Source organism: Elgaria multicarinata, chromosome 4, assembly GCF_023053635.1.
Source record: "Elgaria multicarinata webbii isolate HBS135686 ecotype San Diego chromosome 4, rElgMul1.1.pri, whole genome shotgun sequence".
Taxonomy (NCBI): Eukaryota; Metazoa; Chordata; class Lepidosauria; order Squamata; family Anguidae; genus Elgaria; species Elgaria multicarinata.
The window spans coordinates 6,273,897-6,418,075 of NC_086174.1; the positions used below are offsets into that span (position 1 = coordinate 6,273,897).

The following is a 144,179-nucleotide window of genomic DNA, read 5'->3' on the forward strand; positions in this document are numbered from 1 at the left end:
AGCGTTTTATATAGAGAGATAATCAACTGTGGGGTAACGCCACAATGTGCTTTCCAAAGAAAGCGGGAGGTCATGTGAGCTGAGGAGCAGCCGTCAGAGTTACGGTATATGAGGCAGAGGGAGAGACAGAGGGGATCTACACTGCGTACTGAAGGCGCTTGCGTGCGCCTCCAGTGCGCCCCGAAAACGATGGTGTAGATCCTGCCCCAAGAGGCGGAGGAGGCGGCGGCTGGGGAATCCGGCCGCGTCCTTGCCGCCGCCGGCCTCCTGCTGCTGGCGAATGAGCCACCCGGGTCGGAGAGCCGAGCTCTCCGACCCGGGTGGCTCATTCGCCGGCAGCAGGAGGCCGGCAGGGAGGTGGGCGGCGGTGGTGGCGGTGGCAAGGACGCGGCCGGATTCCCCAGCCGCCTCCTTCTCCACCTCTTCCAGGCAGGATCTACACCATCGTTTTTGGGGCGCACTGGAGGCACACACAGGCGCCTTCAGTACACAGTGTAGATCCGCCCACAGAGTGGGGAGACAGTTACACCTTAATAAGAGAGGGTACAGTAACAGGGTGCTGGCTGTCCCCCAAACTATGGAACGATCTCCCTGACGAGGCTCGCCTGGCGCCAACGCTGCTATCTTTCCGGCGCCAGGTTAAGACTTTCCTCTTTGCCCAGGCATATGGCGGCACATCTTAATCACCCACACGTTTAGTTTTTTTAAACGGTTTTTAATGCTTTATGTGTGTATGTTTTGCGTTTTAGAATTTTAAGTTTTGTATACTTGTTTTTATCTCAATTTTAGAATTTCTGTAAACCGCCCAGAGAGCTCTGGCTATGGGGCGGGATATAAGTGTAATAAATAAATAAAAAATAAAAATAAAATAAGATGGTCCGCCCCAGGAGGCTGATGGATCCGAATGGTTTCCTGATGGCTCTTGGGCATTTTCCTGTTGCCTTGGCTGGCAATTCTGTCAAAGCCCTAGTCAATCTCTGGAATGAATCATAGAATCATAGAATAGCAGAGTTGGAAGGGACCTACAAGGCCATTGAGTCCAACCCCCTGCTCAATACAGGAATCCACCCTAAAGCATCCCTGACAGATGGTTGTCCAGCTGCCTCTTAAAGGCCTCTAGTGTGGGAGAGCCCACAACCTCCCTAGGTAAGTGATTCCATTGTCGTACTGCTCTAACAGTCAGGAAGTTTTTCCTGATGTCCAGATGGAATCTGGCTTCCTTTAACTTGAGTCCGTTATTCCGTGTCCTGCACTCTGGGAGGATCGAGAAGAGATCCTGGCCCTCCTCTGTGTGACAACCTTTCAAGTATTTTAAGAGTGCTCTCATGTCTCCCCTCAATCTTCTCTTCTCCATGCTAAAGATGCCCAGTTCTTTCAGTGTCTCTCTTCATAGGGCTTTGTTCCCAGCCCCCTGATCATCCTGGCTGCCCTCCTCTGAATACGCTCCAGGGTGTCCACCAGGGTGGTGGACACGATTGCTCCTGAGCATCCAGCCCCCTGGTTTTCTAGGGAGCTGGCAGCGATGAAGCAAGTGAAAAGGCAGCTAGAGTGATATTGGCAGAAAACTCAGAGTGAATTTGATGTGAATTGATCTGAAAACTCAGAGTGAATTTGTGCTCCATGGCAATACAGGCAGCAAAAACTTCTTTTCTCTGCCGCTATTGCCTCTGCAAAGAGCCACCTAGAGAAGCTATTTTGGATGGTCAAAGGCCTTTTACACACTGGCCCCCAAGAGGAGAATTCAGACCTTTTGACAGCCTGCTGTGACCAATTTGCCCAGTGCTTTGCAGACAAAATTGATTGGATCCGCTCTGACTGGGATGTTATAGTTGATACAGCCTCAGTGGATGTAACTCTGGCACCTGCTTGTCCAGTATTATTGGATACCTTTCAATTTGCACAGCCCAATGATGTGGACAGGGTCCTTGGAGAGGTGAGAGCCACCACGTATGTATTAGATCCCTGCCCCTCCTGGCTCTTAATAGCAGCCAGAAGGGACTGGCCAAGGAGACCATATTCTCCCTTACGAGCCTGTGCATGCTTTGAGTTCTTCAGGGGAATCCCTTCTCTCAGTCCCACCACCATCACAGGCACGTCTGGTGGGAACGCAGGAGAGGGCCTTCTTGGTGGCTGCTCCACGGCTCTGGAATTCCCGTCCCAGTGAAACTAGACTGGCTACCTCCTTGTTACACTTTCAGAGTTTCAGTTATTGAGGCCCGAGGATGTGGACAAGGTGCTTGGCCAAGTCCGGTCGACCACCTGTGTGCTTGACCCTTGCCCCTCGTGGCTCATTACATCAAATAAGGAGGGGATCGCCGGCTGGGTCCAGGAGGTTGTAAATGCCTCCTTGAGAGAGGGAGTGGTGCCGGCCTCTTTAAAAGAGGCGGTAATTAGACCACTCCTGAAGAAGCCTAATCTGGACCCGGAAGATGTTAACAACTACAGGCCGGTGGCTAATATCCCTTTCCTGGGCAAGGTGCTTGAGCGGGTGGTTGCAGGACAACTCCAGGCACTCTTGAATGAAACGGATTATCTAGATCCATTTCAATCGGGTTTCAGGCCTGGTTTTGGAACAGAAACTGCCTTGGTCGCCCTGTGGGATGACCTCTGTCGGGAGAGAGACAGGGGGAGTGCGACCCTGTTGGTTCTCCTGGACCTCTCAGCGGCCTTCGATACCATCGACCATGGTATCCTTCTGGATAGGTTGTCTGAGCTGGGAGTTGGAGGTACTGCGTTGCAGTGGTTCCGCTCCTACTTGGATGGCCGATTCCAGAAGGTGGTGCTGGGGGATTATTGCTCTGTGCCGTGGCTCCTAAGCCATGGGGTTCCGCAGGGCTCTATTTTATCCCCTATGCTGTTTAACATATACATGAAGCCGCTGGGGGAGGTTATCCGGAGATGTGGACTGAGGTGTCATCAATATGCGGATGACACCCAGCTCTACCTTTCCTTTTCATCAAACCCAGGTGAGGCAGTGACTGTTCTGAACCAGTGCCTGGGCACGGTAATGGACTGGATGAGGGCTAACAAACTGAGACTCAATCCAGACAAGACGGAGGTACTGTTAGCGGGTGGTTCATTTGTCCGGCGAGGTGATGTTTGCCCTGTCCTGGACGGGGTTGCACTCTCCCTAAAGGATCGGGTCCGTAGTTTGGGGGTGCTCTTCGATCCAGAACTGTCACTTGAGGCACAGGTGAACTCAGTGGCAAAGAGCACCTTTTATCAGCTTAGGCTGATATACCAACTGCGCCCTTATCTGGACAGTGATAGCCTAGCTACAGTTATCCATGCTCTGATAACCTCTCGTTTGGATTACTGCAATGCGTTATACGTGGGGCTGCCTTTGAAAACGGTCCGGAAGCTTCAGCTGGTACAAAACAGGGCAGCCCGTTTACTAACAGGGACTGGCTGGCGAGATCACATTACGCCAGTCCTTTTACAACTTCATTGGCTGCCAGTCCAGGTCCGGGCCCGATTCAAAGTGCTGGTATTGACATTTAAAGCCCTAAACGGTTTGGGGCCAGGTTATTTGAAGGAACGCCTCCTCCCATATGTACCTACCCGGACCTTAAGATCATCTACAGGGGCCCTTCTCCGTGAGCCCCTGCCAAAGGAAGTGAGGCAGGTGGCTACTAGGAGGAGGGCTTTCTCCGCTGTGGCACCCCGGTTGTGGAATGAGCTCCCCAGAGAGGTCCGCCTGGCGCCTACACTGTACTCCTTTCGTCGCCAGCTGAAGACCTTTTTATTCACTCAGTATTTTAACACTTAATTTTAACTTAAATTTAAATTATACTGTTTTAACTCTGTATTTTAACCTTATATCAATTTTGCTGCGTGGTTTTATCCTGGTTGTGCTTTTTATATTGTATTTTGTATTTGTATTTTTAACTTGTTGGTTGTTTTATGATGATTTTAATTTTTGTGAACCGCCCAGAGAGCTTCGGCTATTGGGCGGTATAAAAATGTAATAAATAAATAAATAAATAAATAAATAAAGGCAAAAACGTTTTTGTCCTGGATGGCCTTTGGAAATACTTTGGACCTGTGTTAATGTATTGGATTTTTTAAATTGTTATTTGCTTTTTAAATTTCTGGATTTTTTTTTAATATTACAGAGGTTCAATTCTATTTTAATTTTTGTAAATTTATATTTATGTTTTAATTGCATATATTTTTATCTTGTAAACTGCCTTGAGTCCCCCCTGACACCCAGGATAGAACAAAAAACAGGACAAATCCAGGGAAATCCTGACAGTTAGACACCCTAGAATTTGGCATCAGCTTGGAATCTGGGCAAAGACAGAATTTGTTGACAATCACCTGTGATAAACATTCTGCTGTGTATTTAAAGGATTTTGTATAGTACAGCATTGTGACTGTTCAAGGTAGTTCAAAAAGCCCTACTGAATAGCATAGCTCCAAAACATTCCTCTGCCCCAGTATTCTGTTTCCATCAGTGGCCAGCCAAATAACTCTCAGAAGCCCCAAAACAAGCCTTTCCACACTGTTTGTATAAAGCGTCAACTCACATTTATTTTAAAACGTGAATCCATTTAACCAGATATTGAATCACAGATTTTTTTATTATTTTATTTAAAACATTTGTATCCCACCCTATATCACTAGGATCTCAGGGTGGCGTACAGATAAAAGAAACAATATGGAAAAGTGTGTGACGATAGATAGAATCACAGAACACAATAACAAACCCACCCCCACTCCAGAGTCTGCCACTAACTAAAACAGGGGGAGACTGGGGGCTTAGCTAGACCTAAGGTTTATCCCGGGATCGTCCCGGGGTCATCCCTGTTCATGTAAATTTGCAGATGACACAAAATTGAGTGGGATAGCTAATACCCTGGAAGACAGAAACAAACTTCAAAGGGATCTTGATAGGCTGGAGTGCTGGGCTGAAAACAACAGAATGAAATTTAATAGGGATAAATGCCAAGTTCTACATTTAGGAAATAGAAACCAAAGGCACAGTTACAAGATGGGGGATACTTGGCTCAGCAATACTACAAGTGTGAAGGATCTTGGAATTGTTGTAGATCACAAGCTGAATGTGAGCCAACAGTGTGATATGGATGCAAGAAAGGCAAATGCTCTTTTGGGCTGCATTAATAGAAGTATAGCTTCCAAATCGTGTGAGGTACTGGTTCCTCTCTATTTGGCCCTGGTTAGGCCTCATCTAGAGTATTGCGTCCAGTTCTGGGCTCCACAATTCAAGAAAGACGCAGACAAGCTGGAGCGTGTTCAGAGGAGGGCAACCAGGATGATCAGGGGTCTGGAAACAAAGCCCTATGAAGAGAGACTGAAAGAACTGGGCATGTTGAGCCTTGAGAAGAGAATATTGAGGGGAGACATGATAGCACTCTTCAAATACTTGAAAGGTTGCCAGAGGAGGGCCAGGATCTCTTCACGATCCTCCCAGAGTGCAGGACACGGAATAACGGGCTGAAGTTAAAGGAAGCCAGATTCCAGCTGGACATCAGGAAAAACTTCCTGACTGTTAGAGCAGTACGACAATGGAATCAGTTCCCTAGGGAGGTTGTGGGCTCTCCCACACTAGAGGCCTTCAAGAGGCAGCTGGACAACCCTCTGTCAGGGATGCTTTAGGGTAGATTCCTGCATTGAGCAGGGGGTTGGACTCGATGGCCTTGTAGGCCCCTTCCAACTCTGCCATTCTATGATTCTAGGCAGGGATGACCCGGGGATAAACCTTAGGTCTAGCTAATGCCTAAGTGCTCTCCAGATATATTGGACTATAACCCGCAGTCCCATGCAGCATGACCAATGGTCAGAAACTATAGGACTTTTAGTCCATAACATCTGAAGACACCAGATTGGCTACCTTGATCTAAAAAGATGGACAGTGTCCATATAAAAATGATTCAACTTAAGGCCCAATCCTATGCATGGTTAGACAGAAAAATGTCCCACAGCATGGCTGGCTAGGGAATGCTGGGAGTTGTAGGACTTTTGTTCCTATCTAACCTATCTGTCCTTTTCAGATTTGTGTGTTAAATATAATTTTCCTGCTACAGCTTAATGGCAATACTTGCAATTGCAACATTTGCTGGAATCTAGGTTTGGCCCAGCTACTTTTTACAGCTTCAGAGCCTCTAGCATTGTTAGAAACAGTTTCAACAGCTGAATTGACACATAGATCCACAACCCATATTAGCAGCAAGTAAATATGAGACCCATAGTTTAAGACTAGGGAATTAGAGTGTCCTATCTTGCCTAACCAATGGACGGTTGCTCTAGCTTCTGTTTCTGAAGCTTCTATTGATCTTAGGTTACGTCTTATTCAGCAATATTTTTTTTTGCTTCGGGTCTATTGGACTCTACGATGACTTTTCAATAAGGGTTTGTCTAACTTGCATAATTGTTGGAGATGTAACGCATCTAATGTTTCTTTAACTCGTATGTTTTGGCAATGCCCAGTAGTTGCTCTTTTGGGGAGGAGGCTATAATAAGGATGAACTTTGTACTGAAACCATCTATAATATGGAAGAATGTGCGTCTCCTCCTAAATTACCTACCGGCTTCTTGGAAGTTAATACATGGTCAGCGCAGACGGATCTTCAGAGCCCGTATGACAGCCAAAAGACTTATAAAATCACATTGGAAGGACAAATTCACACCTCCCATAATGCAACGGATCGAGGACCTAATAACATTATCAACTGTTGAATGAGTGTTATATAGACGCAACTTGCAAGTGGATAAATATACGGATATTTGGTCTGCTTTTCTTGAAACCTTTGTATAATTCTCTCCCCCACCCTTTTTTTAACAGTTCATACAATGAAAATGATAATTCTATATACACAATCTATGGTGTTCCCCCGCTTTTTCACGATGTATTTTCTGTTTTGTTTGATATTCACGTGTTTTTTTTTAAAAAAAAAACCCACGCATAACATTGTGCCCTTCAATATTTTATGCAAACTGAAATCATCCACACTTCAAGAGCAACAAGGAACTTAAAACAAAAAGGCATATTTTAGCATAACGTTTTGTGGGGTTTTTTTATTCATGTATTTATTTTTATATATAAAAGCATTATTTGTAGATTAAAGCACACATCAGGAATAAAATTAGAAAAACAAAAAACAGAATTATATAGACCAGCTAACTAATCATTACATTAAGATTAACTCTGTTAAATAACTGATTAACAAAGAAACAGTCAATTTCCAACAATACAAGAAAGTTCTAGCAATACAAAATGTGTGTTTGTGTGTTTGTGTGTGAATGTTGTGAAACAAATATATATATATATATATACAGTGTCATTTCAGGAAGAACTAGACCAGCCTTCCTCAACCTGGGGCGCTCCAGATGTGTTGGACTGCATCTCCCAGAATGCAGCTCTGCTGTCTGGGGCATTCTGGGAGTTGTAGTCCAACACATCTGGAGCGCCCCAGGTTGAGGAAGGCTGAACTAGACCAGCATCAGAAGTTGATTTTTTTTTAAAAAAAAAAATCTAAAGATTGAAGTATCTTCCTTCAAGGATGGTTTGTTAAAACCAGAGCATTTATGCAATAAATCTTTTTCAACAAGTCCGTGAGGCAGGAATGAGAAATATGTTTGAGGTGAAAGTAAAAAAAGAAGGAAAGAAAGAAAGGCTATTAAATTAAGTTCACACAATCCAGCGTTTAGGTGGAGCTAAGATTCAGCCCTGGAACATACGCCTCTGACCATATGCAGAGTGCTGTGCTTTCTCCTCCACACCGAATAACCACAGGCAGCCTCAGAAACCAGCCACTAAAAGTAACATTCTTAAAAGATGTAAGAAAGTTACCTGCCTGCAAATAAGACGTTAACATTTTTGTAATGCCTGTGTAACTAGTTGTATTTTGCCACGTTAGACCGGAGTAGCAGACGATAACTCATGAGCACTCTGCAGTTTCAAGACTGGGCCATTAACCATTTATCTGGGCGTAATCCTACTAATGTCAGCGGAGTTGCAACAGCAGAAGCCATCGGTGTGTCACCAAAAGAGATCTTTTCATCTTACAAAATGACATCTTTGGAGTAGCTACAGTACAGAAACAACGCATGGACTGCTTTTATGGGATATATGAGCTAATAATTTTCCTGCTGCTACTGTCAAGTCTTCCTCCACCTGAAGGCCTGCATAGCACTTCTTCTTTTTAAGTCAGCCATATTTTCAGGGCACATGTCACATATACAGCTCAAAAGGCCACATTTGAACGTGATGGACACACCTCACACGAGCCCACCGAGAAAGGATGCGATTGTGCGAGCTCTCTGTCGAATACAAATTTAGTGGCAGATCTGGGGCCACCCGGCCACGTAATGTGTGAAAAGACTCAAACAGCCCTGTGAGTTGAGCTATAAAAGTGTGTTACAGCTAAGGAACCCTCTTCCACAGTCACGGTGGGTTGGAAGAGGGTGGCCCTGGGCCAAACCAGCCTGTTCCCTTGCCGCTCTGAGAATGCACATCCACGCACAGTTGAGCACAGCAACGTGGCAGCTGGAGACGTGCCCGGCGCTGCTGTGACCAACAGGTTCACCAGACACGGAATGGGCCCAGCATGGCGTGGCGTATTGTCCTACTCCAGAATTCAATTAATGTTGGCCAGGAGGGGGAAAAAATGGAAGCAGAGGACAAATTGACAGCAATCCTCGAGACGGAAAGAAAAAATGCTTGGAGGAAAGCTGAAAGCATTCCGCAAAAGCACTGGAGCAGTGGACAGCATAAACCTTGAAAAAGATGAATTTCAGTAAAACGTTTGGGCAAAAATCCATTACGAAGAGAGCAATTTTCAACAGTGGTATCATACCAAGGCGTAATGGGTAGTATCCAATGACTAACTTAAGTCCCATTCACATCAATGGGTCTACTCTAAGTAGGATTAACATTGGATACTACCCAATATGTTAACATAGTGGAGGTAATTAAGGAGTAACCTCTGATTTACCCACTATTGTTTATATGACATGAAGCACTTCTAGGGCAAAGCATGACGCCCTGGAAATTAGTCAGCCTGTGCAAGCTTTGGGTTCAGAATTCCGAAGCACAGCGGTCATTTTGTGTGCAATCCGCCATTTTGTGCACAGGCCTAGTGTGGAGAGAGAGAGAGAGAGAGAGAAGCCCTACAACTCCCAGCATGCACAACCAGAAAGCAACATTCCATGTGCAAATGCAAGTAGAACCCCCCCCCCCTTCAGACTTTGATGCTCAACGCAGACAAGGTGGGAACCGTGGGGTCAGTGAGCATGGGGAGATTGGGATGGGGGTTACATGTCTGCCCTCAAACTCCCCCCTCCCAACACCATTTTAGCTGATGGAGTTCCTTTGTTGCTGGGGATCAGGGCCTGGCCTCCTCAGAGGGATGCACCGCTATTAGGGTAATCATATGGAAACGAGGACAGGGCTCCTGTATCTATAACAGTTGTGTAGAAAAGGGAATTTCAGCAGGTGTTATTTGTATGCATGCAGCCCCTGGTAAAATCCCCTCTTCATCACAACAAAATCATAGAATAGTAGAGTTGGAAGGGGCCTCTAAGGCCATCGAGTCCAACCCCCTGCTGAGTGCAGGAATCCGCCCTAAAGCATCCCTGACAGATGGTTGTCCAGCTGCCTCTTGAAGGCCTCTAGTGTGGGAGAGCCCACAACCTCTCTAGGTAACTGGTTCCATTGTTGTACTGCTCTAACAGTCAGGAAGTTTTTCCTGATGTCCAGCTGGAATCTGGCATCCAGTTAAAGCTGCAGGAGCCCTGCCCTCTTCTGTTTCTGGTCACTAGTGATGAAGTCAGAATTTCACCAGGTGCTACACGCATACAAATGACACCAGCTGACATTCCCTTTTCTATGCAACTGTTAAAGATACAGGAGCCTTGTCCTCCTTTCCATATGGTCACCCTAATTATTGGGTTTTTAGAACTAGTACACAAGCCTTCCCCAACCCTGGTGCTCTTAGATGGTTTGACTACAATTCCCATCATTCTCAGCCAGCAAAGCCAATGCTATTGGAATAGACACGTGCACACATAGTGTGGGACAAGGGGAAATGTAGTATGGCTGCATTTAAAATCACTGGCATTGATTTGTGCACGTCCACTAGTAATTTCAGCAGAATATTATCTGGTTTTGAGAGGACTGTTCATATTTTGGGAGTCTTATACAAATAAATGGAAACAATCTCACAGACAATTAGTCCATTATTATTTTTTGGAGGCAGAATTGCCACTGAGTAAACTGTAGAAAAGTTGGCCTTCCATTTAAAAAAAAAAAAAAGTTTAAAAGGGAAAAATGGAGGAGCTGGGCAGTCATGCAGCAAAGAGCACCAGCCATCTTGCTGCTTAAAGATTACTGGATCACAGGCATACACAGCAGTATTTCCTCAGATTACAGGGAAGAGTCGAAACATACAAAAGAATTATAAAGAAAATGTCTAAGCAACCCAGCGATTCTATGTACATCTTGGACTGACAAGTAATAGTGAAAACACATGAATAGGGCTTAACAGTGCAACCCTCTGTCAATAATTCATTTTAAATTCAATGTATCTTATTTATTTCCTTTTTTCTTATTCTTTATTTCTCTCTCTCTCTCTCTCTCTTTTTCTTTCTTTGATTTTGTTTTGGAAAACTAATAAAATATTTTTTAAAAAATATAGTGTAAAAAACTAACAGGGGCAATATATATATATATATATATATATATATATATATATCTCGTTTGGAAATGTAGCACATAGCAATGCCGTTTTACTCGTAATCCGTATTTTGAGAATGAATATTGTACAGGAGACTGCAGGCGACTGCAGACCTCTAACGCGAATACAGTTCAATAGGTAAAGTAGCTGCAAGCAGTGGTCACGTTGACCGAGATGACACACCTGGAGGGCACCAGGTTGGGGAAGGCTGTTCCCCCTCTGCCCTTCGAAGTGTCAACTAAGAAAGAAAGAAATCGGAGCAAAGACCTCCTGCGATAAGCCCATGACGACGGACGGGACACGTGCACGCGATAGGACACTTGCCCACAAATTCCACTCTGAAGTCAAGATACTCAATATTTAGATGGGGGGACGGGGAGGGGGGCAGAGGGAATGTTGATAAATTAATTACCTATTAGAGAGAAAACTCCAAAGCTATTTCAGTTCAGACTGGGCAACCCTGAGGAGAAGGGGTAGAGAAGTCAAGATGCCCAAAGACCTTTTACTGTCCAAGGAAACCCCTCGAGAGTCCTTCCCTGGCTGGTCCGAGGTGCAGATCTCTCCTCCCGAATCTAAGAAACACTGTAGTTATTGTAGTAAGTGGCCGTTGCATCAGCCAGCACGGAAATAAGGCTGGTCTCGGAGGAGTGGGAGACGCCAGACGCCTGCGATACCTGGACGTGGCTGCCCGCGATCAGCGGGTTGGACTCGGGGTCTCCGGGGGCGTTCAGGTACTGGTCAAACTCGTTGCGGTCCATCTCCTCCAGGAGTTCCGCGTGGCTCAGCTGGTCCAGGCTGTCGTAGTTCTGGTGTTCCGGGGGAGGCGAGAGCTGGCCAAGGTGGGCGTGGAGGCTGGGGGGATGCATGGCGGGATGGAACGCCGGGGAGTAATAATTGCCCGACGGGGGAGGCGGGCAGGCCGAGGGAGGCGGGTGGATGGAAGAGGCAGGCCGGGAGACCCCCATATGGCTGAGAGGGTGGCTACAATGCAGGGCGCTGGGGACATAGTCCAGAGGGTAGGGGGTTCCAGACAGGTGAGGGTGGTGAGGATCTTCGGGGCAAGGGGAAGAGAAGAAGCTTTGCTCGGGGTCTATCACATCCAACGGGGACATCTCAGGCGGCGTGGGCAGGCCGTACGGATAGGTCTCCATGGAGCCACCGCCGGCGCCGTTGCCTTGGGCCTCCCGGTATCTCCCGAGGTTCGGCAGCACCGGAGCGGGCGAGTAGTCAGACCGCCCCTCCTTCTTGCCCACCGCACGGCCGCACGGCCTCTTCTCCGCCGCGGGGTCCTGATCCCTGGAGAGGCTCCCCAGCAGGAAGCTCGGATCCACCCGCTTGCAGATCCGCTTGACCTGCTTCTTCCGGCGAGGCCGGTATTTGTAGTTGGGATAGTCCTGCATGTGTTGAACCCGCAGCCGCTCCGCCTCTTCCACGTAGGGCCTCTTCTGGGACGGGGTTAAAGACTTCCAGGACTTGCCTGCAAGGACAAGACAGAGATTTTCCCCCTTTTTATAATGCACAGAAGGGATGACGCGCAAAGAAATGAAGCCGCCACCACATCCTTGTCTAAACTAGGCCCGTTGGGTCCCACGCGGCCCTGCTACATTTTTCTCTCTCCGTTTGGGATATTGTCTCTTACTCGCTTCACACCCTTCATTGTAATCTCCTGGGGCCAAGGGCTGGCACATTGTTATTTACTCATTATTCTTTACCAGTTATTATTATCATCAATTATTACCTTCAGTTATTACCCTCAACTATTATCCATTTGCTTTGTAAGGGGCTGTGTACATTGACAGCACTGCATAAATAATGAAACAGTATGGTGACCATATGGAAAGGAGGACAGGGCTCCTGCTTCTTTAACAGTTGCATAGAAAAGGGAATTTCAGCAGGTGTCGTTTATATATATGGGGAACCTGGTGAAATGTCCTCTTCATCACAGCAATTAAAGCTGCAGGTGCCCTGCCCTCTTTTAAATCTGGTCACTCTAGGAAATGTCTCTCCGATTGCTTAGTAATAGGCAGTAAAGAGCTTGAAGCTAAAATAGGCGGGTATAGAATGACCCTATGGAAAGGAGGGCAGGGCTCCTTGCATCTTTAACAGATGCATAGAAAAGGGAATTTCAGCAGGTGTCATTTGTATACATGCAGGCCTTGGTGAAAATCGCTCTTCATCACAATAGTGAAATCTGCAGGAGCCCTGCCCTCTTTTGTATATGGTCAAGAGGTCAGGCTCCTGCAGCTTTAACTGCTGTGATGAAGAGGGAATTTCACCAGGTTCTCCATATATACAAATGACACCTGCTGAAATTCACTTTTCTATGCAACTGTTAATAAGATGCAGGAGCCCTGCCCTCCTTTCCATAGGGTCACCCTATGAAATAGTAAGAGTTCGACTCAGGAGCACCATCTAATAAACATCTCACCTGCAAAACCCCTCAGAAGGAAATAGGATTCCCTGGGTGAACGTTCCACTGGGTTGTACCCCGGCAAACAGGATTTTTCTCCTTATTTATGTTATGTATCCCCACCCGTTAGCTACACCTTTCCCAGGAACTCTCAGCAGTGTACAAGTGTACAGGTGTCTAGCCCTCACAGCATTTTATCCTCACAACAACACTGGGCTCATTCAGAAGACCCCTTAAACCATGGCTACAACCATGGCGGCTAAGCCAGAAATGATAGGGAGTGCCCCTAGGCGCACAACCGCATAACAGTTGAATCCAACAATATTTATATGGAATTTCAAAACAGTGACATTTTATAATAACTACGATTATAAGGCAGTTCAATCAAACAAATTAGTAACGTCAAATCTAAAGCAGTTCCATCAAACAACGTAGAATAGGGAGTCAAAAATGACTTCCCAAACGTTACATTGACATCCAAAATAACAGGAGTCCGGATTAGCGTCCCGTTTCCTGCTACTGTTATGCGGTTGTGTGCCTCGGGGCACGCCTTCTCATTTGAGATTATCCACTGCAGCCTTCGTGTTTATTGGTTAAGCTAGAAAGCGAGGCCGTGTTCAAAAGACATCTTGAACCAAAGCCATGGTTTAAGTTGTCTTCTGAACACGGCCTGGCTTTCTAGCTTAACCACCATGGTTATAGCCATGGTTTAAGGGGTCTTCTGAACACAGCCTGGCTTTCTAGCTTAACCACCATGGTTATAGCCATGGTTTAAGGGGGTCTTCTGAACACAGCCTGGCTTTCTAGCTTAACCACCATGGTTATAGCCATGGTTTAAGGGGTCTTCTGAACACAGCCTGGCTTTCTAGCTTAACCACCATGGTTATAGCCATGGTTTAAGGGGGTCTTCTGAACACAGCCTGGCTTTCTAGCTTAACCACCATGGTTATAGCCATGGTTTAAGGGGGGTCTTCTGAACACAGCCTGGCTTTCAAGCTTAACCACCATGGTTATAGCCATGGTTTAAGGGGTCTTCTGAACACAGCTTGGCTTTCTAGCTTAACCACCATGGTTATAGCCATGGTTTAAGGGGTCTTCTGAACACAGCCTGGCTTTCTAGCTTAACCACCATGGTTATAGCCATGGTTTAAGGGGGGTCTTCTGAACGCAGCCTGGCTTTCTTGCTTAACCACCATGGTTATAGCCATGGTTTAAGGGGTTTTCTGAATGCAGCCTGGCTTTCCAGCTTAACCACCATGGTTATAGCCATGGTTTAAGGGGTCTTCTGAATGGGCCTGCTGTGAGCTAGGTTAGGCTGAGTGCATGTGAGTGGTCCGAGGTCACCCAGTGAGCACACCACAGGTCAACATATGGGGTGATGAAGGATTAAGTGCTGTTCTTGGGTCTGAGAGGCTGCTGAAAGACTGCCAACCCAAGCCTGCCCAAACACTCAGGTCAACACCAGACGCTGCTCACAAAGTCCCCTGGCCTCTAGACTAAGGGAGCATCTACTACAGAGCACATCTTTTTAGTTGTAGCAACGTGCATGCGGAATGTTTGGGGAGGCTAGCGGCTAGACTGCAGCCTCCCACTACAACTTGTAAATCTATGCAGGCCTTCCAGCGTGCTTTAAATAAATGAATGAGTATTCATCGGCCGCTGTCCCTCCCACTTCTCAGATTTCCTTCGCTCAAGGGCTGGGAAACAGCAGCCCACCTCACAAGGATGTTGTAGAGAAGAACAAGGCCGTCAACCCGGCACGCGGAACACATTATACAAGTTATAATGATGTTGAAATAGGAACGTGGGTTTTCTGGGCTAAGGGATAATGTTGATGTTTATTTTAGAAATAAATTCAGCAGAGTTATAACACAGGGGTTAATGTGTGCCTATGAGGCTATAATATTTCGTAGGCTGACCCTATTAAAAGGAGGACAGGGCTCCTGTATCTTTAACAGTTGTATTGAAAAGGAAATTTCAGCAGGTGTCATTTGTATATATGGGGAACCTGGTGAAGTTTCCTCTTCGTCACCACAGTTAAAGCTGCCCTCTTTTAAATCCGGTCACTCTAGTATAGCTCCTGCAGCTTTAACTGCTGTGATGAAGAGGGAATTCCACCAGGTTCTCCATATATACAAATGACACCTGCTGAAATTCCTTTTTCTATGCAACTGTTAATAAGATACAGGAGCCCTGCCCTCCTTTTCATATGGTGACCCTAGTTAAAAATATTTCCCTGTCATAAATAAAATAGCTCAACTGAAAACTTTTCTTCTTTTCTATAGCTTTTAGAACTTGACTTTGTTCTTACTTTTACACTGTTAAAATTTTATTGTCCCCTGTGCCTATTTGTTGCGTTCTCTTACCTCTCTTGTTGTTTTATTATGATTTTATTAGAATGTAAGCCTATGTGGCCGGGTGATGTTGTTTTATTCTTTTACTATGTACAGCACCATGTACATTGATGGTGCTATATATAAATATACAAATCCCAGTACAATGCAAATTAACTTGGTTGGGAGATGCTGAATTTTTGTACTCTCTCTGTCTGTCTGTCTGTCTTGGATATGACGCTGCATGTCACTTTGAACACTTTGCATTTTGGAAAAAGCAAGATGGGCATTTTATCACTAAAATGTTGAACGTTAATTAAACATGTTATTGATTAAAAGTCTCCATCGTGCTTTTTCCAAAATGCAAAGTGTTCAAAGTGACATGCAGCGTCATATCCGAGAGAGAGAGAGAAAGTACAAAAATGTAGTGTCACCCAACGAAGTTAATTTGCAATTTAGCAATATATAATGACCGTGGGTCTGTTTTTCGGCTCACTGTTTTTAAAGTTGTTATAGTGGTTTTAAATGTATGCGTATTTTGCTTGTTTTTGTGGTTTTTAATCTTTGTATATTGTTTTTAAGTGTTTTTATCTTATGTGAACCGCCCAGAGAGCTTCGGCTATGGGGCGGTATACAAATGCAATGAAATAAATAAATAAATAAATGTATTGGTGTTTATATATGTGCATGCTTCTTTGCTGTCACCCAACATCCATTTCTCAACAGCCAAGTATATTCAGAAGTTCAAATTTAAGTGCAACATTTCAAAGTTAAATTCCAAAGTGAGCAATGACGGGACTGCGCGTCAGTTACGGGACAAAACAGTACTGGGAGACATTGCAGTCAGACTCAATTCACAGAAATCACCTGCATGCATTAAGGAGAAAATATATACTCTCCCCAAATTAAGTAAGACGTTTGCAAAGGATTCTTACTATTCGATAAGTACAGCTGGAAGGCCCGATGGTTGGAGCTATCTAAAAATGGGATGTAGCAAGGATGAAGGCACGTACACAGAGGCACCAAGCCCCTCACACACACACACACACACACGCACGCACCAGCGGATAAGAGAAAATTTATTTAGCGAGAGAAAATGTAATCAATAAATAAGAGCTCCTTTGGTCCTAGAGTGCTGGGCTGCAATCCTATGCCCTTTTTCCTGGGAGTAAAGCCAACTGAACTCTATAGGACTCGCCTTGAGTAGACTCACACAGGATTGTGCTGTTACTGTACTAAGGAATGGCAGCTCCCATCTCGCCACAATAATAATAATAATAATAATATATTTTGTACCCTCCTCTCCGATTGGATCGAGGCGGTGAACAACAGCAAGCATAAAATATGGATTAAAAACATAGTATACGCTGTTAAAAACATCCTAAAAGCATCCTAAAAGGATACTAAAAGTATCCTAAAATTCTACTGGATAGGCCTTCGGCTATCCAGCTCTTGTTGACTGAAACTGCGGATGTCTCAAATGCTCCGCTCAACCTCTCGAAAACAGCACACATGCCCAAGTTCCGGCACTGCGCAACTTTTGACTTGGAAAAGCCATCAGAATTTTAAGCCGGGCAATTTCAGCCTTCGGCTTTGAACGCAGATCTGGAGCGATAGGCAGAGAAGTTCCCTTGAGCAATCCTAGATGTAGGAAATCTTCACCATTTCACTGACAACTTAATTCTTTCACGCCTTTCCCTCCACATCCTTCTCAGCTTCCTGACCCAGCCTTGCAGCACTGCCGGAGGAGAATGGGACAACCCCACCCCACCCCACACACACCATCCAGAGGACTTCCTAAAAATCTATGAGCAGGGTTCAGCTCCCAATTTCTTTCCAAACCCTTCCCTCCCCAGGGCTGCCACCTTCTTTTACTTGGAAGGGTGCCTGTGCCATTAGCTGCTCTTTGGCAGGCAGCAATTCAACAGGTACAACTTTTCTGGGCGTGGATATCCAGGAACAGAGATCCAGCTATTGAACTTTAACCTGCTCTGAAGCGAAGTCAAGTTACAGAGCTGGGAGTAGGAAAGAACGCACAGTATTTCTGCCCCCCACCCTCCATTTCTGTCACTCTGCCTCTACACAGCTCCTACCAACTCCATGGTCCCATAAATGTCCCACCCCTCCCCCAGTTCTCCTAAGATTGAATGGGGGGAAAGAAAACTCCCAACTGAAGCCTGGCTAAGTGCCTGTCCCTTAACCTTTTTCTGCTGTTACAAAATAACACAGCTAACCTCAAATCTGCAAAGCCTAATATTCACCCTGAGCAATTTCCACAGGTAAGTCTGCCTTGCATAATTTATCGCCAGCATAGAAAGTCTGGCCATAGGCTCTGAGGTGTAATAATAATAATAATAATAATAATAATAATAATAATAACAACAACAACAACAACAACAACAACTCCCAGCATTCCAAGATATTCCTGTTAATAACATGTACTTTGGATGCCGAGGTTGTTACCGGGGCCTGATCCTGCATAAGCAATGGCCTAGAGAGCAGTGAAGTAACCAAGTGTGCAGACAACATCTGATTATTTAGGATGGTGAGATCCTGAGAACACTACGAAGAGCTCCCAAAGGATCCCTCCAAAGGTCCAGGCCACAAAATGGCAAACACAGCGAATCCCATGCTTGGGATCATAAGGAAAAGAAGTGAAGTTAAAACTTCCAATACAGGCAGGCCTTTTTACAACTCAGCCACACATGGAATACTGTGTATAGTTCTGGTCAGGGGAGGCTGGTGGTTCCAATGTCAGCGGGGTGGCAAAACCACTCTGGGTTCTGAGTGAAACCCAGAGCGGATTCACCACCCTGCTGACATCAAACTCCTTTAGAGTTCTGACTGAAACCCGGGGAGGATTCTCGGAGACACCCGCCTCCACTGTCCCCCGTCCCCCCACAAATGGTATTGCTATGCTAGCAAAGGTGAAAAACGGGCAATTCAAATTATCACAGAGTTGGAACACCCTCCCAACGAGAAAAAGCTCTTTAGTTTAGGGGGGAAAGGAAGACTGGAGACTGTCACACATGACAGAAGCGTCTAACATTGTGGAGAAAATGCATATGGCTGACTTTGAACCCCCGACACTTGAATTAAAAACAGAACAAAAAAACGCCAGGCAACAAAAGTTCATAGGAGACCCATTTTCTCCCTCCATCTTCCTGCAAAAGTTCATTGCTGCAGCCTTACATATACTTACTTGCAAGTAAATCACATTGATATCAATGGGATTTATTTCCAAGTGAGCCTGGTTGAGATCAGACAGTACACAATTCCTGCTTCGATCTGCCCGAAGTTGGTTCAGAAGGAACCCTACTTGCATAACACACAGTATGACTGTGATCCTATACCTACTTACCTGAGAGTAAGCCCCATTGAAGTCAATGGGACTTTTGGCTAAATGGGTACATATAGGATTGCGGTGTAAGAGATAGTACTCTATTGCCGTTTAGGGGCACTTACTCCCAGGTAAGTGTGTATAAGATTACAGCCCAAAATACATTAAAATAGGCGTTGAATTACAAACTGGAATTGCTACCAGTTGCCAAGTTCCCCTATACTTTAAAATTAATTCCCATTTCAAAAGTGCAATTGTAAATAAAATAATTTCGTTTCTAAAGGAACAGCGCCTTCCCACACAGAGAAGAAATTCAAATAAAAGTGCTTGTGCCAACCATTCTGTGGTCTTACTAGGTTTACATGCAGTGGGTTTACTCTACATAGGATTAAGTTTGCAAACTTAATCCTACATAGAGTAAACCCATTGAAATGAATGGCACTTTAACGAAGACTAAAGTTGGATACAACCCAACGCTTTACACACCAGATGTTTTAGGAGGTTACTGAATTACTCTGTTTTGTGGCCAGTAAATGTTGAATTTGTTCATTTTATCCTGATTTTGAAGAAATCTTAATATGTAGTCCCTTATTGGGGTTTTAATGTGACCCACCCCCACTTTGCAATTCAGACACTTTTTACGAACATGTGACTAGGTAAAATCATAAATATCTATTTATTTAATTTGCATTGCCTAGCTCCCAAGCAATTGCCTGGAGATGCAACTTAAATAAATACTAAGAAATAAATTTGAGAAATTTCTTTTTCTTTGCACATTTCAAATTCTACATGGTTTTTTTTAAAAAAAACTTTCTCGTATTCTTCCAAAAACAGATCAGCGGACTCCTCCTTAGCACGGCCAATCTAACATCCGAACCAGAATATTTTGAACATTCACTTATTATTTTAAAAAGCATAAAATCCAGGTATACTTTAAATTTCCCAGATAAAAATAAATAGTTCTGCTATGTATGAATTTGCAAAGGAAACGAGAAAACCTCAAAACATTACAAATGTCGTGAGTACCCCTCGATATATCCATATTATTCTTTTTTCTTTCTTATGATGCTATTCTGATAGCATTTGCAAAAAAAAAACCAAAACACAACCCAATCTTGAATTCTGCTGAAAAACATCTAACCCCTCTCGGCTTTGTAAAATTGTAATACCGCAGATTTATAGTAAATCCGACAGTTCGCTGAGAGTCTCATTCTGTTCAATAAAGGGATTTTTTTGTGTGTGTTTCTTTTCTTTCTTTGCAACTGCAAACACTTCTTAATAAATCCCTAATTTAAACTTTGGTACCCAGCATGTTTTAAGAAACACTGGCAAAGCAAACCGAAAACGAGGAGCGTCTGGTTTTCAAAACACCCCAGACACAAACCCTTTCTCCGAGTGACAAGTCTGATCTTTTACAAACGCCAGAGAAAGAAAAGAAAATTTTTTTTTTCATCTGATGGAAATCCTAATCCTAAAAAATCTGGTCTCAACCACCCCCGGTAAATACGCGCGGTCCAACCCCAATCGAAATGAAATCGGGGGGGGGGGGATGAACCCAACGAATAACCGGCAAATAAGAGGTGTTTCCCCCCCCCTCCACCCTAAGGCAATTCTATGGGAGTTTGGGGAGCAACGCAGTGAAAGCGCGGGGCTTTAAAGTAACGAATAAATCCGTAATAATAAGTTTTTTTTTCCGGGTTGCATTTGTTCCAATCGCGGGAACGAATGCGTAAATGCGCGTCCCTGGGCGAGATTTTAGCCCACGCTTAACGCCCGCTCCGAAAGCGAAGGGGGGCTTTTCATGGGGCAGGATTTGGGGCTGGGGGTCGAGGAAGACGGTGAGTGTGGCCACAGCTAGACCAGCATCCAGGGTTCGCCCCTGCCTGAGCGCTGGATCCCCTGTGTGTCACCTAGGCCATAGCTAGACCCAAGGTTTATCCCTGGATCGTCCAGGGGTCAAACCTGTTCATCTAGGTGACACACAGGGGATCCAGCGCTCAGGCAGGGGCGAACCCTGGATGATCCCAGGAGAAACCTTAGATCTAGCTGTGGCCTGTGATTCCGGCTGCGTTCCGACGACGCGCTCATCGACACGTGTTTCCCGTTCTGCCCCTGTTACCAGCTGACGAGCGCGGCGTCGGGACGCAGCCTACGTCTGGGCTGCAGGGCGCCTTTAGCCCTTCCGCCCGCCTGGGCTCGGGGTTGCCCGCGGCAAGCTGCCCGGGCGGCCGGCAGCGCCTGGATGTCCGCTGGGGTCCGCGGGCGGGAGACGCGCGCCGGCCGGCCGCGGGCTGCCCTGACCCCGCGCCCGCCCAGCCCCCCGCGGCTGACGCACCCAACATCTTGCTGAGCTCGGCGTTGTGCAGGTCCGGGTTCTGGACGGCCAGGCGCTTCCTCTCGTCCTTGGCCCACACCATGAAGGCGTTCATGGGGCGCCGGATGCGGCTCTCGGCGGGGCCCTTGTCGTGGCGCGGGCCCGACGGCCCTCCGGCGCCGCTCAGCTCCAGAGCCGCGGGGCAGTCCAGGCGCTCCGGCCACGCGTACGGCGAGCCCAGCAGCGCCGCCATGCCGCCCGGCCAGCGCCGGGACTCGAACCTGCGGCAGCGGCGATGTCCCTCCACCCGCTGCAAAGCAAACCCGCGACTCCGGCGTCCGCCTGCCTGCCGCGCGCTCTTTATCAGCTGCCGCCTGCTGGGCAGGGCCCGGCTCCGCCTCGAGCGCGCCCTCGCGCCTCCTGGCCGCCGGGAGGAGGGGCCGGGACAAGCCAGGCACGCCGCAGGGCCTGCAGCAGCTGACCGTGCTCCTGGGCGTGCACAGAGCGCCGCCTCTTCTCAGCGCCGCAGCTCGGAGCGCCTCGGGTGGGAACAGTCCGCCCTTGCGCCCCACTTGCTGGGGAACACGGGCGGGAGGGGCCCAGTTTATTTTATTTATTTTTATTTATTACATTTATATCCTGCCTTTTTTCCTCTTGCAAGGAATGCAATGCAGCTTACACAGCCCTCCTCCTCTCCACTTTATCCCCACAACAACCCTGTGAGGTAGGTTAGTTGCACGCAGGTCCTGCTTTGGGGGGGGGGGTCTCCCCGTGGCCACGGCTGCGAACGGAATGCCGGACTAAATGAACCCTGGGTCTGATCCAGCAGGGCTCTTCTTGTGTTCTTAAGAGGCGACAGCGCCCCTGAGCACGTGCAGAGCACCTCTTGTTTTCAGTGGCTGGGCTCAATCTTCGAACGTGCAGCGTGCCTGCTTTCAGTGGCGGGTCTCCTAGAACTTATCAGGTGAGCATAGGGGGGCGGCAGTGCTCCTGAGGAGCTGCAGAGGGCATTTTCATCACCTCTGAATAGCTACAGGGCATTCCCAGAGGTTGAGGGCTTTCACATCGGAGCATGTCCGGTCAAACCTGAGCCTCAACATCTCTTTTAATAGATATTAAATGTAGGTGCCCTGCCATTCCAAACTCCCCCCAAATCACACACACACACCCAAATTGGGAACACAACAAGGAACCACCACAACCTTTTTGCTCCAAGAGAAGATGCTGAGGCTGATACAGGGGAGATGCTGCAGAAATACCTGCCCGCTCCAGGGCTTGGAGGATGTGTGTGGTTGGGGGCAGGGAGGGACATTCTTAGAAATGCAAATGGAGGGCTCCCTCCTTTTCCCATCACCCCCCAGACTAGCTTGAGGCAGAAGTCTCGGGTTCTTCAGCTCCACCTCCTGATACTCTGATTTTTACAACATGCTGTGTAACCATCTCTAGCCAATGCATTGCAATTCCAGCTCAGGAATTAGTGCGTCTATGAAAACTACCTGAATAGCCATGCAAAGTGGGGCATGCTCTCTCTCTCTCTCTCTCTTCTCTCTCTCTCTCTCCCCTCTCTCTCTGATTAAGTCAGAGCACAGAAGCTTTGGGATTATTTATTTATTACATTTATACCCTGCCCTTTTCTCCATTTCATCCTTGCAACAAGCCTTTGCGGCAGCCTTCCTCAACCTGGGGCGCTCCAGATGTGTTGGACTGCATCTCCCAGAATGCCCCAGCCAGCTGGCTGGGGCATTCTGGGAGATGCAGTCCAACACATCTGGAGCGCCCCAGGTTGAGGAAGGCTGCTTTGCGGTTAGGATAGGATGAGAGTCAGCGACTGGCCCCAATTGACCCAGTGAGCTTCAGGGCTGAGTAGGAATTTGAACCCGGGTCTCCTGTGTCCCGGTAACCACCACACCACACTGGCTGCCCAGGATTAGAGGCCTGGAAGTGGAGAGAGCGATTTTCTTCGCTGAGCAAACTTGGACGGGGCTGCAAAGCTATTCCTATCTTCCTCCTTCTCCAAATGACATCCTCCTAGTCAACCAAAAAATATACCGGGTGCTGCAGAGAATGGAGAAAGGAATCGCCGCTGAGTTCCTCTGCTAGCATTCTGTTCACACAGTGACCAACCAGCTGCCTGTGGGTAACCACAAGGACATGACCAACAGCAACTGGTGTGCTGTTGGTCTCATCTAGAGTACTGCGTCCAGTTCTGGGCTCCACAATTCAAGAAGGACGCAGACAAGCTGGAGCGTGTTCAGAGGAGGGCAACCAGGATGATCAGGGGTCTGGAAAAAAAGCCCTATGAAGAGAGACTGAAAGAACTGGGCCTGTTTAGCCTGGAGAAGAGAAGATTGAAGGGAGACACTCTTCAAATACGTAAAAGGTTGTCACACAGAGGAGGGCCAGGATCTCTTCTCGATCCTCCCAGAGTGAAGGACACGGAATAACGGGCTCAAGTTAAAGTAAGCCAGATTCCGGCTGGACGTCAGGAAAAACTTCCTGACTGTTAGAGCAGTATGACAATGGAATAAGTTACCTAGGGAGGTTGTGGGCTCTCCCACACTAGAGGCCTTCAAGAGGCAGCTGGACAACCCTCTGTCAGGGATGCTTTAGGGTGGATTCCTGCACTGAGCAGGGACTTGATGGCCTTGTTTCCATATGGAATTCTATGATCTGTCCTGAACCTTTCAGCAATCAGCTTCCCTGAATGACCCTGGGTTCTAGAAATCCACCTCTCTCTCTCTCTCTCTCTCTCTCTCTCTCTCTCTCTCTCTCTCTCTCTCTCTCAATTATTACTAATAATAACTAATAATTGTGTGGCTTTTTTTTTAATCTACTGTGGAAGGAAAGGAACCTCTCGTGCAAGCACTGAGTCATTGCTGACTCTTGGAGGGACGCCAGCTTTCGCTGACGTTTTCTTGGCAGGCCTTATAGCAGGGTGGTTTGCCGTTGCCTTCCCCGGCCGTTATTACCTTTCCCCCAGCTAACTGGGTACTCATTTTACCAACCTCAGGAGGATGGAAGGCGGAGTCGACCTGAGCCGGCTGCCTGAAACCAGCTTCCGCTGGGATCGAACTCAGGCTGGGGGGGAGTTTCTGCTGCTTTACCGCTCTGCGCCACATGAGGCCAATCTACTGTGACGGGATGGCAAAAGACGAGCTTTTCTCTTAATAGTGAGGAACGTTTATCAGCTGCATGTGCTTTTATAAAATGACATTTTTATCCCTCTCCCTGCATTTATCTTCACAACAACCTTGTGAGGTTGGTTAAACTGAGACGCAGAAAAAAAGGGGGGAGCAGGGGGGGAGAGTGGTTGGTCAGACTCACCCAGTGAGGTTTAAGGTTCAATGGAGAGTTGACCTTGTTCCTTCCAAGTTTATAAGACCAACCCTTTTATTACCGCACCACCAGGGCCGGTGCTACCATAGAGGCCACTCAGGCGGCCGCCAAGAGCACCAAGCTGAGAGGGGCGCTGGGGACACGTTGGCTGTGAGCTTCTAGAGTGGCCTCTATGGTAGCACCGGCCCTGCTTATAGATCAATCAAAGACACAGTTCCTTTTCCTAGGTGTACATTCGAAACAGACACGACACCAAAGGCGGAAGGGATGAGGCAGGGAAAGGATAGCAAGAAAACTCAGGTGCCACTTGTAGATGTTATGATATGGTTCTAGTAATGATCAGATATAAAGCTGTAAAGCAGCCTGACAGAGCTGGTCTTCTTGGCATAACCAGCTGGGAAGGAAACACATTCAAAGAGAGGAGAAGCTGGTTGGTCTTTCAGCTGACCAACTGAGTGTCTCTCCTTTTTCTCTCTCCTTCTATTGCAGCCTGTTAGATTGGCTGCAGCATGGCCGCTGAGGGAGAGGCAATGCCCAATAATAATAATAATAATAATAATAATAATAATAATAATAATAATAATAATATATGGGAAGCATTACAACACAACGTTGTTGTTTATTCGTTCAGTCACTTCTGACTCTTCGTGACTTCATGGACCAGCCCACGCCAGAGCTTTCTGTCGGCCGTCGCCACCTCTAGCTCCCCCAAGGCCAAGTCTGTCACCTCCAGAATATCATCCCTCCATCTTGCCCTTGGTCGGCCTCTCTTCCTTTTGCCTTCCACTTTCCCTAGCATCAGCATATTCTCCAGGGTGCCCTGTCTTCTCATTATGTGGCCAAAGTACTTCAGTTTTGCCTTTAATATCATAGAATCATAGAATAGCAGAGTTAGAAGGGACCTACAAGGCCATCAAGTCCAACCCCCTGCTCAATGCAGGAATCCACCTTAAAGCATCCCTGACAGATGGTTGTCCAGCTGCCTCTTGAAGGCCTCGAGTGTGGGAGAGCCCACAAACTCCCTAGGTAACTGATTCCATTGTCATACTGCTCTAACAGTCAGGAAGTTTTTCCTGATATTCAGCTGGAATCTGGCTTCCTTTAACTTGAGCCCGTTATTCCATGTCCTGCACCCTGGGAGGATCGAGAAGAGATCCTGGCTCTTCTCTGTGTGACAACCTTTTAAGTATTTGAAGAGTGCTGTCATGTCTCCCCTCAATCTTCTCTCCTCCAGGCTAAACATGCCCAGTTCTTTCAGTCTCTCTTCATAGGGCTTTGTTTCTAGACCTCTGATCATCCTGATTGCCCTCCTCTGAACACGCTCCAGCTTGTCTGCGTCCTTCTTGAATTGTGGAGCCCAGAACTGTATGCAATACTCTAGATGAGGCCTAACCAGGGCCGAATAGAGAGGGACCAGTGCCTCACGTGATTTGGAAGCTCTACTTCTATTAATGCAGCCCAAAATAGCATTTGCCTTTCTTGTAGCCATATTGCACTGTTGGCTTATATTCAGCTTGTGATCTACAACAATTCCAAGATCCTTCTCATTTGTAGTATTGCTGAGCTAACTATCCCCCATCTTGTAACTGTGCATGTGGTTTCTATTTCCTAGATGTAGAACTTGGCATTTATTCCTGTTAAATGTCATTCTGTTGTTTTCAGCCCAGCACTCCAGCCTATCAAGATCACTTTGAAGTTTGTTTCTGTCTTCCAAGGTATTAGCTATCCCACCCAATTTGTGTCATCTGCAAATTTGATAAGCGTTCCCTGCACCTCCTCGTCCAAATCATTAATAAAAATGTTGAAGAGCACTGGGCCCAGGACTGAGCCCTGCGGCACCCCACTCGTTGCCTCTCCCCAGTTTGAGGAAGTTCCATTGATAAGTACTCTTTGAGTCCGATTCTGTAGCCAACTGTGAATCCACCTAACAGTTGTTCCATTATTCCCTCAAGTGAGCAGTCTGGCTTTATTTCCTGGAGTATGGACTGGTTTGATCTTCTTGCAGTCCAAGGCACTCTCAGAATTTCCCTCCAACACCACAGTTCAAAAGCATCTATCTTCCTTCGCTCAGCCTTCCTTATGGTCCAGCTCTCGCAGCCATAGGTTACTACGGGGAATACCATTGCTTTAACTCTGCGGACCTTTGTTGTCAGTGTGGTGTCTCTGCTCTTAGCTATTTTATCAAGATTTGTCATTGCTCTCCTCCCAACATAATACAGAACTCATAATACAGAACTATTCCTAATACCCATACAAGATCAAGTTATAGCAACCAATAACTACTAAAAATACATCATAAAAGATAACAGTGTAACAACAGATTCATGTAAGAAATGTCATCAATTTCACGAAACAATAGACTATGTAACAGGAGGATGTAAAATTCTGGCAAGAATGTATTATATGGACTGACACAATACAGCTGCAAAAATAATTCACCAACAACTGGCCATCAAATCCAACCTCATCAAACAACCTACACCATACTATACATACTCACCCGAAACAATCTTTGAAAATGGAGATCATAAAATATGCTGGGACAGAACAATTCCTAAGGACAAGACAATAACTTGCAATTAACCAGACAAAACAGTTATAGACAAAAAAAGAAAAACACACATACCTCATTGACATAGTAATACCTAATGACAAAAATGTTGTAGAAAAGGAAGAGGAAAAGAGGGAGAAAATATATATATATACACCACTGGCCATGGAAGTTAAAGAACTATGGCAACAAGAATTAGGGGCTATGACCTCTAATCAGTGAAATTGGTAAATCAACTAAAATTGAGTTGATTAAATTATGGGGCCAATTTTCTCAGGAGATTCTGTTGAGACCTTTTATTTTGGCTACTGATATAAAGAAAAATCCCTTCACACTATTAGAAGTGGCTTTCAGTCTCTCTTCATAGGGCTTTGGAAACAAAGAGAGACTGAAAGAACTGGGCATGTTTATCCTGGAGAAGAGAAGACGGAGGGGAGACATGAGAGCACTCTTCAAATACTTAAAAGGTTGTCACACAGAGGAGGGCCAGGATCTCTTCTCGATCCCCCCAGAGTGCAGGACACGGAATAACGGGCTCAAGTTAAAGGAAGCCAGATTCCGGCTGGACATCAGGAAAAACTTCCTGACTGTTAGAGCAGTACGACAATGGAATCAGTTACCTAGGGAGGTTGTGGGCTCTCCCACACTATACGCCTTCAAGAGGCAGCTGGACAAGCATCTGTCAGGCAGGGATGCTTTCATAGAATCATAGAATAGCAGAGTTGGAAGGGGCCTACAAGGCCATCGCATTCAACCCCCTGCTCAATGCAGGAATCCACCCTAAAGCATCCCTGACAGATTGTTGTCAGGATGAGAACTTTAGGGTGGATTCCTGCATTGAGCAGGGGGTTGAATGCGATGGCCTTGTAGGCCCCTTCCAACTCTTCTATTCTATGATTCTATGTGACAATATGGTGTTCTCACACTCTGTTAAATATCTGAAAAGGATGTTTTAGTAATAACACGAATATTTATGTTATTCAACTCAGTATGCTGTAATGTTTTTTTACCATCATGGGCTTAAGCCCTACATATTTGAAAGACCACTATGTCCCTCCTCATCCTTGGTGATTTCAATTTAAACCACATGTACTAAAGCTTCAACATTTGCAGCACAATCCTACGTTTGCCGGCTGAGAAGTTGTCCTGGATTCAAAGGGGATTACTCCCAGGAATGTGTGCATAGGACTGCAGCCTTAAACTGATTGACGAGTTAGATCAATTGATTAAAAAGAAAGAAACCCTTTGAACCAGTAAAAGGATGCCCTGATTAATTGGGCTACAAATAAGGGGAAGAGCCCTCATTGAAGGAACAAAGAAGGAATGGATCCCGTAACAAAACACTATGGCTGTAGCTAGACCTAAGGTTTATCCCAGGATTGTCCTGGGGTCAAACCTGTTCATCTAAGTGCCACACAGGGCATCCAGCGCTCAGGCAGGGATGAACCCAGGATGATCCTGGGATAAACCTTAGGTCTAGCTATGGCCTAGGTCTATACTATCCAATCACAGATTGGATAGTAAAGACCTAGCAATTTCATGCAGCATCCATTCCTTGTTTGTTCCTGATTAATTGGGCAGCAAAGTTTATTAAAAATACTTTGGTACTACCTTGTAGATGCAAGAGCCATCTTTAAAAGGTGCTTTTCCTTTGTGCTCATGCAGGATGGGGTGCCTCTTAAAAGGTATGTGCTTGCCTGGACCCCCAAGAAGACTTTGGGGGCTTTTTTCTGTGAGCCCCTGCCAAAGGAAGAGAGGCAAGTGAATGCTGTCTGTGAAGTGTCCCTTATTTCGCCCTCTGACACTGAGGCTACAATGAGGATGATCTGGGGTCTGGAAACAAAGCCCTATGAAGGGAGACTGAAAGAACTGGGCATGTTTAGCCTGGAGAAGAGAAGATGGAGGGGAGACATGAGAGCACTCTTCAAATACTTGAAAGGTTGTCACATAGAGGAGGGCCAGGATCTCTTCTTGATCCTCCCAGAGTGCAGGATACGGAATAACGGGCTCAAGTTAAAGGAAGCCAGATTCCCGCTGGACATCAGGAAAAACTTCCGGTTAGAGCAGTACGACAATGGAATCAGTTACCTAGGGAGGTGGTGGGCTCTCCCACGCTAGAGGCATTCAAGAGGCAGCTGGACAGTCATCTGTCAGGGATGCTTTAAGTGGATTCCTGCACTGAAGTGGAAAAAAAAGGAGAAACGAATTCTCAGGATGCTGAACATTTTATTTGTAGGTTGTAAAGCCCGATGTGTATCGGGCCATATCTTTTCAAGAGAGGGGTTTGTAGGAAGATGTCTGCAAAGATCCTCTTATCAACAGAACGTCTTTATCAGTTGCTATTATCAGAGAAAGACATTCTGTTGATAAGTTCTTTGCAGACATCTTCCTATAAACCCCTGCCTTGAAAAGATATGGGCCGAAACGCATCCGGCTTTACAAACTGCAAATAAAAAGTTCAGCATCCTGAGAATTCGTTTCTCCCTTCTTTTCGCTTCATTGGATGCTTTTGCTTTTGGATTCCTGAACTGAGCAGGGGATTGGACACATTCTTATAGGCCTCTTCCAACTCTACTCTTCTATGGTTCTATGATTCTATGGTTCTGGTCTCGGTGTCAAATGCCTTGATGTCCATTGCGGCAAAACCCTAACAGGGGGGTCCATCAATGGTGGTGGTGGTGGGTGGCAGCTCCTTGGCTTGTGTCTGCTCAAGAACCCCTTCTTTTTCCTTTGGGGGTGTGTGTCAGTCCCTGACTTATGCTCTTTAGCCCTTTTAGAGATTTACTTAGCAGCAGCTACTGCGAGGGATTGCCCTGAATGGTGGTGGCGTGTTTGCTCAGAGAAGCCCTGGCAATGATGACAAAATTCAACTTGATGGGCTCCCCATAAACAGAGCAAACATAATGAGAGTGTCCATCTGAAGGTGGAAGGTTATTTCCACACTTCACACACTTCCTAAATGGCACCTTGAGTGCCATAAGCGGACGCTTCTTATTGTCATGTCTAACCCTACTGCCCCTGTTTTGGAAGAAGATGTTTCAAGTAATCAATCAGAATCAGATTCAGAACTAGAAGATATTTATTTATTTATTTATTTATTTATTTATTTCATTTCTTTCTATACCGCCCAATAGCCAGAGCTCTCTGGGCGGTTCACAAAAATTAAAACCATTCAAAATATAAAACAACAGTATAAAACCATAATATAAAATACAATATAAAAGCTCAACCAGATAAAAACAAAACAGCAGCAATGCAAAATTACAAATTTAAAACCATGTTATTTAAAATTTATAGATTGTTAAAATATTGGGAGAATAAAAAGGTCTTCACCTGGCGTCTAAAAGCATATAATGTAGGTGCCAAGCGAACCTCCTTAGGGAGCTCATTCCACAGCCGGGGTGCCACAGCAGAGGAGGCCCTCCTCCTGGTAGCCACCTGCCTCACTTCCTTTGGCAGGGGCTCATGGAGAAGGACCCCTGAGGATGACCTTAGGGTCCGGGCAGGTACATATGGGAGGAGGCGTTCCTTCAGATAGTCTGGCCCCAAGCCATTTAGGGCTTTAAATGTTAATACCAGCACTTTGAATCGGCCCAGACCTGGACTGGCAGCCAATGAAGCTGGAAAAGGACTGGCGTAATGTGGTCTCATCGGCCAGTCCCTGTTAGTAAGCGTGCTGCCCTGTTTTGCACCAGTTGAAGCTTCCGGACCGTTTTCAAAGGCAGCCCCACGTATAACGCATTGCAGTAATCTAAACGAGAGGTTATCAGAGCATGGATAACTGTAGCTAGGCTATCTCTGTCCAGATAAGGGCGTAGTTGGTATATCAGCCTGAGCTGATAAAAGGTGCTCTTTGCCACTGAGTTCACCTGTGCCTCAAGTGACAGTTCTGGATCCAAGAGCACCCCCAAACTACCTGTACCAGTGAGGGATGAAGCTCTCACGGGCGATTCCCCAGTTGGGAGTCAGCCCTCTCCAGAGCTTATCTCCTCAAGGCCAAATCTTACACACTCAGTGGGAAGTGAGGTTTCTTTCGGAGGTGAGCGTCCCGACAAGCTAGGGTCCGCCAGTAGCTCGAACGCACAGGGTGGAAGGAAGGTGTGAGAAAGTCAGTTCAATTACACCAGAACCTGCCTCCGCACCAGGCTCTCTGAAGTTTCGGGCATTTGGGAAGAGCCTTCCTATTCTTCTTGTGTGGACAATTGTCTTGCTTAGTGTGCATAGTTTTGCCTAGGGGGACGTTTCCAAGTGATTAGACTCTCTTCAGGTAGAAGAGATGTTTGGTGTTTAATAAAAGTTTTGTGGATTACTTAGCAAGAGTTTTCTGAGAAACACAACACTTATTCACAAATAGACAAAGTAGAAAGAGAAAGATTTTTTTAAAAAAAACCCAGAGAGTAATAATAAGAAAGACAACAGGAATGGTGAAAACAGTCCAAATCCTCAGAAAATACTTGAAAAAGCCAATGCTCAAAGGAGCAGAAGTTCCCCGTGAGGCAACCATAGGTATGCGCAAGAGATGGAGAAGAAGCCAATTAGGCTGGGCTTCTCTGTGGAAGCTGTGGGCAACTATGGGTTCCAGAAGCCCAATCTCTTGTTGTTCAAAGACTAGTAGATCTAGCTCTACAGCATTTAAGAACTGCTGTTAACAAATCTAGCTCTCCACTGCTCTACAATAATCTTAATAACTATGGACTCACTGCAGCTTCGTATCTGTATGCTTTAACCGTTGTGTTGCTATCAGCATTACTAGAAGGACGATGTAGTAAAATTCCGGTTAATGAATGGATATGTCCCTGTGGTTCTGGAGCAATAGAATCTGTTGAACATGTCATTTTGCATTGTAATATGTATGAGGCATGCAGAAAAAAGGTTCATCTTTCCTTTATTAACAGCCTTCTCTGGATGTAACCCCACAACGTTGGTATTAATCTGTTTAAGAGATGTGTCCTCCCGTATTACTGAAAGAGTCTCTAAGTTTCTCATGACCTCAATGAAAAATAACGCTGCAATCCTTCCGAGAGAAGTCACTCACGAAGCTGTATTTTGTTTTTATGTCACTTTTTATCTCTCCTTTGCATATTTTGGTGTTGGTTTTGCTGGTCTGCGACTGTAATAAAGAACGATTTGATTTGATTTGCAAGAGGTGTGCTGGGTGTGTCTCACAGAATCATAGAATAGCAGAGTTGGAAGGGGCCTACAAGGCCATCGAGTCCAACCCCCTGCTCAGTGCAGGAATCCACCCTAAAGCATCCCTGACAGTTGGCTGTCCAGCTGCCTCTTGAAGGCCTCTAGTGTGGGAGAGCCCACAACCTCCCTAGGGAACTGATTCCATTGTCGTACTGCTCTAACAGTCAGGGAGTTTTTCCTGATGTCCAGCTGGAATCTGGCTTCCTTTAACTTGAGCCCGTTATTCCGTGTCCTGCACTCTGGGAGGATCGAGAAGAGATCCTGGCCCTCCTCTGTGTGACAACCTTTCCAGTATTTGAAGAGTGCTGTCATGTCTCCCCTCCATCTTCTCTTCTCCAGGCTAAACATGCCCAGTTCTTTCAGTCTCTCTTCATAGGGCTTTGTTTCCATACCCCTGGAAACAAAGCCCAGGGCCTTCTCCGCTGTGGCACCCCGGTTGTGGAACGAGCTCCCCAGAGAGGTCCGCCTGGCGCCTACACTGTACTGCTTTCGTCGCCAGCTGAAGACCTTTTTATTCACTCAGTATTTTAACACTTAATTTTAACTTAAATTTAAATTTTACTGTTTTAACTCTGTATTTTAATCTTATATCAACTTTGCTGTGTGGTTTTATCCTGGTTGCGCTTTTTATACTGTATTTCGTAATTGTGTTTTAACCTGTTGGGTGTTTTACTGTGGTTTTAGTTTTTGTGAACCGCCCAGAGAGCTTCGGCTATTGGGCGGTATAAAAATGTAATAAATAAATAAAAATAAATAAATAAATAAATCATCCTGGTTGCCCTCTTCTGAACATGCTCCAGCTTGTCTGCATCCTTCTTGAATTGTGGAGCCCAGAACTGGACGCAATACTCTAGCTGAGGCCTAAGCAATAAACACCAAATTGAGCGGGGGGCATTGACTAGGGATGCTGAGGGGGATCCAGACGTGGTGGGAATGGCCCTCCAGCTGCTTTACCGCCATGCCTAAGAACCGCTGCCTCCGATTGCTCCTGGCAGCAGGAACGAAAAGGAATCGCTCTGCTGGGAGCCTCCCTGCCAGGAGTAGGGCGTCAGTGTCTACAGTGTTTAATAAATCAATGAATAAAATTAATGTCCTTTTTCATTGGGTATTCAGTAAATGTTTGCCTTTAAAAAAATTCCCTGAATGCACACTCTAATGAAATGCACTGCGCACACCTATGGAGGCAAACCGCTGTGGCAGTCAAAAGAGAACTGAAGGAAAGGTGGGAACCGGTTTCCCCTCCCCGAAAACATTTCCCGAAATGAGGCTTTGCACAGGCACAGAGCGCATACATGTGATGCACAGAAGTCATGAAGAAGTGGGCTTTTTCTGCTGTGGCACCCTGCCTATAGAATCACCTTCCCAGAGAGGCCAACCTGGTGCCTACCTTGTACTCTTTCCAGCCTCAGGTGAAGGCCTTTTTAAAAAATTATTTCCCCAGGCATTTCAGTCTTTTAGCTCTGCTTTTTTAAAATATGTAATTGAATTTTAAATCTCTGCATTGCTGCTAGGTTTTATTTTGGTTTGTACTTTTCATCCTGTGGTTTTAACCATTTATATTTTATTACCATTTATATTTTATTATGTGTTTTGTGATTTCAGTTGTTGTGAACTGCCTCCGGAGTTTCGGCAATTGGGCGGTATAGAAATCCAATGGATTAATCAATCAAATGATTAAGATTTCATTGCTGACAACCCGCTTAAGAGCTCATAATTGCACTTGTGTATATTCATCTCCTTCCAGAAAGGGAGCAATGTTAAGCCTGCCTGCAGCAAATGCCTTCTAGGACCTTAAGAGGACTGTGATGAGGTAGATGGGCTTTTCCCAACCTGACATCCTCCAGATGTGTTGCGCTACAAGTCCCATCACCTCTCACCACCATGCCCATGCTGACTGGGGATGATGGAACATGTAGTCCAACCAACCTGGTTGGGGAGGGCTGATTAGACCGTTAAAATGCTATGAGACTCTTTGCATAGGGTGACCATATGGAAAGGAGGACAGGGCTCCTGCATCTTTAACAGTTGTGCAGAAAAGAGAATTTCAGCAGGTGTCATTTGTATGCATGCAACACCTGGTGAAATTCCCTCTTCATCAGAACAGTTAAAGCTGCAGGAGCCCTGCCCTCTTTTGTAGCTGGTCACTCTAGTATAGCTTCTGGAGGTGTTAACTGTTGCGATGAAAAGGGAATTTCACCAGGTGCTGCATGCATACAAATGACATTTGCTGAAATTCCCTTTTCTATACAACTGTTAAAGATACAGGAGCCCTGTCCTGCTTCCTATATGGTCACCCTAGCTTTGCATTTATTTATTTATTGGCTACCTTTATAGACTGGCTTTCTGCCAAAGGATTTGACGTGGTTCAGAGTTTAAGACAGCAGTTTCCAAATATAAGAGATGGTATCAGCGGAGACAGGGAGAAGGAAAAGGCGGATGTAACTAGGCGGAAGACTTCGGATGCAATCGTACGCAAGTGTAGACAGCAAAAGTCCTACAACTCCCAGCATCCCCAGCCAGCTTGGGGATGCTGAGAGTTGTAGTTGTTGCGGTCTAAACACGCATAGGTTTGCACCCATAATGTTTTGCCCATCCAGGAGTAATCTATTCCTTCCTGGGAGGGATTTGCATGGATGAGTTTGCACGTTCTACAGCTACCGTTTACCTGAATTATAGCTGCAAAAAAGCAATGTGTAAATGGCTGCAGGGCTCCTTAGGAAGAACAGAACCAAGTCCCACCCCACCGTTTGCCTTTCATTTTCTTCTGTCATCTTCTCCCATTGCCAAAATGTAAACTGTTCGCCGGACCAGGTGTGTGTGTGTGTGTCTTTTTGGGTTGATGTTGGTTGGCTTTCCCCATGGCTGTTAGTTCACTGGGAACTTTTGGAGATCTGGAGGTGTGTACAAGGCTGGTCTCAGTGAATGTGTGCTTTGCTTTCTTGAGAGAAGGGAGAATATAGGTGACTGGGGAGTGGGTGAGTGTGGCGGTAGGAAAACTTCTAAAAGTTCATGTATCAAAGTAGAACAGCGTACTGTACTTACGCGTGTGGAGGCATTACAAGCAAGGCGATTGTCCGATCTTTTCCGAACCAGCAACAGCTTTCTGACACACCTATTCATACTTAATCTGTTTACTTTCTTCGTCTGACACCTGATTTTCCATCGAGATTGGAACGCGCCTTTGTTAAAATAATTACATTTTGCGTGTTAAACTTCGCAGATACCAAGGGGAGATCAAAGTGTAGAGGAAGGAGGCGGGGCGAAACAAGAACGAACACACACACCCCAATTCCATTTAATGAGATTTCGATCCCAACGTTTTATTTCATTCTTCAGAAGGCTGCAAGGGGGAACTGAAAACCACAAACGCCCCCAAACAGCCAATCGTGAGTTAAGAATCGAGGTCGAAGAGCAGGGTTCGATTCATGCATTAACAGGCAATGACCCACCGTTTCACCAAAAGCAATTCACCGCCTGCCTTTCGTGCCGCGATGGTCCTTTGAAGAGTGCCCACAAAATCGAAGGAATGCAGATATTGCGACCACAAATTAGCAGGCACACGTCACCCCCCCTCCGCCCCCCCAATCCAATCCCTGCTGCGCCATTGATTTCGGGTCTCTGTTACAGATGCCCTAAGGGGGCACATCGTTCAAGAAATCCTGGCCGCGGGACGCTCCTGTTGCAAATGGGCGAATGACCTTTTAACGTCACCGCGAGCATTTATGTAAGTCGGAAAAGCCACTTTAAAAAAAAAAAAAAAAGTCGTAAATCGACACTTCGTAATTAAGAGAAAAGGCGGCTCGTAGTTTGCGCGTTGTGGAATTGAAAGACGCAGGCACCGAAATGTGGCCCCTAGGGTTGGTGGTGTACAGAACCAAAGGATCTAGGCCAGCGTTTCCCGACGTCGCGCCCTCCGGATGTGCTGGGTTCCAACCCCCAACGCATCTGGGTTGGCATCAACACCCAACACCCCTTGCATCCTGCTGACGCTACCCTGTGGCCGCCTTCCAGTGCATTGTGGGAAATTGAAAGGGTGCCTTGAACCAGCCAGCCCAATGCTGCCTGTGCCCATGGCCGGTAAGCCTGCTAGAGCCCACTGGGGCAAGTGGTGAGGGGTGGGTGGGTGGAAACCGCCAGAGGGCAAACATAGAGCCGGCTCTCGTTCCCTCCTCGGCAGAAGAGGGACCCCCGGCGGCAACAAGCTGCACCAATTCCATCACTTTTCTGTGAAGGCACGGGGGGAATTGCTTGTGGCGACTGGCGCTCACCCAGCAACGGCTTGCCTATTTTGTCGTTGACTGATACCCTGCTTTTGGAGCAACGCCAGAGCGAGGGGCTTGGGGGCTGCCGCTTCAGTTTCTAGTCCTCCAAGAGCGCACGGTGTAGGACTAGGTCTGAGTGGACACGGTCCCCCTCCACCGCGTCTGTGAGCTTCTGGCGATTCTTCCAGGACTGGGACGGTACTGCAAATATGGGCCGAGATGGTTTGTTTGAATCTGGGTACGTTTGGATACTTGGCTAATGCATTATTACAGCCAAAAGGCCAACAATTCAAGTCATGCAAACGGTCCGGGGGTGGGGGGTGGGGGGTGGGGGCTGAGTTAACTGGAACGTTTCTTCTTCTTTGGCTTAGTGCTTCCGGCATCCTCCGCTGCATCCCGATCGATGTTTCTGTACTTTCTCTTCTTCTTCTTCTTTGGCCTTGGATCTTCTAAGTCACCTTTTCCTTCATCAGATGTTCCAAAGAAACAGGATCCGCTCTCCTGGGTGCCCTGTGGGGCAACATTGCAAGTAAGACTGCCATCAATGGCTGAGTGCTGAGAATTCTTCTTCTTCTTCTTCTTCTTCTTCCTCTTCTTCTTCTTTTTCTTCTGCGTTTCCGGCTCATCCACTTCTTCCCCACTTGAGCCAAGCGTTGCCCGTGGTTCTCCGCCCTCATTCTCAAGCCCGGAAGGTTTGTGGCTCTTTTTCTTCTTAGACTGAGACCCCAAAGCCGCCCCTGACACGCTGCTGACCCTACGCTGGGCTTTTTTGAGTTGTGCCATGCGCTTGGCAAAATACTCCTGTACGCTAAGAGCGCTGGTCACGGTATTGCTCATGTCCACCTCTTCAGGTGGTTCATTCTCCTCTTTGGGGTCTTCCTCCGGAGAGTCTGGGTTGGTAGCATCAACCTGTGAAGTGAAAGAGAGGAGGGTAGAGATCAGGCCAGTGAATGTAACCCAGTTACTGCCACAAAAAGGAGGTTTGGAACGTTCCAAGGTACATATTTGGGTGCACGATCCTGAACCATCTCATGGAACAAGATAGTCTTGAACAACTTCCATTCTACCAAACTGAACATAGCCCAATAATTTATTTATTTATTACATTTATATACCGCCCCACAGCTGAAGCTCTCTGGGCGGTTTACAACAATTAAAAATAGTAAACATTAAAAGTATGCAAAATTTAAAAACCATCAAAAACATAAAAAACAGTATAAAAACAACAATTCTGGGGTCCATTAAAAACAAACTTAATGTTGTTAAATGCTGTTAAAATGCCTGGGAGAAGAGAAAAGTCTTGACCTGGCGCCGAAAAGATAACAATGTTGGCGCGAGGTGAGCCTCATCGGGGAGATCATTCCACAGTCGGGGGGCCACCACCGAAAAGGCCCTCTCCCTTGTTGCCATCCTCCGAGCTTCCCTCGGAGTAGGCACTCGGAGGAGGACCTTAGATTCTGAGTGTAGTGTATGAGTGTAGTTCATGTCGGGAGAGGCGTTCCGTCAAGTATTGTGGTCCCAAGCCATGTAGGGCTTTATAGGTTAAAACCAGCATCTTGAATTGGGCTCGGAAACGTATAGGCAGCCAATGCAAGTGGGCCAGAATCGGTGTTATATGCTCAGACCTCCCTGTTCCAGCTATCAATCAGGCCTCCGCATTTTGCTTCCGGACCATCTTCAAAGGCTGCCCCATGTAGAGGGCATTGCAGTAATCTAATTTGGAAGTTACCAAAGTATGGACAACTGAAGCTAGGTTATCCCTGTCCATGACAGGGTATCCCTGTCATGGTTATCCATGCCTGCTGGTCCAACAGGGAGAGTGAAAGATCTCCTGTTGCTGCTGCCCATCTGTAATGGTTTGTTCAAGTAATTTTAGGCCCTGGAATTGTTGGTCTTCTGCGGGTCCCCCCGTTAGACGGCACACAACTAGCCCTTCCATTCTCCCCACCCTTCCATGGTTAACAACTGCTTCAACGTTCCTGATATGGTAGAACAACGATAAAACGGTTTGCCAACAAGAACCCTCCCCTCCCCCTCCCCCAGCACAGTCTGAGCATGTGCAGTCTTACATGATTAACTCAATTAAATCATTGCATCACCATGGCTATGGGATTAAACAGGAATTTGCTCCCACTGCCTGAATGACCTCATCACGTGCCACTGGCTGGCTGGTCATTTGGGGGCTGCCTGGGGGGTGGGGCAGGCGGGCAGTGGAATTTGCCCCAAAATTCAGGCCTAGTTGTACTCACCGCCTGTCTGGGAAGGTAAAAACCAAGGAGGGTGTCAAAGAAATGAACAGATCATAATAGATGGCAAATGAGCTGCATTTGGCTTGCGGGGGTAGGGGTGTAGGGATACCCATTTTGGGGGGATCTGGTCCTTTTGGGGCCCTAGGGATCCCTGCAATGCCCCTGACTCAGCTCGCATTTGGGAGCTGAGCCACAGTTAAGTTCCCCAAACCTGGCAACTTTCGGGTTTTTATACATTTTGTGCAAATAAGCATTTGTGCCAAATGGTGGCCGTACATTCTGCACAAATTGTGCTATTTGAGGCCACATTTTTGTGCAAAGGGCAACAAAATTCCTCCAACATCCTTACTTATGGGTCACAAGTTATGCAGGCCTGTAGGAATGGGGTAGAGTTTTATTTCACAGGACAAAATCCGCAGAGCAAACAGCATAAAGTGTTGGACACAGACCAATGTAGGGACTGGAATACTCAAGGCTGCAAAGTTCAAATTTTTTTAAAAGAGAGAGAGAGAGAGAGAGAGAGAGAGAGAGAGAGAGAGAGAGAGAAAGAGGCATTCCTAGGGAGAACTTACCCAGAGATTTTTAAGTGCCCCAAGAAACACTAATGGAATCTCAAGTGCAAAGTTTTTTTTGTTTCTCCGGACTTGGTCTTTGGAGTGCAGGACTCTCAGAAAGTTGCCTTCTCATTGTACGGCTTAATCAGCCAACATCGCCTTGGAATCAGGGCTCAACACAGCGATTTCCAAGCGGTGAGCCAGGAGGACAGGCTATCAGGGGCAGACCAACGGGTGCCACGAGACATGAACGGGTGGAATAATTAAATGCTCCCATGAGCCCCAAAAGACAGGATAAAATCACATTGGACAGAGGAGCAGGGGTTCGTGTCCTTATTCAGCTAGCAAGGAGTTCATGGCATGGCATGGAACTGAAAGCGTTCTACTCCCACCATCTGGGTATCCTGCATCCATCCGAGGCCTCCTGAGCTTTCTGACAGAGGGCAGGAGGCTGTTCTACATTCCACATCCAGCGTTCACTTAGCTCATCAACGAAGGCTACTCTAAGGGCTCGTCTACACCAAGCAGGATATTCCACTATGAAAGCGGTATATAAAAGGCAGGAGCCACACGACTGCTTTATAGCGGTACTGAAGTTGGTGGGGTCCATTGACAGATCTACACCAAGCAGGATAGAACACTATGAAAGTGGCATGAAAGCGGCATATGGGATGTGTCCATGGGCCCCAACAGTTGTCAGTGCACTTCAATACTGCCATAAAGCAGTGGTGTGGCTCCTGCCTTTTATATACCACTTTCATAGTGGAATATCTTGCTTGGTGTAGATTAGCCCTAAATCTGCCTCAAAGGCCCTGCAACCGTCGGGCCTCCACAGCATGCTTCTGGGTGAACACAGCGTCCTTCGGGATGTATGATTTCCACCCCCTCCTGTTCACAAATCACGTGAACGTGTCCCGTCTGCAGCCCCAAAAGAAATCAGGAAGGCAGTTCTTGGGAAATGTCTGCAATTTCCCAGACTTGTGTTTGCATTTGAAAATGCACACTTCTGCAAATCCACACTTTCATGCTTTAGCCTGGGGCGGTGGTGGAAATGCGTACTTTCAATTGGGGAAGCATTAGACCAACTGGTCTAAGCGTCTTCAAATCCAGCTCCTTGATTTTTAAAAGGCTGATTTTATCTGGCAATTTTTTTCCATTATTTTTCTGAAGGGGGGGGGGGAAATCCCCCCCCCCAATCAATGGAAAAGAACGAATAAGTTTATACAATGCAAGAACCGGGAATTCTGGGGTGTGTTTCTTGGATTGTGCTATAAGGGGGTGAGAGTGGAGGCTGGTGGCTCCGATGCCAGTGGGGCGGCAAATCCGCTCCGGGTTACAGTCAATCTCAATCAATCTTTATTTACTGTCAACAGACCATTATTATTGCATATAGGTACACAGACGTTAATAAAAAAATACATGACGGTAAAAAGAAAGGATACACGGAATAACGGGCTCAAGTTAAAGGAAGCCAGATTCCAGCTGGACATCAGGAAAAACTTCCTGACTGTTAGAGCAGTACGACAATGGAATCAGTTGCCTGGTGAGGTTGTGGGCTCTCCCACACTAGAGGCCTTCAAGAGGCAGCTGGACAACCATCTGTCAGGGAGGCTTTAGGGTGGATTCCTGCATTGAGCAGGGGATTGGACTCGATGGCCTTGTAGGCCCCTTCCAACTCCGCTATTCTATGATTCTATAAAAATCTGTAAAAATGCTAATCAGTAGGTTTAAAATAATGATCAGACATTCATGAGTGGCCTAATGAGAAGAGCCAGATGCAAAAATGTGGCCACTTGCTCAGCAATAGTCTTATTGGTGCCCTGAAGATAAAATAAACATAAGAGACTCGGGAGAGCAGCCAGGGAAACACTGCATAATAGGACCTATTAGGTCTTTCCTGGCCTCTTGATAGTAACTGCAGTAGAACAGTACATGCAAGATGGACTCCACCTTGACGTCATTACAGGGGCAGCGTCTAATATTCTTTGGCATTTTCTTGAATCTGCCCTCTAATAGCTTGGAGGGGAGAACACACTGAACCTTGCTAAGGAGAATGCCTTCCTATATTTAGGGATAGTTAGCCATCCCCGGGTGCTGACTGAAACCCGGAGTGGACTCATGACCCCACTGACGTCGGAGACACCAGCCTCCCCTGGGCAGTGGCCTGGGGGTGGGTGGGTAGCAAAATGTTTCCTCCCCCGCGCCTGCACCTTTCTTCCCCTTCTGACTGCAGCACCGTCCTGACGCCACACGTTACATGATGATGAATGTCTCCGCTCCCCCGACTCCAGCCAATTACCTCGGCAGCCACCACCACGGCCTGCTCCACCACGGATGAGCACCCCCGTCCTGCGCTCAGCCCTCTACGACACCTCCCCAAAACCGAAGCGGGCTTTTAAGCTGCCTTTGCGAATCCCCGCCGAGAAACGTTAACTGCCGTTCACCGAGCGCGCGACCGAACGAGGCGTGGAGGGAAGGGACTGAAAATGGAAAGGCCAGGATTCCGGTTGCCTTCCAGCCGGCGTCCGACGGTGCCCGCAGGCCTGGCTGGAAGGGCGGAATTCAAAGGGAAAGCCACGGTGCCGGGAAACAGGAACGCAGGCCAGCGACTCCTGCGTCGGGAGGAATTTTAATAACCACGGGCCACTGAGCACAGAGCTACCCGGGCATGGAGACAGGTAAAGGCAGTGTCAGGCCCAAAACAAACTTGCACACTTAGTTTCGGGGACGTTTATGGAGAACCGTTAATCATTTGGAAAACGCAGGCGGGTGCCAGGAACACTCCCTGGCCGCCTCGCATGACGGCCTCCCCGAGGAAGACCTGGAAACCAAGCAGAAGCGACGGCGGCCATGCTGAACACGGCTGCCAGGCCCCGTCGGGTGGTGGCGTCGGGCGGGAAGAACGGCCCGCAGCCGCCACTGCCAGGCTGGGCCGCACCTGCACCAAGCAAGTGCACCCAGCCACCGACGGGCTAGAAGCCTGCTGGTGCCGGTGCCCCATGCCTGCAGCGCCCCTCACCATTGATGCCACCTCTTGACACCCGCTGGGAAGGATGGTGGGCCCTTTCGGCCTCGGTCATAGAATCATAGAATAGCAGAGTTGCTACCACGCAGTGGCAGCGCCTGAGTACTCCTAGCTGCTGCCCTCACCAGCCGCGTCGGCAGATCATAGAGTCATAGAACCGTAGAGTTGGAAGGGGCCTACAGGGCCATCGAGTCCAACCCCCTGCTCATTGCAAGAATCTACCTTAAAGCATCCCTGACAGAGGGTTGTCCAGCTGCCTCTTGAAGGCCTCGAGTGTGGGAGAGCCCACAACCTCCCTAGGTAACTGTCCATTGTCATACCGCTCTAACAGCTAGGAAGTTTTTCCTGATGTCCAGCCGGAATCAGACTTCCTTTAACTTGAGCCCATTATTCCATGTCCTGCACTCTGGGAGGATCCTGGCTCTCCTCTGTGGGACAACTTTTTAAGTATTTGAAGAGTGCTCTCATGTCTCCCCTCCATCTTCTCTTCTCCAGGCTAAACATGCCCAGTCCTTTCAGTCTCCCTTCATAGGGCTTTGTTTCCAGACCCCTGATCATCCTGGTTGCCCTCCTCTGAACACGCTCCAGCTTGTCTGCATCCTTCTTGAATTGTGGAGCCCAGAACTGGACACAACACTCTAGATGAGGCTTAACCAATGCCGAATAGAGGGGAACCAGGACCTTGTGCAATCAATGCTCTGGTTTGCCCATGTGGCAAGAGCAGTTCCTAAATCAGCCACGTATTACACTGCTACAATACATCCCTGATTCCGAGGGAACGGTGGCTGGCTGCCTACATCTATTTACTTAAAACATTTCTTGGCGACCTTTCTGGGACGAAGCTCTCGCAAGGCGGCTTACAACAATAAAATACACAAAAACAGTTAAAATATTGAAAGTGATAGAAACACCGACACAATGAAACAGCAATTAAAAACGAAAGCCAACAATAAAACTAGCAATAGCAATGGCACGATGCCTACTCATACCACGAGAAGGCCACGGTAAAATTGTATGTTTTCAAGGCCTTTTTCAAAGCCTGCAAGGACCAGGCATCACCACCACCATCTCCTCTAGTACCAACAGATAGTTACGTACTGGACGGAACGAACAGCTGTGACAGTCGGAGAGGCGTTTGCCAGGGTTTGGGGAATTAACTTTTGAGCTGCACCCAGACAACTTTGACTATTGTGTGGTTTAGAAATATGGTAAATGAATCGATAAATTGTTGAGCTAGTGGGCCAAAGAATTGCAGCTCCTTGTCGGGAGGTCAGAGCTGATAGGATCATGGCAGCTTTGAACATAAGAACATACGAAGAACCATGACGGATCAGACCGAGGATCCATCTAGTCCAGCACTCTGTTCACACAGCGGCCAACCATGGACCAACAAGGCAGGACATGGTGCAACAGCACCCTCCCACCCATGTTTAGCCTGGAGAAGAGAAAATTGAGGGGAGACATGAGAGCACTCTTCAAATGGTTAAAAGGTTGTCACACACAGGAGGGCCAGAATTGCTTCTCGATCCTCCCAGAGTGCAGGACACGGAATAACGGGCTCAAGTTAAAGGAAGCCAGAGTCCAGCTGGACATCAGGAAAAACTTCCTGACTGTTAGAGCAGTACGACAATGGAACCAGTTACCTAGGGAGGTCGTGGGCTCTCCCACACTAGAGGCCTTCAAGAGGCAGCTGGACAGCCATCTGTCAGGGATGCTTTAGGGTGGATTCCTGCATTGAGCAGGGAGTTGGACTCAATGGCCTTGTAGGTCCCTTCCAACTCTACTATTCTATGATTCCCCAGCAACTGGTGCACACAGGCTTACTGCCGCTGATACTGGAGGTAGGGATGTCTCCTCCAGTAGGTATGTCTCCTCTGACAGCAGGGGGGATGGGGGGAGTTGTAGTCTAACACCTCTAGAGGGCATCAGGTTGGAGAAGTCTGTACACGTTCCTCCTTGTGTCTTGAACTCTTGGCCATTGCTTCTCTGCAGAATCTGATTCCTGTTTAAACCTTCCTCCACCTGCTTCTTTCTCATAAGAATCTAAGAAGTGCCCTGATGCTGTATCAGATCGAGGGTCCATCTAGTCCAGCACTCTGTTCACACAGGGGCCAACCAGCTGTCGACCAGGGACCAACAAAGCAGGACATGGTGCAACAGCACCCTCCCACCCATGTTCCCCAGCAACTGGTGCACACAGGCTTACTGCAGCTGATACTGGAGGTAGCACACGACCATCAGGCACTGACAGCCTTCTCTTCCTGGAATAGATCCAACCTCCTTTTAAAGCCATCCAAATGGGTGGCCATCACTGCATCTTGTGTTAGTAGATTCCAAAGTTTAACTATGCGCTGTGTGAATAAGCTTTGGTGAGTGATCTGGGGAACAGTGTGAGATGGGGAAAGATTTGGGGCTCTTGGTTCCCTGATACATAGCAGAAATCTGCATTTATGTGAGCTTTTTAAACTTCTCCCTGTGTGGAGATTAAAGAAAGCGACTAAAAAAATACACATCCGTGGTATTTGACTCTTGTCAATATGCAAGGAATCTATAGATCGAGTGGTTCAAAATGGTCAAAGTAAGGAATAGACAAGGCTGGTTTTAGACGTATCTGGTGGGTCAGCCTATATATTAAGAATTACTGGACATATTATTGTTGTTTTTATACTTTTGGTGGTTTTAAGTTTTGTATATGTTTTTAATGTTCATTGTTTTTAACTTTTGTAAACCGCTCAGAGAGCTTCGGCTATGGGGCGGTATATAAATGTAATAAATAAATAAATACGTAATCAAATGGAACATGCTTTTTGAGTGTGCAATCTGATGAAATTGTGAAGAAACTGCTTATTGTTAGAGCAAGCAGTTTTCGTTGGAATATTGAATTTACAACTAGAAAGGAAATATGCTTTTAGTACAACAAACATTCATTTCGGCGCTAAATAAAAACTGGATCCACTTCCATTCCTTTGTTAATAGAATGGTCTGGTGAGCTGTGCTATCAAAGACAGATTAGCAAAACAGACTTCATGTAAATACAATCAACATGCCCTTCTTGATGGATTTATGTCACAGTGTCCCTTTGACAGATTATGGGTAGATACGATGTGACTTAAGTAATATTGAAACGTTTTTGATATGGTCAAGAAGCCTGTCCTAAAATATTTGGGGTGGGGGGACACAGTGGTAGTAATCACAACATTTCCTTTTGTGAAAGTTTTAAGCAATTGTTTTGCTAATATGGGGACTTGTATTAGGTTACTTGATCATATATGTATAAACACCCTCAACTTGCCCAGTAGCATCCCATCCCAGTCCAGTAAAAAACGTCAAAGTGGTGAGAAAATCTTGCAGCCAATTTCCTCACCCATTTTGACATATTTCCCTGGACTTCTCCCTGTCTCAAGGGCACAGTTTCATCCACCCATCCCATCTATCATTCATTTACTATTCATTCATTCATTCATTCATTCATTCATTCATTCAAGGTATTTTTACTGATTGATTGACTGATGGATTATTTGCATTTGTATACCGCCCCATAGACGAAGCTCTCTGGGAGGTTCACATACTTTTGGTATCTCAGGGCCTTCTCTGCTGTGGCACCCCGCCTGTGGAATGAGCTCCCTAAGGAGGTTCGCTTGGCACCTACGTTATATGCTTTTAGACGCCAGGTGGAAGACCTTTTTATTCTCCCAGCATTTTAACAGTCTATAAATAAATTTTAATTTGGTGTTTTAAATTTGTAATTTTGCATTGCTGCTGTTTTTATCTGGTTGAGCTTTTATATTGTATTTTATATTATGGGTTTTATACTGTCGTTTTATACTTCGAATGTTTTTAATTTTTGTGAACCGCCCAGAGAGCTCCGGCTATTGGGCGGTATAGAAATGTAATAAATAAATAAATAAATAAATCTTTCTCTTCGGTCAAAAGGCTGCCAGAGCTGCTTAGAAGAACCAATCATAAGACAGGGCCTGACTTGGACTAATTGTGATGATGATATGAAACGCAAGGAAAGGAATTGGGAGAGAGGAGGAAGGAAGGAAACCATGACAGTGATGTTTAAACCAGTTGCCCAGATGGCCGGGAATACACCTATTTTGAAAACAGTTGTGCTCAGGTCTGCGTTGCACCTATTGCCTTTCTGGGCTGGCCTGTTCCCCTTTTCTTTCTCCTCTTCTGCAGCTTCATGGTTTGCTCTTTTCTATTTCTCCTTGCTCAGCTTTTACTTTCCTAGGCCCACTCCTGTGCATTTCTGCACCTTTCCTAGGCCCACTCTGCCTGCCCTGCTTCTCTAGGGTGCTGTTGCACCTGTGTCCTGCTTGTGGGTCCCTGGTCAACGGCTGGCCGGCCACTGTGTGAACAGAGCGTGTGGATTAGACGGACCCTCGGTCTGCTCCAGCATCAGGGCTCTTCTTATATTTTTTTAGGATTTGAGCCGTTCCAGCCAATGACAGCTGGCACCCGTCCATAGAATCATAGAATAGCAGAGTTGGAAGGGGCCTACAAGGCCATCGAGTCCAACCCCCTGCTCAATGCAGGAATCCACCCTAAAGCATCTCTGACAGAGGGTTGTCCAGCTGCCTCTTGAATGACTCTAGTGTGGGAGAGCCCACAACCTCCCTAGGGAACTGGTTCCATTGTCGTACTGCTCTAACAGTCAGGAAGTTTTTCCTGATGTCCAGTTGGAATATGGCTTCCTTTAACTTGAGCCCGTTATTCCGTGTCCTGCACTCTGGGAGGATCGAGAAGAGATCCTGGCCCTCCTCTGTGTGACAGCTTTTTAAATATTTGAAGAGTGCTCTCATGTCTCCCCTCAATCTTCTCTTCTCCAGGCTAAACATGCCCAGTTCTTTCAGTCTCTCCTCACAGGGCTTTGTTTCCAGACCCCTGATCATCCTGGTTGCCCTCCTCTGAACACGCTCCAGCTTGTCTGCGTCCTTCTTGAATTGTGGAACCCGGAACTGGACGCAATACTCTAGATGAGGCCTAACCAGGGCCGAATGGAGAGGAACCAGAACCTCACGTGATTTGGAAGCTATACTTCTATTAATGCATCCCAAAAGAGCATTTGCCTTTGTCCACCCGTAGCTTGTTCTGCTTCTCGGTGACACTAGCCAATTGGCTGCCAGGGGCTTCACCCCTACAGAGTGACGTCACTTACTTACTAAATCTCTAAAGGTGCGCAGTCCGCAGCCTCCCTTAGGGGCCTGTTCTAAGAACCACCCACCCGCCCCGTGCATTTCTGAGGGCAAGTAACCATGCAGTGTCTTTGTGTGGAAAGGGAGAGAATGGGACCCAATTACACGTAATGGCAGGGCCCCCAACAGAGACAGCCTGGGAGATGGTAGAGACGGAGCAACGGATCAGGCACAGTCAGAGCGGGACGCCGCCTCAGTGGATGGGCATTTCGGCTTGCAAGGGACGTCACATTTTTCTTTTTCAGGACGTGTTGGCCACATGGGATTTACTTCTTTAAAGACAAACAAACACATAGCGGCACGATCAATGAAGAGGACAAATGGGACCTGCAATAACATGCTCACTGTTCCAGTTTGCCAGCCATGCCCTCCTCCACGATACTCCATTCCAATTCAACTCCCACATAGTTTTGTCTCCCCCAACCCCTGTCAGCATTCTGCAGCCCCTGGGAATGCTCAGAACTCACTGGCCATTTGGGGGGTGTCCCCTTTGATGGAATTTCGGGTGGGAGGGTGTAGGAAGCCCACACTGCAGCAGAGGGACACTTCAATTGTTCAGTAAAGAAGGAGAGACTTCAGGAATGGAAAAGGGCAGGTTGGCAGAGGTCTCTGCCATTTCCCCCTCATTATTATCACCGTATTTCTTCGATTGTAAGACACAATCGATTGTAAGACGCATACTAATTTCAGCACCATCAACAGAAAAAAAAAGCTTTGATTCTAAGAAATAATAAACACACCTGCAATTCTAAGACACACCCCATTTTTAGAGATGTTTATATGGGGAAAAAAGTGTGTCTTAGAATCGAAGAAATACATTATTATTATTATTATTATTATTATTATTATTATTATTATTATCATCATCATCGTCGTCATCATCATCATTTATATACTGCCCCATAGCCGAAGCTCTTTGGGCAGTTTACAAAGATTAAAAACAGTGAACATTAAAAACAAATATACAAAATTTAAAACCATAAAAACAGGCAATATCCATTTAAAAACAATTATTCTGGAGTCAGTTAAGGGGAAAAAAACCCTCAGCCTATGCTGTTAAATGCCTGGGAGAAGAGAAGTCTTGACCTGGTGCCAAAAAGATAACAATGTTGGCACCAGGTGAGCCTCGTCAGGGAGATTGTTCCATAATTGGGGGCCACCACTGAAAAGGCCCTCTCCCTTGTTGCTATCCTCTGAGCTTCCCTTTAATGGGCTTTAGGCAGCTATATCCATGCCTCTCACCTCCTCCTCTTTCCAATTCCCCTCCCATCATTTCTTAGGACTGATCCACTATTTCTTAGGAGATGTCCTGCATATAAACATCTCTTCTCCACACACTGGGGCAGTTCTTCCCTTTCCCAAAGCCTATTCAACGTTTCTTTCCTTTCTATCCAGCTTGAGGATTGACACACTCTCCAATGCCATGTTTTAGAAGGCTCAGCCACAAAAATGCTCAACTTTGGTTATATCGTGCGCACTGTAATTAACAAACAACAGGGGTGATCCTACCAATTTCAGTGGAAGGCTGCTGAAAATGTCTCCCAAATTAAGGGGAATTAAAACGTGCTTATCTTTGGCTGGAACTTGCCCTCAACATCCCTTACACTCTGCATGAACAGGTTTTCAGCTGTAGTGAACAGTTAGTAAATACTGGAGGGGATGAATACGGGGAAGACCAGAACAATAAACTAAATAAATCTGGGTGAACAGAATCCCACAAATTGGAATTCTCCCTGCAACACACACACACACACACACACACACACACACACACACACACACACACACCCCTGCATACCACACGTTTAAGGAATTGTTCATTATAGGGCCAGGATCTCTTCTCGATCCTCCCAGAGTGCAGGACATGGAATAACGGGCTGAAGTTACAGGAAGCCAGATTCCGGCTGGACATCAGGAAAAACTTCCTGACTGTTAGAGCAGTACGAGAATGGAATCAGTTACCTAGGGAGGTTGTGGACTCTCCCACACTAGAGGCCTTCAAGAGGCAGCTGGACAACCATCTGTCAGGGATGCTTTAGGGTGGATTCCTGCACTGAGCAGGGGGTTGGACTCGATGGCCTTAGAGGCCCCTTCCAACTCTACTATTCTATGATTCTATGTAATCAATTCTTAACAGGAATCTGTAAGTTATATCTAAGGACCGAATCCCAAAGAATTCCAAACAGTAAACAAAACAGGAAAGCAACATTAGTTGTATATGCAGTGTACTATACAACATGGGGTGGGAAGGACCTGTGGTTCTCCATTTTTTGCTGGACTCCAATGCCTATCAGCACCAGAAATGATGGGAGTTGTAGTCCAGCAATACCTGGAAGACTGCAATTTCCCCATCCCTGCAATACGGAATGACTCAGCGCAAGACAGCCACAATAAGGAACACATCCATGCAGTGTTCAGCTTAAGAGAAACAGAGAGATGACACTCAGGTCTGCCTGGTAGTGCGATTCTCAGGAGTGCAGGGACTGGCTGTGGGCAGGATTACGTACACCCACTCCTCTGGGCTACCTACCAGTAAGACACACCCAATATTTTATGAATGGCCTGGGTGCCACAGTGTCTCAAATGAAGCAATGGACCCAGCCAGGTGTCCTCCAGAGGTTTTGGACTTCAACTCCCATCAGATCCAGCCAGCACCACTAATGGTCTGGAATTCTGGGAGTTGTAGTCCAAAACATCTGGAGAGCACCAGGTTGGGGGAGGACTGCAATAAATTCTAGGTTTTAGTGCCACCCATTTGAAAAGGTTGACCCAGGAACAAAATGGAGGAAATGAGAGAATAATCTGCAAAATAGGGGGGTGGGGGGAGGCAGAATAAAAGTAAAGCACCCCCAAAAATGCACTAAAGGCCCCAATCAGTCTATCTGTACGTCCGAGGGTTGAGAACAGGGTGTAAAAGCAGATTACCGAGATAAGCTCTTTGGAAAAAGTGATGCCACCACTGGAAAAACCCTGAAGACGGAAAAGGATTCCAGAAGCGATTGCAGGAGGAAACTGTGTCAAGAAGGCAAGGGCAGGGTTTCTCAGGAAGCCAGGGTGCTTTTGAAACTGGGAATAATTGCCACCGCTGGGAATCTTAGTTTGCCACGTGCTGGGAAAAGGAGCGAGGCCAATCAGTCAAATTAAAAGTTATTTTTTGGGGGGGGGGGATGGAGGAAAATAATCAATTCATCCAGAACGGCTGTCTTTCGGCATCTTCTCTTTAACGGCGCGTGTCAAAAGTTCCGTTTCCTTTCCTCTTAAGGAAGAAGGTTCACGGAGGAAGAAGAAGAAGAAGAAGGCAGGACGGAAACGTAAAATCGATCCCCAGATTTGCAGCGCGGAAGGGACGAAATTGATCGTTCCGTGCAGCTCGATCAATCCCGTCCCACAGCAGAAGTGGCAACAACAGGTATTTCCTGTTTTGCAGCACAGATGGGAGGAGGAGGAGGAGGAGGTGGCTGGGCTTGGAAGAAAACCCCAGAGGTTGCCCTTAAACCAATTCCTTGCCGGTAAATGTGTCCCCTTGTCCTACAACCGTAATTGTCGAAGGAGGTTCAGATGCAAAGGGCTACGAGCTCAGGGAAGAAGAGAACTTGCTGCAAGCAGCCCAGAACGGAAGCTGGTTCACACAGCTATTGCATTGCTCTCTGTAGTATAGTGGTTGTGGGAGAGGCAACAGACCTCTCTCTCTCTCTCTCTCTCTGGCAACGACCGCCTCTGAGCCTGGAAGTGGCATTGAGCCAGGGACAGACCTATCTCCTGCCAGGAATGTGTCTAGGTTGCTTTTCAAGTCACCTAAACCAGATTCCCCCAACCCGGCGCCCTCCAGATGGGTTGGACTTCAACGCCCATGGGCGTTGAAGTCCAACCCATCTGGAGGGCGCCGGGTTGGGGGAAGGCTGCCCCTAAACTAAAGGCCGTGACTGCATTTGGTGGAAGTGAGCTTACCTGCGGCTTACCTAGGCTATCTGAAGGAAAGCCTCCTCCCGTATGTACCTGCCCGGACCCTAAGGTCATCCTCAGGGGTCCTTCTCCGCGAGCCCCTGCCAAAGGAGGTGAGGCTGGTGGCTACCAGGAGCAGGGCCTTCTCTGCTGTGGCACCCCGGCTGTGGAATGAGCTCCTTCAGGTGGTTCGCTTGGCACCTACATTATATGCCTTTAGATGCCAGGTGAAGACCTTTTTATTCTCCCAGCATTTTAATAAAGTCTATAAATAAATTTCAACTTGATGTTTTAAAGTTGTAATTTTGCATTGCTGCTGGTTTTTTTTTATCTGGTTGAGCTTTTATATTCTGTTTTAGATTATGGTTTTATACTTTTGAATGGTTTAAATTTTTGTGAACCGCCCAGAGAGCCCGGGCTATTGGGCAGTATAGAAATGTAATAAATAAATAAATAAATAAATAGGCACTGCGTAATGAAGCACCTCCTGCCGGTCATTGGGAGGGAAAAAAATGTCTCTCTGTTTTATAAACCTCGGTCATGCTGCCCCCCCCCCAATCTCCTGACGTCAGACTCACACCACAGAGGAGAGCACCTGTGCTAGGGTGACCATATGAAAAGGAGGACAGGGCTCCTGTATCTTTAATAGTTGCATAGAAAAGGGAATTTCAGCAGGTGTCATTTGTATGCATGCGGCACCTGATGAAATTCCCTTTTCATTGCAACAGTTAAAACCTCCAGAAGCTATACTAGAGTGACCAGCTAAAAAGAGGGCAGGGCTCCTGCAGCTTTAACTGTTCTGATAAAGAGGGAATTTCACCAGGTGTTGCATGCATACAAATGACACCTGCTGAAATTCCCTTTTCTACACAACTGTTAAAGATGCAGGAGCCCTGTCCTCCTTTCCATATGGTCACCCTATGCAAAGAGTCTCATAGCATCTTAACGGTCTAATCAGCCCTCCCCAACAAGGTTGGTTGAACCATATGAAAAGGAGGACTGGGCTCCTGTATCCTTAAGTTTCATAAAAAAGGGAATTTCAGCAGGTGTCATTTGTATGCATGCGGCACCTGGTGGAATTCCCTCTTCATCACAGCAGTTAAAGCTGCAGGAGCTATACTGGAGTGACCAGCTTTAAAAGAGGGCAGGGCACCTGCAGCTTTATTTATTTTTTTATTTATTTATTTAAGTATTTTTATGCCGCCATTCAGCCAAAAAAGGCTCTCATGGCGGCTTACAAAAGTATTTCTTGACAGTCCCTGCCCACAGGCTTACAATCTAAAAGACATGACACAAAAGGAAAGGGGATTGGGAGGGAGGAGGAGGAGGGGGAAAAGGAAAGCAAACTCAGGCACTACAATCTTAGTTGGAAAGTTCAGCAGTTGCAGTTGACAGCAGGAGGGAGGGGGCTCTCAGCTGGAGCTGGACCCAGGCACGGTGGAGAGGTGCCTGGCTGCTGCTTCCTCCCTCACTGGTGGCCTCTGCAGAGACAGTTGGTAGCAGGAGGGAGGGGGCTCTCAGCTGGAGCTGGACCCAGGCACGGTGGAGAGATGCTTGGCTGCTGCTTCCTCCCTCACTGGTGGCCTCCCCATATATACAAATGACTCCTGATGAAATTCCCTTTTCTATACAACTGTTAAAGATACATGAGCCCTGTCCTCCATTTTCTAGGGTCACCCTACAGGGCCTGTGCATCACCGATGGCCCACACCGGAGCAAACGCTCATCCCGTTACGTGAAAAACTGCATCCAGCTCTGAGAGCAGAAGGAAAAAACCCTCTTCTCTTCCCAGGTTAGCATCAGAGCTGTGCCCCCGCCCTCAAATGATGCCCACTAAAGCAAGGCCAGTCAGTCCCTGTGTTCTGCTCCGCGTGCAGCCAAGACGTGGAGGTAGTTATAATATTTATATCCTGTCTTTTTCCCTCTTGCAAGCCAGCGTATGTGGGGCCATCCTCCTCTCCCTTTTTATCTTCGCAACAACAACCCTGTGAGGTTGATTAGGCTGAGAGTCAATGACTTGCCCAAAGCCACCCAGTGGGTTTCCATGGCCGAGTTACCCTCCCCCCTCCCCCCGGAGCGCATTTTAATAGTATATAAATTTAATTTTAACTTTGCTGTTTTAAATTTGTATTTTAAGTTTGTATTTCTGCACTGCTGCTGCTTTTCATAGAATCACAGACTCATAGAATAGCAGAGTTGGAAGGGGCCTACAAGGCCATCGAGTCCAACCCCCTGCTCAATGCAGGAATCCACCCTAAAGCATCCCTGACAGAGGGTTGTCCAGCTGCCTCTTGAAGGCCTCTAGTGTGGGAGAGCCCACAACCTCCCTAGGTAACTGGTTCCATTTTCATACTGCTCTAACAGTCAGGAAGTTTTTCCTGATGTCCAGCTGGAATCTAGCTTCCTTTAACTTTAACAGCAGGGCCTGCTCCAATTGGGCTGTCCTCACAAGCCCTGGGAGATGAGGAGACAAACAAGGTCATGGCTCCAGACCTTCTGAAAGAGTACTGTGTGTTTTCCTCCTCCCTCCCCATCCCTCTTTCCTTGTGCGTCACATCTTTTTTAGATTGCATGCCTGCGGGCAGGGTTGTCGTGCTCCCTGAATGATTGTCAGCCGCCGAGGAGTGGAGTAAAAAAATACTTTCAGTAGCTAAACGCGTCGCCTTTGAACATGGAGGTTCTGCAAAACCATCACAGCTCCCTGTCACTGACTGACTGCCGATCCTCAATGGATTTGCCAAATTAGCCTTGAAAGGCAGGGGCCCTGTGTGTCTGTCCTGAACTGCCAGCCAGTTAATTTCACTGGAAGGCCGTGAGGTTGATCCATCTTGTAGGACAGACTCCAGTAGCGCCGGTAGGAACAGGCACCTTCAACTATAGCCTTCTGTTCTTAAATAGCAAGCTCCCCAGGGGAGGAGGGCAACCCCTCCAACTTTCCCCGCGGAAAGGCACGGAGTCCGTCCCGTGCCAAGAGGAAGCTGCAGCTCCTGCCGGCGCTGGCGCAGAGGCCCGGCTCAGCAGGGGAGCCAGCAGGTCCCAACAGAACACGGAGCAAACCTGAGCCAAGCGGATTGCCTTTCTTCAAGGAAGAAGAGCATGCTGGGACATGTAGTTTCTCGCTTCTGCAAGGACGAAGCCCTCCCCCTGGGCAACTTTTGAACTCCATCCTGCAGTGCTAAGTCTGGTTAACTACCTCCAGCCTGTAAAACCAGACACTAGCAAGAAGGGGGCCTTCAGCTGTTTTGGATTGGGCCTCCTGCCGCCTGGGCCTTATGAGAGCTGTAGTCCAAAACTTCTGGAGGGCACCAGCCGGCCTGCCCTTGCAACAGTGAACCATCAACAGCTCAGATGCAGACGTCTACCCTTTGTTTCCATGTGGGCAAAGGATGCAATTTGAAACTGCGTTCATTAAGCACTCTCGGCCTGCTGTTTCCCTAGAGCTCAATGCTTTGCACGGAGAAGGAAGGGCCTGGGTTTGAGTTAAAAAAAAGAAAGAACAGCATCAGGTAGCACATGCTGGGGGAAAGGGCACCCAGGACTAGTGCTGATGGCAATTAGACAGACCTGCCTCCGGTATCTGAGGCAGTGGGCCTGTGTGCACCAGTTGCTGGGGAACATGGGCAGGAGGGTGCCATTGCACCGTGTCCTGCTTTGCGGGGCCCTGGTTGATGGCTGTGTGAACAGAGTGCTGGACTAGATGGACCCTCGGTCTGATCCAGCATCAGAGCTCTACTTAGGTTCTTATGCTCTCATCCAATTGCGATGGATTTTCTCCCAGGGTGCCCATTGCGGCTTGTGCTCTTATCTTATTGTTTGAAATGAAGCTGGCATCTCCCGACTGGATTCTGGCGCCTGGGCAAAAACCATATGGCCAGCCTTTGTGGAATGGTTGCTCCAATCAATCAATCAAACAATCAATCAATCAATAGCACCACAAGTAAAGGGAGGAGGAGGAGCTGGTGCGATGCAAAGTGGGTCATGTTTGGACCAAGAACGTCTGTACTGACATTTCTGAAGATTGCAAGGTCTTTTGGGCGTGTAGCCTTTTTCCTCAGCCTTCACAGGACGGTTTTTTTTGGGGGGGGGGGGGATAACCCCTCATCCCTAACCCCACTGGAGAAGAAGACCGTTGGTCTGGTTGCCAGGCGCAACCAGATCGAGTGTAGCTTCCAAATTGTGCGAGATACTGGTTCCCCTCTATTCAGCGCTGGTTAGGCCTCATCTAGAGTATTGCGTCCAGTTCTGGGCACCACAATTCAAGAAGGACGCAGACAAGCTGGAGCGTGTTCAGAGGAGGGCAACGAGGATGATCAGGGGTCTGGAAACAAAGCCCTATGAAGAGAGACTGAAAGAATTGGGCATGTTGAGCCTGGAGAAGAGAAGATTGAGGGGAGTCATGATAGCTGTCTTCAAATACTTCAAAGGTTGTCACACAGAGGAGGGCCAGGATCTCTTCTCGATCCTCCCAGAGTGCAGGACACGGAATAACGGGCTCAAGTGACAGGAAGCCTGATTCCGGCTGGACATCAGGAAAAACTTCCTGACTGTTAGAGCAGTACGACAATGGAACCAGTGACCTAGGAAGGTTGTGGACTTTTCCACACGAAAGGCATCTGTCAAGGATGCTTTAAGGTGGATTCCTGCATTGAGCAGGGGGTTGGACTCGATGGCCTTGTAGGCCCCTTCTAACACTACTATTCTATGACTTTCCCGTTGGGTTACTGCTCAGTCATGGGCAACAGAAGGTGTCTGCTGGTCAGCCTGAGTGGGCCTCCGAACCCCAGCCATGGCTAAGTGTCAGAGATAGCAGCGGAGGCAGGAAGAAAAAGTCACTGCCCTTCGCTGCGTTTCCTTGGGTCTCATTCGCACCCATTCCCCTGGCCTCCTTGCCACACCCAGATTCCTGGCTTGGTTGTAACTCCTTGAACTCCTTTGTGCTGCAACCTTCCCCCCAAAGCTCTATTCGCTGGAAGGAAAAGCTCGGCAGCACTGAGTGCACTGCTTGGGCAGGAAAGGAATGGGCTCCCTGTCTGCTCCAGGATGACTTTTCCTGGAGGATAGGAGCAAACCATGGGGAATTCTGCATGCAAACTCTTCTGTTGAGCTACGGTCCCTCTCTAAGACGGTGGCTGTGTAGCAGACAGCCTCAGGACTCTTTTCGCCCCCCCCCCCCTTCTCCAATCCCCCAGAGTAATGGAAATACCAGAAGCCACTAAAAAGACTTCAGTCCTTCGGGAAGGAAGCCAAATTAAACCCAACGGCCGATAAATTATCCTCGGGGCCCAAGCAGTCTCCGTGTGGCAGGACAGAAGCGGCCTTGCACCACCACAACAAACAGCCGCTGGATTCTTCGGATGGCTTCTTGCGAGAACTTTCTTAAGCACAGGGAAGTTGGCACGCTGTGATTTTGTTATTGGGAAAGAGCAGAAAATCAAGCTTTTCATTTTCAGGTTGCTGCTGCTGCGGCATGTTGCAATGGCTCCGTGCGTGCTTGGAGTGTAATCTCTTTGGTACGTTGTGAGCTACTTAAGACATGGTCTTGTGAAAAAGCAGCACGCCAATACATGGAGGAGGAGGGGTGTTTCAGTGCTCCCCCAGGAGGGAGCCCCCACCCCCAGAAATGAACCGTGCAGGGACCAGGAAGGTGGCATCCTATCTCTCTGACATGCTACCTTTCCACCGGCAGGGAGTTTTCAACGTGGGGCGTGTTCAAACATGCAAACGTTCCCCAACCAACCAAAAGCAGTACTGTCCAGGAACAGCTGCACTGTGCTGTTCTGCCGATTCTGTGAACTGGATCTAAAACGCCACCCTCTTCAGGATGGGAAGGATGCCCTGTAATTTTCAATGCACACACCTGCTGGGTCCGTTGCCCCCCTCCGGCCCCCATCTCTCCACCCCCATGATTTCTCCCCCGGCCCTGATCTCCTCCCCCCCGGCCAGTGTGCGGCTTCTCCCGGCTACTCGCGAGTAAGCTGCGTAGCCGGGAAAAGCAGAGGAACAGGCTAGACCTTCCGCAGCCCCAGGTTCAGCCCGGGGCTGCAGAAATACCGGGCCACAACCGGTGCCGGTTGTCCCGGGACAAGGGAGGGTTTAGCCCGGGCTGACCCCGGGATCCCCTGTGCGTCATCTGGACGCACAGGGGTGAGTCCGGGTATCAGCCCGGGCTAAACCCTCGTCTAGCAACAGCCTGAGTCTGAAACTCCTGTTTGAGTCCAACTGTATAGATGAGATAAAGGACATGAACTGTAATGTTTGAGATTTTACCGCATTTGAGCAGAGACATCCTATGTTAAAGAGAAGCCCACCAAACATGATTACCTAAGCTACCTACCCTGCTTACCCAACAGGTAAATAAAAGATCTCCTTGCTGAATGTTTGATCGTTGAGAGGAACAAGAACTGAAACTTTAATTTGTGCTAGCCACTATTTCTACTACGCTTCTAATCATTCTATCTCTATTTGTATATGGTGATGCACCTTGCTTGTCTCGTGATTACCAAGTTCTGTAATCCTTTAATGCTGCTTGAGCCATACGTACATATTTTATGCTGCCAACTTTGTGTTTTCATAGAATCATAGAATCATAGAATAGCAGAGTTGGAAGGGGCCTACAAGGCCATCGAGTCCAACCACCTGCTCAATGCAGGAATCCACCCTAAAGCATCCCTGACAGATGGTTGTCCAGCTGCCTCTTGAATGCCTCTAGTGTAGGAGAGCCCACAACCTCCCTAGGTAGCTGATTCCATTGTCGCACTGCTCTAACAGTCAGGAAGTTTTTCCTGATGTCCAGCCGGAATCTGGCTTCCTTTAACTTGAGCCCGTTATTCCGTGTCCTGCACTCTGGGAGGATCAAGAAGAGATCCTGGCCCTCCTCTGTGTGAGGCCCTCCTCTGTGTGAGGCCCTCCTCTGTTTTCTGGCTTAAGGATACTTCAGGGACCACTACCTATCAATTAATTCCTGTAGCCCAGAACGCTCAGCTGGGATCGCTCAATCTGTTGCGGAGTGCCTGTGTCCGTAGGGCAACGTTCGCCCATTTCACCCCCAAACTGGCGCCTTCCAGTTGAGTTGGACCACCAGCTTTCCCTAGGCAGCAATACATCCCAAGGGTGTCAGGCTGGAGAAAGCTGCTGTAGCGTCTGATGCAGGAAAAGGACTTTCCTGCCATTGCTACATCACGGGTGAGCAAAACAGGGGCCACGTCACTTAATTTGCTGCTGAAAAGTTGGCGGCACAAGGAACACAGGAAGCTGCCTCGTACTGGGTCCGCTTCCCCCCCCCCCTCGTACTGAGTTGGACCATGGGTTCATCTAGCCCAGTACCGTCAACACTTACTGGCAGCAAAGGGTCTCCAGGGTTTCAGGCAGGGTTTTTTCCTGCCTTCCTTGGAGATATCCATGATATTCAACACCTGTGTGGCATTTCCTCATATAACATTTGCATTTAGTATCCAGACCCATCAACATTCAAACACATTTAACACTTGAATACACATTTAACACCTGCTGAGGAACAGATAGTCAGTGTGATTAACTGTTGACTGTTTTGATAAAATTCCGGAAGATGTTCTCATGTTGAAAAACTTTATAAAGAAAAATTTCGTCAGCTTTCCACTGCCTGTTGGCGAGTACAAGGACCAGCGTTTTGGAAGAAGATATTTGGAAACAAGGAATAGCATGAACCTTGTTAAACAAATTATTTTTGGCCTTGTTAAAATGAATGATTCAGATTCAAGTGTTAAATGTGTATTCAAGTGCTAAATGTGTTTGAATGTTGATGGGTCTGGATACTAAATGCAAATGTTATATGAGGAAATGCTACACAGGTGTTGAATATCATGGATATGTAATGAAATGTTATACATGTGGTAGTAGCATTGTATTGTAAAGAGGTTACTTTAGTAAAAAAATACTTGGAGTAGAATAATTGTTTGAATGACTATTTAATTCAATGTGTTGAATTTGTTTCTATGGTGGGTGCCTTTAGGGTTCTTTTTTGTACTGCTCTAACAGTCAGGAAGTTTTTCCTGATGTCCAACTGGAATCTGGCTTTCTTTAACTTGAGCCCGTTATTCCGTGTCCTGCACTCTGGGAGGATCAAGAAGAGATCCTGGCCCTCCTCTGGGTGACAACCTTTTAAGTAATTGAAGAGTGCTCTCATGTCTCCCCTCCGTCTTCTCTTCTCCGGGCTAAACATGCCCAGTTCTTTCAGTCTCTCTTCATAGGGCTTTGTTTCCAGACCCTTGATCATCCTGGCTGCCCTCCTCTGAACACGCTCCAGCTTGTCTGCGTCCTTCTTGAATTGTGGAGCCCAGAACTGGGCGCAATACTCTAGATGAGGCCTAACCAGGGCCGAATAGAGAGGAACCAGGACCTCACGTGATTTGGAAGCTATACTTCTATTAATGCAGCCCAAAATAGCATTTGCCTTTCTTGCAGCCCTATCGCACTGTTGGCTCATATTCAGCTTGCGATCTACAACAATTCCAAGATCCTTCTCGTTTGTAGTATTGCTGAGCCAAGTATCCCCCATCTTGTAACTGTGCCTTTGGTTTCTATTTCCTAAATGTAGAACTTGGCATTTATCCCTATTAAATTTCACCCTGTTGTTTTCAGCCCAGCACTCCAGCCTATCAAGATCACTTTGAAGTTTGTTTCTGTCTTCCAGGGTATTCGCTATCCCACCCAATTTGGTGTCATCTGCAAATTTGATCAGCGTTCCCTGCACCTCCTCGTCCAAATCATTAATAAAAATGCTGAAGAGCACTGGGCCCAGGACTGAGCCTTGCGGTACCCCACTCGTTGCCTCTCCCCAGTTTGAGAAGGTTCCATTGATAAGTACTCTTTGAGTCCGATTCTTGCAACATCCGAGGACCTGGAAGAGCGCCTGATAGTCAAAGTAGGCAATATGAGGGTAGATGAACCAATTATATAGCATGAGGCTGTATATTCAAAGCAATGTTTAAATTTTTTGGAGATTAGACGGGCTCCCACTCTCAATTCTTTCAAACGCCTTTGTAAGGCGTTTTTATTTTCACAAGAGTTTGGGGGAGGGGGTGGTTTAAACTGGGTTGAGGGCTTTTAATGGTTTGAGGATGAGGGTTTTTAATGGAATTGTCTTAATGTGGGTTGAGGGTTTTTAATGTAATTGTTTTATATGTGATTGTAAAGCACCTCGATGCCAGAAACGGTGAGGCGGCGCTATAAAAATGCTCTAAATAAATAAATAAATAAATACTGGGCAATTTTTCTATCTAGAAGATAGAATCACAGACGCTTGGCTTCAGAGTTCTCAAAACTGTGAATTTGTGTCTGCAGAGAACACAATCCCATTGTTCCTTTGCAAATCTATGTACACAGAATCAACCCCTTATCTCTTAAGTGCTAAGTTTCAAAAATTCAATGATTAGTGTGCACTTTTGGGGGTGGGGGAAGTCACATAATTAAATCGAGTCTTTCTGAGTAGTGATTTAAATCAAATTGATTTAAATCAAATCCACCCTCTTACAAGCCCTTGATGGTTGAGTGCTACCTCCACTATCCGAGGCAGTAAGCCTGTGTGCACCAGTTGCTGGGGAACATGGGTGGAAGGGTGCTGTTGCACCATGTCCTGCTTGTTCATCCCTGGCTGATGGCTGGTTGGCCACTATGTGAACAGACTGCTGGACTAGACACACCATTTGTCTGACCCAGAATGGCTCTTCTTACGGTGTCTTCTTCAAATACTTGAAAGGTTGTCACACAGAGGAGGGCCAGGATCTCTTCTCGATTATCCCGGAGTGCAGGACACGGAATAACGGGCTCAAGTTAAAGGAAGCCAGATTCCGGCTGGACATCAGGAAAAACTTCCTGACTGTTAGAACAGTACGACAATGGAATCAGTTACCTAGGGAGGTTGTGGGCTCTCCCACACTAGAGGCCTTCAAGAGGCAGCTGGACAACCATCTGTCAGGGATGCTTTAGGGTGGATTCCTGCATTGAGCATGGGGTTGGACTCGATGGCCTTTTAGGCCCCTTCTAACTCTACTGTTCTATGATTCTAAGTTCTAATGTGCTTCAGGGCCGAGTGGTACAGCACATACGCTCGCGTGCAAAATATCCAAGTCCAAACCTGGGTCATCTAAGGTAGCTCGTCTGTCACAAAGATGACTTTGGCTATGACCCCCGGGGAGCAGCTGTCCATCAAAGCTGACTACCCTGGGCTAAATGGTCCAAGCGTTCTGACCCGATGTAAAGCAGGTCCAGATGTTTTACACGGAGCACACACTGCCCCAGCAACCGCTTCCCTTTGGTACTTCGCTGACAGCTGCTTGGACTAGCGTCTCCCGACACGCTACGAATGTGGACACAAAATCCGCGCCGCGGCCAAACTTCCCTCCATGACGCTTGTTCCTGCAAGATCTCTCCGTGAAATCGCACTCCCTTCTGAAGGTCTAATTTACGTACGTTCTAACCTCAAGTGAAGAGAGGAGAAGGAAAAAGAAAGCCTCTCCCTCACCCACCCAGCCTTTAACTTTCCCTTCTGGGAAACAGCTTAGACAAACAAACCAACCGCAGAGGCGTGTTGAATTCACACTGGCTTAAAAGAAAAGATGCAAGCAGTAGTTTTCGAATGACCCCGCCGTTATCAAGACGTTTTCACGGCATGAAAAAACCAAAACAACCCCCCCCCAAAAACAGCCCCTCCTCCCCAAACAAACAAACAGCCTCGCTTCCTAAACCAGGAGCGAGCCACTTTCGCCTCTCCGCCGCCCCCCCCAACCGGCCCCCGAAGCCGTGCGGAGAAGGCTCCTGTCACCGCAGACGTTACGGCCCCCCGTTTGAAGTCCCGGCTGTCGGGAGATGGTCAGTTTACGTCTCCCGATCTCAGGACAGGAAAAGGATGCACTCTCAGCGGCCCGTGTGCTCCGCCGAGATAAGCACAAAGAGTTTTGTCCTGGGAGCCCTTATCGGCTTTTCCGGCGGCTCTCCAACACGGACGCCACGCCAAGGCTGGCAAGTGAAGTTTGAGCTCATTCGAACAAGGCGGTCGGGGCGGGGTGTGTGTGTGTGCGTGTGTGTGAGTGAGAGAGAGAGAGGGAGAGAGAAAGACCGCACTGGTTAAAACTAAATAATTGTCTTTCTTTTTTAAAAGAAAAAGAGAGAGAGGAGACTTCGCAGTTTCTCAGCACACTCTGATTGGAGTCAGAAGACAGCCTTCCCCCAATTCAAGGAGACGTGTCCGGCTTTCCCTCGGTCCAAAGCACCTCTTCCTCAAGCAGCTGCCCTCACCTGGAAGATCTGATTCCCATGTGCAACGTCTAACGCAGCCTTCCTCAACCTGGGGCGTTCCAGATGTGTTGGACTGCATCTCCCAGAACACCCCAGCTGGGGCGTTCTGGGAGTTGTAGTCCAACACATCTGGAGCGCCCCAGGTTGAGGAAGGCTGGTCTAGCGCTTGATCTCACGTCACCCGATTGCTCAAAATTTTGTATGGTTGTGTTTTTTTGGAGGGGGTGTTAGGGCTGTCTGAGAATTGGCGTTTTCACTCGCAAATGCGCAGTTGCGCTGATGCGCACTTGCACAAGCGGCGATTGCGCTGATGCGCAGCTGCGGAAGTGACGACGAAGGTGCGTTTGCGCAAATAACCCTCCCCGAGGTGGGGGGAAAAAAGCGATCTGTAAGTCTGTGAAATTCACACGACTCAGAAAACTCCGGTATGGATTCATGAAAATCCAAATGCATCTGAATGCTTACAGGAGGCGGGTTGGCACTTGGAGATATGCAGGCCCAGAGGGCCTTCTCGGTGGCTGCTCCAGTGCTCTGGAACTCTCTTCCCGGGGAAGCTAGGCTGGCTCCCTCCTTGATGGGCTTTCAGAAGCAGGCTAAAACGTTTTTGTTCCAGCAGGCCTTTGGAGAATAATCTGGCCCTCCATCTATGTTAATGTCTTATAATTTTGTTGTGTATTTTAAACTTTTATGGTTTTGTTTCCCTCCCCCTGCAATGTATGTTTTAAACTTTGTAAGGCCGCCTTGAGGCCCAGCATTGGGCAAAAGGCGGGATACAAATAAATATAATAATAATAATAATAATAATAATAATAATAATAATAATAATAATAATATAAAAACTGGCACCTTGAACTGGGCCCAGAAGCTAAGCGGCCAGTGTAAGCACTGATCGTGCCAGGGGGTAGACTCAGCGGACCCATTCAGAAGACACCTTAAACCATGGCTATAACCAAAGAAAGTGAGGCAGGTGGCTACCAGGAGGGGGGCCTTCTCTGCTGTGGCACCCCGGTTGTGGAATGAGCTCCCTAAGGAGGTTCGCTTGGCACCTACATTATATTCTTTTAGACACCAGGTGAAGACCTTTTCATTCTCCCAGTATTTTAACAGTCTATAAATTAATTTTAACTTGGTGTTTTAAATCTGTAATTTTGCATTGCTGCTGTTTTTATCTGGTTGAGCTTTTATATTGTATTTTATATTTTGGTTTTATACTGTTGTTTTATACTTGGAATGGTCTTAATTTTGTAAACCGCCCAGAGAGCTTCGGCTATTGGACGGTATAGAAATGCAATAAATAAATAAATAACCACGGTGGTTAAGCCAGAAAGCCAGGCCGTGTTCAGAAGACACCTTAAACCATGGCTTTAACCATGGCGAATAAAGCAAAAAAGCCTTTTTCAGTGTGGTTAAAGCCATGGTTTAAGGTGTCTTCTGAACGGGGCCCAGCCTGAGCTGCGGTGGGCTTTGAATAGCCTTCCAGGACTGGCAACAGGCCATGTTGGCTAGGAATGATGGGAGTAAGAACATACGAAGAACCACAATGGATCAGACCAAGGGTCCATCTAGTCCAGGACTCTGCTCACACGGTGGCCAACCAGCTGTTGACCAGGAACCCACAAGCAGGACATGAGACCAACGTCACCCTCCCACCCATGTTCCCTAGCAACTAGTGTATATAGGCCCACTGCCTCTGAAAAGGGAGATAGCACATAGACAATATGACTAGTAGCCATGGATAGGCTTTGCCTCCAGGAATTCATCCAACCCCCTCTTAAAGTCATCTACATCTTGTGGCATTGAATTCTATAGTTTAATCATGCGCTGTGTGAAGAAGTCCTTCCTTTCATTTGTCTTGGATCTCCCACCAATCAGCTTTATGGTGTTAGGGAAATTTCCCCAAACCCAGTAGGGAAGGAGATGCCTACACACAGTTCTAGTATTTTGAGAGAGGGAGAAAAACGTCTCCCTACCCACATTCTCCACACCAGGCATCCATTTGTACACCTCTATCAGGTCTCCCCTTAGCCTCCTTTCTTTCCAAGCTAAGCAGTCCCAGCTGTTGTCGCCTTCCCTCATAGGGGAGATGCTCCAGCCCCGTGGTCATTTTAGATGTTCTTTTCAGGTGTAACCCCACACATCTGGAGGTCACCAGGTCAGGGAAGACTGGCTTAGAATTTCAAGAAAGAAATGGGTCCTGCTGCTATTAACAGGAGGGCTGTGCTTCGCTTCGCTTCAGATCGGAGAAGCGATAGCGAGGCAGCCTGATTCGCCTCTGACAAAGGCGGAGACGGATGGGGTCGGGGGAGCTGTGGATCGAGACCAAGCGGATCCTTCGCCTCGATCCAGAGCTCCAAAAAAAAAAACGTAAGTGGGGGGCTTACCTGGTGCTGCTGCAGTCTGTGCGGCGACGGTGGCAGAGCCAGGTAAGGGGCAGGGGGGAGGGCGGCTTACCTGGCAGCGTCGCAGTCCGGCAGCGGCTTCAACTGAGGCCGAGGACTCGAACCGGCCTGGTCTTCCGGTTTGAATCCTCAGCCTCAGTTGAAGCCGGCGGCGGACTGGAGCTCTGCAGCGGAGTGGAGCGGGCCATAGGCGGATCGACACAGGGCGGAGCGGACCCGATCCGGAAATTGCGGATTGGGATCCGGAGCGGATCGGGGTGTGTGTGTGTCCGTGCACAGCCCTAATTCACAGAAGAAGAATGCTTCTCTCTCTGCAACAAAATAACGGCTTGTTAATTAGTCGTGACCCCACTTTTCATTTGCCACGCCGCTCCTCGACTTAGGTCCTCCTTGGAATCGTTCATTTTTTGTGATCCCCTGCTCCCAAAACATGTTCAAAAGGCCAAATCAAATGGCAAGGATTTGGCCTCCTTGGATCAGTTCTTCTGTGACGTGCAAAGGAGGAGGCGGGGAGGAAAAAGTAATCAGCTCGTCTAAAATTAACACACAGACACACCCACTCCCCCAAGGTCTATCAGTGTGTATTTTTAGATATGAACCCCACGCGGCCTCCTGTGGCTCTGGAAAGGCAAGGGTGTCCTACAGATACTGGAGACCTCCGCCCAAAGATCTGGCAATCCTTTGGAAAGGGTGCATGAAACTGAGTTCTCTTCACCTCTTTGCACCACTGCCCGTCGGTAGCCTAAACCCTCTCATGCTCTAGGTGAGCATCTCCAGCCTCCTGACTTTTGTCCCTAGGTCAGCCTTCCTCAACCTGTGTGCCCCAGTTGCTGGGGAACATGGGTGGGAGGGTGCTGTCACACCGTGTCCTGCTTTGTGGGTCCCTGGTCGACAGCTGGTGGGCCACTGTGCGATCAGAGTGGTGCACTAGATGGATCCTTGGTTTGATCCAACGTGGCTCTTCTGATGGTCTTATGTTTTAACCAGGCACCTTTCAGATGCGTTGGACTGCAACTCCCATTAGCCTCATGCTGGCTGGGATGATGGCCACTGCAGTCCAACACATCTGTAGGTGGTTCCACCGCTACACTGTCTCACTCGCCGCTTTCGCTCAAGAAGACAAGCCATCCCAGCAGGCGATGGGACGAGAAGCAGGGCCACTCCTACTGAAAGAATACTTCATTTTTTCCTCTACCCTCCCCATCTGCTTTTCCTTGTGCTTCGTGTCTTTTTAGGTTGCTAGCCTACAGGCAGAGACTGTCTTTACTGATTGATTGTAAGCTGATCTAGGAGCACCCCCCACTTTTGGGGGGGGGGTGTTGAGCAGCAGGATAAAACGACTTTAAATAAATAAGGCCCACTTATTTATCTACGTCCTGTTTTTCTCTCAGCCCAAACCAACCTTTCATGTCCTTGCACTGGTTTGAAAACACACACATATTAACCAGCTTAGCAGTAGAGCAGATACTTCAGCTGTACAATCACCCAGGTTCAATTCCCCGGCGTCTCCCATATCCAGTTAAATGGATCTCAGATAGCAAGACCGGGAACCTCTTTGACCTGTGGTCTGGAAGATATACTGCTAGAGTAGGTATTACCAGGCTGGAAGAACTCATTGTTTGATGCAATATAAAGGCAGCCTCATATAGCCATCAAGACTGTTCCTTTCCCATCATAGAATATTTGTGAACATTCTGTGACATCACAGAAGGACAACCAATGGTTAGGCAGGCTCGCCAACAGACCTCCAGTAGAGGACATAAACAAAAAGGCTAGAGCTTGCCTAGCTATTGGCTGCACCAGCGTGGTGTCAGAGAATGTCCATAAACCATATACATGCAAATAACCATATACATGCAAATGCCCTGGTTAGGCCTCATCTAGAGTACTGTGTCCAGTTCTGGGCACCACTCTTCAACAAGGCTGCAGACAAGCTGGAGCGTGTTCAGAGGAGGGCAACCAGGATGATCAGGGGTCTGGAAACAAAGCCCTACGAGGAGAGACTGAAAGAACTGGGCATGTTTAGCCTGGAGAAGAGAAGACTGAAGGGAGACATGGGAGGTTGTGGGCTCTCCCACACTAGAGGCCTTCAAGAGGCAGCTGGACAAGCATCTGTCGGGGATGCTTTAGGGTGGATTCCTGCATTGAGCAGGGGGTTGGACTCGATGGCCTTGTAGGCCCCTTCCAACTCTGCTATTCTATGATTCAATGATAGTACTCTTCAAATACTTGAAAGGTTGTCATACAGAGGAGGGCCAGGATCTCTTCTCAATCATCCTAGAGTGCAGGACACGGAATAACGGGCTCAAGTTACAGGAAGCCAGATTCCGGCTGGACATCAGGAAAAACTTCCTGACTGTTAGAGCGGTACGACAATGGAACCAATGACCTAGGGAGGTGGTGGTCTCTCCCACACTAGAGGCCTTTAAGAGGCAGCTGGACAGCCATCTGTCTGGGATGCTTAAGGGTAGATTCCTGCACTGAGCAGGGGGTTGGACTCGATGGCCTTATAGGCCCCTTCCAACGCTACTATTCTATGATTCTAAGTCCCATTAAGTTCAATGGGTCTTCTACCCCTGTAAGTGTGCCTCAGATCGCAGCCTAAAAAACCAAGCTGAAACTCCGTGCAAGCACTAAGGTAAGCAGTTACCGCAGGCGAACAAGAGCCTCTAAAGCCGCACATTTGAAAAACTAAGGGAAAACTAGGTCTCCCTTTGCGAGCGCTTAAAAAGAAAGAATGTTTTCTGTAGTGAATCCGGCGCATGTATGTTTACTTATAGATATGGGGAGACCAGGACAGGAAAAGTTTGGGACATCAGCCAAGAAAAGTGCTTCGATGAGGAGCCAGACAATTTTGAAAGACATTCTCCATAAACAGGAGCCCGGCAAAGCGTTTGTCTCCGGAGAGCGGGTAAACACACACACACACACACACATGGGGTGAATCCAGCCAGTGCAGGCAGAACATATGTGCTCTCCGCTCCTCTGATGCCATGCTTCTCGCCTGCCCAAGGACCTCCACTTCCCTTACTCGGCTTCATCCTTTTTCTTCTGCTGCCCCTTACGCCTGGAACGCTCTTCCAGAACACTTGAGAACTACCAACTCAATCACAGCTTTTAAAACTCAGCTAAAAACTTTTCTTTTCCCTATAGCTTTTAAATATTGAGTTTGTTCTGACTCTATACTGTCAGCTTCACCCTACCCGGTGCCTGTTTACACTTCCCTGTGCCTGTTTGCATTCTCTTTCCCTCCTTATTGTTTACTACAACTTTATTAGATTGTAAGCCTATTGCTATTTACTGTGTAATCTGTACAGCACCATGTACATTGATGGTGCTATATAAATAAATAATAATAATAATAAGAAGAAAGTGCATGATATTGCTACTCCGTTCGCTGGAGGAGTACGGCATTTTTGACACCAGCAATGTCAAGCACCAGCTGCTTTTTTTTTAACCACAATTTGATATATTTATCAAACATATATATTGCCCGACTGGAAGATGTCCTTGGGATAGCTTACAACTATTCTGTCAGGGATGCTTTAGGGTGGATTCCTGCATTGAGCAGGGGGTTGGACTTGATGGCCTTGTAGGCCCCTTCCAACTCTGCTATTCGATGATTCTCTGAATAACTCCCCCCAAAACCCTCCCCAAGCCAAACAATACATCCAGGAGTGTTGCAATCCAAACAACAGAACCAGGGGTGTTGCAAAATGGACCAGGCCCAGAAGGCACAAACCTGTATAAGCTAATTTATATTATCTTACAGGTGCAAAGTAGGAAAGAATTACAAGGACAGATTTAAATTTCACATCCAACTCATGTCTCATCCAGATAATCTCATCCAAATAATCTCAAAAGATATTAAAGATCGATATACAATGGAAACCAGACTACTTCCTTCTGGGTTTAACGGACAATCAGGCGAAAGGAATTATGGAACCTTATTCTTCTATATGATAACGGCAGCGAGACTATTATATGCACAAAAGTGGAAAGGATTAACATAACCTACAATGGATGAATGGCTGGCAAAGATGTGGCGGAGATGGTAAAATTTACGTCAATAATTCGAGAAAAGTCAACATCTAGGTTTATAATCGAATGGAAACCTGTTATTGACTTTTTGCGGGAACTAGGGGAAAAAAAGAGTTGTTTATCTGTGGATCCAACGAATAAGAAGACAACTTTAAGATAACAGAAAGAGGGGCATTTTTTTTTTTTTTGTAATTATAGAGTAAGAGAAGATATTGTTACATATCTTTGCTGTGGAGAAAATCGGAAGCCCGTTTTAAGTTTGTACGTTTTGTGGTGTTGGTTTGTTTGTGTTTTTTGAAACGCTAAAACATTTTTTGTGAACCGCCCAGAGAGCTCCGGCTATTGGGCGGTATAGAAATGTAATAAATAAATAAATAAATAAATAAAACATCTAAACTCGAAAAAAAAAAATCTTCAGTTGATTCCCGGGGTCATCCCAAACCTATGTTTTGTTTTGTTTTGAAATTGCCATGCAGGGGGAAGAATTTTCTGGGGTGATGCTGCAATATGTGGGGAGGGGAGAGTTAACCCTTCCCTTCCCAGCTGCAACCCCCTTCCCCCTTGAAAATTGCCCCGTGCAGAGCATGTAAGCTGAGAGAAAAACACGCCGCTTCTATTGGCACCAATGGACACGCGAGGCTCTGTGGCATAAGATTCAGGCCTAGCAATAGCCCTGAACACAACAATAACATTATCAAAAAATTGTAGCATTAAAAATACAGAAGAGCCAGGAGCAAAATTAATAATCAGAGCACCAGATGGAAGGTCAAATGCCTGTTGGGAGAAGAAGGCCTTAACACAGCTTCTGAACGTCTGCATTGAAGTCAGGCGGATCTCCCTGGGCAGGGCGTTCCACAGATGGGGGCCACTCCGGAGAAGGCTCTTCCCTTGGTAGCCATCCATCACGCCATTTTAAGTGGCTGTACCCAGAGAAAAGCCAGGTTTTTGGGGAACAGCTCAGATGAACCTCATGAACCACATGTTGGGATGACCTGCACGTGCAAATACACCTGACTTACTACAGATCAGGGATTCTACCTCACAACTTTAAAACTAGCTAGCAGAGCTGGACCTGGTCAAAGGCGACTGATTTATATTTTATAGGTGAAGAAATTAGAGACTGGGAGAGAAGCAACGAGCTCAGCAGCATCAAACCTCTTTCAGCCCGACATCCGCATTCAATTTTGGAGAAACTCTCAGGGCTATGTTCTAGTGGCAGGCAGTGCCAAAGGCAAGAGGTGGAAAGCCAAAGAGAAAAGGGCTGAAAGCAGAACAGACCGTTCCAAAAATAAGAACTTATTCTATTTTCAAGCTGTTGCTGCCAGTAACTGAGCCTTAGGAAAGGAATTTCAGCCTCTGATTGGTGGTTGGAGGGAAAGGGGTGGGACCAGGAAAAAGGGGCGGGGGCACCTGGAGAACCCTGGAGGGCCAGATTGGGGCACCCAAGCCTGAGGTTCCCCATCCCTGCATTAACACCCTGTGTGGAGAATGTCGATAGGGAGACATTTTTCTCCTTCTCCCATAATACTAGAACCCAAAGGGGTCACCCCATGAAGCATATGGCTGGGAGATCCAGGACTGATCAAAGGAAGGACATCTTCACACGGTGTGTTGTTAAACTATGGGACTCACTACCACAAGATGTAGCGATGGCCACCAATCTGGATGGCTTTAAAAGGGGGTTGGGTAAATTCCTGGAGGAGAAGGCTATCAATGGCTACTAGCCCTGATGGTTATCTGCTACCTCCAGTATCTGAGGCCTTTGTGCATCACTTGCTGGGGAACATGGGTGGGAGGGTGCTGTTGCACCTCATCCTGCTTTGTTCATCTCTGGCCGATGGCTGGTTGGCCACTGTGTGAACAGAGTGCTGGGCTAGATGGATCTTCAGCCTAATCCAGCCTCAGGGCACGTTTTATGTTCTTAACATAATCTGCCAGACATGGCAGATTATCTAACTATCACAGAATCATAGAATAGCAGAGTTGGAAGGGGCCTACAAGGCCATCAAGTCCAACCCCCTGCTCAATGCAGGAATCCCCCCTAAAGCATCCCTGACAGATGGTTGTCCAGCTGCCTCTTGAAGGCCTCTAGTGTGGGAGAGCCCACCACCTCCCTAGGTAACTGATTCCATTGTCGTACTGCTCTAACAGTCAGGAAGTTTTTCCTGATGTCCAGCTGGAGTCTGGCTTCATTTAACTTGAGCCCGTTATTCCATGTCCTGCACTCTGGGAGGATCGAGAGGAGATCCTGGCCTTCCTCTGTGTGACAACCTTTCAAGTATTGGAAGAGTGCTATCATGTCTCCCCTCAATCTTCTCTTCTCTTCTCCTCAATCTTCTCTTCTCCAGGCTAAACATGCCCAGTTCTTCCAGTCTCTCTTCATAGGGCTTTGTTTCCAGACCCCTGATCATCCTGGTTGCCCTCCTCTGAACACGCTCCAGCTTGTCCCACTGCGAGTCAGAAACCCCTTGCTGACGTACAACAAATCACCAGCCTTCCCCAACCTGGTGCGCTCCAGATTTTTTAGGGCAACAACTCCCAGAATTGCTGATCGTTGGCCGTGCTGACAGGTCTGGGTGGGAGTTGAACACCCGAATGTCTGGAGGGTACGACGTTGGGCAAGGTTGACCCAGGGGATCTACTGTGGAGATCCAGATTCCCCTTCTGCCTGCCCCCATTGTAGGTCGCCCTCTCGGTTCACGCGGTGCAACAGAGAGGCCCTACGAGGACCCCACACAAATGAACAAACACATCGCAGAATCCTCTGTAACATGCCAGGTTCCCATGGGAGGTGATCTGGGATGCCCACACGGAAACGTCGACGTGGGAGCCCCCTCTCTAAAGGCAGAATGGAGGAGGAGGCAGGGAGAGAATCCATTTCAGAAAATAAACACTGGATGGGAGCAGATTCCGTTTGAACAGCGCCAGTTTATACACGTCAGTGTGGGGAGGGGGAAGGAAGGAATTTCGGATCGGATCCCCCTGCCGGAGGAAGCCGAGGTCAAAGAGCGAGGGAAGGAGCGGAGCTCCCCAGCGCAAATCGGTGGTCACTTGCGCAGTGAAGTAGCGGCTCTCGGTTTGACAGTTTGTACTTAATGCATCATCGGGGCTGTTGCCTCCCTGACATGCATTCGTTACAGCTCAGGCGCCCCTAATCGACCCTCGTAGGCGGCAAAGCAATTTTCTCTCCCGCCCTCCTCCGGGGATTTTTTTTGAGGGGTGGGGGTAAAGAAAAAGAGAGCCCGGCGTTGTATACTTCAACAAAAGGCAAAGGAATGTGGAAGGGGAGCAAATTGCGATGGATTTTCTCCCAGGGTGCCCATTGTGGCTTGCGCTCATATCTTATTGTTTGAAATGAAGCTGGCATGTCCTGACTGGATTCCAGCGCCTGAGTAAAAAACAGCCGGGGGTTTAAAGATCCTGTCGGGGGGGGGGGGCTTTGACCGTATGGCCAGCCTTTGTGGAATGGTTGCTCCAATCAATCAATATATCAATCAATAGCAAGTGAATATACCCAGTCACTACGTTCAACATCTAAGGTCCTCCTCTGGGTGCCTACTCCGAGAGGGGCTCGGAGTGTGGCACCGAGGGACAGAGCCTTTTCGGTGGTGGCCCCCAGACTGTGGAACGATCTCCCTGACGAGGCTCGCCTGGCACCAACGCTGCTATCTTTCCGGTGCCAGGTTAAGACTTTCCTCTTTGCCCAGGCATATGGCGGCACATCTTAATCACCCACATGTTTAGATTTTAATGGTTTTTAATACTTTAAGTGTGTATGTTCTGTGTTTTAGAATTTTAAATTTTATATACTTGTTTTTATCTTAATTTTAGAATTTCTGTAAACCGCCCAGAGAGCCCTGGCTATGGGAGCGGTATATAGGTGTAATAAATAAATAAATAAATAGCACCTCAAGTAAAGGAAGGAGGAGGAACTAGTGCGATGCAAAGTGGGTCATGTATGGACCAAGAACGTCTGCACTGATATTTCTGAAGATTGCAAGGTGCCCTAAGGGCGTGTGGCCTTTTTCTCAGCCTTCACGGGATGATTCCTACACTGAGCAGGGGGTTGGACTTGATGGCCTTATAGGACCCTTCCAACTCTACTATTCTATGATTTGGAGGGGGGGATAACCCCCATGTACTCATCTCTCAACCCATTGGAGAAGAAGACCCTGGGTCTGGTTGCCAGTGCAACCGGATCGAGTATAGCTTCCACATCACGTGAGGTACCGGTTCCCCTCTATTCGGCCCTGGTTAGGCTTCATCTTGAGTATTACATCCAGTTCTGGGCACCACATTTCAAGAAGGACGCAGACAAGCTGGAGCGTGTTCAGAGGAGGGCAAACAGAGGTCTGGAAACAAAGCCCTATGAAGAGAGATTGAAAGAACTGGGCATGTTCAGCCTGGAGAAGAGAAGATTGAGGGGAGACATGATAGCACTCTTCAAATACTTCAAAGGTTCTCACACAGAGGAGGGCCAGGATCTCTTCTCGATCCTCCCAGAGTGCAGGACAAGGAATAATGGGGTCATGTTACAGGAAGCCAGATTCCGGCTGGACATCAGGAAAAACTTCCTGACTGTTAGAGCAGTACGACAATGGAATCAGTTTCCTAGGGAGGTGTTGGGCTCTCCCACACTAGAGGCCTTCAAGAGGCAGCTGGACAGCCATCTGTCAGGGGTGCTCTAAAGTGAATTCCTGCATTAAGCAGGGGGTTGGACTCGATGGCCTTATAGGCCCCTTCCAACTCTACTATGATTCTATAACCCCCAGAAGCAGGGGCACCCGGAGACCGACCCTCTTAAAGATCCTCCATCAGACGAAGTGGACAGTGTCCACAAAACCTTGCAGCCAGGCTAAACCGGTCAGGCTTTAAGGGGCCAGAAGACTTGTGTTGTTTTTGCGGCAAATGACCAGCAAGGCGACCTCTCCGCAAATCGTAGAACTTGACATTGTGGCAGGTTGACACCAAACAGGCGCTCCTGCAGTCAATAGTGTGCTCATCACATATATGCCAGCCCTGCTTGGTCAGTGCTACTGCTGCCTGCTCTGGGGGTGGGGTGGGGGGAGGCCTGCCCCCCACAACAGTCTTTTGCCTGACTTCACAGCTGATGAGATTTGAACTGCAGACTTCACAGCTCCGCCCTTAAGAACTACGCCACGCTGGGGGCGCTCTGCCCTGCAAACTCTTCTCCAGGAAGCTGCCGACACAAAGCAAGGGGTTGTGCAACTCCCCCCCACCCCCGGGGGGGGGGGAGTGCCAGGCGGATCGTCGCCTCCCGTGCGTCAGGAGATCCGGGTGCCGGTAGAGCCTTAATGCCCCATAATTTACGGGGACAGCCAAGCCTACGTTTCCCTCCCTGCCTGAATCGCTGCCTGGAATGTCTTAAACGGAGACTTTGGTATTCTGTCCCTTGGCTAAAGAGTTGGAAACACAGGACTCACATTAATCATTTTTTGGTGGTGGGGGCGGGCACACACACACACACACCCTCCCACTCTCAGAGTTGTGTTCTTCCACCTCCTGCCCCCCTCCCACCCACTCCAAGCACCTTGGCATGAAGGAGGGCATCTTTTCTAGATAAATTGGGTTTCTGTTCCTTCAGGAGAAATTTTGGGCTTCTCACTTCCAGATCTGGCACTGGGAAGGGGAGAGCGAGAGGCGCGGTTGCACGGCACTCGGCTTGGGATATTTTTGGTGTGTGTGTGTGTGTGTGTGTGTGTGTGTGTTTTTAAAAAAAGCCTGCCAAGCTTGTCAGCCTGGGATTTATATTGTCATAGTTCACTGGGGAGAGATAATCAAAAAAGCTTTGAAGTTTCAAACCGCTCGTTTACTTTGCACTGTGAACGTTTTAGTAAGCAAATGGTTGAAACTTAGTGTGTGTGTGTATGTGTGTGTGTGGGGGTAAATGGATAGGGAAGCTGGCTAACAATTGGAGCAAGAGTAAGCCCCCCCTCCCCTAGCTGTGCTGGAAGAGCAGACACTGATGTGCTGGAGCCGAGAGGGTCCCTGCCCCAAACAGCCTACAATCTAAATGCTGAACATGGCAGGGCTAGAGGGAGAAGAAATGGACATGAGCAAAAATAGTTGAGCTCGTATTCTAGCTAGGGATGAGGAAAAGGCTTAAGCCAAAAGCATACGCAGAAGAGCAGTCGTGGGGTTCAAATACTGGAGAACACTTTTCTCCGGACCAGACCGTGCTCTTTTCCTGCCTTGAGAATTGCCCAGCTGGATCAGATAGAGGCTGCTTCTAGCCCACTCTCCTGTTTCCAGCAGGGAACAGCCAAGTGCTTCTGTAAGGTCACAAGAAAGGGCGAAGGTAGCACGCCTCTTTTCCCCTTTTATTTATTTATTTATTTATTTATTTAACTGCATTTCTATACCGCCCAACAGCCGAAGCTGTCTGGGTGGTTCGCAAAAGATTCAAACCATAAAGTCCAACTTAAGCGTAAAACTTAAACCACAATATAAAAGTTCAACCAGAAATAAAACCGAGCAGCAATGAAGAGATTTAAAATGGAGATTTAAAACAGCAAAGTTAAGAGCCTACGATGATAAACTGTTAAAACACGGAGAGAATAAAAAAAGGTCTTCACCTGGTGTCTGAAAGAATATAGTGTAGGTGCCAGGCGAACCTCCTTAGGGAGTTCATTCCACAGCTGGGGTGCCACAGCAGAGAAGGCCCTCCTCCTGGTAGCCACCTGCCTCACATCCTTTGGCAGGGGCTCACGGAGAAGGTTAGGAATGGTTCATGTGACACGCTAAGCCATAATGGGCCTGTTCAGACACACAGTAAGCCATGGATAAGCCACAAACCCTTTCGCAGCAAGTGGTTAGTGAGTATGTTTAAACCATGGTGATGTAACCACCATGGTTAGGAATGGTTCACGTGACACGCTAAGCCATAATGGGCCTGTTCAGACACACACTAAGCCATGGTTAGGCCGTGAACCCTTTTGCAGCAAGTGGTTAGTGAGTGTGTTTAAACCATGGTGATGTAGCCACTGTAGTTAGGAATGGTTCACACAACAAAGAGTGTTGAGAAGTTTATCAGTGAGAATAAAGGAGAACTATTTTAAAATTTTATGGAGGTGGTACCTAACCCCGATTAGATTGAATAAGATAAATGATCAGCATTCAGCAAATTGTTGGGAGAGGTTGTGGGGAAAAAGGAACGTATCTACATATGTGGTGGCAATGCAAATATGTACAAAGATTATGGAAGATGGTGTTTTCAGAAATTGAAGAAATAGTGGGAATGAAAATAGAACAAACACCAAAGATTGCATTGCTGTCACTATTTGAAGATATAAAGTGTGGAAAAGAAACTATAGAGCTGATATCGAGTTTGCTGGTTGCAGCACGATTGATGGTAGCTAGGAACTGGAAGATTCAAGGGGAATATTCTATTGAAGAATGGTATAAAGAAGTATGGGATATAGCCATTAATGATAAATTGACATGTAATATTAAGTGGAGAAAAGGCGTAACTAAAATAAATGAGTTTGAGGGAATCTGGAAACAGTTCCTAATATTTGTGTTTACTAAGGGAAGTGGGAAACCGCCAGCAGAAGGAACGATTAGATTTTGGACTCAGGAATGATCCCGAGGTGGGGGGTGCACTTTTATGTTAAGAATGATGTTGTTGTAGTAGGATAAGGTATAGGTAATAGTTATTCAACATATATGTACTCAACATTTATTCAATATGTATGTAGCAGTTGTTTGATGTTTTTCTTTTTGTTATTATTATTATTATTATTGTAATGTTTTATGTATGTTTATATAGTGTAGAAAACAAATAAAAATTATATATATATAAAAAAGGAATGGTTCACACGACACGCTTAGCCGTAATGTTTAGTTCAAACCCAGTAAAATATTGGGCCTGTTTAGACAACACGCTAAGCCATGGTTAGGCTACTAATCCTTTTGCAGTAAATGGTTAGTAAGCATCTTTAGACGATGGTTATGTAGCCACCATGGTTAGGAATGGTTCACGTGACACGCTAAGCCATAATGTTTAGCTCAAAATGCTGAACCGCTGTGCCTTAGCGCAGCATCTGAACAGGGTCTACGGCAGCCACCTTTGACAGCCGACACACTGCCGAGGCGTCTGACACGACTTCACAGTTCTCCACTTGCCGCAAAAAGCAAAGGGAGCAAAACTGGAAAAGAAAGAAAAAGTGCGCATGAAAGCTGGAGAGAAGAGGAAATAGCGACGGGGGGGGGGGGGGGGGAAACCAAGTAAACCAGTTTTCAGCCAAAGTATAGTTAAAAAATGACTTCAGGTTTTTTTTTTTGATATATGAATTTGCAGGGAAACCATTTATCAACCCGGCTGTTTACCTCCGCGGCGGAGTCCCTCAAGCCGAAGAGTCGTGTCATTCCCCTTTGACTGATTAATTAGCCAATCAGGGGACATTTTTCACTGTGAGGCATGATGGGTTATCCCAGCTAATGTTTGGTCTCTAATGGCGACACATTAAAGCCAACTCGGCTCTTTTAGCCTATCGAAGTGACCGAACGGGAAGGCGAGATGATAAATCAAAACCTAACTCCTCACCCCCAGCCCCCTCGGTTTTGCGTCGGGCCCTAACAAAACCCCCAAGGACTGAAAGGCTCGAGGCGAGATTCTTCACCGGCGAAGGGATCGGGGGGGTGGGGTGGGGGGGGGTGGCGGGTGGCAAGGAAGAGATAAAAAAAAAGTAGACCGCAATTTCTAAGATGGTTCTACGTTCGATCCCGTGCAAGGGCTACGTTCATCCTCTCTCTGGGAACGGAGGCAACGGAACGCCAACGTTTGGCTCGCCGTCCTCTTATTAGGACTGAAAGAACTGGGCATGTTTAGCCTGGAGAAGAGAAGATTGAGGGGAGACATGACAGCACTCTTCAAATACTTAAAAGGTTGTCACACTGAGGAGGGCCAGGATCTCTTCTTGATCCTCCCAGAGTGCAGGACACGGAATAACGGGCTCAAGTTAAAGGAAGCCAGATTCCAGCTGGACATCAGGAAAAACGTCCTGACTGTTAGAGCAGTACGACAATGGAACCGGTTACCTAGGGAGTTTGTGGGCTGTCCCATGCTAGAGGCCTTCAAGAGGCAGCTGGACAACCATCTGTCAGGGATGCTTTAGGGTGGATTCCTGCATTGAGCAGGGGTTGGACTCGATGGCCTTGTAGGCCCCTTCCAACTCTGCTATTCTATGATTCTATGATTCTATGATCAGGAACTATAGAAAGCACTTGCTTGCTATGCGTGTCCTGGTTGAGTCCCCAATTTCCAGCTCCTCTCCCACCCTACGAAATAGGCCCCGGGGTGAATTTAAATGGCTGGGGAGATTTGAAGGGCACCGCCGCTGGAATTCCACGCCACCACATAGGCCGAAGTTGACCCAAGTAAGGCACCAGATGCGCGTTACCTCCTCAAGCGCCTGCAAGTACACAAAGGTCGGATGTGCTGTGCTAGGCTGCAATCAAGGTCCGGGCCCGATCCAAAGTGCTGGTATTAACATTTAAAGCCCTAAACGGCTTGGGGCCAGGCTATCTGAAGGAACGCCTCCTCCCGTATGTACCTGCCTGGACCCTAAGGTCATCCTCAGGGGTCCTTCTCCGTGAGCCCCTGCCAAAGGAAGTGAGGCAGGTGGCTACCATGAGGAGGGCCTTCTCTGCTGTGGCACCCTGGCTGTGGAATGAGCTCCCTAAGGAGATTCGCTTGGCATCTACATTATATGTATCAGTGACCTAGGGAGGTTGTGGCCTCTCCCACACTAAAGGCCTTCAAGAGGCAGCTGGACAACCATCTGTCAGGGATGCTTTCAGGTGGATTCCTGCATTGAGCAGGGGGTTGGACTCGATGGCCTTGTAGGCCCCTTCCAACTCTGCTATTCTATGATTCTATGCTTTTAGACTCCAGCTGAAGACCTTTCTTTCTCCAGGCATTTTAACAGTCTATAAATAAATTTTAACTTGGGTGTTTTAATTTGTAATTTTGCATTGCTGCTGTTTTTATCTGGTTGAGCTTTTATATTGTATTTCATATTATGGTTTTATACTATTGTTTTATACTTTGAATGTTTTTAATTTTTGTGAACTGCCCAGAGAGCTCCGGCTATTGGGTGGTATAGAAATGTAATAAATAAAATAAATAAATAAATAAAACAAAGGGGGTGAACAATGTAAGACCACCAAAAGCCTCTCTAGTCAAGCTGCCTGTGTCTGACCCAACTTAATCAGAATCTCCCTGGCGTCCTCCTTTGCCCGACTGTTTATCCTGAAGTCTTCAAAGCTGGAGATTCCATATAGCTGTCATCATAACTCTGCCAAGCCTGCTGCCCTCACTAAGCCTCACTAACTGCCTTGGGAACTATTTTCTTGGTAGAAAGGCAGGGTGGAAAGTAAACCAACAAGAATCACCTGCCATCTCAAGAAGCTACTTAACTGAAGCAGAAACCCTGTCTTATTTATCATTATTTTTACAGTTGGCAATCTATGCATGATCTTTGATGTTCACCGTGCAGCCTTGTGCAGGATGTGCCGATGGCAAATGCCCTGATCATCCCACACCCTAGTTAGACACCTCCCAGTGTAATATCAGGGATTAATCAGAGTCAGGATTCTCATGCCTCAGTGTCAGGTCACAACCTTTCTACATTTGATAAATAGATAAAATCCACACGTAGCCAGATCTTCATGGAGGTTAGGAAACCAACAATTTTGTTAGGTATAAAGAAACCTTTCTCCCTTTCACCCCCACCGCCAGAGCTGATGCAGCTGGTGAACAACATACAAATCCCATCAAGGTATCCACATGCCCCAAGGGAAATAGGCACAGACTATGCGCACATTCTCTATAACATGTGATGAATGCATACAATGGCTTGTGGTTACGCACATTAAGAACACAACGTAAGAAGAGATATGCTGGATCAGACCGAGGGTCCATCTAGTCCAGCACTCTGTTCACACAGTGGCCAAGCAGCTGTCGACCAGGAACCCACAAAGCAGAACACGGTGCAACAGCACCGTCCCACCCATGTTCCTAAGGGTGGGATAGCTAATACCCTGGAAGACAGAAACAAACTTCAAAGTGATCTTGATAGGCTGGAGTGCTGGGCTGAAAACAACAGAATGAAATTTAATAGGGATAAATGCCAAGTTCTACATTTAGGAAATAGAACCCAAATGCACGGTTACAAGATGGGGGATACTTGGCTCAGCAATACTACAAACGAGAAGGATCTTGGAATTGTTGCAGATCGCAAGCTGAATATGAGCCAACAGTGCGATATGGCTGCAAAAAAGGCAAATGCTATTTTGGGCTGCCTTAATAGAAGTATAGCTTCCAAATCACATGAGGTACTGGTTCCTCTCTATTCGGCCCTGGTTAGGCCTCATGTAGAGTATTGCGTCCAGTTCTGGGCTCCACAATTCAAGAAGGACGCAGACAAGCTGGAGCAGGTTCAGAGGAGGGCAACCAGGATGATCAGGGGTCAGGAAACAAAGCCCTATGAGGAGAGACTGAAAGAACTGGGCCTGTTGAGCCTGGAGAAGAGAAGATTGAGGGGAGACATGAGAGCACTCTTCAAATACTTAAAAGGTTGTCACCCAGAGGAGGGCCAGGATCTCTTCTCGATTCTCCCAGAGTGCAGGACACGGAATAACGGGCTGAAGTTAAAGGAAGCCAGATTCCAGCTGGACATCAGGAAAAACTTCCTGACTGTTAGAGCAGTATGACAATGGAACCAGTTACCTTGGGAGGTTGTGGTCTCTCCCACACTAGAGGCCTTCAAGAGGCAGCTGGACAACCCTCTGTCAGGGATGCTTTAGGGTGGATTCCTGCATTGAGCAGGGGGTTGGACTCAATGGCCTTTTAGGCCCCGTCCAACTCTGCTATTCTATGATTCGATGATCTGGTGAACATAGGCTTTCTGCCTCGGATACTGAGGTAGCACATAGACATCAGGGCTAGTAGCCATTGATAGTCTTCTCTTCGAGGAATTTACCCTAACCCCTTTTAAAGCCATCTAAATTGGTGGCGGCCACCACATCGTGTAGTAGTGAATTCCATGGTTTAACTCTGCATTGTGTTAAGAACTCCTTCCTTTTATTTGTCCTGAATCTCCCATCAATCAGCACTGGGTTCTAGTATTATGGGAGAGGGAGACATACAGTATCCAAATACAGGTAATGATGTCACAGCAATCCCACAGTGGGTGTATTTATTTAGGATATTGATATACCACTTTCCAACAACAACAACTATTTTTTAAAAACCTTGAGGTTCTTTTGCCCTGGGCACAAAATTACCTACCCTATTTCTTTGATTCTAAGACGCACTTTCCCCCCCATATAAACATCTCTAAAAATGGGGTGCGTCTTAGAATCGTGGGTGTATCTTAGAGTTTTTTTTTCTGTTGGTGGTACTGAAATTAGCGTGCGTCTTACAATCGATGGCGTCTTACAATCGAAGAAATACGGTAAATAGTCGACTGAGAGCTCCCTCTTTAGTTGAGTCCCATTGTGGAAGCTGATCTGTAAAGGGCTGGGGGATGGACAAGGACCAAAAACAGGGGAAGAAAAGCACCCAAAGAAAATGAAAAAAAAAGGAAGAAGCAAATTCTCAGGATGCTGAAGTTTTTTATTTGAAGGTTGAAGAGCCCGATGCGTTTTGACCTATATTTTTTCAATAGGGTGACCCTATGAAAAGGAGGACAGGGCTCCTGTATCTTTAACAGTTGCACAGAAAAGGGAATTTCAGCAGGTGTCCTTTGTATATACGGAGAACCTGGTGAAATCCCCTCTTCATCACAACAGTTAAAGCTGCAGGAGCTATACTAGAGTGACCAGATTTAAAAGAGGGCAGCTTTAACTGGTGTGATGAAGAGGACATTTCACCAGGTTCTCTCTATATATACAAATGACACCTGCAGAAATTCCCTTTTCAATACAACTGTTAAAGATACAGGAGCCCTGTCCTCCTTTCCATAGGGTCACTCTATTTTCAAGGCCTCTGGCCTTGAAAAGATATAGGCCGAAACGCGTCGGGCTCTTCAACCTACAAATAAAAAGTTCAGCATCCTGAGAAATCGCTTCTCCCTTTTTTTTCACCAGATGGACATAGGAAACAGCCAGTTCCAATTACTTTCTGTCCATCAACCCAGGTGCAAAGCAGTGGCTCAGGGGCAGATATATATCCAGCAGAATTAAAAGAACAGGGTGCCTCTGAGCATGTGGGTCAGACCGAAAAAACTGGGCTAGATCTACACCGAGCAGGATATAATCCTTTAAAAAAAGGTTTGAAAACGGTATATTTAATGTGTCCTGGGCCTGAACAGTTGTCAAAACCATTATAAACCGTTATAAGCAGTAATGTAGATCCTGCCTTGGTTTCAATATCCCCCACCCTGATGTTTTCGTTGTTGCTGTTAAATAACTGGGAAACAGAAACCCTTGCAGATCTACGGTAAATTATCCAGATATCCGCCAGTGGATCCTAATCTACCTTCTGCCCTCCAGCTTGCTCAAGCTAGATCTCACAGCCTTTTAATCTTAAAGGGCTCTAGGAAGTCCAAGAGAAAAAACATCAAACCAAAACAAAAGTGATTTTCTAGTCCTCATGGTATATGGGTGAATGAGCAACGGCTAAAAACAAACAAACCCGGCGCTGTTTTCGGCAACAAACGAGTGACCTGTCCCCCACGCCCCACGGAACTCATGTGATAACCATCCGGAAATGTGAATCAGAAGAGGAAACTTTGGAGAGAGGGGGGGGATGTGTTAGCAATCAGGAAATTGCCTTAAGATGATTGTAGCAGCATCCAGAAGGTTAGCAAGCCAAGATGACTAAAGGAAGGGTCGTGGACAGAGGAGGCGTCGCTTTTCCACGCAGGCTTCGCTTATCGTGTGTTTGAAAAGAAGGCTTCTACTCATCTAGCAGCCCAGTGATCAGAGAGCAAGAGGGCACGGGGAAAGAAAGCCCGACGAGGAGAGACTGAAAGAACTGGGCATGTTTAGCCTGGAGAAGAGAAGGCTGAGGGGAGACATGAGAGCACTCTTCAAATACTTGAAAGGTTGTCACACAGAAGAGGGCCAGGATCTCTTCTCCATCCTCCCAGAGTGCAGGACACGGAATAACGGGCTCAAGCTAAAGGAAGCCAGATTCCAGCTGGACATCAGGAAAAACTTCCTGACTGTTAGAGTAGTACGACAATGGAATCAGTTCCCTAGGGAGGTTGTGAGCTCTCCCACACTAGAGGCCTTCAAGAGGCAGCTGGACAAGCATCTGTCAGGGATGCTTTAGGGTGGATTCCTGCATTGAGGAGGGGGTTGGACCCGATGGCCTTAGAGGCCCCTTCCAACTCTATTCTATGAAATGTACATGCGCTGATGGGCCAACGTTGAGATTTCTTGCTTTAAAGCAGCCTTCCCCAACCTAGAGCTCTCCAGTTGTGTCGGACTACAATTCCCATCATTTTCACCATGGCAATGATGGGAGTTGTAGTCCGACACGTCTGGAGGGCGGCAGGGTGTGGACGGTCCCTTTAAAGCATCCTTGGGATGCGGGCTTCCCCCTCCTTGTCAAGATAAAACCAGAAGCGCGTTTTAAGTCAGCTGCCAGGTGTAGGTTCATTCCCAAATCCTCGTCTCTTTCAGGAACACTTTCGCCAGTGATAAGGGCCTTGTCAGGAAATACAGCTGGATAGAGGAAGGAAACACTGAGAAGAAATTAATATTACATTATATATATATATAGTACGGGGGGTTCCAGGAAGTTCAACCAGATAGGAACTAATGGAATGTGGTTTGCTGCCTTCCAAGGGAAGAGGTTTTACAAGGGAGAAAGGAGACGGCGGGGAAGCAGGAGGAACGAATTCCCTACCCCAGATCGCAGAAACGCTCCGGACCTTGAATCACGCCCTCGGCCGGTGGTCTCGGGGGAGCCGTCTAATGACCAATCAATATCTCCAACGAGAAAAGTGCCAACGGCTCCAATTTAGGCGCGTTCCCGACAGACAGGCATTGTTTTGAGGTTGTGGCATAAAATATAAAGGCGAAGGAAGACGAAGCCGCCCACCCCACCCTCTTATGTAGCTCAGCGCGGCCTCGCCATCCGTCTCGAAGGCAACAAGCTCTCCGACCGGAAGCAGGCCAAAATGTCTGCGAGCCACGAGGCCGAAAGGGGCAGTGGCGGAGTGTGCGTGTGTGTGCATGCACGCATTACGTAGTGCTGGGACGGGCGCAGACACCCAGGAGAGATGCCACTCGGCGGGTTTCAAGCCCGCACTAGGAGTGGAGAAGAAAAGAAGGTCGTTTTGCCTCTGCAGTGAAACTTTAAGAGTCCCGATACGAGAGTTAATCCTAAGGGGTATCAGAGAATCATAGAATAGCAGAGTTGGAAGGGGCCTACAAGGCCATCGAGTCCAACCCCCTGCTCAATGCAGGAATCCACCCGAAAGCATCCCTGACAGATGGGTGTCCAGCTGCCTCTTGAAGGCCTCTAGTGTGGGAGAGCCCACAACCTCACCAGGCAACTGATTCCATTGTCGTACTGCTCTAACAGTCAGGAAGTTTTTCCTGATGTCCAGCTGGAATCTGGCTTTCTTTAACTTGAGCCCGTTATTCCGTGTCCTGCACTCTGGGAGGATCGAGAAGAGATCCTGGCCCTCCTCTGTGTGACAACCTTTGAAGTATTTGAAGAGTGCTCTCATGTCTCCCCTCAATCTTCTCTTCTCCAGGCTCAACATGCCCAGTTCTTTCAGTCTCTCTTCATAGGGCTTTGTTTCCAGACCCCTGATCGTCCTGGTTGCCCTCCTCTGAACCCGCTCCAGCTTGTCTGCATCCTTCTTGAATTGTGGAGCCCAGAACTGGACGTAATACTCTAGATGAGGCCTAACCAGGGCCGAATAGCGAGGAACCAGTACCTCACACGATTTGGAAGCTATACTTCTATTAATGCAGCCCAAAATAGCATTTGCCTTTCTTGCAGCCATATCGCACTGTTGGCTCACTGTTGGTACTTTAAAGGAGTCACCAATGAGCAGAAGTGAAAAGGAAAGGTGGCTAACAATATTATTAATTACACTTTTATTCCTCCCTTGAAGAGTGGTGGACGTGGTTCTCCAATTTATCCTGACAACAAGCCTGCCAGGTAGTTTTTTTTAATTATTTATTTATTTATTTATTTATTGCACTTTTATACCGCTCCCATAGCCAGGGCTCTCTGGGCGGTTTACAGAAATTCTAAAATTAAGATTAAAACGAGTATACAAAATTTAAAATTTCTAAAACACAGAACATACACACACAAAGCATTAAAAACTGTTAAAAAACTAAAACATGTGGGTAATTAAGATGCGCCGCCGTATGCCTGGGCAAAGAGGAAAGTCTTTTAACCTGGCGCCGGAAAGATAGCAGCGTTGGTGCCAGGCGAGCCTTGTCAGGGAGATTGTTCCATAGTCTAGGGGCCACTACCGAAAAGGCCCTGTCCCTCGTTGCCACACTCCGAGCCTCTCTCGGAGTAAGCACCCGGAGGAGGACCTTCGATGATGAACGTAGTGACCGGGTATATTCACGTCGGGAGAGGCGTTGCATCAGGTATCGTGGTCCCAAGCCATGTAAGGCTTTATAGGTCAAAACCAGCACCTTGAATTGGGCTCGGAAACATACAGGCAGATTTGGCCGAAAGAATGATCTTCGTGGCTGAGTGGGGGGTTTGAACGCAAGTCTCCTGGGTCGTCCCCAGCCCGGCCTTTTCCAACCTGCAGGCCTCCAGATGAGTTGGACTGCAACTCCCATCGTGCTGGCTGGGAAGGGCGGGGGTTGCAGCCCAACGCATCTGGAGGGCATCGGATTGGGGAAGGCTGCTCTAACCCTTACACCACGCTGCGTGTTATAAGGTTTGTTATAAGCAGACAAGCGCAGTCCTTGTCAGTATGGGCGCCTCCCGCAAGGCCCGGGCTCAACACCAAATCCAAGAAAACAAACGCATGTCACAGAACGGGCGCGAGTGCATGATGGGGTGGCAAGAAATGGGCCGCTGGAGGCGCAGGGCAGAGCACGGCCAGAGGACGACAGCGCCCTTCTTCCTCTGGTCTGCGGCTTCGCCACACGAGGCTAATAGTGCACAGAGCAGGAGGTGCCCGGCTCATCCGAACACCAGGCGACGAGGGCCATTATTCATGCCCTGGCAGTTGGTGAGGCTTAGTGAGGGCAGCAGGCTTGGCAGAGAGTTATCAATGATTAGTATATGGCTATACGATGGCCTTGGCTTCCCACCTTCTTCTAGCAGCGCTTCTCTGGTTGCTGCATCACAAAAACAGGACAGGGGTGGGGAACCTCAGTCCTCGGGCCCCAATCCTGCTTCCTGGGGCTGCCTGGATGGCTCAGCTTCCCCCAACCACTGTTCGTTTGGTGCCTTCCTGGCTTGTGCGTGCCCCCACCCCCCGGCATCCTGTTCTAAATGGTTAAAATGCCTCTCCTAAAGCTGAGTGGCTGACAGCAAGAGCGTCAAGAGCTAAAACAGCCCGGCATTTTGGCCCCGCCCCTTCTGCCTTTGGCCCCGCCCACTGCAATGCCCCCCCTCCCCCCGGGAGTGGAATCTGGCCCTTGTGCACTCAAAGTGTCTCAGCCACCCCTGCCATATTACTGGGAAAGGCAGAGGCCTGCACGGACCCCCACCCCACCCGCTACTCTCCACAAGGGAGCTCCTTCAGGAAGCACGCCTGTTCCTCAGCACCACCTGAGCGCATGAGGTGCATGCGCCCACCCTATTCAGCGGCCCCGGGTTGATAAGGGGATCAGACTCAAGTTAAAGGAAGCCAGATTCCAGCTGGACATCAGGAAAAACTTCCTGACTGTTAGAGCGGTACGACAACGGAATCAGTGACCTAGGGAGGTTGTGGGCTCTCCCACACTAGAGGCCTTCAAGAGGCAGCTGGACAACCATCTGTCAGGGATGCTGTAGGGTGGATTCCTGCATTGAGCAGGGGGTTGGACTCGATGGCCTTGTAGGCCCCTTCCAACTCTGCTATTCGATGATTCTATGATAAAGAGAGCTCCCGCGCATAGATCCACCTCCCTCAACCTGGTGTTCACCCACACACCCACACCCCCCCCCCAGATGGAGTGGGCCTCAGTTCCCATCAGCCTCTACCAACACAGCCAACGGTCAGGAATGCTGGGAGCTGTAGTCCAAGGTTAAGGATGGTGCAGGCACCTCTGTAGGGAAGCAGGCTTTTCCGCTGAACTCTCTAAGCAAAGCATCACAGGCTAGGGCACATTTTGACATGCCTGCATCCCGCTGGAACATCAAAGTGATAGCGGGATTATGCAACTGGCCAAGCAGCTGCTGCATAAGCAAAGGGGGTGATCCCTCGGCTCGGGGTAGGTCTCCTGCTCAGAGGCAAAACACCCAGGGACCTGGTCGGCAAACGGTACCAGCAGCGGGACGTTGCTACACTGATCCACCCGGGGCAAGGCCAGCTCGTGTAGGACGCGGCTCTGCCAAACAAGCTGGCCGGGCGAGTCTTGGACCGAGAGCGGAACCCAGGCCCTGATGGACACCAGGGCTCTCCCTATCTTGGCAGGAAGAGATAGGGGGACACTCTCAGCCGGCGTTTCCTTGTCCTCTCAGCCACGACACTGACACGCTCCAGGATTCCAAAAGCCAGGCGCGCGGTTCAGTGCCAGCCTCCCACACCCCACTCCGGAGCCCCGCATCCGGAGTGGCTGCAGCGGGGCTCCGGTCCCAAGGGGCAGCGAGCCCCCCCCCCTTCCAAAGCTGCCTGCCCGCTGACCCTCTGCAACCGCACACACTGGCCCAGGAGGAGCGGAGCTCCACGAATCGTGGCAAAGGAACACCCGAGTCTGAACTACATTTAACGCCCCCCCCCCTCAAAAAAAAGGCTGCAGGTGCCTTTAAATCCAACAGGCCTTGTGCCATCTCCAAGCTGACAAGCAAGGGACAGGGATGCCAGCTCCCCCAATCAGAGTGTGTGTGGGGTGGGGAATCATATCCCTCCTCCCCCAAATCATGGTTGTAGCCACTCCTTTGCTTCCCCAAATGTCTTTTCTAGAACTGAACCCTTTGTCGGGGATAGCTAGCTAAAGAACAGAAGGGGAGCCAGGATGGCTGAGCCGAAGAGATGAGTTAGTCTAGCACCCCACGGCCATCAACGTCCAGCCACGTCTTTTTGGGAAGCCCCATAAGTGGAGTTGGAAGACAACAGACAGTCTCTGCCCCACTTGAAGTTTAGAGCCAGACTGTTTCTGGACTTGGAGGCTCTGTTTGGGGAACCTAAGACTCTCCAGACACTGCTGGAGCACAACTCCATGACCCCAGACTCCATGACCCCATACTGATTGGGCGGATGGGAACTGGAGTCCATAGGCTCCTGATCCCTGCTGTATACTACAGTGAACTCAATTCTCAATACCCACGTGCAAGAGGAAGGCGTCAGAAGCAGCGGAAGCCGCTCCGGGTTTCACTCAGACCCAGTCAGAACACTAAAGGAGCTCTCGAAGGTGCGATCTCAGTGGGCGGGTGAATCCGCTCCGGGTTTCAGTCAGAACTCTACAAGGAGCTCCTTTAGAGTTCTGAACGGGTCTGACTGAAACCCGGAGTGGATTCACCGGCCCAGAGATTGGAGCCACCAGACTCTACTGGTCAGAAGACTCCACTGGTCTTTTCCCAGGCATTTAACAACGCTAAGTTTATTATTTATTTATTTATTACATTTCTATACCGCCCAATAGCCAGAGCTCTCTGGGCGGTTCACAAAAATTAAAACCATTCAAAGGATAAAACAACAGTATAAACAGTTTGTTTACACCCCAGAACTGTTATTGTTTAAATGGATGCCGTAGTTTTTATGCTGTTTATGTTTTGGATGGTTTTAAATTTTGTATACTTTTTAACGTTCAGTTTTTAACTTTTGTAAACCGCTCAGAGAGCTTTGGCTATGGGAGCGGTATATAAATGTAATAAATCCAAATCAAATCAAATCAAGACGTGGGAGGCAAGCCCAAGGGTTGCACAAGTACATAGGAAACCCCCCCTTTTAATAGAATCATAGAATCATAGAAAAGCAGAGTCGGAAGGGGCCTACAAGGCCATCGAGTCCGACCCCCTGCTCAATGCAGGAATCCACCCGAAAGCATCCCTGACAGAGGGTTGTCCAGCTGCCTCTTGAAGGCCTCTAGTGTGGGAGAGCATCAATACATCAATAGTGGGTGAACCTCCCAAAACAGCCCCATGAGGAGCGAGTGTGCTGAATGACTGCTGAGAGAGGAAAGAAGTGGGAAATTGGAGTGGATAGGAAGAAATACAAAAGGGCACCGCTGGAATCGCGACTAGGAGCACTCCACACTGCAAAAATTTGTTGCAGGTCTATTTGTCGTGGCTAAGAGACATCCATAGATGTCTTACCCCATGAATTTGACTCTTGCTCTTCCATGGCCATCGCCATACCTTGTCACAGCAAATTCCAGGAAGTTACGTAATCCACATCCGGACATTGCTGCTTTGTTTTACAAACATGTCTCTTAAAAACAACTTCAACCTACCCCCCTGCCATCTGCATTCAACAGGCTTCGGTCAAAGCACACACGAAATGCAAATTCAGAAGCGGATAAAACCCAAGAGCCGGTGTGGTGTAATGGTTAGGGCAGAGCTTTCCAAACTGTGCGTCACGACACGTTCGTGTGTCGGCTGCAGCGTGTAGGTGTGTCACGCGAACGTAACGAGAAACCTCTGAGTCTCTGTGAAATAAGCAATACCAACTTGCATGCATTTTTACGCAGCAACGGTGTCGATTAGTACGGTGCACTAGTATATCCCCCTTCCGTCATACCCGTGTATGCGCACCACGGTCGAGGGATTATACAGGGACTGCGCATGCGCAGTATGCATAATCGAGTCGAAACAGCTGATTCACTTCCGGTGACGCAGCTGCACCGGAAATAATGCATTCGAGAAATTCCATGGGTCCAGTTTTTTGATAGAACACCGTCTCAACCGCCGCTCGATCGCAGCTCGACAAAATTGGTTCAATGTCAAAAGTATTGGAAATGTATGTTATTATCTTGCAAATCATATATCTTTAAAAATATAAATGAAAGGTTTTCATGAGATAGGTTGTGTCCCCGTACATTTCATTATTACAATTTCTGTATGTGTCCGTATCTCTTATAAGGGGTTAGTTTAACCTTCGGTTTGCTAGTAAAACTGAATTACTGTGTCGTGAAATGATGCATGTAATAGAAGTATAGCTTCCAAATCACGTGAGGTACTGGTTCCTCTCTATTTGGCCCTGGTTAGGCCTCAACTAGAGTATTGCATCCAGTTCCGGGCTCCATAATTCAAGAAGGACGCAGACAAGCTGGAGCGTGTTCAGAGGAGGGCAACCAGGATGATCAGGGGTCTGGAAACAAAGCCCTATGAAGAGAGACTGAAAGCACTGGGCATGTTTAGCCTGGAGAAGAGGAGATGGAGGGGAGACATGAGAGCACTCTTCAAATACTTAAAAGGTTGTCGCACAGAGGAGGGTCAGGATCTCTTCTCAGGACACGGAATAATGGGCTCTAGTTAAAGGAAGCCAGATTCCAGCTGGACATCAGGAAAAACTTCCTGACTGTTAGAGCAGTACGACAATGGAATCAGTTACCAAGGGAGGTTGTGGGCTCTCTCACACTGGAGGCCTTCAAGAGGCAGCTGGACAAGCATCTGTCAGGGATGCTTTAGGGTGGATTCCTGCATTGAGCGGGGGGTTGGACTCAATGGCCTTGTAGGCCCTCTCCAACTCTGCTATTCTATGATTCTATGATTCTATGTCTAAAAAGTGTGTCACCAACATGAAAAGTTTGGAAAGCTCTGGGTTAAAGTGTCAGACTGGGAGTTGGGAGATCCAGGTTCTATTCCCCACTCGGCCATGGAAACCCACTGGGTAACTCTGGGCCAGTCACAAACTCTCAGCCCAGCCTACCTCACAGGGTTGTTGTTTTGAGGATAAAATGGGGAGGAGGAGGAGAAGGATTATGTATGCCGCTTTGGGTTCCTTAAGGAGGAAAAGGAGGCGGGGATATAAATGCAATAAATAGATAAATAAATAAGAGAATCTTTTAAAAAGACCTGGCCTAGATCTCTCGCCTGGACTGCGAACGTGAAATAGTTTCCACGGCTGATGTGTTTGTCATCTTGTCATGAATGTTGCAATTCATAAGCCACTCCCAATTTGAATTATGTCAACAAGAATATTCCAAATTCCATTACCAAGGAAATGCTACCTACACCTCTGAGAAGGTACGCTGCAAGTTACTTACCTCTGAGACTCATCAGTTTGCTTCTGCGAAATAGATGTTGGAACAGAAAAACTCTGGTTCAAAAGAGGATGGGTTTTTTTTGCAGGCCAGGCTTGGTTTTCACTGCTGGGCCTTAATGTGAATTTTACACGCAGGAAAATGCCATTCACAACAAGGATGGGTCACTCTATGAGGGGACAGGATGATACGAATCACATACCTGTGTTTTCTTGATCTGGCGTTTCCCGAAAATGCAGGATAGATCGTCTTCACTTCGGGAAGAAAGATCTTTTCCTGGGGAGAGGGACAAAGAGAAAGCAACAATTAGCCGCAATCTTGGAATCAGAGCTAGGCCAGGGTGTCGCCCGTGCTCAAGACAAGGAAGTTTTTTTAAAAAAATGTTTTCTCCACCAAGATAGATAGTAACACCCTTGTGCAATTCCTACTCATTTCAAGCAAAAGTAATCCCTGCTGGATTCTGCAACCTCTTTCAATCTATTATCAATTGTGCAAATTAAGCACATCTGAATTTCTATACTTATCTATTTAAATTGTGATTGTTTGCATAATTTAATACGTAGAGAAGAGGGGAAATTGTTATCAGGGCTTCTATGCCCTGCACAGCATCGGAATGGAAGTTCCTGTCAGCTCCTACTATAGTATTTGAGATTTCCTCAGGCTTTTTCCCATTCACTTGTAAGTCTATCTTCTCAGTCTTGTGCGCTAGAAACATGTGGGTCTATTTATTTACTGTCAAGATCCCCCTCTCTCACCTATTTATTTATTTATTTATTTATTTATTTATTTATTTTATTTTATTACATTTATATACCGCCCCACAGCTGAAACTCTCCGGGCAGTTTACAACAAATTTTCTGTTAAGATCCCTCTCTCACACCCATTTTTCTTGGGTCAGGTTTATAACATATTAAAATAAAATACCAAGGGGGGGGGGGAGGAAAGGAACCTCTCATGCAAGCACTTGAGTCATTGCTGACTCCTAGAGGGACGCCTGCTTTCGCTGACGTTTTCTTGGCAGACTGTAGCGGGGTGGTTTGCCATTGCCTTCCCCAGTCGTGGTTACCTTTCCCCCAGCTAGCTGGGTGCTCATTTTACCGACCTCGGAAGGATGGAAGGCTGAGTCGACCTGAGCCGGCTGCCTGAGAACCAGCTTCCGCTGGGATCGAACTCAGGCCGTGGGGAGAGTTTCGGCTGCAGTAACTGCCGCTTACCACTCTGTGCCGAATGACCACAATAAAACTAACAATAAATAAGACAGCATAGAAAAGCAGTATAAAAACAGCATAAAAAAGCATTAAAACCATACTTTGAACGGTTTTCATTTTTGTGAACTGCCCAGGGAGCTTCGGCTATTGGGTGGTATAGAAATGCAATAAATAAATAAAATAAAATAAATATCAAGAAAGAGTGGAAATGGGAAAGTAAAAAGGGGATAATACGAGGCACCAGGAAGATGATGAAGTAGGTGCCAGGTGGAACTCCCAGGGACAGTTTTCTACAGCGGGGGAACCACCAAAAGCTTCCTCTTCCTTTAAGTGAAAGCTGAATGACTAGGCAAGATAGAATTTGCATCCAATGCTACATAGGAAGAGCCCTGCTGGATCCGACCAAGGGTCCATCTAGTTCATCACTCTATTCACACAGGGGCCAACCAGCTGCCCAGAGGAAACCCACAAGCAGAGCAAAGTTGTATCAGCACCCTCTCACCCATGTTCCCCAGAAACTGGTGTATACTGCCTCGGATATTGGAGGTAGCACATATCCATCAGGACTAGTAGCCATTGATAGCCTTCTCTTCCAGGAATTTATCCAATCCCCTTTTAAACCCATCCAACTTGGTGGCCGCCAGCACATCTTGTGATAGAGAATTCCATAATTTAACTCTACGCTGTGTGAAGAAGTCCTTCCTTTTATCTGTCCTGAATCTCCCTCAATCAGCTTCATAGAATCATAGAATAGTAGAGTTGGAAGGGGCCTACAAGGCCATCGAGTCCAACCCCCTGCTCAATGCAGGAATCCACCCGAAAGCATCCCTGACAGATGGTTGTCCAGCTGCCTCTTGAAGGCCTCTAGTGTGGGAGAGCCCACCACCTCCCTAGGTAACTGATTCCATTGTCGTACTGCTCTAACAGTCAGGAAGTTTTTCCTGATGTCCAGCTGGAATCTGGCTTCCTTTAACTTGAGCCCATTATTCCGTGTCCTGCACTCTGGGAGGATCGAGAAGAGATCCTGGCCCTCCTCTGTGTGACAACCTTTTAAGTATTTGAAGAGTGCTATCATGTCTCCCCTCCATCTTCTCTTCTCCCGGCTAAACATGCCCAGTTCTTTCAGCCTCTCTTCATAGGGCTTTGTTTCCAGACCCCTGATCATCCTGGTTGCCCTCCTCTGAACACGCTCCAGCTTATCTGCGTCCTTCTTGAATTGTGGAGCCCAGAACTGGACGCAATACTCTAGATGAGGCCTAACCAGGGCTGAATAGAGAGGAACCAGTACCTCACGTGATTTGGAAGCTAATCATAAGATGACCCCTTTGGGTTCTAGTATTATGGGAGGAGAAAAATGTCTCCCTATCCGCATTCTCCACACTACACACCCAGGTCAATACAGGTATTTCTATGGATGCTCAATAGGGCGGTGACTTACACATCACCAAAAAAGAGAAGACAAAATAGGATGTGCTATCTCCAGTATCCGAGGCAGTAAGCCTGTGTGCACCAGTTGCTGGGGAACATGGGTGGGAAGGTGCTGTTGCACCATATCCTGCTTGTGGGTCCCTGGCCGATGGCTGGTTGGCCACGGTGTGAACAGAGTGCTGGACTAGATGGACCCTTGGTCTGATCCCGCATTAGGGCTCTTCTGATGTTCTTATGATGCAGCTTTGCATAAAACATGCATGTGCTTATTCATACATACAGATGCCCATTTAGAAACCATTACTACAGTTTGAATGCATATACCAGATATCTCACCGTTGTGGAAAAGGCTGAGACCAGGTGACCACACTGCCTTATGTTTCCTTAAACAGAACAGACAAAAGGTCTCTCACGTGTGTTTTTAGCAACATGCATCTTGATTGGCTTTGCTAGGACACAAAGCCAATCAAGAAGCCTTCACACGTAAACGGAAATATTGGGTCCCTGATGAATTCAAGAACTGGGCAGGCTGATATCTGCCCTGAATCTCCCTCAATCAGCTTCAAAGGATGACCCCCCATTGGGTTCTAGTATTACGGGAGAGAGAGAAAAATGTCTCCCTCTCCACCTTCTCCATCCCAGGCATAATTTTGTACATCTCTGTCATGTCTCCCCTCAGCCTCCTTTTTTCCAAGCTCAACAATCCCAGCTGTTGTAACTTAATTTGGTCCTCCGTCTATGTTAATGACTTGTAATTTTGTTGTTAATTTTAATATATATATTTTTTACATTTCTTTTCCTAGGTTTTAAAATGTATGTTTTAAACTTTGTAAGACCGCCTTGAAGCCCGGTATTGGGCAAAAGGCGGGATACTCATCATCATCATCATCATCATCATCATCATCATCATATTTTGGGCTGCATTAATAGAAGTATAGCTTCCAAATCGCGGGAGCTACTGGTTCCTCTCTAGTCGGCCCTGGTTAGGCCTCATCTAGAGTATTGCGTCCAGTTCTGGGCTCCACAATTCAAGAAGGACGCAGACAAGCTGGAGCGGGTTCAGAAGAGGGGAACCAGGATGATCAGGGGTCTGGAAACAAAGCCCTATGAAGAGAGACTGAAAGAACTGGGCATGTTTAGCCTGGAGAAGAGAAGATGGAGGGGAGACAGGATAGCACTCTTCAAATACTTAAAAGGTTGTCACACAGAGGAGGGCCAGGATCTCTTCTCGATCCTCCCAGAGTGCAGGACACGGAATAACGGGCTCAAGTTAAAGGAAGCCAGATTCCAGCTGGACATCAGGAAAAACTTCCTGACTGTTAGAGCAGTACAATAATGGAACCAGTTACCTAGGGAGGTTGTGGGCTCTCCCACACTAGAGGCCTTCAAGAGGCAGCTGGACAACCATCTGTCAGGGATGCTTTAGGGTGGATTCCTGCATTGAGCAGGAGGTTGGACTCGACGGCCTTGTAGGCCCCTTCCAACCCTGCTATTCTATCATCATCATCATCATCATCATCATCATCATCATCATCATCATCTAATGCTCTCTTACTCCACACATTCCCCATCAAATCCTGCCTACTCCCCTCCATCTCATGTAGCCCCTTAAATATAGGCTGCAATCTTTCTGGGCATGGGGAACATCCCTTCTACATCCCATCCAGCGTGATACTGAGGCTATACAGATACGTGAACAGTAAACATCGTTGCCGCTTTTGATCTCGGCTAGCCTTCCAGCCTAGCAATTTCCAGACGTGTTCAACATCTCCCACCAACCTCACCCTAACTGGAGGGTACCACGTTAGTTTTTTTTTAAATGGTTTTTAATGCTTTATGTGTGTATGTTATGTGTTTTAGAATTTTAAACTTTGTATACTCGTTTTTATCTTAATTTCAGAATTTCTGTAAACCACCCAGAAAGCCCTGGCTATGGGGGCGGTATATAAATGTAATAAATAAATAAATAAATAAGGCATGGACAGCAGTGATGTGGAGTGGAAGGTTTTCTGCAGAAGTTTTTTTTCCCATTTCTCGAAGTGCATTGCTTCATAAACGTTGAATAGCATCATAAGGAATTATACAATCACTTAAACTGTGCAGTTTCAAAGTTGTATCTCAATGGCTCGGTTCAGGCAACACGTTTCTCAACGGCGGCTTTAGAACTCCTCGGTGGAGTTTCTACACCACCGTTGAGAAATGTGTTGTCTGGCGGGAAAACTCCACGCAACGATAGAGGGTGTTGTTGTTGTTTTTTGGAAAACACTCCATGCTGAATATCTATGCTGTGCACAGGAGAGTTCCTGAACAAGCATTGTGTGTTGTGTTGTGTTGTGTGGGGGGCTCTGTGGAGTTTTCTGTTGCGTTGACTTTTCCCACTGGCTATAGAGTCCCTTCGCAACAGAGGCGAAAGGAGTGAGTGCCACTCTAGGAGAGCTGTTGGGATTGGTTTTTTTTTTTGCAGCAATGGCTGATGGGATACCATCAGGAAGACCAGGGGAGGAGAGAGGGTGGAGGAACTGTCAATCAAATGTTGCAATGGATTTTAGTCAACTCCACAGTAGCCCATAGCCACACAACGGTGGAGTTAGAACATGTTGTGCAGGAAGGACCCCCTAGAAACTCAACCGTTGAGTAGAGTTTGCACACTGTGTTGACTAACCTGATGTCTGAACCGAGCCAATGTCTTTAATGATGTCTTTACCTAGGAAATGTCCATATATCTAACACACCCCTCTTTAGTTCGTTAAGAGTTTTCCTGCTAAAAATTTAAAAATATAAGGGACATGTATACTATTAAATTATCACCTCTTATAAACCTTAACAAGTTTTTCAATAAAAATAATATGCAAGTTAGGTTTTGAATCTGCTTGAACATAGCATTTAAAACCACAACAAATGTGCTGAATTGAACTCTTGGGGGAAAAATCCAATCAGGAAAATCCACATTGGCAAGAGTGAACAATCCCGGACGCTATGCTGTCAAGCCTGGTTTTTTGGTTTCGTTTCAGCCCTCTCCACCTTACCTTTGGCAAATTTCACATAATGAACCCGTTTCCTGGAAGTCTTGGATTTCTGCTCCAGGCTAAATGTTTTCTTTTCCTCTCTAGATGAAGCCTCTGAAATACAAACACAACATAAGGACACAGGAAGTTGCCTTAGGCGGAGTCAAACCACTGGTCCATCTAGCCTAGTATTGTTGATTCTGACTGGCAGCAGCGGCTCTCCAGGGTTTTCGGGCAGGATTTCTTCTCAGACCTACCTGGACATAACGAGGATTGAACCTGGGCCCTTCTGCATGCAAAGCCACTGACCTATGGGGACGTTATTGCATGAGGCAAACACCTGTCACTTTTGCAGGACTATAACGGATTCTGATCTGTGAGGAACCTACCCATATTCCTTGCTTACATGGAACACCTTCTATCAGCTTAGGCTCATATACCTTATTATTATTATTATTATTATTATTATTATTATTATTATTATTATTATTATTATTATTATCCCACCTTTTTTCCTCCAAGGAACCCAAGGCGGCATACATAATCCTCCTCTTCTACATTTTATCCTCACAACAACCCTGTGAGTTAGGTTGGGCTGAGAGTCTGTGACTGGCCCAAAGTCACCCAGTGGATTTCCATGGCCGAGTGGGGACTAGAACCCAGATCTCGCAACTCCCAGTTCAGCACCTTAGCCACTACACCACACTACATTCTTATCTGGACAGAGATAGCCTAGCTACACTGATCCATGCTCTGATAACCTCTCGTTTGGATTACTGCAAAGCGTTATATGTGTGGCTGCCTTTGAAAACGGTCTGGAAACTTCAGGGCAGCAAGACTATTAGCAGGATTATATGATGCCAGGACCCTTTCATCTGCACTGGCTGCCAATCCAGGTTGAAAGTGCTGGTATGAACATTCAAAGCCCTATATGGCTTGGAGCCAGGTTACCTGAAGGATCGTCTCCTCCCATATACACCTGCCTGGACCCTAAGGTCACCTTTAAGCAGCCTTCCTTTGGGAGCCCCTGCCAAAGGAAGTGAGGTAAGCAGCAACACAGAAGAGGGCCTTTTCTGCTGCGGCACCCGAGTTGTGGAATGAACTTCCCAGAGAGGTCCGTGTGGTACCTACATTTTGCTCGTTGTGGGATCAGGTGAAGACTGTTTTATTCTCCCAGGCATTTTAATTTTTCAGTTTATCTGATATTGCATTTTTCATTTCTGTACTGCGGCTTATTTCTGTTGGTTGCCTTTTTAAAAAATTTATACTGTAGTTTTAAATTTTTAAATTGTATTTTATTGTCCGTTACTTTATAGTTTTAATTGTTGCGAAACACCCAGAGAGCTTTGGGTATTGGGCAGTATAAAAATGTATTAAATAAATATATATCCCCCGACTGTTTCAAAAAACAGTAGTTTATTTCCATCTTAACTTCAACAGCAAGGTTATTTATTAGATTTACAGTCGTGTGAAAAAGAAAGTACACCCTCTTGGAATTGTATGATTTTACATATCAGGACATACGGTAACAACAATCATCTGTTCCTTAACAGATCTAAAAATTAGGTAAATACAACCTCAGATGAACAACAACACATGACATATTACACCGTGTCATGATTTATTTAACAGAAATAAAGCCAAAATGGAGAGGCCCCACGGCAGGAAGAACTCGTGCTTAGGAAATACAACGCAACCTCTCTGGAAGTCGTCACGGTGGGGGAAACAATCCCTCACGTGTGTTTTTAGCAACATGCATCTTGATTGGCTTCGCTAGGACACAAAGCCAATCAAGAAGCCTTCACACGTAAATGGAAATGTTGCGTCCCTGAAGAATTCAAGAACTGGGCAGGCTGATATAAGAGAAGGCAGCCTTTAAGGTAGCCTGGTCCCAAGCAGTATAGGGTTTTATACATCATAAGCAGCACTTCGAATTCTGCCTGGGAGCCAGGTAAGCTGTTGAAAGAACTGCCTGCAACCTGCCCTAGTCAACAGTCTGCCAGCTTCTGAACAGTTTTCTGAACAGTTTTTGAAGGTAGTCCCAAATGGGATGGAATTCTTTCAGTCTCTCCATCCCAAATGGGATGGAGAGACTGAAAGAACTGGACATGTTTAACTCCACAATTCAAGAAGGACGCAGACAAGCTGGAGCGTGTTCAGAGGAGGGCAACCAGGATGATCAGGGGTCTGGAAACAAAGCCCTGTGAAGAGAGACTGAAAGAACTGGGCATGTTTAGCCTGGAGAAGAGAAGATTGAGGGGAGACATGATAGCACTCTTCAAATACTTAAAAGGTTGTCACACAGAGGAAGGCCAGGATCTCTTCTCGATCCTCCCAGAGTGCAGGACACGGAATAACGGGCTCAAGTTAAAAGAAGCCAGATTCCAGCTGGACATCAGGAAAAACTTCCTGACTGTTAGAGCGGTACGACAATGGAATCACTTACCTAGGGAGGTTGTGGGCTCTTCCACGCTAGAGGCCTTCAAGAGGCAGCTGGACAAACACCTGTCAGGGATGCTTTAAGGTGGATTCCTGCATTGAGCAGGGGGTTGGACTCGATGGCCTTGTAGGCCCCTTCCAGCTCTGATGTTCTATGATTCTATGATAAGCAGAGAGGGCCCAACCCTATCCTTCCTTAGGAGGGAGATCCACAGCCTGGGAGCAGCCACTGAGAAGGTCCTCCCACGAGTCACCACCAAGCATGCCCATGAAGAGTCCAACAACGTCTAAAAGGCCACATGTTCTTCACCCTTGGTGAAGATCATCAGCTGTCGTGTTTCTCAAAAAAAAAACCCTCCTGCCTTCTCGGGAGACAAAAACGAGGCCTGCTAAGTAACATTTCTAAGTGAAATGCCTCGGGGGCAGTGCCTGCCCTGAAAGACAGCCTCGAAATGCCGCAAATATATAAAATAATGGGCGTTGGAAGACAGCCTTTTCAACGTCACCCTTTAACGGAGTCCACAAGTTGCATACAAACCAAGAGCAGTTTTGGTCAAGCACCGTGCATGTTTCTGGCTTTCTATGTTTATATTTATATTGTAGCTTATCACGTCTTGTATGTTACTCTGTGAGGGTGAGGCTCCAAATACTTTAAAACCTATCTATCTATATATTAAAGATCTCCCAATGCTTCTATTAAAGCTTCAAAGCAGATGCAAAAAGCAGTAGAAGTTGGGGGAAACAGTTCAAGGGGAAAGAATTCATGCCCATCCAGCTAGATCCAATCCATTTTAGAACCTTCCCTCCTGCTGCTGGTTTTAAAATTACTGCAATGCGCTATCATAGAATAGCAGAGTTGGAAGGGGCCTACAAGGCCATCGAGTCCAACCCCCTGCTTATTGCAGGAATCCACCCTAAAGCATCCCCGACAGGTGGTTGTCCAGCTGCCTCTTGAAGGCCTCTAGTGTGGGACAGCCCACAACCTCCCTAGGTAGCTGATTCCATTGTTGTACTGCTCTAACAGTCAGGAAGTTTTTCCTGATGTCCAGATGGAATCTGGCTTCCTTTATCTTGAGTCCGTTATTCCATGTCCTGGAATACATGGGGCTGCCTTTGAAAATGGTTTGGAAAATTCAGCTGGTACAAAACAGGGCAGCACGGTTACTAACAGGGACTGGCTGACGAGACCACATCACGCCAGTCCTTTTCCAGCTTCACTGACTGCCAGTCCAGGTCCAGGCCCGATTCAAAGTGCTAGTATTAGCATTTAAAGCCCGAAACGGCTTGGGGCCAGACTATCTGAAGGAACGCCTCCTCCCGTATGGACCTGCCTGGACCCTAAGGTCATCCTCAGGGGTCCTTCTCCGTGAGCCCCTGCCAAAGGAAGTGAGGCAGGTGGCTACCAGGAGGAGGGCCTTCTCTGCTGTGGCACCCCGGCTGTGGAATGAGCTCCCTAAGGAGGTTCGCCTGGCACCTACACTATATTCTTTCAGACGCCTTTTTATTCTCTCAGTATTTTAATGGTCTATAAATTTGATTTTAACTCGGCTGTTTAAAATTTGTATTTTTTGCACTGCTGCTGATTTCATCCTGGTTGTGCTTTTATATTGCATTTTATTACATGTTTCTATACTTTTTTATACTCTGAATGGTATTAATTTTCGTGAACCGCCCAGGGAGCTTCGGCTATTGGGTGGTATAGAAATGCAATAAATAAATAAATAAATAAATAAATAAATAAATAAAATGTATAGGGAGACGTGACACAAATCTCCCACGTCTCTATGACTCGAAGTTTCTAGTGGTTTTGACTTTAACCCCACGGCGTGCCACAAAAGTGGTTGTAGTGCCCTCATGTGGCCAAGAGGCAGAATTTCACAGCATTATAAGTGTCTTTAGCAGAGGATTCCCACTGCCAGTCTTCTGCGCAGGGCTGATGCCCATACCTGGTACGTGTTGTCCATGGCAGCCATTCAGGTCTGCCAGAAGCTGGTTGAAGTCATCCTGGTGTGCAATCCAGTTGTCCTGCAAATATCACATAAAACAGAAGGCTTACAATCTAAATTGTGACCAGCAGTACGACAATGGAACCAGTTCCCTAGGGAGGTTGTGGGCTCTCCCACACTAGAGGCCCTCAAGAGGCAGCTGGACAACCATCTGTCAGGGATGCTTTAGGGTGGATTCCTGCAATGAGCAGGAGGTTGGACTCGATCAACCCCTTCCAACTCTACTATTCTATGATTCTAAGTCAGGGGACAATAAAAGAAGAAAAGAAAAGGGGAAAAGGATGAAAATGAACTATCTGAACAATTTGTTTTTGGGACTAGTCATTTGATAGGTGTTGTAATGGCCCAGATTCGGGCACCAAACCATGGTGTAGAGGCTAAAAGTGTCAAACTGGGAGTCGGGAGATCTGGGTTCTAGTGCCCACTCAGCCATGGAAACCCACTAGGTGACTTTGGGCCAGTCACAGACTCTCAGCCCAACCTACCTCACCTGGTTGTTGTTGTAAGGATAAAGTGGAGAGGAGGATTATTCCTGCATTGAGCAGGGGGTTGGACTCGATGGCCTTTAAGGCCCCTCCCAACTCTACTATTCTACGGTTCTATGATTCTACGCCACCTTGGGTTCCTTGGAGGAAAAGAGGCAGGATATAAATGCAATAATTAATTAATAAAAGAACACAAACTATGGTTTGGACTCCCAAATGTACCACAGGCAATTCATGATTCCGCACTGCTTTTGTTTCCAGTCTGCTCAGCTAGGGTGACCCTATGAAAAGGAGGACAGGGCTCCTGTAGCTTTAACAGTTGTACTGAAAAGGGGATTTCAGCAGGTGTTGTTAGATCAATGTTCTTTTCACCCAAGGACGAGATCCCCATTTGTATATATGGGGAACCTGGTCAAATTTCCTCCTCATCACAACAGTTAAAGCTGCAGGAGCCCTGCCCTCTTTTAAATCTGGTCACTCTAATATAGCTCCTGCAGCTTTAACTGTTGTGATGAAGAGGGAATATCACCAGATTCTCCATATATACAGAGGATATCTGCTGAAATCCCCCTTTCAATAAAACTGTTTAAGATACAGGAGCCCTGCCACCCTAGTTCAGCTTCATAAGTTCACTCCTGTCTCCATAGTATCAGAGCCTTTGGAGCTCAAGAAATAATTATGGTTCACCAGTTTGGACAAACCATAATTAACCAACTGATTTTAAATCATGGTTTTCAATGCTGGTTTGCCAGCTGATCGCAAACCACAGTTTGTCAAATCATACATCACAACTTTTTATTTTAACTTTGGTTTGGTGTAACGTCTGAACTGAGCTGGTGTCTTACTACTGAGGTCACAAAAACAATCTAATCTGACTGCAAGCAATTCCAAAACCAAATTTTTATACGAAACCAAAACAAAAACAGCCACTTTCTATGACCTTCCAATGCAAATTAAGCCCAATTGCGAATCAGCTAATTCTGCATGGTTGATTCCACTTCTTAAACACTCAAGGAAGGATCTGGAGCTCAGCTTAGCATTGAAAACCACATTTTAGCATGGATTTTTGCTTTGGCTTTGTAAAAACCTGATATTGACGTGTTTGAGCTACCAGTCTGAATGGGCCTCATTTCTGTTTCCTTCACTCACCTCTTGGCTGACGGATGCTCCTAGGCCCAGAGTGTTGTTCTTCAATTGGACCTTGATGTGCTCCGTGTTGCCTTGCTCCTGAGCTCCAAGCCCCTAAGTGGAAACAGGAGGGGAAAGCTGTAAAAATCAGCCCTGGTAAAGGCTGTTTTTTGCTGGCATGCAGGTTGCCAACTTTTTTGGCAAACTTTTTTGCTGCAGGTTGCCAACTTACTTATTTCCACTGAATGATTCTCAAGGTGGGTTAGGACAGGTGTACAAAATTATGCATGGTGTGCAGAAGGTGGAGAGGGAGACATTTTTCTCCTTTTCCCATAATACTAGAACCCAACGGGGCCACCCCATGAAGCTGATTTAATGATCCCATTTAAGCACTCTTCAAATACTTAAAAGGTTGTCACACAGAGGAGGGCCAGGATCTCTTCTCCATCACCCCAGAGTGCAGGACACAGAATAACGGGCTCAAGTTAAAGGAAGCCAGATTCCGGCTGGACATCAGGAAAAACTTCCTGACTGTTAGAGCAGTACGACAATGGAACCAGTAACCTAGGGAGGTGGTGGGCTCTCCCACACTAGAGGCCTTCAAGAGGCAGCTGGACAACCATCAGTCAGGGATGCTTTAGGGTGGATTCCTGCATTGAGCAGGGGGATTGGACTCGATGGCCTTATAGGCCCCTTCCAACTCTGCTATTCTATGATTCTATGATGGGTGGGAGATCCAGGACAGATAAAAAGACTTCTTCACACAGCGCAGAGTTAAATTATGGAACTCACTACCACAAGATGTAGTGATTGCCACCCATTTGGATGGCTTTAAAAGGGGGTTGGGTAAATTCCCGGAGGCGAAGGCTATCCATGGCTACTAGCCCTGATGGTTGTGTGCTGTCTCCAGTATTCAAGGCAGCAAGCCTGTGTGCACCAGTTGCTGGGGAACATGGGTGGGAGGGCGTTGTTGTGTCCTGCTTGTGGGTTCCTGGTCAACAGCTGTGTGAACAGAGTTCTGAACTACATGGACTCTTGGTCTGATCCAGCCTGGCTCTTCTTACGTACTTATGGTCCATACTACTTTTGTTCTTTGCTTGCAGTTATCTCTCAGCATTTGTCAAGATGATCCAGCCTGCTGGTGACTACCTCTCCACCGCCGCCCCCTACAACTATGACCAGCCCCTTCCCCCTCCACCGTGCAGTAAGCCTGGGTGCACCAGTTGCTGGGGAACATGGGTGGGAGGGTGCTGTTGCACCATGTCCTGCTTTCTTGGTTCTGGCCAACCTCTGTGGGAACAGAGTGCTGGACTAGATAGACCTTTGGTCTGACCCAAGGGTCCATCTCACGTGAGGTACTGGTTCCTCTCCATTCGGCCCTAGTTAGGCCTCATGTAGAGTATTGCGTCCAGTTCTGGGCTCCACACTTCAAGAAGGACGCAGACAAGCTGGAGTGTGTTCAGAGGAGGGCAACCAGGATGATCAGGGGTCTGGAAACAAAGCCCTATGAAGAGAGACTGAAAGAACTGGGCATGTTTAGCCTGGAGAAGAGAAGACTGAGGGGAGACATGATAGCACTCTTCAAAGACTTAAAAGGTTGTCACACAGAGGAGGGCCAGGATCTCTTCTCGATCCTCCCAGAGTGCAGGACACGGAATAACGGGTTCAAGTTAAAGGAAGCCAGATTCCAGCTGGACATCAGGAAAAACTTCCTGACTGTTAGAGCAGTACAACAATGGAATCAGTTACCTAGGGAGGTTGTGGGCTCTCCCACACTAGAGGCCTTCAAGAGGCAGCTGGACAACCATCTGTCAGGGATGCTGTAGGGTGGATTCCTGCATTGAGCAGGGGGTTGGACTCGATGGCCTTGTAGGCCCCTTCCAATATTTATTTATTTATTTATTTATTTATTACATTTCTATACCGCCCAATAGCCGAAGCTCTCTGGGCAGTTCACAAAAATTAAAATCATAGTAAGACAATCAACAGGTTAAAAGCACAAATACGCAATACAATATAAAAAGCACAACCAGAATAAAAACCACGCAGCACAATTGATATAAGGTTAAAATACAGAGTTAAAACAGTATAATTTAAATTTGAGTTAAAATTAAGTGTTAAAATACTGAGAGAATAAAAAGGTCTTCAGCTGGCGACAAAAGGAGTACAGTGTAGGCGCCAGGCTGCGTGACAACCCTGTGAGGTAGGTTGGCCTGAGAGTCTGTGACTGGCCCAGTCACTTCCTTTGGCAGGGGCTCACGGAGAAGGGTCCCTGTAGATGATCTTAAGGTCCGGGTAGGTACATATGGGCGGAGGCGTTCCTTCAAATAACCTGGCCCCAAACCGTTTAGGGCTTTGAATGTCAATACCAGCACTGTGAATCGGGCCCGGACCTGGACTGGCAGCCAATGAAGTTGTAAAAGGACTGGCGTAATGTGATCTCGCCGGCCAGTCCCTGTTAGTAACCGTGCTGCCCTGTTGAGGAAGGCCAGCCTAGATGGTAGCTGCATCAGGTTCATTTTGCTGGCATGGGAGTGCAACGTCTGGGAAAGCTTCCCTGGTAGCCTTTCTACCTGTCATACAATGCTGTCAGTAAAACAGGAGCTCTGTCAGAAAAAAAGTTGGCAACCCCATATCCCTAAGAGATTCACATCTTTCTCTCGATCTCTCATTCAGAGAGCTTGGACAATCATATCTGAGCATAATTAAGTCTTCAGTTAACCACAGTTGCCCATTTTGTCCACACTGGAAACCAGGAAGCCTTAATTTAACCATAGTTTCCTGCTCCATACAAACTGGAAAGTATGATTACCAGCTTTAGAACAAGCCACGATATTAAACCATGGTTTGACATTGGGTTTATATCTTACCTTGTTCCAAAAATGTTAACCACAATTTCCTAGTTTGAATAAAGCAAGGAACTGTGATTAATGAAACACTCAAAGAGGCTGTGTGTGGAGGCAAAAGCAGAGATATGACCTTCCAAACATACTATAGGTCTTTGACACACATTTGCTCTCTCTCTCTCACACTCACTCACGGAGTGGTACTATCCATTGACACACATATACATACACACACAGTTCTGAACCAATAATTGCTTATCATGCACCTTGCCTTTCGACCATCCCATTTTTTCCAACATCTTCTGGCCAAATTTCGATTCATCTTTACTCCAAGCACTGTTCCGGGGATCCACAGACCATTTCTGCTTGCGACGTGCTACAAGAGACATGTGTGCAAAAGTTAATTTCAAAGAACATTCTCATCTGTGAAGCACTTTCATGAAGGCACTGAGCCACTGTGGTGTAGTGGACAAAGTGTTGGACTGGGAGTTGGGAGGTCCGGGTTCTAGTCCCCACTCAGCCATGAAAACCCACTGGGTGACTTTGGGCCAGTCACAGACTCTCAGGCCAACCTACCTCACAGGGTTGTTGTTGTGAGGATAACATGGGAGAGGAGGAGGATTATGTAACTGTCATCTTGACCCTGTCGGGAAGAAGAAGCGAGGGAGACAGGAGCAGGCAGAGACCATCAGAGCTGTTGGTCTGCCCCTCCACTGGGAGATGAGAGGACGGAGCAGGGCCTTCCCACCAGCCTGAACAGTCTCGTTAATTGTTTTTATTTCCTCCCTCTTCCCTCTCCATCCCCTTTTCCTTGTGTGCCATGTCTTTTTTTCGAATGTAAGCCTGAGGGTAGGGACTGTCTTCTTTACTGATCAATTGTAAGCCACTCTGGGAGCCTTTTTGGATGAGGTGCAGGACAAAAATACTCTAAATAAATAAATAAAATTTAAAAAAAATTAAGGAAGCAATCCTATGAAGCCCCTAGACAGCGTCTGGAGTGGGCATAGGATATTTCAAATCCAGGAATCCTATAATGGGCATGGGTTGGTTGATAGGGGAATAATCCTGGGGCAGCGGCTATAATACCCATTTTTGTTGTGTAGAGATTTGGGGAATGGCTTTTTTTTTTTAGAAATTCTGTTAGTCTCATTCACTGGCATTACCTCAAGTTGCCAAATATCCAAGTAGAGGAGCACATAATATTGACAGAAGTTGATGGTAATAAATAAATAAATACCCTAACCATAGTCAAACAGAAACCTGAGTTGCTTATAACATTAATATAACCCAATATAACAACGAAATCATAACTACATAACATGAAAAGCTACACAACAGCAAACCAAAGTAAAAACAGCAGAGAATAAAATCAAACTGGCAGGTCTAAAGCCCTCTTTGAAAAGCCAGGACTTAACTTGGCTTGCAAAAGCACTCAGTGTTGTGGGTAGGCAGGCCTCCCTGGAGCAGACAGTCCACAAAGCTGACACCACAACCAAAAAGGCCCTGTTCCTTAGAAAGACTCAAAATACATCTTCCCAGATGCATCTGGTTCAGTCACTCTGCACAACAGGATACTGAACTAGATGGATCTATGTTCAAGATAAAGGACTCTCATATTCTTATGACTTTGGGCAGGCAGAACAGTTGCACTACTATGAAGTGATAGGACCTTGCCAGCTTTCTGTTCACAACAGGAAGTCTTTGGATACAGAGTGCCCCTGGGCACATGCAAGCAGTGTATAAAGATGAAGGTCTCCCCTGTCTCAGAACAGCATAAAAGCTTAGAGGACTTCAAAAGAGGCTAAGATTAAATGCATGGAACGTAAGTCTATCAATGGCTGTAAGTTGTGAGAACTAAATGGAACCTCTCTCATAATACTAGAAACCGGGGACTGCTTGGTGCAAGATTCAGGGCAGATAAAAGGAAGGACTTCTTCACACAGTGCAGAGTTAAACTATGGAACTCGCTACCACAAGATGTAGTAATGGCCACCAACTTGGATCATGGCTTTAATGGGGGATTGGACAAATTCATGGGGAAGGCTATCAATGGCTACTAGTCCTGATGGCTACTGTATGTGCTACCTCTAAGTTCACAGGCAGTAAGCCTGTGTATCCCAGTTGCTGGGGAACCTGGGCGGGAGGGTGTTGTTGCACTCATGTCCTGCTTGTGGGTTACAAGGCAACCCAAAAACAGAATAAAACACCTTAAAATAGATTTTTAAAAGAAGCGAAATGAAAAGTGAACCGTGGCTGGTCATTAAGGAAAGGCTTCCTGGAACAATGACATTTTCAGGAGGCGCTGAAAGGAATACAAAGTTGGCACCTGCCTGACCTCCAGAGGCAGGGAATTCCATAAGAAGGGGGGCCACCACGCTGAAGGCTCTTCTCCTGGTGGATTCCAATTGGAGGATGAGTCTATATGGAACCACCAGGAGCAGGCCTTCAGATGACCTCCGTGTCTGGGCAGGTTGGTACGGGAGAAGGCGCTCTCTCAGGTATTTATTTATTTATTTATTTATTACATTTTTATACCGCCCAATAGCCGAAGCTCTCTGGGCGGTTCACAAAAATTAAAACCATCATAAAACAACCAACAAGTTAAAAATACAAATACAAAATACAATATAAAGCACAACCAGGATAAAACCACGCAGCACAATTGATATAAGGTTAAAATACAGAGTTAAAACAGTATAATTTAAATTTGAGTTAAAATTAAGTGTTAAAATACTGAGTGAATAAAAAGGTCTTCAGCTGGCGACGAAAGGAGTACAGTGTAGGCGCCAGGCGGACCTCTCTGGGGAGCTCATTCCACAACCGGGGTGCCACAGCGGAGAAAGCCCTCCTCCTAGTAGCCACCTGCCTCACTTCCTTTGGCAGGGGCTCACGGAGAAGGGCCCCTGTAGATGATCTTAAGGTCCGGGTAGGTACATATGGGAGGCGGCGTTCCTTCAAATAACCTGGCCCCAAACCGTTTAGGGCTTTAAATGTCAATACCAGCACTTTGAATCGGGCCCGGACCTGGACTGGCAGCCAATGAAGTTGTAAAAGGACTGGCGTAATGTGATCTCGTCAGCCAGTCCCTGTTAGTAAACGGGCTGCCCTGTTTTGTACCAGCTGAAGCTTCCGGACCGTTTTCAAAGGCAGCCCCACGTATAACGCATTGCAGTAATCCAAACGAGAGGTTATCAGAGCATGGATAACTGTAGCTAGGCTATCACTGTCCAGATAAGGGCGCAGTTGGTATATCAGCCTAAGCTGATAAAAGGTGCTCTTTGCCACTGAGTTCACCTGTGCCTCAAGTGACAGTTCTGGATCGAAGAGCACCCCCAAACTACGGACCCGATCCTTTAGGGAGAGTGCAACCCCGTCCAGGACAGGGCAAACATCACCTCGCCGGACAGATGAACCACCCGCTAACAGTACCTCCGTCTTGTCTGGATTGAGTCTCAGTTTGTTAGCCCTCATCCAGTCCATTACCGTGCCCAGGCACTGGTTCAGAACAGTCACTGCCTCACCTGAGTTTGATGAAAAGGAAAGGTAGAACTGGGTGTCATCCGCATATTGATGACACCTCAGTCCACATCTCCGGATAACCTCCCCCAGCGGCTTCATGTATATGTTAAACAGCATAGGGGATAAAATAGAGCCCTGCGGAACCCCATGGCTTAGGAGCCACGGCACAGAGCAATAATCCCCCAGCACCACCTTCTGGAATCGGCCATCCAAGTAGGAGCGGAACCACTGCAACGCAGTACCTCCAACTCCCAGCTCAGACAACCTATCCAGAAGGATACCATGGTCGATGGTATCGAAGGCCGCTGAGAGGTCCAGGAGAACCAACAGGGTCGCACTCCCCCTGTCTCTCTCCCGACAGAGGTCATCCCACAGGGCGACCAAGGCAGTTTCCGTATGCCTCTGGACAGCAGCGGCTAGGGTAACCAGGTGTCCTATTTTACAGAGAGTGGTCTCCTATTTAGGAGAGCTGGGGTGTCCTCTATTTGATGGGTTTAAAGTCAAAGAACCATAAAGAGGGAGAGCAAAGCCAAGGCCTTGAAGTCACCCATCCACAGTTAGCAGCAGGACAGCAGACTAACAGGTCACTGAGTCAGTCTACACTGCCATGTCAAGATATACTATACTATTTTAATTTATATGTATTATTTCTAAATTTGCACCTGTACATATGCACTTGCATACCCAAATGTTCTGCAAACGGATATTTATTTATTTATTTATTACATTTCTATACCGCCCCATAGCCAAAGCTCTCTGGGCAGTTTACAACAGTTAAAAATGGTAAACATTAAAAAGTATACAAAATTTAAAAACCATCAAAAACATAAAAAGAGTATAAAAACAACAGTATCCATTTAAAAACAACAATTCTGCGGTCCATTAAAAACAAACTTAACATTGTTAAATGCTGTTAAATGCCTGGGAGAAGAGAAAAGTCTTGACCTGGCGCCGGAAAGATAACAATGTTGGCACCAGGCGAGCCTCATTGGGGAGATCATTCCACAGTAGGGGGGCCACCACTGAAAAGGCCCTCTCCCTTGTTGCCATCCTCCGAGCTTCCCTCGGAGTAGGCACTCGGAGGAGGACCTTAGATGTTGAGCGCAGTGTACGGGTAGGTTCATGTCGGGAGAGGCGTTCCATCAGGTATTGCGGTCCCAAGCCATGTAGGGCTTTATAGGTTAAAACCAGCACCTTGAATTGGGCTCGGAAACGTATAGGCAGCCAATGCAAGTGGGCCAGAATCGGTGTTATATGCTCAGACATCCCTATTCCAGCTATCAATCTGGCCGCCGCATTTTGCACAAGCTGCAGCTTCCAGACCGTCTTCAAAGGCTGCCCCATGTCCTCTTTTAGGGGGATGCATTTATCTTTTTTGGGAGGCATGCATCAATGCCCACTCTACCAGTAACTGAGGAACAAACAATTGGGCTGCTACCTCCAGAGCCTGCTAGTAGGCTTCCCAAAGGCACCTGGCTGTCCACTGCTGGAAGGATTCTAGTCTAGAGGGGCTTTTAATCTGACACAGAAGGGCTCCCGATTCTTATGAAAGAGCAGCTCCCTTAAAAGCTATTAAGCACGATGGCTAAATGGAACCTCCATGCTGAAGTGCAGTAGACCACTGGAAAGCTAGGGCAAAACTAGGGTGACCATACGAAAAGGAGGACAGGGCTCCTGTATCTTTAACGGGGATTTCGGCAGGAGTTATTTGTATATATGGGGAACCTGGGGAAATTTCCTCTTCATCACCACAGTTAAAGCTGCCCTCTTTTAAATCTGGTCACTCTAGTATAGCTCCTGCAGCTTTAACTGTTTTGACAAAGAGGGAATTTCACCAGGTGCTGCATGCATACAAAGGACACCTGGTGAAATTCCCTTTTCTATGCAACTGTTAAAGATACAGGAGCCCTGTCCTCCTTTTCATATGGTCACCCTAACAAAACTGAGCAGGGGGTTGGACTCGAGGGTCTTATAAGCCCCTTCCAACTCTGCTATCCTGTGATTCTAAAATAAAGGGATCTTGATTTCTTGCCCAGCTCGGGGGCTGCCTAGAGGCATGTGGCTGTCCGCTGTTGGAAGCAGGATACAGGTATGCACGGGCTACTTCTCGTGAAAGAGCAGGCAAGGGCTCAGGCAGAGATCAGCGGTGTGCGGAGGGGGCGGCACAGGCTACCCGGCCCCTCACCAGTTTCCCTGGCAACCCCCGTTCCCTTCCACCTCGTTGGTTTCAACGAGCCTCATACTCACGTTCCGCGAGCATGGACATCTTGGGGGGAAAGGGGGCTTTCACCGCGGCCGGCGCGCGAGGATGATGCTCGCCGCCATCTTGCTGAGGGGGTCCCTCCTTCCTATTAGGCGCCTAGGTGCGGCGCCTGCTTGAGAGGAAGCGGAGAAAAAGGAGAACAGAGGGAGAAGCTCAGCGTCTACGGAAAGAAAACTTATAGCATCAACAGCAGGGATGAAGGAAAGCAGGCGGGCGACGCCTGGATTCTGCCGCTGCGCAGAGTGCCGAACAGGCAGTGCGGTGGACGACCTCAGGGGCTGGATTTCTGTGTTTTTATTAAAGAAGCTGCCCCAATAGGCTAAAAAATTTAAGCCAGAGGGATTTTAAATTTTTAGGCAGATCCTATGAAAAGGAGGACAAGGCTCCTGTATCTTTAACAGGGGAATTTCAGCATGTTACTAACAGGCCCTGGGACCAGTCACTGACTCTCAGCCTAACCTACCTCACAGGGCTGTTGTGAGAGTAAAATGGAGAGGAGGGGAACCATTTAAGCCGTCCTGGGTTCCTTGCAGGGGGGGGGGGAGGCAGGATATTAATGTAATAATAATAATAATAATAATAATAATAATAATAATAATAATAATAATAATAACAACAACAACAATAACAACAACAACAAATAAATAAATGCAAAACAATAAATAGCACTGGATCTTTATGATCATCATCACCACCACAGCTTAATAATTAAAAGCCTGGGGGCTTCTTAGTATTAGTATTAGTATTTTACCTACTATTCCCAGCAGGCCCTTTTTCTGTCTAAACGTGCATAAGATTGTGCCCTTATTCTGGCCTAAGCTTTCGTGGATGCTGTCCATTTCAGTATCCATGAAAGCTTATGCCAGGATAAATGTTAGTCTTTTTTAGATGCCACAAGACTCTTGTTTTTCCTGCCACAGACTAACAGCCTGAACTCTGAAAATTAAGACCAATCAAAGACTGCTGAGAACCCCTAATATTCAAGGGGTGTGTCTAAGGCCGGATCTACACTATTGCTTTAAAGCGCTTTATAACAGTTTTATAGCGCTTTATAACTGTTATAAAGTGCTTTAAAGCAGTAGTGTAGATCCGGCCTCAGTGAGAACTAATATGGGCCAAGAAGGTGATGTGCGGGGTGTGTCCTCCCCACCCAGCCAGTGAAAGCAGGCAAATTAGGTCTGTGCAAAAAAGCAACCCGTCATTTGAAAAAGTCTTTGAATCCTACAGAGGTACTGTTCTGGTGTTGCCTTTCATAAGGTATGGAGGGAAAAGCACCAAAGTCCCTATCCCTGCTGGTTACAGCCTTACACTTTTGCACATTGAGCAGGAAGGTCTGAAGTGGAGTCTTTGTGCATTTACTTAGTTATTGGAAATATTTATATGCCACCTTTTAAGGTATACCCTCCCAACGTGGCGTACAATAAAATGGTGAGCACACTAGAAACCTCCATGCAGTTGGGATTCCCCTTTCAGACCTCCCCGCTGGATGGGGGAATGTCGGAGGCTGCATGAAAATGTTTCTGATTGCCCATATAAAGTTGGGAAAGAAATAGGCTGTGAGGATATGGTGAAACGTGATAACCCAGTTAAAGACGCCTAAGTGCGGTAGCAGAAGATGCACACAGCAGGGAGGGAAAGTATAGAAACACCTCTACTAATGCTAGAAGCTTCCAGCCCAAAAGGAGTGTCTGGTTTTAAAGTGAATCATAGAATAGCAGAGTTGGAAAGGGCATAGAAGGCCATTGAGTCCAACCCCCTGCTCAATGCAGGAATCCACCCTAAAGCATCCCTGACAGATGGTTGTCTAGCTGCCTCTTGAATGACTCTAGTGTGGGGGAGCCCACCACCTCCCTAGGTAACTGATTCCATTGTTGTACTGCTCTAACAGTCAGGAAGTTTTTCCTGATGTCCAGCTGGAATCTGGCTTCCTTTAACTTGAGCCCGTTATTCCGTGTCCTGCACTCTGGGAGGATCGAGAAGAGATCCTGGCCCTCCTCTGTGTGACAACCTTTTAAGTATTTGAAGAGTGCTATCATGTCTCCCCTCCATCTTCTCTTCTCCAGGCTAAACATGCCCAGTTCTTTAAGTCTCTCTTCATAGAGCTTTCAGTCTCTCTTCCTCAGACCCCTGATCATCCTGGTTGCCCTCCTCTGAATACGCTCCAGCTTGTCTTCGTCCTTCTTGTATTGTGGAGCCCAGAACTGACGCAATACTCTAGATGAGGCCTAACCAGGGCCGAATAGAGAGGAACCAGGACCTCACACGATTTGGAAGCTCTACTTCTATTAATGCAGCCCAAAATAGCATTTGCCTTTCTTGCAGCCATATCGCACTGTTGGCTCCTATTCAGCTTGCGATCTACAACAATTCCAAGATCCTTCTCGTTTGTAGTATTGCTTGGGCTGTAGGGTGGATTCCTGCATTGAGCAGGGGGTTGGACTCGATGGCCTTTTAGGCCCCTTCCAACTCTACTATTCTATGATTCTATGATCATTACGGAAACGTGGCTGAATGGGGAGAACCAGTGGGACACGGTCATCCCTGGATATAAACTCTATTGGAAAGACAGGGAAGGGAGTACTGGAGAAGGTGTTGCTTTGTATACCAAAGAGGGCGTAGTGTTGAGTAGACTTAGGCCTTAGCTAGACCTAAGGTTTATCCCGGGGTCATCCCTGTTCATGTAAATGACACACAGGATATCCCGGGAGCAGGCAGGGACGACCCTGGGATAAACCTTAGGTCTAGCTAAGGCCTAAGAAAACCTAAAAGGAGCAGCCTTCTCCATAGAAGCACTGCGGATGAAAATACCAGGCTCCAAAAGTAATTTAGTACTAGGAAAACGCTATCATCCCCCAGATAAGAACACTCAGGGAGATGTTGAGATGGAAAATGAAATCAGGGAGGCATCCAAACAAGGGTGTGTTGTAATAATGGGTGATTTCAATTACTGCTACATTGACTGGAGACATGCATGTTGCAGTCATGACAAAGAGGCTACATTTCTCAACGCCCTAAGCAACTGTGCCTTAGAGCAGTTGGTCATGGAATAAACCAGAGAGGAGGCAACCCTAAGTAGGAAAGGAAAGGAAAGGAACCTCTCGTGCAAGCACTTGAGTCATTACTGACTCCTAGAGGGACGCCTGCTTTCGCTGACGTTTTCTTGGCAGACTTTGTAGTGGGGTGGTTTGCCGTTGCCTTCCCCAGTCGCGGTTACCTTTCCCCCAGCTAGCTGGGTACTCATTTTACTGACCTCGGAAGGATGGAAGGCTGAGTCGACCTGAGCCGGCTGCCTGAGAACCAGCTTCCGCTGGGCTCGAACTCAGGCCGTGGGGAGAGTTTCGGCTGCAGTAACTGCCGCTTACCACTCTGCGCCACACAAGTAGACATAACCCTAAATAGTGCTGCCCAGGACCTATTATGGGATGTGAGTATTGTCAAACCGGTTGGAAACAGACCACAGTGCTATCAGATTTAATATATATTTAAGTGGAAAATGGCCAAGGAAGTGACATTTTACTTCAGAAGAGGAACGTTCTCCAAAATGAGGGAACTGGTAACAAGGAAGTTGAAATGGGGCATCAAGGAGGTTAAATCCTTTCAAAATGCTTGGAGGGTCACTCAAAACCACAACAATAAAATCTCAGCTAGAATTAGGGTGACCATATTTGGGAAACCAAAAAAGAGGACACCTAGTGTGTGTGTGTGTGGGGGGGGAAGCAGCTTTCTGAGTCCTGCAGAAAGTACATTATTCCCCTGCCACCTTAAAGAACACTATTGGAGTGGAGGAGGGGAAAGGATTTCATTCTGCACCACCACCATCCACTCCAATTGGGGCCTTTTCTATAATGTCCACGAATGACCCACTTTCCCCTTTAAGACCTCAATTGAAGCTCAGGGTGGGGGAATGATGTGCCTCAAGAAAGCATGTCATTCCCTCCTGCCATGCTAATGGCAGCCTTAAAGGGGAAGGTGTGTCATTCCAGGACATTATTGAAAATGATAGAAAATCCCCCCTGACACCATGGAAAGAACAAAAACCAGGACAAATCCGGGGAAATCCTGACAGTTGGTCACCCTAGCTAGAATGTATTCCACAAGTTAAGGGGTGTGTCTCAATGATGTTTTTATCTGTATGCCATCCTGAGATCTTAGTGATATAGGGTGGGATATAAATATTATAAATAAATAAATAAATAAATAAATAAATAAATAAGTTAGGGAAAGTAGCAAAGGAGATGCAAGCAGACAGTAAGAGATGCAAAAAAGCATTTTAAGGAGCGTATCACTAACAATATCAAGGCCAACCATAAAGAATTCTTTAAATATATCAGAAGCAGGAAACCAGCTAAGGAGGCAGCCGGAGTATTGGATAAGGACATTGCAGAGACGCTGGTTGAATACTTTTCATCTGTCTTCACTTCAGAAGATGTAGGACGGATACTGTACCTGTGCCTGAGCTGAGATTTTCAGGAAGCGGTTTTGAGAAACGGAGCTTCGGCTATTGGGCAGTATAAAAATGTAATAAATAAATAAATAGTGGTGACAAAAGATGAAATTCTCAACCTTATTGACAAACTAAATCATCCGGCACAGATAGTACCCATCTTAGAGTTCTTCAAGAACTCAAATATAAAATTGCAGATCTAACAAAATATGTAATGTCCCTAAGATCATCCTCTATCCTGAGGACTTGAGAACGCCCAATGTAATCCCAATTTTTAAAAAGGGATCCAGGGGGATCTGGGAAATTACAGCCCAGTTAGCTTATCATCTGTTCTGGATAAATTGGTTGAAAGATTATTAAAGATAAATGTAGTAGGCATATAGAAGAACAAGGTTTTCAGTGGTTGCCCCCCAACTGTGGAATGATCTCCCCGATGAGGCTCGCCTGGCGCCAACATTGTTATCTTTTCGGCGCCAGGTCAAGACTTTTCTCTTCTCCCAGGCATTTTTAACAGCATTTTAACAGCATTTAACAACGTTAAGTTTGTTTTTAATGGACCCCACAATTGTTGTTTTTAAATGGATACTGTTGTTTTTATACTGTTTTTATGTGTGTGTGTTGTTGTTGTTTTTAAATTGTATACTTTTAATGTTTACTATTTTTAAATGTTGTAAACTGCCCAGAGAGCTTCGGCTGTGGGGCGGTATATAAATGTAATTAAATAAATAAATAAAATAAATAAAGGAAAGGAAAGGAACCTCTCGTGCAAGCACTGAGTCATTACTGACTCTTGGAGGGACGCCAGCTTTTGCTGACGTTTTCTTGGCAGGCCTTATAGCAGGGTGGTTTGCTGTTGCCTTCCCTGGCCGTTATTACCTTTCCCCCAGCTAACTGGGTTCTCATTTTACCGACCTTGGGTAAAGGTCGACCTTGGGAGGATGGAAGGCTGAGTCGACCCGAGCCGGCTGCTTGAAATCAGCTTCCGCTGGGATCTAACTCAGGTCATGGGGAGAGTTTCAGCTGCAGAAACTGCTGCTTTTACTGCTCTGCGCCACACGAGGCTCATAGAAGAACAAACCCTGATGGAAAAGAATCAGCATGGCTTCTGCAAAGGTAAGTCTGTTCCAAAGAACTTTTTAGAGGTCTTTGAGAGTGTCCGTAAACATGTGGGCAAGGATGAACTGGTAGACATTATTTACTTGGACTTCCAAAAGACATTTGATAAAGTCCCTCATGAAAGACTCGTCAGAAAATATAGCAGTCATGGAGAGAAAAAGCAGAGTAGGACCGTAGCTAGACCTAAGGTTTATCCCAGGATCATCCCGGGTTCGTCCCTGCCTGAGCGCTGGATGCCCTGTGTGGCACTTAGACGAACAGGTGTGACTCCAGGACAACCCTGGGATAAACCTTAGGTCTAGCTACGGCCTAGGAATAAATGGTAAATTATCCCAGTGGAAGGAAGTAAACAGTGGTGTCCCACAGGGATAGGTATTGGGACTAATGCTTTTCAACTTGTTCACAAATGATCTGGAATTAAAAGTCAGCAGTGAAGGGGCCACATTTGCTGATGACACTAAATTGTTTAGGATGGTTAAAAAAAGGGACTGCGAAGAGCTCCGAAAGTATATGGTTGTTTTATGATGGTTTTAATTTTTGTGAACCGCCCAGAGAGCTTCGGCTATTGGGCGGTATAAAAATGTAATAAATAAATAAATAAATAAATATATCTCCAAACTGGGAGAAGTGCATCCAAATGGCGGGTTCATCTACAACAAGCAGGATATTCCACTATAAAAGCAGTATGAAGGTGGTCCATAAAAGGCAGGAGCCACACCACTGCTTTATAACAGTGTTGAAATGCACTGCAGGATTTACACTACTGTTTTATAGTGGTACTGAAGTGCACTGACAACTGTTGGGGCCGATGACACATCTACACCAAGCAGGGCTTAACAGTATGAAAGCGGTATTTAAGTGGTATATGGTATGTGTCAATGGGCCCCAACAGTTGTCAGTGCATGACTTCAATACCGCTATAAAGCAGTAGTGTGGCTCCTACCTCTTCTATACCGCTTTCATAGTGGAATATCCCGCTTGGTCTTGTTGCAGCCGGAGTTCAGTGTTAACAAGTATAAAGTGATGCATGTTGAGGCAAAGGAAATCCCAAGATCTCTTTCTTGGCCAGTCACCGCTCGCTCAGATCCCATCAGCATGGGTTGCCGTGGACAGCTCAATGAAAATGTCGATCCGAATTCCATGTTAGGTATAATTAGGAAAGGAATTCAGAATAAAACTGCCAATACCATACAGCCCTTATACAATTCTATGGTGCGACCACAGTTGGAATACTGTGTGCAATTCTATTCACCGCACCTAAGGAAGGATATCGTAGAGTTGTAAAGAGAGCAGAGATGGGCAACTAAAATGATCAAAGGGCTGGAGCGACTCCCCTAAGAGGAAAGGCCACAACATCTGGGACTGTTCAACTTAATAGGTGAGTCAAGGGCGACATGATAGAGGTGTACAAAATGATGCACTGTGTGGAGAATTTGGATAGGGAGACTTTTTTCTCCCTCTCTCATAACGGTAGAACCCAATGGGGTCATCCCATGAAGCTGATGGGTGGGAGATCCAGGAGAGATAAAAGGAAGGACTTCTTCACACAGCGCAGAGTTAAACTATGGAACTCACTTCCACAAGATGTAGTGACGGCCACCACTTTGGATAGCTTTAAATGGAAAAAGGAAATTTGTGGAGGAGAAGGCTATCAATGGCCACTAGTCTTGATGGCTGAGTGTTAACTCCAGTATCAGAGGCAAGATGCCTATGTACACTTGTTGCTGGGGAACATGGGTGGGATGGTGCTTTTGCACTCATGTCCTGCTTGTGGGTTTCTCATCAACAGCTGGTTGGCCACTGTGTGAACAAAATGTTGGACTAGATGGATCTTTGGCCTGATCCAGCAGGGCTCTTCTCATATTTGTATGTTCGTGTTCATGGGACCATGCCTTTCCAGTTGCCTAGGTGTAGGGTGACCATATGAAAAGGAGGACAGAGCTCTTGGATCTTGTATTGAAAAGGGAATTTCAGCAGGTGTCATTTGTATATATGGGGAACCTGGTCAAATTTCCTCTTCATCACAACAATTAAAGCTGCAGGTGCCCTGCCCTCTTTTAAATCTGATCACTCTAGTATAGCTCCTGCACTTTAACTGTTGTGATGAAGAGGGAATTTCAGCAGGTTCTCCATATCTTTGCAACTAAGATTGTAGTGCCTGAATTTGCTTTCCTTTTCCCCCTCCTCCTCCTCCCTCCCAATCCCCTTTCCTTTTGTGTCATGTCTTTTAGATTGTAAGCCTGTGGGCAGGGACTGTCAAGAAATACTTTTGTAAGCCGCCATGAGAGCCTTTTTTGGCTGAATGGCGGCATAAAAATCCTTAAATAAATAAATAAATAAATACAAATGACACCTGCTGAAATTCCCTTTTCTATGCAACTGTTAAAGATACAGGAGCCCTGTCCTCCTTTTCATAGGGTCACCCTATGTAGGCGGCAGTCCAGGGGTGTTGAACCTCTTTCAGCCCATGGGCAGAATTCAGTTTGAAAGCAGCTATCAGGGGGCACATTCCAGTGGCAGGTGGGGTTGAAGGCAAAAAGGGATGGAGCCAAAAATAGCAGCATATTTTTTAGTGCAAAGTTCTTACCGCCTTTAATTAAGCCTTGGAAGAGGCATTTCAAAATGGTGGTGGCGGTGACCTCTGGAATAGCAGGGAAAACACCAAACAAAGCCAGATTCCGGCTGGACATCAGGAAAAACATCCTGTTAGAGCACTATGACAATGGAACCAATGACCTAGGGAGGTCGTGGGCTCTCCCACACTAGAGGCCTTTAAGAGGCAGCTGGACAACCATCTGTCACGGATGCTTTAAGGTGGATTCCTGCATTGAGCAGGGGGTTGGACTACATGGTTTTAGAGGCCCCTTCCAGCTCTACTATTCTATGCATCTATCATTGGGCGTTGAGGGAAAGGGGTTTGGAATAGGGGAAAGTGAGCATGGCCTTCTAGGGAACTGAGATGGGTTCAATTTGGCCACTAAGCAGTCTGGATTTGGCCCATAGGCCCCTGCCCTAGGGAGTGCCTGGCTTGCAAGGGTCCTTGATGAAGCCCTGTGGCATCTAACACAGCATCTATTGTGGGTGAAGTGTTCCAGTGGCTAAATTAGATGTGAGCAGTACTATATCCTCCATCATAGGTTTTTTAAATGTACCTGGTTAATACTGCCCAGTAATATTTCGTTTTATTTCTTACCTGCTGCGACTGCTTCCGACTGAAACACATAAAACTTGTCCACGTTTGTGCAAAGAACCAGGTGCAGAGAAATAATCAGCCACACGCAGAGATATTATTAAAATGAACTGTTTATATTATCTCAGTTGAGTCAATACAGTATAATGTATTAAAATGGAAAGGTACAAAATTGAAATAAATACTTTCTGAGTCATGTATAAATCTTTTGTCAAGATGACATTTTGTGTTTTTTTTGTGTTTTTGTTTGTTTGTTTCTTTTCATCAGTACATGTTTCAATAAAACATTTAAAATGACATTTAAAGTATCATCTAAAATATGGTTTGTGGAAGAAAGACACTCAACTCAAACAAATTTTGGCTTGTTTTGGCATGAGATCTTGACATAATCTGGGTTCCCCAAAACCACGTAAATGGTGGTAAAAATATTAAATGCTTCAACTCATTTTAAAAAAATAAACAGGCTTTACAAAACCCCCTCTGATCCTTAATTCAACCACTCTCCTGTGTATTCTGCACTTAACAATATATACATTCATTAGTGTCCAAGGGAAGACAGCCACTGACTTTCATTGAAAACAGCATGGTGGAGGAGAAGAAGAAGAAGAAGAAGAAAAAACAAAAACCCACACCTAATGAACATTATGCAGCTGACAGCAACAATTCATAGTTTCTTTCTTTAAAAAAAAAAAAGAAGGATTAGTCTCAGCAGTGTAAAAAAATTGCACAAAAATGAAAAAGAAAGCAAAATTGTACACATTGGAACAGGGAAACAGGCAGTTATGGGAAAATCCATGTCTGAAGCAAGAAACTACTGCCACACCAAGGGTGGATATTATAAAAGCAAGATGGAAGGAAATCACACATCGTGGAGCTTAGGCTGTGATATTAAGTACAGTTTCTTAGGATAATGTTCCTCTGAAAACACTGGGATGGTTCCCCAGGAAAAAGTTGCACGTAGTTCCAACTGAAATCTACGGGACTTAAGTAAAGTTATGCCTAACTTGTCCTATTGATTTCAATGGGAACTAAGTTCAACGGCAAGTTAGTCTGGATCTAACCCAATGGTTCTTAATTCTAAGTAATGCATTTAGGATCGGGGTTACAGATGTATAGGGCAACTTCCATGCAAAACTCCATAGGGACCACTGAAAATGCTTGCTTTGGAGACACATATTAACTGAAACCTGTAATACCAGAGAATTTATTCCCCTGACCAAACCTACCTCCATTCCTCACTTTGGCCTGGTTCAAACAACACGCTAAACCATGCTGCTTAACCACAAAATGGTTAACGGAATGCATTGACCCTAATAAATTCCATTAACCATTTTGTGGTTAAGCAGCATGGTTTAGCGTGTTGTCTGAACCAGGCCAATATGTGGCAGTTTCCACTGAGTGTAAACTTAGCACAACGTTCCAATAACATGTCCCTCTGATGACTAGGGCCTTAGCTAGACCAAAGGTTTATCCTTAGAATGTAAGCCTATCAGCAGGGTCTTGTTATTTTTTGTTTTACTCTGTACAGCACCATGTACATTGATGGTGCTATATAAATAAATAAATAATAATATCCCGGGATCGTCCCTGCTTGTTCCCGGGATATCCTGTGTGTCATTTACATGAACAGGGATGACCCCGGGACAATCCCGGGATAAACCTTAGGTCTAGCTAAGACCTATATCTGTTCAGTTTATGTTTCCAAACCTGTTTTTGTCTCATTCATACCTGACAGTGTTTCAGCAGATATTGAATACCTTTATCTTCATGTGTCAATGGTTGACACAGCTCAGTGGTCAGTTCGGATGCTGATGAATCTGTTGCTTTTCTATATGTAGTGGGGTAAGGGGGCAGCTCCTAGGATGGCATGAACAGACCCCATAGATTTTAGAAATTTATGCTCTATTAGGTGTTTGAGTATACAGGTATAGAGGTGATTCATATGACTTGTGATTTCTTTCTGCCCCCTTTTTTGAGGCATGAGTATCGTGGAAATCACACAGGCCCCAGGTTCATGCATCAATTCTTGCATGAAATGGAAGGTGCATGAAAGCTCTCGCCCCAATGCATGCGGGAAAACAACACGCTTATCAACATCTGAACCATCCTGCAGAGAAGAATGGGTTGCATTACAAGGAAGGCTTTCAGAATCACAGTCACTGGGTAGCAGGAAAATACTGACTCAGGTCAGTATTTTCCAAACATAAGGGCAATCTTTCAAGGCTGAAGTCAGTGGTGTTGGGGTGCTGCCAGTTTAGGGCAATTTGTTTTGAGATGTTATGATCCTTTAAAGATGTGTCGATGTGGACCTGGAATTTAGCTGCAGTGTTTTTCTTCAGCTTGTGTCCATGGAGTCATGGGATCAAATCCCAAATCCCCACGTCTTTTCTTTTCTTGCAGCATTACACTCTTAGATGTCCTGTATTTTTCATGTCTGAATATCTTCTGAAAATAACTCAACCTACATTTTGATATATTAGTGTAGTAAACTTATGTACTATTCATTTTTAAAACAACAACAACAACACGCAAATGCTTCCCTACACACACACTTCCCGATGCTAAGTCACACCTGGGCCCTGCACTTTTTATTTTGGAAAGCAGCTGTACCGTGGCAGACAGTGAGCCATAACTGGGGGGGGGGGGGGTCCCTCTAAGTGAGGACCTTTGGAAAGTCACTTTCTCTCTCACTCTACCACAAACCCTAATCTTAAATACAGGGGAGGTAAAACTGCCTGATCTTAAAGAGCTTTTGAATTACTACTGAGTTATTACAGGCCTCGTGTGCCTCGTGTGGCGCAGAGCGGTAAAGCAGCAGTTTCTGCAGCTGAAACTCTCCCCACGGCCTGAGTTCGATCCCAGCGGAAGCTGGTTTCAGGCAGCTGGCTCGGGTCGACTCAGCCTTCCATCCTCCCGAGGTCGGTAAAATGAGTACCCAGCTAGCTGGGGGAAAGGTAATAAAGGCCAGGGAAGGCAACGGCAAACCACCCCGCTATAAGGCCTGCCAAGAAAACGTCAGCGAAAGCTGGCGTCCCTCCAAGAGTCAGTAATGACTCAGTGCTTGCACGAGAGGTTCCTTTCCTTTCCTATTACAGGCAGCTGCTTAGGACACTTGAAATATGCTATGTAAAATGTATTTATTATATTGCAAGATTGAATCTCGGCAAACAATTGCAGAATCGGAGAAAAAAGAAGGAAATGGTAACCCCTTTCATGTAGCAGAATTTTTAAGATGTGCAATGCTGGCTGCACCATACAAACGGGATGTAGATTTGAAGAGGCTAAGAGAATGCTGCTGTGGAGGAAAAATATTGAACTGGCTTAACCAGTAATACTGCAGCCTCTTCGCCCTTTTTTGGTGACAATTTGGTTGGTCCTAATGAAGATATTGCCTGACCGTGGGGTTTGGAGTTGTTGTTGATGTTTTTGTGTGTGCTGTCAATGGTCCCGAATACGCTATCAACTTTCTACCTAGTGGCAAACAAGCGTTTTTAGTGAAACTCCTCAAAAGAGGTTGGTTTTGTTTTTTGTTTTTTTAAAAAAGACATTCTCAGTCCTGATCAGTCCTCCTTCCTGCCCACTGTCCCAAAAAGTAGTCTCTGAAAAGAAAGAACACTCGATAGAAAGTATCACAGGGATAAGCCTATAAGGTGTATTATATGGTCTTTGTTGTTATGATTCTGGATAATTGTGGTGACGTAAGAATATAAGAAGAGCCATGCTGAATCAGACCAAGGCTTGGGACCACAATACCTGACGGAACGCCTCTCCCGACATGAACCTACCTGTACACTGCGCTCAACATCTAAGGTCCTCCTCCGAGTGCCTACTCCGAGGGAAGCTCAGAGGATGGCAACAAGGGAGAGGGCCTTTTCAGTGGTGGCCCCCCGACTGTGGAATGATCTCCCCGATGAGGCTCGCCTGGTGCCAACGTTGTTATCTTTTCGGCGCCAGGTCAAGACTTTTCTCCCAGGCATTTTAACAGCATTTAACAACGTTAAGTTTGTTTTTAATGGACCCCAGAATTGTTGTTTTTAAATGGATACTGTTGTTTTTATACTGTTTTTATGTTTTTTTAATTTTTGTATACTTTTAATGTTTACTATAATTGTTGTAAACCACCCAGAGAGCTTCAGCTGTGGGGCGGTATATAAATGTAATTAATTAATTAAATAATTAAATAAATAAATAAATAAGAGTTCATCTATTTGTGAGAATTCTGTTCACATAGTGGCCAACCAGCTGTTCTCTTGAAACCCACAAGCAGGACATGAGTGCAACAGCACCATCCTGCCCATGTTCCCCAGCAACTGGACTAGTAGCCATCGATAGTCTTCTCCAAGAATTTGTCAAACCTATTTTAAAGCCAGCCAAATTGGTGGCCAGCACTACGTCCCAGTCTCCTGATGCTATTGGATCTAGGTGGGCAGTAAGGAAAGATCACATAATCTTGTCTTCTCCGTGCAGGGGGACAGAGATCACTATAAGGGACTAATGCTCAAATTGTGGCCGCTAAAATTCTTCTCCAGTCCCCAAATGGGTCTCTGAGGCCTTAGCTAGACCTACCCGATAGCCCGCGACGGAGGAGGGAAGATCTCGCATTGTGTTTAACGCGAGATCGCTCCTTTGTTTATACGGGAGGTGCGACAACCTCAGGAGAAGAGGCGGCGCGCCCGCCATTTTTTTATTTATTAAAGGAATAAAGAAAGTGAAATACTGGAGTGCTAAGGAAAAACCGAGTTATTTATTACATTCAACCAACCCATATGTGATACAAAGGGTTGCACTATTTGCAGTGAAAGCTAATAGATGTGGAGCAAAGTTTTTAGATACTATTGGTGTGTGTTGTTATAAAGATTCAGAGATATAAATGAAATGTCATTGAGAAGCAATTAAAGGTTTCTGTGTGTCCGCTGTGCTCCTGTCTTACTATCCTTTTAGTAATGCATGTTACGTTTTTGATAACTCTGTAATTTTTAACCATATGTAATTTTTATCATGTATAGGATAGCAAAATGTCAAGTTTGTATGTGTTGCAATGATCTGTGGATTGAGCAATAAACATATTGATTGATTAAAGGGGCAGCAGCACACAAACGCTTGTGCGCTAAAGGTGTTTTTTTTTTTAATTTAAATTATTTCCCCCACTTCCCCCACCATACCCCCAATGGGTGCAGCTCCCGGCTCTTGCGAGGAATTGCATGGAGTCGGGTCAACCTGCAGCACCCAGCCACGCATTCTGCAGTCTTGGGCTCAGCCCAGGACCGTGGAAAAACCGGGGCCAAAGGGGAGGGCGAGATCCCAGGGCAAGGGAGGGATCATTCTCCCTGTTCCTGGGATCCCCTGTGCATCCTGTGGATCCTGGGATCCCCAGGTGTATCACCCCGGGATTTCACCTGGTCTAGCTATGACCACTATCTGTCTTGACGTCTCCCAAAATATATCTACACATGCTTGAGCCAATACAGAAATTACCAGTATAATTGTGATTACTAGTTAGTAGACTACAATTTGCTTCTTGTCATGAAACCAGATTCTGGACTAGGTGGGCCTCTCGTTTCCTCAAGCAGGGCTCTTTTTAAGTGATCAAGGAGCTATGAAGAAAGCCAAAATTGGCTTGGGGCGTTTTTAGTTTGGCTGTGGGTGGGAAATGATTAGTAGCAAAACATAATAGATGATTCTGAATTCAGTTTTCAAATGGAAAGGTTGCATTTTTGGCTGAGAATTCAGAGTTGGGCATTGCTCGTGACACTCATAGAGTTTCTTGCATTGCTGCTGTTTTTATCTGGTTCATAAAATACTTTTATATTGTATTTTATATGGTTTTATACTGTTGTTTTACACTTTGAATGTTTTTAATTTTTGTGAACCGCCCAGAGAGCTCCGGCTATTGGGCGGTATAGAAATGTAATCAATCAATCAATCAATAAAGTCAAATAATGTCTGACTTAGGGTTTTCCCCCCACTCTGCATCACTCTGGTTAGGCAAAGGTCGTTCCAGACATGTTGGATGGACACCAACGCTTTTATAGTTCAGACAGCTAGATTTTAAACGTCCCTGGTGTTTTTAATGGGCGACTGAGTATTGTAGCTTTCACTGGTCCGTTCTCCTAATTTGATTTTTAGACCGTTTCTTGATGGTGTTGCTGCTTAAATGGTTTTATTGTGTTTTCTGACATAAGGATTAAAAAAAGGAAATTGTAAACGTCTTCAGGTATATTAACAGAGAAGCAGTATATAAATAATTCAAATACGTATATAAAATACATAAAGCTTGGGCCATATTATCAGAAACTTCTTCTTCTTAAGGTGCCTTCTCCAGTTGGCTGTTAGCTATCATTACAGCTATTTTTTGTTTTCGATGCTGCCGCTCTAAATCATTGTATAGAAGTACAGCTATCCCATTCCCTCAAGTTCTTATCAGAAGCACAGTGCCCAAATCATGAGAGCTCCAATCTATTTTGTGCTGCTCAGATACATCTGGACTCCTATGTCCAGTTCTGGAAGCCACATTGAAAGAGGGACGAGGGCAAACTGAAGAGTGTGACTAAGATGGGTGAGGGGTGTGTAGAAACCAAGTCCTATGAAGAACAGGTGAAAAAGGTGGTATATGTAGCTGGAGAAGATTAACGGGGAGACATGATAGTGGTCTTTCAATATCTGAAGAACTGTCATGCAAAAGAGAGAACTGACTTGTACTCTGTTGCTCCTCAGGGCAGAACTAGAGCCAGTGGGTAGAAATGGCAAAGAAACGGATTTGTCTAAATACAAGGAGGAACGTCTTAATGGCAAAAGCTGTTTGTCAGAGGGCATGTCTACACCATGCCTTGTCCCGGGGATCATCCCGGAATCATCCATGTGCGTCCACATGATGCACAGAGGATCCCAGGGACAGGGAGGGATGATCCCTCCATTTCCCCAGGATAAGTGGGATGGCTTTTAGCCCGATGGTCTCAGGATCATCTCGAGACCGCGGGAGGTGTGGGCGGCCGTCCTGGTGTCGTCCCGTCTCCTCGCGAATAAACGTGAGGAGGCGGGAACCAGGCACAGGGCACAGAGCTCTTCAGGCGCCGCATGCGCCCCCCCCCCCGGGGTGGGGAGAGAAGTGAGAGCAGGTGTTTAAATTTTTTTCCCTTACCTTTGGCGGAGGAGTGCATGTTTTTGCATGTTTTCTCCTTGTTTTTGTTTATTTTAAATGGTGGCCACGACATCCTTCCGGGACGTTGCACAGCTGTCTGGACACCCAAGGAGGATCGTGGAAGCCGGTAAGTCCACACTCCTCCCCTACACCCTTGTGGTGTAGACATGCCCAGAGATGCTGTAGTTGCAAGATTCCTGCACTAAGCAGGGAGTTGGACGAGATGTCCTGCAAGGTCCCTTCCAAACCAAAATCCTATGCTATTCCAAAATACCCAGCCTCAGGCACCCGCAGTGATTTGACGTAACTTACGAAAGTAGTTAGGTGCGTCAGACCTGAATCTTTACAGCAGAAAGGAACAATGGAACCAAATGCAAACCATGACTTTGAAAAAAAATCGATTTCTTTTTCCCAGACGAAACATTTCCACAACCTGGTTTTAAGGAACAGTATTACATATATCAATAGATAACGCTATGCTAGGTCTTGAGGGAAAAAAAAAACTAAAGAAAGGGGGAAAGATGTGAAAGAAAGCAAGACATACAGTATAGGGGATACTCTGGTCAACAAACCAATCACCATTAGAATCAAAAAAGCAAACCATCCTTCACCAAGGAACTCAACAACATTTCTCAATGCACTAAGTACATTTTAAACCATGCAATTTTACACAAACATCTTAACTAGGTTTTTTTAAAACTTTTTAAAACACCAACATTATGCATTTCTTTGTTAATTATATTGGTTAAAGTTGCAGCCAGAGACTGCCAAATATCAGATACATCATCATATACATATTTTTGTTTTTATACAGAATCCGGACAACACAACATTACACATCCTAGAGAGAGAGAGAGAGAGAGAGAGAGAGAGAGAGAGAGAGAGAGAGAGAGAGAGAAAAGAAAAAGAGTATTTGTTCCTTTGTTTGTTTGTATATATATATATTTTCTTTTGTAAAAAAGATGGAATGGCATGAGGAAGGAGGGAAGCAGGCCAGGGGAGGGAAAACCAATATCTTCCACCAAATCAGAAAGACCATATGAAAATAATTCCTAAACCACAATAGGACAAAAGAAAGAAAGGAAGAATAAAGGGAAGAAAAAGAATTGTCTTGAAATTGGCTCCACGTCAAAAATTCTCTTCACTACGAAACAAGATGTTTGGACGCAGAGTGTATTGGCATTGAAAAGGAGGAAGAACCGTGATGTCATGTTGATTCAAAGTCCATTGTATTCAAAATAAAAATTGGGTTGGGAAGACAAAAGAAAATCAATTTGTGGTTGTATGTAAATTCAAAGATCTCTTATCGGCTTGAATGTCCTACCTACCCAAGATGGATTGCTGGGAAACGTAGTTAGACAATACCACGCTGATAGAAAGTTGCAAGGACAACATGATGTCTTTACTGATATTTTTGTTGTTGTTGTTCACATGTAGTGTTGATTGAACCAGTATGTGGCTTGGAACTTAGCTATTTTATTTTATTTTTTTAAGCTGATGAGTTGGGTTCACTTTTAAATGATCATCTTTACCCATTGCCCGCCCACCCACATCCTAAAGCAATGCATGCATTAGATTGGACAAAGGAAAATCAATTGTGTCAAATGCTTTTTTCCTCCATTTATAATGGCAAGTATACAAATATGTTAAAATTTCAGATATATAATAATCAAAGATACAAAATCATTTCTGACAAGAGTTTTTTTTTTAAACAATAACCATTACAGTGCAAGGTTTTCTATTACAGTAAAAGGTGAGTATTTAGGTTTACAGTAACTGTAGATTGTAGATTGTAGCTGTTTCTGTTTTTATTTTTATGTACAGTAGGTCCCTGATGTTTAGAGTGTATGCACCAGTCAGAGATAAAAACCTAGCACAGAATGGCTATCCAACTTTAAATACATTTTTTCTTAAACATTTACAAAATAACAGCAATATCACAAATTCACAAGCACATTGTTTTGCCTTAATAAAAAGCATATAACTTTTTTTAAAATTTTATTTTTATTTTTTTTTAGATTTTAAACTTTCAACACTTAAAGAAATGTAAAAGTTGGGTATATATGAGGACATGGTCACATGTGTTATTTGATTCAAGGGCTTTGCCATTCCACCAGGTTCCTTGGGAAAACGTTAAGCACCACTTCGTTAGCTACCTTGTGTTTATGCATGCAGAGTAGACACTTAGGAGCTGGAGAACTGGTTTACTGTGAATCAAAGCCCAGCTTCCTGCTCCATAACCCTCTCCCAAATTGCTCTAGATTCAAGCATAATTGTTTCTAAGGACACCCATTACAACGTTCCACCACTGCCATCTGATTGTTTTTTACTCCACCATTCTCATGTGTTCATTAACATTGGGGGTAGTGGTAAATTTTGAAGTGCACTCGTCCTGACACTGCCATGCCCCAAGGAGAGTACAAAACTCCAGGCAGCTGTATGGATCCATGTCAAGAAGCCCGTTTTGGCAATCTTCATCTCCACCATGACATATGTCTTATTTGCGCATTGAAGATCAAGCTACCTACCGCAACATTCAAAACCAACCCCACCCCCTCCAGCTACGATGCAGATTGCCGCTAAAATCACAGGCGACAGGGAAGCCTGAAGGGGGATTTGCTGAAAAAGAAGGAAATCAGCTGATGAACAGATTTGAGTGAAATGATTCAAGGTGAAGAGACAAGTTGCAGCAAGGGCAAATGGGCATGAGAAGAGAGAAAGCGAAAAAGAAAGTTAGACTAAAGGCTACTCAAGAACTCATTGCATAGTAAAGCTGTTCCTGGATTGTACAATTTCTTTTCTTTAAAAAATGTGTGGATTTGCAATTTGCCTTTCACCTCAAATGGGTTCTCAAAGCAGAGAACAATATATGTTTTAAATGTCCAAGGGAAAATACAAATTGAATCAACAGAATTAACCCAACAGCAGGGAGGAAGATACAACCCCATCATCTAAACCCCATCATCCCATTCTTCTCTGAGTCTATGCTCCTCCATCTTTCCTATAATCTAGATACATCATCTAATTTCCTCCCCTGCCAGCCTGACCTGGAAATGGCTCAGATGTACAGTTACCTATCACCTATAGCCATCCCTAGATACTGTCCAGGGCTGAATTTGTGATGAGAGAGCATCAGTGTTATTAAGGACTTTTGAGACTGGGTTTGGGCTAGTCCTGATGACTCATGCTTACAGCCAAAAGAAACTAGGTTCCCCAGACAAGCAAATTCAAAGGACATTTAGGTGACATGCAAGTCCTTTCAGAGATAAGCCACCATGCTAAGAAATGGGGGAGAGTTATCTGGTGATGTAGACTAAGGTGTCATCAACATGGGGATGAGACCAAGCTCTATCTCTCCTTTTCATCATATCCAGGCAAGACAGTGTTTTGTTTTGAATCAGTGCCTGGGTGCTGATCCGGATGAGGGCCAATAAACTGAGACTCAATCCAGACAAGATGGAGGTACTGTTAACGGGTGGTGTATCTGCCTATCAGAATTGTGTTCTGGAGGGGGTTGCATGCCCCCTAGGATCAAGTTCATAATTTACGGGTGTGGTTAGATCCAGCACTGCTGCTTGAAGACACAGCTGGACAACCATCTGTCAGGGATGCTTTAGGGTGGATTCCTGCATTGAGCAGGGGGTTGGACTCGATGGCCTTGTAGGCCCCTCCCAACTCTGCTATTCTATGATTCTATGGCTTGGAGCACCTTTTATCAATTTAGGCTGATATACCAACTCTGACCCTATCTGAAAAGAGATAACCTAGCTACAATTATTCACATCTCAGTAGCCTCCTGGGTGGATTACTGTGAAGCATCTGAAAATGGTCTGGAAACTTCAGCTATTCCAAAATAGGGCAGCAAGATTGTTAAGAGACCTTTTTATTCTCCCAGCATTTAACAGTCTATAAATAAATTTTAACTTGGTGTTTTAAATTTGAAATTTTGCATTGCTGCTGTTTTTATCTGGTTGAGCTTTTATATTGTATTTTATATTATGGTTTTATACTGTTGTTTTATACTTTGAATGGTTTTTGTGAACCGCCAAGAGAGCTCCGGCTATTGGGCGGTATAGAAATGTAATAAATAAATAAATAAATAAATAAATAAAAGGGACTGGCCAATACAATTATATTCCACGAATTTGTTTTGCCATCTGCAGTGGCTTCCAGTCCATTTCTAGGTCCAGTTCAAAGTGCTGATAGTAACTTTTAAAGCCCTAAATGAGTTTGGGCCACGTTAGCTGAAGGATAAACTCTTCCCACCTACACAGACCCTAAGGTCATCTTCTGAGATCCTTCTCCAAGTACCCCTATCAAATTAGAGCCAGTGAGTGGTTACAAGAGAGGGGGCCTTTTCAGTGGGGGCACCTCAACTTTAGCAAACCCTCCCCAGAGAGGCTTGCCAGGTGCCTACATCATGGTCTTTTGGGCACCAGATGAATATCTTTTTATTTTCCCAGACTTTTCAATATCACATATTTTAATTATTTTTTAGATCTGTTATTTTCTGTTGCTGGTTTCATTCTGTTTTAAATTTTGTTTGTTGTATTTTTGTATTTTGTGGTTTTAATTTTTTTACTTGTAAAAATGGCCCAGAGAACTTCTGTTATCGGCCAGTATATAAATATTGAAAATGAATGGATGAATGGGTGAATAATAGTTCACATATGCTGTTGACTCATAATTTGATGAGCTTCATGAAGGGCAATGTGCAAATAGCTGATTACAGATCTAACATCGCAGATAAAAACTGTTCATATCGTCTCACAGCACCTGAAGCACAATCCTTGTCAAAGGAGTCTATTCACACATTCAGTTTCCAGTCACCAAGTCTAGATGAATCTAGATACACAGGTAAATACACAGGTGTGAAAAAAGGTACCACATCCACCCCTTTTTGGCACAGGAGGGGATTCAGGATAACCTTCCAGGTGGTAACTGATTTGCCATGAGTGAATTACATTGCCGTCGATAACAATGTCTTTAGTGTGGATTAGCAGGAGCAGTGCTGGCACATGAGAGATAGCTTGATCACCCAGATTGTGATGTGATAACTGCACATTTTCAGGAAAAAAGCACCGTAAATTTTGCCCAATGGAAAGAAGCCATTTGCAGACACTGCCTAGCAGAAGCCTATGGAGAAGTTGGTTTGTAAAAAGGTTCACAGGAATTGATGCCTGGAGTCACCCAAAAACATGTCCAAGAGTGGCATCAGTCAGTGGAAAGGTTGGTAGGTGCCCCATGAGAGAATGACTGCATCGTTGAAGAATGGAGGCCACCGCCATGTTCTCATTGCTGTCACTGTTCTTTACCTTGCATAATGTGCATTATTATGGAAGGTAGGTGTGAAATATAGACCTGAGCTATGAAACAATGATCTAATCCAATCAAGAAAGAGCTTGAGAATCAGCATCGGTAGGTCCTTAGTAAGACCAGAAACAAGTTCTCAGTGGAAAAAAACTCATGAGCATGAAAAGAGATTTGTCAAAGGAACAGGAAGTGCAGATGGTGGACAACTTGAAAAACTTTGTGTTTTCACATGCTAGATGCTCTCTGGCCTAAAGCTAGCCTGATTCCTGAAACAGTTTCAAGAAAAAAAAACTTTTTCTAATGGTGATCTGGCCACCTTTTCCACGTTATGAATAAGGGTGCTCAACACACATGGGCTTTCAAAGGCAACTCAGGCCGTAGTTAGACCTAAGGTTTATCCCAGGAATCATAGAATCATAGAATCATAGAATAGCAGAGTTGGAAAGGGCCTACAAGGCCATCGAGTCCAACCCCCTGCTCAATGCAGGAATCCACCCTAAAGCATCCTAAAGGAACATCCTGGGTTCGTCCCTGCCTGAGCGCTGGATGCCCTGTGTGGCACTTAGATGAACAGGTTTGACCCCAAGACAATCCTGGGATAAACCTTAGGTCTAGCTACAGCCTCAAACACCTAGCTGACTTCCCAGACATAGTAATACTTGATTTATAGAACTCTGGGACCAGGCACTGGGAGCTCATCACTCCAATCCTTAAAGAGCTGGTTCATTTCTGGGCACAATTCAAAGTGCTGACCTTTAAAGCCTTTCATGACATGGGACTAGGGCCATAGCTAGACCTAAGGTTTATCCCAAGATTGTCCTGGCGTCAAACCTGTTCATCTAAGTGCCACACAGGGTATCCAGCACTCAGGCAGGGATGATCCTGGGATAAACCTTAGGTCTAGCTATGGCCAAGGTCACCTGTGGGTTTGCCTGCTCCAAAACCAGCCTGCCTGTACACTAAGGCCATCCTCTTCACTGGGTGCCCTTGCTAAGTGAAATAGAGTGGGTGGAGACATGGGGCAGTGGTTTCTTGGTGGTAGCGCCCAGCTGATGGGACATTCCAGGGACGGCATCAAGGGTAGGCAAGGTTGGGCATTTTCTGAGGGACCACTGAAGAGCCCCCTGGACTTGCTCGTTCTACTCACCACTGCAACCTGCTTGTTCACCTTAGGGTGACCATATTTGGGAAACCAAAAAAGAGGACACCTAGTGTGTGTGTGGGGAAGCAGCTTTCTGAGTCCTGCAGAAAGTACGTTATTCCCCCGCCACCTTAAAGAACCTGATTGGAGTGGAGGAGGGGAAAGGATTTCATTCTGTACCATCACCACCCACTCCAATTGGGGCCTTTTCTATAATGTCCACGAATGACCCACTTTCCCCTTTAAGACCTCAATTGGAGCTCGGGGTGGGGGAATGATGTGCCTCAAGAACGCATGTCACTCCCTCCTGCCATGCTAATGGCAGCCTTAAAGGGGAAGGTGTGTCATTCCAGGACATTATTGAAAATTATAGAAAATCCCCCCTGACACCATGGAAAGAACAAAAACCAGGACAAATCCGGGGAAATCCTGACAGTTGGTCACCCTAGTTCACCTGCCTCTTGCTTTGGCCCAGACAACAATGGGGGTGTGAAGGAGGAGGAGCAGACGCCAATGCCTATTTGCTCCCTGGGTCTCTGCGGGTCAACCAAGCAAGTGATGAGAAAGAGAATAAGGAACAATAGCAGCTAGTGGCAATGGTGGTGAGAAGGTCAACTTGTGGAGGTTAGGGGCCCATTGAGGGGGTCTCGCTGGCACTGGAGCCCTCTTCTGAGGAAGGCTCACCTGGTGCATCATTCTTTAGCTACCTGTTGAAGACTTTTATATTTTCCCATGCCAATAAAATCTGTTTTTGATTGCCTTGCCCAACTAGAAGATTTATTTATTTATTTATTTATTACATTTATATACCGCCCCGTAGCTGAAGCTCTCTGGGCGGTTTACAAAGGTTAAAAACGTGAGCATTAAAAACAAATATACAAAAATTTAAAACCAACAAAAGCATAAAAACAACAATATCCATTTAAAACAATTATTCTGGGGTCAGTTAAAACTCAGCATATGTTGTTAACTGCCTGGAGAAAAGTCTTGACCTGGTGCCAAAAAGATAACGATGTTGGCATCAGGCGAGCCTCTTCGGGGAGATCATTGCATAATTGAGGGGCCACCACTGAAAAGGCCCTCCCCCTTGATACTGGGATTTCCAGAAGAATGTCATTGAATTGCATATGAAGTTATTTGTCATATGGTCAAATGGACCATCCTTGCTCTAAGTCTTTTTTCAGAACTGCAAACTCAAGGCAAAAAATGACTTTAAAGTGCTTGATGGGGTCTCATTGTCCAATCCCTATTTTCACTGTGGGTGACCATAAAGATAAGACATCTGTTCCTTACGTGATGAGGAATTGCAATAGACTAAGAAGGTGGGCAATATGTGGCATATTTATTTAATTTATTAAACACCTCATAAAATAAATTTCCCTAGAGGTTTTACAATTTAAAACGTGATTATAATGATACAAATAAAATCCAATTATCCCAGAAGGCGTTCCATCAGGTACCAAGCCGGGTTGAGCTCCAAATTTCAGAGTTTTAAAAGATTCTACCCATGAGAAAAAGGTGTATGCAGAAGAGGTTTCATATCTTACAGCATCAGGAATCCAACCTAAAAACGTCTACTCAAAAGTAAGTCCCATTGAGTTCAATGAAGCACATGGAACTGCTTCAAAATCAGTTCTTGCTCTTTTTTTTCAAACTGATTGCCAGCCATCTTGGGTAACAGTGTCATACCTGAATATGATAACAGTTCCAAAAGATTCCTGGCCTAAATTAAAACAAAATGTGATGCTGTGTCATGGTAATATGAAATAAAGATGCTAAACAATTAAAACCAGTTAACCACCCTCCAGGGGGCTGCCTTGACAGTGCGGGTTTGCCCCTGCTTTAGAACACACACACCCCTTTGGTTCCGCCGGGCCCGCCCCCTCTCCTGGCTTGCGATGACCAATGAGAAGTTGCCTTCCGCCCAGGCCCAGAGCAAGGACAGATGGCGGAAGAGCAAGGACAGATGGCGGAATAAGTCCCCGACTCATTTCGCTGCACATCTTTGTCTCTTTGCCCAGCGGTGGCAAAGAATCAGTGGATGCATCATATAACCGACACAGCACCAATTCACAGACACTGTGAGGCAACGACGCCATTTAGACAGCCCCCAGGTACCTGAGAAGCCCATATTTAATTCCTGCTTGGTGCATGCTCACAGGAGAAGTTGGAGTTCTACCCTGAACCCCCCTTTAGGACTGATCTGTATTTTCGTTTTTAGATGGAGCGATATAGGTTGTGGTTGCTGCAACTGGCCTGAGAAGAAATATGGTGGCATTGCTATGTGCCAAAAGCAGATTCTGCCAGTGGGTCAATTCTGCAAGTGAGCTGAAAAATGGGATGAATTTGATCATGTGATGCAGTGCATGTCCGTAAGTTGAACTACACGGCTCTGTAGCCTTACATATCTTGTATCTGTTACTAAGCTGCACCATTTCGGACTTCAGATGGGGACTGGTTGTTTGAATATTTCCCCCATATTCAAACATTCATATACAGCACCATGTACATTGATGGTGCTATATAAATAAATAATAATATAATAAACTAGCTTTCCTTGGAGAAAATTAAAGTACAACTATCCTTGTTTTCAACTTTAATCATACCTAGAGTAGACCCATTGAAATAAATGGGATTTGTTAGTCGTGCCTAACTTAAGTCATACTGATTTCAATGTAGGATGACTAAATCAGGTTCCAGTCCAGCATGAATGTTATATGTGGAAGCATTCAAGTTTCTGACTTCCACTGCACAGTCTGGAATTGTACAGCCCAACTAGAGCAATTCGATGTGACTGTCTCCAAATTGTCTTCTAGACCTCCTTCTAGACTGTCTTCTAGACCTCCTTCTAGACTGTCTTCTAGACCTCCTTTTTCAACTTGCATGGAACCATCACAGTTTAGCAGGGTTGAAACTGGTTATCGATTTGTAGTGCAGATATGCTTTGAAAGAATAAGCTTGTATCACACCAATCAGGTAAAATGAATACAGATTAACCGACTATGAATGCATAAAGAGGAAGGCTTCTTTTGGACACCCCAAATGAACACATGAGTTTTTTCCTCCCCTTTTTGAAACCCCAAATGAATCCAAGAGGATGCCCTCAGAAAGCTTGGTGGAATGTTAAAACCCTTGAATTCAAATACAAGTCCTTGGAACAAACACACCTTTGCCATTATTACAAGAAGACTTTCACCCTCCCCTTTTTAAATGCACTCCCAACCTGCAACAGATAACACCTTATAAACATAAATGGTCTCTGCATTTCAGTCCATTGAATTGGAGACAAAAAATACCACCCTGACAGGGAAAGAAAATAGAAATAGAGAAGAAGAAGAAGAAGAAGAAGAAGAAGAAGAAGAAGAAGAAGAAGAAGAAGAAGAAGAAGAAGAAGAAGAAGAAGAAACAATAATGAATCACATCAGAATTGCAGACACCAGATCAGAACACGGGGAAAGGAAGATCTATCTAAGTTGAACCACTGTGTAAGTTGCAAAGTAATTATTTTTTAGTTTGTAAGCCACACTGGGGACAAACCAGAGTGTGCTCCCACAACCACCACACATATACTTAACCTTTTTGTAAAGTGCTTAATATTAGGCACCAGGGCTGCAATCCCACCCAGCTAGGCTGTTCAAATCCAGCTGAAGCCATTGGGATTTTAGCAGCCTTAAAGACGCCCAGGATTAAAACTTTAAAAACAAAACAATTATAATAACGTTCATTGGAACGAATAACCTCATTCTAAAACGACGCAGTCCTGGTGTACGTTTTAAGCCTTAGAATTCAAGGAACACTCAAAACGTTGGGATGGTCCTCTTATGCAAATCCTCTAATATTCTCATTCTGGACTCTACTTTTCCAGCCTGTCCATGCCAGCGTAGGCCGATAGGGTTGAACCTTGGAGTCCCACCTCTGCCGTGGTCTCTCCCCATGGCCATGAGTAAATCACTGCCTTTTAGCCTTGGTACTAGCAACTTCCTCTGCAGTGTTGCCATGAGGGCAAAAACAAGGAACGGTTGAAAAGCCCTTTGCAATTTGAAAGATGGATATAAGTGGTCAGTAGTTTCAGTGGCTCAAATCTCACTTTACCAAGGACTCAACGGGAACGTTTCTGAGCAAATCATTACCAATTTTCTCACGTCCACACTTTCTCGTCGGAAACGGCAATGGCCTTCCTCGCTGAGAAACCCAAACCCTGCCAGCTGCATTAGACCTCCACCTGCATTAGTTTTTAAATAGGAAGTTGACAATGGTCATTACAGACAACATATTGGCCATCTAAGGGTCTCTCACCAAAGCTTCCTCCCTCATCCGCATAATTGATGGATAACCATTGGAACTATTTTGTTTGCACCATTAAAGTACTCTTAGGCCACCGCTAGACCTAAGGTTTATCCTGGGATCATCCAGGGTTCGCCCCTGCCTGAGCACTGGATCCCCTGTGTGTCACCTAGATGAACAGGTTTGACCCCTGGACAATCCAGGGATAAACCTTAGGTCTAGCAATGGCCTTAGTGATAACTTAATTAACACCACCACCCTACTTTTCAATGGAACTTACTTCCAAGTGTCTTAGGACTCATTTACAGAACTGAGACTGTAAAAGTTCAGGATGCAGGTAAGGGACACACTCATCCCCACCTAAATACAGTGAGCAGATCAGCGAGGAAGGTTTAGTTCTACTGTTCTCCCTGACATAGTGGGCATGACTGCACCAGGAGAAGGGGAGGATCTTGCAATATGCTGATCGCGAGAACCTCCCCCTCAGTCCACATGCGGTGTGCGGTGCCCGGGGAGGAAGGTGGATGTCACGCCCACCATTTTTTTTTAAAAAAAGAAGACGACAAGCCCTGGAGCACACCTTATAAAAGTAAGGGTTGGTTTTTTTTTAAAAAAAGTCCCATCTCGACGGGCATGGGGCACCTGAAGAGCTCCGTGCCCTCTGCCTGGTTCCTACCGGGACTACCGCCCACACCTCCCGTGGTCTGGGGATGATCCCGAGACTGCGGGGAAAAACAAGTTCCCCTGTTATCCCAGGGAAATGGAGGGATCACCCTCCCTGCTCCCGGGATCCCCTTTGAGTCATGTGGACGAATAAGGACAATCCCCGGGATATCGCCTGGTGTAGACATGCCCATAGAGTTTCTCTCTTTTACTCTTTGATGTGGGGGAGAGATGAATTGCTCCACACACATTCCTTTGCAGTATAGTCCTAAGAGGGCGATACGGCATCTTTTTCTGAACCTGTTGCAACTATAGTCTACCTCCTTCGGAACTAAGCAGATTTTGCAGGAAGCAAGTCCCACTGCTAACATCTATGAAAACGCATTTAGATAGCGGCGCAAAGCCCCATAAAAGTTAATGAAAATGGCGTTGTTGGTGTTTTTAAGTCATTATAGTTTGGAACCTCACTAAGTTGTGATTGGACTGCTTATTAGATCTAGGATATTCGCTGGATGATCAAGACCACAAAATTATTTCCTTTCAATTTCATAACTTTGATTCACGTCCCAAAGTAAAGCGACTTTGTTTTCAACATTGCACTCCACACGCCCTCCCGTACCCTGCAAATAATCTGAGAACTCTGATGTCTAGCCAACATTCCTAAAATGCAACATCATTTTGACAGAGGAATGATACTGACGGAGTGAAGTAAAAAAAGAAACGAATATTGACTCTGGTGTATGGAAAAGAAAGGGAAAAAAAGGTTCAGATAGATTTTTACATCGAAATAGGGCACTACAACAATAAAGATTATGACATCTGATGAATATTTCTGTGTTATAGCTTTGAGTTTTATTGCAAAGCAAAAATATATATTTGTATATATATATTTTATATATATATATATATATTTTATCTACAGGTCACCTCCAACATTTTACGCCACACAAAAGCACAAGGAAACGAAAGAAATCATAGTGAGGTAGATACAAAACACTGGGATGTGCAGAACTCGTGGCACAAAAGTTGGCTTAACACAACTGGCACTCCACATACTTACAAGTGGATGGAGAAGCAGGACTGGGATTGGGGCCTGCCTCGGTGGATTTCAAATCTTTTTGTCTCAAGGGAACAATTCCTGCGGTGACTTGGATGCTGAAGGACGCCTGCAGGCCAACCATAGAACTTCTGTGCATTTCAGAGGATTCTGGGATATGTTCTAGGATTTACATTGTTCACCCAGAAGGTTAGCCAGAATTCTTTGGTCTTAGATGAACTGAGAAGGTGCCTTCAGAAACACCCAGCACTCTTGTACTGGAGGAAGATGGTGTAATGGTGGGCAAATCGCCATTTCAGGGGACGTGTCTACCATTACTCATCTTTTCATTGAGGAACTCCTGAGGAACCCCAGGATTCCTTCATACTTAGTTCAGAAACCGCAAGCTCAACTGAAATACTTCCCACAGAAAAGAAACAGCTTCAGATGATGATGATGATGATGATGATGAAAAAGGGATTCATTTAGATGGGAACTTTCTGTGTTGTCAGACTGGGGAATTGTACAGCCCAGTTGGAAGCCTGGAAAGTTTCTTGGGGATTGAGAAGTACCTCTCTGCTCAAACACTTTGACAGCTGATCTCTATATTGTGCAAAGTAAGGATTCTGGACTGTATCAGTTCATGTAGCAATTGGGTATCTCTGTCATATTTTTGAATGCTCCTCACATTAAAACAATGATTTAATCAAATCTACCACATAAGAGAGATGGCTATGCTGAATCTTTCTCTCTCATATGCTAGTTTACTATATGCAGGGAACTTAAAAAGAAAAAGTGAGCACACAAACATATGACTCTTCTGACAGTAGAGTCATAATTCTACACCTCAGTCTTATTCTGGATAATATTACGGTTAATCTTAAGAGCTGTCTGTGTGGAGAGCATAGCTGATCAGGGTGTCTGTCAGGGCCGCTAATGACCTAGGATAGGAAGAAATGCTTCCTGTTGGATTGGGCACAGAGGTTAGGTGGACTGTAATAGCGCTCCCATTCCTTTCTGCCAAACCTACCAGGGACTGGCTATACAGCCAAAATCAAGAAGATTTGAAAGCAGCATGAGGACTAACTTTTCTGGAATATCTCTTCCAACTGTTTTGTCCTAAGAAGCTGAATAATGAGTTTTATGAACAAGTTTCAGACATGAAAAGTTTCAGAAATGAATTTGAGTGGTGGGTGGGTGCCTGGGCTACAGAATGCAAAACATATTGTCCAAATTTGAACACTTATAACCAAAAGTGCACCCCCACCCATGGTATTATTTTTCTAAAATATTTAGAAGGGGGGGAACTAAAAGGAGTGGGGGAGCTTTCAAACAGTTCAGTGGGGCTGGAACATGTTCAGTGGGCACAGCAGAGCGGCTGATTTTTGGTGGAAAATTGGAAGGGGGAGGTGGAATGCAAAAAGGAACGGAAAAAGGAATGGCTGGCTGCAAACCTGAACTTCAGTAATCAACATTTAGTTTCAAGTCCCATGCATATACCAGGTCACTGACAGGGCTGGCCAAAGACATTTTGCTGCCTGAGGCAAAGAATAAGATGGTGCTCCCTCCCATTCCATTTGCAACAGCTGACTGGACTGGCAGTTGAATCTTACTTCAATACTGGGAGAGCACGTTTTGCTGCTCTTGAAGCCAGCAGGCTCGCTTAGGAGGTGCAGGGGCAGACCGTGTGGCACACATCACCCCTCTATAACCCTGCTGCTGCCTCCAGGCAACTGGACAAGACTGAAATGCTGCTGGTGGGTGGTTCTTCTGATCAGATGGGGGGTGTTCAACTGGTTCTGGATGGGGTTGCACTCCCCCTAAAGGAGCAGGTTTGTAGCTTGGGGGTTCTCCTATCTCTGTCACTTGAGGCTCAGGTGGCCTTGGTGGCATGGAGTGCTTTCTACAAACTCCGGTTGGTGGCCCAGCTACGCCCCTATCTGGACAGGGATAACCTAGCTTCAATTGTCCATACTCTGGTAACCTCCAAATTAGATTACTGCAATGCCCTCTACAAGGGGCAGCCTTTGAAGATGGTTCGGAAGCTGCAGCTTGTGCAAAATGTGGCGGCCAGATTGATAGCTGGAACAGGGAGGTTTGAGCATATAACACCGATTCTGGCCCGCTTGCATTGGCTGCCTAAACGTTTCCGAGCCCAATTCAAGGTGCTGGTTTTAACCTATAAAGCCTTACATGGCTTGGGACCACAATACCTGACAGAATGCCTCTCCCGACATGAATCTACCCATACACTGCGCTCAACATCTAAGGTCCTCTTCCAAGTGCCTACTCCGAGGGAAGCTCGGAGGATGGCAACATGGGAGAGGGCCTTTTCGGTGGTGGCCCCCCGACTGTGGAATGATCTCCCCAATGAGGCTCGCCTGGCGCCAACATTGTTATCTTTTCGGCGCCAGGTCAAGACTTTTCTCTTCTCCCAGGCATTTTAACAGCATTTAACAATGTTAAGTTTGTTTTTAATGGACCCCAGAATTGTTGTTTTTAAATGGATACTCTTGTTTTTATACTGTTGTTTTTATGTTTCTGATGGTTTTTTAAATTTTGTATACTTTTTAATGTTTACCATTTTTAATTGTTGTAAACCACCCAGAGAGCTTCGGCTGTGGGGCGGTATATAAATGTAATTAATAAATAAATAAATAAATCTGCCACCTGAGGCAATTGCCTCACTATACCTAATGCAAGGGCCAGCCCTGACTATCAATACATACTCAAAACAGGGCCGAGGGGGGAAGGCTATAAGGTTATAAAATGGTGGGTGTTTATTTATTTGTGTGCTTTATTATACTCTGCCTTTCTACCCAAAGATGGCCCTTTTTGCCTTTTCAATGGGTAGACTGAGTGAGGAATCCAATTCACATTATAGTTAGTGTAGAACCTTTAAAATCTGAGGGAAGTAGGAGATAAAGCTTAACATGAAGAGTTGAAATGAACAGAGGACAGTGGAGTCAGGGGAAAGGTTTGAAGGGATTTATTCCATGGTTCTATACATGTCTACACAGAAGTAAGCCCTATTGAATTCAAAGGGGTTTACTCCCAGGTAGGTGTGCAGCTTTAACCTCCCGGGCCTGTTTAATTTCTCTATCAAACGGGACGTTTATATTTTGCTTGGTTTTGCCTGGGCGCCTCCTCCTAAATTAATAATGTAGCTTAAATTAATAATTTAAATTCAGAACCTTTTGGGGGAAATAATCTTTATATATAATTGCTGCTACCCATCTGAAACTCATGGCAGATGTTGGGCTATATTGATTGATTTCTATAGTTATTATGAATCAAGTGTCTTCAAGGCAGTATAAAATCAGTAACAAATCAATAGTAATAGTAATGCAACCAAATGCAACAAATTCACAAAGAATTGACTGCAAGCCAATTAAGGCCTCAATCCTATCCTTGCCTGGAAGTAAGCTTCCTTAAACTCAGTGTGATTTACTTCTGAGTAGATATGTACAGGGTTATACTTCCAAGTGTTTTAGAGATTCTCACTGACCTTTAAAGACATGAGCGTGCCTTGGTTGAAGTATTACATGAGCTATAAATGAATGAATAAATAAATAAATAAAACAATGTCATGAATGGGAAGAAAAATCTAAGAATGTGACAAAGTTCTAAAAGTGACAGGTTCATAGAGAAAGGAAGGAAGCTACCCTCATCTTTTAACTTTTGTAAATCGCCCAGAGAGCTTCGGCTATGGGGCAGTAGATAAATTTAACAAATAAATAAATAAATAAATAAATCTCAGCATATTGACACACACATTCCCAGTTCCCAGAAGCAAGGGATAAATGTTTTGGACTTCCTCAACCATGAATTTTATGCTGATTTATACTTCTTTTCTCCTTTATTTTATTTATTCATTTATGCAATGTTTCTTTTAACTAGAGAAGTGACTCATAAAATTTATAAATAAGTCTGTTTCAGCTTCCGTTTTTAAAATAATCAGAATATCTGTAAGTGGCAGTGCAATCCTATATCTGTCTTATTTACAAGGAAAACCCTATGGATTTCTATAGGATTTACTCCCACGTATGTGTGCATAGGATTGCAACCTGAATTATAGAGAAAGGAATACTTTTC

The 144,179-nt window shown here is 46.2% G+C and overlaps 2 protein-coding genes across 2 annotated transcripts; both read right to left on the minus strand.

Annotated features, from left to right (window-relative positions):
• Positions 1-11,006: 11,006 nt before the first annotated feature.
• Positions 11,007-21,347, minus strand: SOX7 (SRY-box transcription factor 7). The gene is made up of 2 exons (XM_063123764.1): positions 21,116-21,347; positions 11,007-12,174 (listed from the first exon to the last, which is right to left on the minus strand). The coding sequence occupies exons 1-2, from the start codon at positions 21,345-21,347 to the stop codon at positions 11,270-11,272; spliced, it is 1,137 nt and encodes a 378-aa protein (XP_062979834.1). The 3' UTR covers positions 11,007-11,269.
• Positions 21,348-35,286: 13,939 nt separating this feature from the next.
• PINX1 (PIN2 (TERF1) interacting telomerase inhibitor 1) lies at positions 35,287-111,820 on the minus strand. Its single transcript, XM_063123765.1, has 7 exons — positions 111,744-111,820; positions 106,244-106,353; positions 103,153-103,245; positions 101,459-101,537; positions 97,095-97,187; positions 91,635-91,708; positions 35,287-37,342 (listed from the first exon to the last, which is right to left on the minus strand). Exons 1-7 carry the CDS (start codon positions 111,760-111,762, stop codon positions 36,773-36,775), a joined length of 1,038 nt encoding a protein of 345 aa, XP_062979835.1. The 5' UTR covers positions 111,763-111,820; the 3' UTR covers positions 35,287-36,772.
• Positions 111,821-144,179: the final 32,359 nt, after the last annotated feature.

Excerpts from the sequence above, each read along its gene's own strand:
- SOX7 (XM_063123764.1), bottom strand. The coding sequence starts at position 21,347 with ATGGCGGCGCTGCTGGGCTCGCCGTACGCGTGGCCGGAGCGCCTGGAC. Across the intron at positions 12,175-21,115 it reads CGAGCTCAGCAAGATGTTGG|GCAAGTCCTGGAAGTCTTTA; the intron begins GTGCGTCAGCCG and ends TTGTCCTTGCAG.
- PINX1 (XM_063123765.1), bottom strand. Across the intron at positions 103,246-106,243 it reads TGGGATGGTCGAAAGGCAAG|GGGCTTGGAGCTCAGGAGCA; the intron begins GTGCATGATAAG and ends GTTTCCACTTAG. Across the intron at positions 101,538-103,152 it reads GAGCATCCGTCAGCCAAGAG|GACAACTGGATTGCACACCA; the intron begins GTGAGTGAAGGA and ends TGATATTTGCAG.